The sequence below is a fragment of the Sarcophilus harrisii genome, chromosome 1 (genome assembly GCF_902635505.1).
Source record: "Sarcophilus harrisii chromosome 1, mSarHar1.11, whole genome shotgun sequence".
Lineage (NCBI taxonomy): Eukaryota > Metazoa > Chordata > Mammalia > Dasyuromorphia > Dasyuridae > Sarcophilus > Sarcophilus harrisii.
In genome coordinates, this window is record NC_045426.1 from 188,346,455 (window position 1) to 188,463,582 (window position 117,128).

General features: G+C 34.0%; 1 protein-coding gene across 8 annotated transcripts; it reads right to left on the reverse strand.

Annotated features, from left to right (window-relative positions):
* Positions 1 to 32,255: 32,255 nt before the first annotated feature.
* On the reverse strand, positions 32,256 to 85,228 carry LOC116423435. Of its 8 annotated transcripts, XR_004234051.1 has the most exons (6): positions 85,097 to 85,228; positions 80,133 to 80,239; positions 79,163 to 79,346; positions 48,095 to 48,263; positions 46,318 to 46,459; positions 32,256 to 34,929 (listed from the first exon to the last, which is right to left on the reverse strand). XR_004234051.1 is itself a non-coding variant. In XM_031967553.1 (5 exons), exons 1-5 carry the CDS (start codon positions 55,475 to 55,477, stop codon positions 33,216 to 33,218), a joined length of 792 nt encoding a protein of 263 aa, XP_031823413.1. In that variant the 5' UTR covers positions 55,478 to 57,977; the 3' UTR covers positions 32,256 to 33,215. The 8 variants fall into 8 exon arrangements, 1 of the variants encoding a protein (XP_031823413.1); XR_004234054.1 differs by lacking the exon at positions 48,095 to 48,263; XR_004234053.1 differs by having other exon boundaries at positions 32,256 to 33,399; positions 46,318 to 48,263.
* Positions 85,229 to 117,128: the final 31,900 nt, after the last annotated feature.

Genomic DNA, 117,128 nt, shown 5'->3' on the forward strand with positions numbered 1-117,128 from the left:
ATGTTTCCCAAAACAAAGACTCTGATGGCAATAAAAAGGGTCAAGTAAAGCTGAGGAAAGAAGACAGAGATTCTGAGAGCCTGAGAAAGGTATACCAGACTCTGGGTATACAAAGAAAGGAGATAGTGATTCCAGCGTTTCTCGTGTGGCACCATAAGTACAGATGCTACCTATAGTTTTATCTCCCACATTAGAATTCAAGGTCCATATGAGAGTTTTCTATTCTCCTTGGTCCCATGAAAAATAGAAATTTCCCAAATTCTCCCTCTTATGTCTAAAGCAAGCAATGACAAGGTGAGATAGCAGAAAGAACTCTTGTAGATAGAGCATGTAGAATTGAATCTTAGCCTTTCTACTTACTTTGTAATCTGGGCAGGGGACCATCTCCAATCATCTTGACCTATGTTTTGCCACTGGATTCCCATGACTCTGGAGGAGATAGTGAGACAGACTTTCCACAGCTCTAGCTCACTTAAATCCAATCCCCTCCTGGCGCCATTGGTACTCTTCAAGGAGGAAGGATGAACAACAATTATCTGGGCAATTATTTTACCTCAGCCTCAGCAACTTCTTGTTTAAAAGAGCACATTACATTAGCTTTAAAGATTCCTCCCAGATCTGATTCTATCATCTTAGATGAGAATTAAAAGCCTCCCTATTATCTGGTTCTCTCTGGTTTTTTTTTCAATATAAAAACCACAAACTTCCTCTGCAAATCACTTGAAACATAGACAAGCTGTCTGGGGGACTTCCTTGTAGGAACAGTGTTAGTCAAAGAACAGGATGGGACCTATAGAAGACTATGGGTGGATGGGGAAAAAATTGTTTCAGGGGTTGGAGTCTCTATCTCATGAGACTAATCTGGGCTTGAGGAAGCTTCACTGATGCAAAGGAAGATAGACAAGTCAGTTATATTTAAGCAAAGGACTGCCACCTCTATGAGTTTATAAAACCAACTCACAGTAGCATACATTTACAACTGGATGGAATCTTAGAGGACCTCCAATCCAATCATTTTACAGAGGAAAAAATGGACCTAAAGGAGTTAAGGAATTTGTCCAGGCTCATACAGGTAGCAAGAGACATAGCTAAACTTGACCCCAGGATCTATGACTCCAGAGTCAGGACTTTCCAACTGTACAAGAAGTTTAGATGTATTTCAAGGTTGTTATGATCTGATTGGTATAAATAATCTCTTAATAAGCTCAAATACCAATCCAGTCATTCTTTCTTATTCTTTTTAGTTCTTGATCAAGTATTTCTGTTAATTCTCTACCAATGCCCTCTACTTAACACATTCTATTCTGGATATCCTAGTAAATGTTTAACAACCAGCTTTTGGAAAATGCAGCACCCTTTTAAGGCATTAACAATCTACATCATTAACATTTTCCCCATTACTTTTTTAGGTAACAACACAATAAATCAAGCCCTGCTTTGTAGCATTTGTCAATTTCCAAATGCTTATGTTTAATAATTAATGTATTAATTAATTATGCAATTAAGACATAAAATTTAATAATCAGCTCTCTCTTGAGCAAGCTGACTCCAATATATCTCAGTCTTAAACATAAAACAGAATTCTAAAAGTAAAAAACATTGTTTTGTATATTTCTAATGAAATATTGGAAATTTACTAAAAAAAAATTAGTAGTTTGTTTTTCTTTGTTTTTCCTAAAAAGAAAAAAAGCAATATCTTTGCTTCTTGAAAATAACAGATGAGACTTTTCAGTAAAGCACTCATTTCTCCTACTGGCAAGCACTTAATAAGCCCAAACACCTGGCTGCTGTTCTTTCACCACATGAGCAGCTACCATTTGCCAGTTGTTGAAGTAATTGAGTCTGATCTGTTGAGATGACGGAGCCTGACAAAGAGTATAACCCTGTCATTAAGGGGAGGACAGATTATAGTCTCTACACAGGACATTACAGCACTCTTCATTGTGTCTCCATATGGGTCCATGGAATACAAGGGCAAAGAAACAAGCTGAAGATAAAGTTAAACAGTACATTAATTAATGCCTCTAAACTCCCAATGAGTTATAATGGATGGTCACTAGTTTACATTTCCTGTAACTTCTATATATACTATTTTTTTAAATTCAACACAAAGACTTTCCAATGGCAACATGGACATCAATTTCACCATAAACATTAGCTATGTTCATTAACTCTGGAAACTCTGGAAATTTTCCCCCCTAATTTTTTAATATTCATTTCATCTTTTTTTTTCTTTTATTGTGACTAGTTTCTTGGCTCTTTACAATTCTCTTTTTTTGTTTCTCTTTGTAGAAATTACTTAAATAGTTAAAGGCAACATTTAATCTACACATACTCTACACTGGTAAATTCTAAACCTCATAATGTGGTACCAATTAGAGATAAGGCCACTTTGAACTAATGAGACATTTGGCAGAGATTATGTTTAGAAGTACAGTATCTTTATTTTTAAGTATAATAATTCAAACTAGGGTTAAAAATGCTACTTAAAATAGATCTGATAGAGACCTAGTTTAATGATGAAATAACATTCATTTGCAATTAGTTTACTGATAAATTTTTCTTTAAGAAGATTCTTTTAAAATATGCTCTCTTAAGCTTGATAGTTTTTGTGGCGTTTTTTCCTTGAAGTCTTTTTTTGTTGTTGATATTCAGTCATGCTCAACTCTTCATGACATCATTTGGGATTTTCTCTTGGCAAAGGCATTAGAATGTTTTCTGTTTCCTCACCCAGCCCATTTTACAGATGAAGAAACTAAGGTAAACAGGATTAAATGATTTACCCAAAGTCATATAGCTAGCAAATATCTGAGGCAGGATTTGAACTCAATTCTTTGTGACTTGAAACCTGTTGTTCTATCCACTGTGCCACCTAGCTATCCATAATTTTATTTACTGTATGGGAAAGCTTTAGCTTAAAAAACCTTTATCCAAATTCTAGATTCATAAATTTCAACTACATTAGGATTTAAATTAGTGGGCTTTAATATAATCCTTTCCATTACCATTATAGAATATGAATGCCTTAAGGAAAGAAGAGTGGTTTTAAAACCAAGACAAATAAAGTAAGTCTACAATTTGTCGTCATACCCAGAAACAAAATTTTCAATTGCTGATATGACTACAGTTTCAACTCTACATGTTTAAATGTTCTGTTCATCAATTAAAGAAAGTTAATCGGAATCAGATGCTCATATTCAAGGAATATAGTCATAGCAAATCAGCAATCATAATTAAAAATCCATTTCCATTCTCTTTGGTGAGCAGTGAAATGATCCAATATATTCAACATTATTGGCCCTTTTCTGCAGAGCTGCATGAATGTGTACATGATGGGAGGATTCTGGACTATTTCATATGGTTTTCTTGGTCACTCATATTGCATCTGTCTCTAATAAGGCCATGTTTACATGTGTACTCGAATGTGTATTTCGAAAAGAAAAATCCACTCGATGTGACAATCAGGCACATATCCCAGTGGCATTTATACTGCTGGTACATAGTTTCAAAACATGTGCCTTTTCTATTTGGGTTAATGCCATATTGCAAATATTCAAAGCAGCATTTCACTTCATTACAGAAGTTGCTCCTCCTTCAAGTGGAGAATCCTGCCCTCTTTTGTGCATTGCTGCTTTCATTTCCCTTGAACTAACTTTTAAAAGAATCACTACTTGCTTCTCTCTAGAATATTCAGCTCTTTGAATGGGACTACCTAAGAGATGACATACTAATAAGTTATTTCCTTCCCTCTCTTTTCTAATTTTAGGATACTCTGAGGTGTTCACGATTACTGCTTCAGAAGAAAAAGGTCTGTAGAAAAAAAAAAAACTATTGGTTGGGTAGGAGACTTGGAGGGGAGTTTGGGGTGAAGGGAAATATCTGCCATTGTATGTACCTAATCATGAACCTACATCTTTAGGTTTTATCCAATGTTGTACTGCCAACAAGTGTCCATTCCAAATTGAATCAGATCCCCTGATCAGTCTAGAATATATTCCAACTTTGGCTCTTTGACCTATTGTTTACCTGAATGATTTGCTAGACCATGAGCTAATCACCTGCTTGGTTATACTAACATTGCCTTTGGCTTTAGGCCACCTTTTCCTCTAATCAATTTGGGCACAAAATCATGATAATTACTATTCCTGGCATAACCTAGAAGAATTCCAAACCATTGGAATGCATTACTAAAGGGGAATGTGAAATCACATTCTTGGGAGATTTTTAAAGAGAGCATGATGAGAAAATACTACCCTGCCTGGAAGTGGAGAGTGTAGAGGAGGGGCAAACTCATAAACTCTCAAAGTCCTTTCCAAATTATTAATTTATAATTATTATTAATCCATATTCTCACTACATTAAATTCTAGGGAAACACTTTACATATTCCTATAGAAAATATCAAAAATCTGGGCCTAAAATTTCTTTTACATGAAAAGTTAAAAATAAAGCTGTTAGGACTTCTATTTGACCAGGTAGAAAACTGAATTGTGCTCATATTTTCTTTCTAGATAATATCCCTGAAGATAAAAATAATATGTAGTGATCTCATGTGCAGTTGTTGACAGTTATATAAGAAAATAAACACATCACCTACCTGAACAGTCATATTATTGCAAATAGAAATGATAGATTCTATGAATTTTCAAAAACTGGGAAGTTGTCCACTATTTAGAGTGAACTAATGACTCTTTGGGTCATAAGGTCCTGAGCGAATGCATCAGTAAGGTTTCCTGAGAAATACAGATTGGCTCCTCTGTCAGGATGCTTTCAAGGAAGAAAAGATACAAATGCCAAAGACATCAATGTAAAAACAATGACCACTCACCCCCTGTGCCTTAGTTATCCCTAAAGATGCCTGGATAAGTTTTTCAACTGTAATGTTTTTCTCTAAAGATGTAATCTTCTCTGGGAGCAGGTTTCTTGGGGGCTTCATCAGGCAGCCAGTAATCACCACAAGTGCAACCAGGGATTAAAGTCCAAATCCTTTATTGTCTCTTTCCAAATCTTGTCACCTTCCTTGGGCCCAGTTAGCTTTCTTAGAGGCCTATCTCTCTCCTTAGTTCTGAGAGCTCCTGCCACTAGTCCTTTGCCTCTGCCAGCTTCTGCCTCTAACTTCCTCCAAATGAGCTTCTAGTGGGCTTGTGTTCTACTGGGCTTGTCCTTTAGTGGGCTTGTCCTTCCTGGCCCTGAGACCTCCCCCTTATATATCCCACACCGAGTATACACCAATCATTATATCACTAGGAAACCATCATTTGTTGTAGGATTAAATCAATGCTAAACTAGATTTAAACATTGTCTCCTCAATTCCACTTACTTACTACCTTGTTTCAAGTTCTGGCCCATAACATCTCCTTGTAGGATCAGATCAATCATACTAAACCATGCTAAATTAGATAATTATTGTGACTATCAATTCCAGTGACTTAACACCTTGAAAGAATCCTAACATCTCCCTCTATCTTTTGATTTAGAACATAGGTGGTCATGACCTCCCTGACTTCTCAAGGAGGTGAGAACCCCAAAAAAGAAGGTGATCACGCCTTCCCTGACTGCTCAAAAAAGGGGTGAAAATACCACAAAAGGAGGTGAACACACCCTCCCTGACATCTCAGGAAGGGAGATAAAAACATCAAAGGAAATGGGAAATCAAATCAGATTAGCAGGTTTCTGAAGGGGCTCACTCTTAAAACAGGTATACATAAATCCATCAATATGGGAGGTATCACACATAATTACACAAATTGCATAAGCACATAGTAACACAGGATAGTAGTGATGTAACAAATAACATGAATCAACATGAGGATTTATACATGTCCACAAGTCTTAGAAATAGTCCAAAAGTAATCTATTGCCCATTAGTTCATGTGCCAGGAATCCAGTAATTCCTGCAAGTTTTGAAGTCCTGCAATAGTCTCCTCTTATATTAGGGAATCCAATGATTCCTGATGGTTTTCAAGTCCTGCAACAGTCTTTATCAAAAATTTTTCATCTCAGGGAATCCAAAGATTCCTGCAGATTTTGTTCTTAGGTCTTCTCCTTTGTGTTGAGGTTTTTCTCTTTTTCTGTCTCTCTCCAGGTGCTCGTTGCCACCCATCTGATTCTTTCTCCATCTGTTTCCTTCTCCATCTGTAGGAATACAAGCAAACCCTTTTTCCCAAGCAGTTAACCTATCTAGTCCCTTCTGTTTACCACTTTCTAAATCTCTCCTCATCACCTGGTAATTATATTGGAGCTGCTCATTATATTAGAGCTGTTTGCACTGGACACTGCCCTTCTGTTGGGTTAAAAAGCCTATATTCTCCCCAATTGTAATCCCTTTCTGCTATCTGATTGATTTTCTGCCAGTTGATCATGTAATCCCTTTCTGCCATCTGATTGCGTTTTGGCTGATTGATCACATCAGAGTCCTGAACTTCTAAAGACTCTCTGGGTGTAAATCAGCTGCCATCATGCCCCACCTGTCTTTTGTATAATATCTTGGAGCTGGGCCCTGCCTCTCATTTCCTTGGGTCAATCTACATTCTAAGGCCCAGTGGAAGCCCTTGTGGCATTTTGGACATGAGGTTTTGGGTTTTATTCTCTCACCCTCTCCTCTCACTCTATCTCCCTATCTACATTGGGCTCTCAGAGGTCCTATTTTTCCACAACGAAAACATCAACAACTCTCTCTAGAAGTCTCTTGCCAAGAGGGACTCTGTCTTCCCATCTTCAACATAGTCTGGCTGTAATAAACATTTGTGCCCACTGGGGCACAGTGTCTTATGATCTCCTCTAAAGGAACATCTTTGTGTAGTCCCCATATAATTCTTTTGCAAATCTCATCAGCATTTTCTTTAGCCAGATGTCTGGTCATTATTTGTGTAGCTGTATTTTCTCCAATGATTCTTGTGACAACTGTTTGAAAACGTCCCACAAAATCTGCAAAGGGTTCATTGGGATCTTGCTCTATTTTTGTGGAGGCTTTACCTCCATGTTTCTCTTGGAGGTAACTCCAAGCTTTTATAGCAGCAGTAGCAATTTGTTCATACAATCCTATGGGGTAATTAATCTGTTCTGAATTCTCTGCATAATGACTTCACCTGCTAGTTGGTCAAAAGTGATTTGTATGTTAATTCCTGTGTGCTTATTTCATTGGGCTTGAATCCTACATAATTCATGATATTCTGAAAGCCACAACAAGTTTTGTCCAGGTTCTAAATATGTCCTTGCTATGGATTTCCAATTATTAGGGGTTAAGATTTCATAAGCCAAATTATCTAGTAACATCTTAATATAAGATGATGTAACCCCATTAAGAGTGCAACCCTTTTTCAAATCCTTAATTTTTCTCCAAATCAAAAGGAGTGAATCATCTCCTTTTTTGACCTGAAGAGTCAAGCTCTTCAATCACAGGGTATGCATTTATTTTTAAATCAGATATATCCTGTCCTTCTCTCTTAGCCTTAACCAGTGTCTTTTGTAATCTTGTCACAGGCTGCTTCATAGGTGGTTCTGTTTGTGTCACTGCCTCTCCCCCTCCTCCTTCTCCTTCCACCCATGAAGGGTTAATTGAGGGAAGTAGGTCAGGGGATGGGGAATGACCTAATTTCTCCTGCTGTGAAGTATAACACACTGAAAATTGTACTTAACTCCATTCTTATCTGATTCTTCATCCTTTTCACCTAGTTTTTTGGCTCCTCCCCCTCCTGCTCTTTCATCTTATAACTTATATAATTTCCTAAAGCCAGTTGTATTCAATTGTATGTATAAAGTGTCTTTGGAAATTTAGTCAGGTCCATTTTCATTGTAGAATTGACATAGTTGCTCTCCTAATTTCCATTCCTCTAGATCCAATTCTTTTTCCATAGAGAACCAAGGAGATGTATACTATACATTTTCTAAAAGTTCAGTGATCTGCTCCCAAATTATAATCAAACCTTGGCTTTTCATAAGTCTGACAATGCTCTCTACACATTTTCCTTGAATTGGAAAAGAAGACTTTTCTAAATATCTGTCCCATTTTAGCTTAAATACTATTTTAGTCCTTTAACAAAGTTTCCTTGTTGTACTCACCCTAATTTCTGGGTCACAGATGAAAGTTCTTAGTCCCACGTTCAGGGGCCAAAATGTAATGTTTTTCTCTAAAGATAAAATCTTCTCAAGGAGTAGGTTTCTTGGGGGCTTCAGCAGGCGGCCAGTAATCACCACAAGTGCAACCAGGGATTAAAGTCCAAATCCTTTATTGTCTCTTTCCAAATCTTGTCATTTTCCTTGGGCCCAGTTAGCTTTCTTAGAGGCCTATCTCTCTCCTTGGTTCTGAGAGCTCCTGCCACACTAATCCTTTGCCTCTGCCAGCTTCTGCCTCTAACTTCCTCCAAATGAGCTTCTAGTGGGCTTGTGTTCTACTGGGCTTGTCCTTTAGTGGGCTTGTCCTTCCTGGCCCTGAGACCTCCCCCTTATATATCCCACACTGAGTATACACCAATCATTATATCACTAGGAAACCATCATTTGTTGTAGGATTAAATCAATGCTAAACTAGATTTAACCACTGTCTCCTCAATTCCACTTAGTACCTTGTTTCAAGTTCTGGCCAATAACATCTCTTTGTATGATCAGATCAATCATACTGAACCATGCTAAATTAGATAATTATTGTCTCTATCAATTCTAATGACTCAACACTTTGTAAGGATTCCAACAGCCTCCTTAACTTCTTTCTTATTTATTTTGTGATTTGATTTATCTAGTTCTGAGAGAGCAAAATTGAGGGTAGTTTTGCTGTCTATTTCTTCTTATACCTCACTTAACTATAAGACCCTTCAGCTTATAGAATTATTTTAGAAACATTGAAGACTTTTTGAGCTCTCTTAAGCTGGAACTCACAGAGTAGCTCAGTAAGATCTATGGTTCTTAATGAACTTTTTTATGATTACATTATAAGCTCCTGAAAGATAAGAATTGTGACTTGTTTCCTCATCATATTTTCAGTAAGTTTTTACATATTAAGCACTTAACAATTTTTTTTCATTTTTAAAAATATATTTTCTTGCTGAACATGGTGACCCATACCTCTAATACCAAATAACAGAAAGACTCAAGCCACTGGATCTCTTGCTCTCAGAAGTTCTGAGCTGCAGTGAACTAAGTAACCAGTTAGCCAAGTTAGCATTAGTATGATAAGCATTTGGAAGGGATAGACTCCAGGCTGTCTAGTGAGGAACAAGCTGGCCCAGGTCAAAAACAGAGATTGTCCCAAGACTATCAGAATTGGTTTCAGCCAAGTGAGTAGTTGCTACACTTTCAGCTTGAGTATGATAGCAATGCCCAGTCTCAGTTTTTTTAAAATAATAGATACATTTCTATTATTAATAACACATTGTTCAGAAATTAAGACAAAAGACTCAGAATTGGAATATCTTGGATTCAGATTTCCATCTGAAGATATGAACACATATTGGTTATGTGGGGCTCCTAAGATAAATCACTTGACTTCTCAGAATCCCAAGCAATGCTCAGTCTGAGCATCATTTGAAGAAAAATTGCTAAGCTGCATACAATAAGAGACTTTCTGTAATAAGTTTCCAAAACTGGTGAAATAATAGTGATATATACATACATGTATACATACATAGATATATAGAGAGATATATGCACAAATATATAGATATACGTGTAAATGAATGTATGTATAAGTATCTTCTTCCCATATGTATGTACATATATATATATATGTACATCTGAGAACAAGATACGTAGATATGACTATATATAAATGTCACATAGAGTTTTCTATGAGGAAAAAGTTACATTACAAATAATTTTCATCTTACATTGGTTTGGGACATGTTCTCTTTTATCCCTGAGACCTTTGGAGACCAAAGTATTACATAAATGTTCAAACTATTACATTATTTTTAGATTGGTTCTTTATGATTTTCCAGATTTAACAATTCTGATTATCCCAACCTTGCTTCCCAAATAACCCTCTCCAAAGATTCACATGTAGCACACAATAACTAAAGAAACTGGTAAAAAGAAAGTTTAAAAATCCAAGTCCAAACTTTTGCTTCTCTCACCTTAACAGTGGTATGAGATTTTCCCTGGCTTATATTCATACCATAGTTTAAGGGGCCACATGGCCTTAAGAAATCCAGGACTCGGAAAACAAATCCCTTTTGAGGGAAGAGAAAACTCTTTTTCCTAAGAGTTCAAAAATACATATTAGTTTTTTCTTGACCAATTTTTAAAGAAATGTTTAATCCTCAGTCCCTCCTTTCCAACAGTCATACAACTAGCTGCCCTCCTTAGGTCAGCAAGTTCTAATGCCACAGGTTTTATAAAGTTTGTGCTACAGCTCCTTCTTGGGTTGCTCATTGGTCATTAAGGTGTCACTGCATTGGGGTAAGTATGCAAGTTGGCATGAAGGAGGATCCACAAGTCTGATTATCATGCAAATCAGTCTCACAGAACCCAGGCTTCTCTATGGAGACCATCCAGATCTGTTTCCCCAATGAGATTTCCACTGTCACCGAGAGAAAGCTAACTATCTTCTCTTCTGACACTAGGAGCTATAGAAATTGGCTCTTATGACAGAGATTAGTGGGTAGCAATGAATCTTTCACTTGGGATAGAAATATCATTTTATTTAAGAAAATAGCCATACATAATTGGGCTTCTGCCACTTTAAATTTTAATGGTGAGAGTAATATGGAGGCTTCTGGAACTTTAAATTACGGCTTTCAGAGGTTTCACAGTGAATCTTTCAATTATTCTTCATAAGTACTTTCTCAAAGCCTGTGCCACCATGACATTGATATCACAATTCAAATCTAAATTCAAAACTGACTGCAGGGCTATGAGCTACGGCTGGTGTGTGAGAGCTGACTTACTCTATCACCCACCATCAGAAGAGCAAAAGAAGCATCCTCCTAAAGTCATGTTTGTGTTTGCCAAATATTCAAATATCCAGGCCAAGCAAAACCCCATAGATTTTCCCACATCAAAAATTAGCGATGACCCTCTATTTTTTTTCCATTAGCATCTGGTTCAGCTACATAATTTTCTAGTGGACTTGCCTGACTAATTCAGCTAGTGTATCATTCCCCTGTAAGTGCTCTCTCTCCAGCTCCCTTTCCTCACTCTGACGATTGGTTACAGTATCTGCTGAAGAATGGTAGCCTGTTCACACAGAACAGTGGGAGAGATTTTTTGAGTAAGTGTTTCCTGTGAAGTGGATCTGAAATAGGGGCTGGGCTGACATTCCTCACAGAAAGGCAGGGGGCAAAGGAAGTCAGTGAGTTTTACTTAAAATACATTCATTAAGCTATAGCAAAAAATGGAATTGAAAAGAAAAGAGAAAGAAGAAGTTTTTTTTTTAATTTTGATTTCATCTTAATATATCTACCTACAATTTGTCTTTTTTACATCTTTTTTCATATTCTACATCCACAGTGATGGATATTACATATTTAGTTATGTTCTTGTCTAGAACTGTTTCAATGGTGTGAATTCCCCTCTGCCCCTTACTAGCTTCATGACTCTGGGAAAACTATTTAAATATTGGGTGCTTCAGTATTCCCTTATGTAAAAGAAGGGTTCTCTGACCCAAAACTTTTCCCAGAAGAAAAAATTAAAAACCCAAACATCTTTTAAATACCAATATGCCATCAATCTTGATGATGACTGCAAGACTTAGATTCTTGCAAAATTCTCCAAAGAATTAAAGATGAGCATCAGCCACAGGGCATTGGAGAGGTGTATTAAGTGTAAGGTGGCTATTATGTGGAACTAGATAAGGAACTTTGAAGAACTGAAATAAATTTAGACTGTCATCAAGAAATGTGTAATTGAAAAAGAAGATGTGGCGCTCACAATAAGAGCAAAGGATAACCAGTGAGCAACTGGTAAACCCTTGGTGTCAAAAGAAAGTAAGAAAATTCCCTAGCATGTTGCATGAACTGCCTATGTTGGATTTACAAGAGGATATAGCCAAGAATTAAACAGAATGGGCAGGCATGGATAAATTGTAATCTGTATCATTTTGAGGCATTATCCAACAAATCCATTTGAGTGAAATGCTTTTAAAAACCCTGTCCTACTTTACCTTACAGAATGTCTATAAGGAAAGTATAAATTATAAAGCACTATGTAAAAATGAGTTATGATTTTATTATTGGTGAAGTATTATCAACAGTAAATATGTCAACTTCCATATAAAAAGCATGATTTCTATTTGTTTCTTATAATCAAACCTACTACAACTTTAGATAAAGTTTAGTTATGTTATTGACTTAACAGTGAAATAAAAAAAATCTTATTTTGAATTTTGGGGGCCCTAAATGAATGTTCCTTCAAAGACTAAAAGGAAAAACTGAATATAGCACTTGGGAGTTTACAAGAAGCAAGGGACTAACATGCAACCATGGAGAGGATAAAATCCTAATTGTCTTAGCTGCTGACCACTAGATATCAAGAGCTATGTCTCCAGCAAGCAGATAAGCTTCCTGATACATTTCTTAAAAGTTTATCTTTAATTGTCAATTATTGTGCTTGTATAGGACAAGAGGACAAAGTAGAAGGAATATTTTAGCACAATTAAAAGGAAATGAAACACAGTGGAATGGTGAATGCATGACATAGTATGGGTATATGCTAAATGAAATTCTCAGCACAGAACTCCAGAGGCATCTTCATCATGGCCTAAAAGAACCCTGTTATTCTCATCCTGGACTTTTCTTTACCTGTAAATGAAGCAGAATTTAAATACATTTCAATTTCTCTTTAAAACTACTAAATAAAATTTACCAAAACAGACTTGGGGAATATTCCCTAAAAGCAAGATAGACAAAAATATTCCATCTGTTTTTGTCTGCAAAGTACAATGATCCAGTCAACCAAAATTATCAAAGAGTTGCCTAGGTTGGTGTTTTCCAAAATCTTTTTCTTAGACAGGTGTCTTTTTTTGATGGGATCCTTATGGAGTCTTGAAACTCTTCCTCAATCTCTTACTTGCTTTTGGCTCCGGATGCAAACATTGGTGGCAGCTACTACTCTTCTAGCGACATTGCTAAGATTATGGTGAGAAGTCTCTCTTCTGTGACCTCTTCTGATCATTGGAGGGAGAGGGGAAGGAAAGAACTTCAATATCTATTCTTTCTTCACCCCAACTTAATCCTTCTCAAGCATTTAGAATTTAGATAAAATGGATTGATTAATGGATTCAATCGACCATCACCTTTACAATCCTAAGAACTATAAAAAAATGCTGTATGGCAATGGAATAGAAAACTGAAGTATGCAATAGTTTTAAAGTTGTGTATAAAAATAGATGTTATTTCTTTTTTTAAAAAATTTATGAAAATGCAGGCTTAAACATCATTAAGCAGCTTTAATAGTTCAAATTCTTGTGTAGGGGTAAGAAATCAAAATACCATGGATAAATTTTGACCTAAAATTCCTAAACTTAGTTTCTTTGTCCCTAAAATGGAGAATAAAATCATATCTAATTCATTTTGAAGTCACTGAGGGAAAAAAGAGCTTGATTTATAAAGAAATTCATGTTCTTATGATACAATACTTTTAGCCAGAATTCAATTGTAAGTAGAAGAAACAAACATAAAAATATACAATATTAAAATGGTGTCTTCATCAGACTCATTTGTCTTTCTTCAATTTTGACTAAATCCTAATTTAAGACATACTCCAATACTCAATATTTAAATGAATCTATGATCTCATGGATGTGGATGTTACCTACCATGATGCAAATTACAACTTATCCATGTCAACCTATCTGTAACAGCCTACACATTCTATACAACTTTTGTCCATGTCCTTCCAAAAGTTCATTCTGGGAAGTTCACTCCTGGACCTCCACCTCACTTTCTCCTGACATTTGGAAGATACCAGTAATGGCACATATGACTTAAGGTCCACATAATACCAAGAAATCATATCTCCATATAAAACCATAAAGGCATAATTATAAATCTACAATAACGAATATGAAAAAATATCATAGTTTCTAGATGAATTGCTTCCTCAGACATTAAGTATATATACATAGAGAAATGATAATATTCTTATACAAACTTCCAGCCAAATAAGTATGATTTAAGTCTAGTCCCTGGCTGTCCCGATAGCAACAGTTGAGCAATGCACTCCAGAACCTATAGGAGTTGCTATTAATTCCTGTGTGCCACATATCTTCAAGGAAGGTTGCAAGACTTATAGTTTCCAATATAAAATAACTACTATGAACAAGTTTTTAATTAATTAAATATAAAATTATCTAAAACATAGGTTAGATTTTCTTCTGAAATTGGCTTATAAATAAAAGGTTAGCAGTGGTGTAGCTACCTAGGGTGAGTAGGCAAAGTCAGATTTTGTAGACTATTTTGTAGTGTCCACTAGCTTTTTTAGACATAGTCTGATTTGAGAAGTATCAAGGGAAAATCCTTCTCCAGCCTTATTACAGCTAGATGGCATAGTAGAGGGAGTGCTAGGTCTGAAGTTAAGATTTGAGTTCAAATTCAGCCTTATGTATTTATTAACTGTATGATCATAAACAATTAGAGCTTATCCTTTATTTTCTGTCTGCCTCTGTCCTCAGCTGTAAAATGGGAATTGTGATAGCACCTATATCCCATAGTTTGGAAAGAATCAAATGAGATATACAAAGTGCTTAGTACAGTAAATAAATAAATGTTTCTTCCCTTTTCCCTCACTTCTAGCCTCCTGAGTCTGCCATAGAGTTTCCTACATTTACTTCCATCCTCTAGTCATCTCGGGAGTGGGGAGGGGGGAGAATGCAAAACCAAGGACAATACTTCAAGTTTTTATCAGCTACCTCCTGATATGGCTAAGAGGAAGGAAGGAGGTGGACAGAATAAATGCTGAGAAGATAATTGGAAGGGTTCCAAAAGCAAATTATGCCTACTTCACAATTTTGCTAAAAACAACCCTGAGACTCTCACCTAAGTCCTTTCTGCAATGTTCAGGTGTCCACAAAAAGATAATATTTCCAGGTGCTCTGATAAGGACAGAGTTTCTATGATTTTACTTGGGGGGAGAACTTAGAATTTAAATATATGTTCACCTGCAACTTAGCACCTCCAAATAAATTAGGCAAGATTAGTGAAGTTGATCAAACTAAAATATCTTCCTGCTCTCTCCTTTGCTTAATGGAGGTAATTCTTCAGGCATTGGGTAAAAGGTTTACATTTTAGGATATAGAAATGTTGATCTTATATTTTATTATAATATTTATGATATTACATTTATTATTATTTTAAAACCCTCATTCCCCCCATTCACACTAAGAATACAATTTTTAAGGTGAAGAACACATTTTTAAAATGACACTTCTCTAAGAAATTTTCATTAAGTAAAAAGTAGAGTTACATAAATAAAGTGAGTTGTAGCCAATTCATTATTGATTCAAAATGAACCTATTCAGTTCCTCAATAAAGGTTACTAATTGACTCTCTAGAAAAATATGCCACTAGATCACTAATATATGCCAATGACAAATTTCTTGATATTATATAAGAGTAAGAGATATCAATAATTTTTAAATAAAAATTTGTTTAACTGACAAAGAGAAACTCTATGTTCAGAGTTCTGCATGAAAGAGAAAAATATCTACCATAATTCATATGCATATTTGTTGTACCCTTGAATGATAATACCAAATCCTATAGAAAAATTATGTGGTAGGATAGTTAATATGATATGAACAGAAGCAATATGACATACCATTCTTACATGATACCTCTTACCTTTTTTAAGTACTGGAGCTTTGTTGTAGAAACAAGAGTGACAGAAAAGGGCTAATAAATGTCATCCATGTAAACATGAACAGGTGAGAAGGACAAGGCTTTGCACTTTATTAAATCAAACCACAGTACTTGATAAAAGCAACAAGCACTGACTTATATTTAGAAAATTGTTCCATAAATAATATGTGTTTTCACAGCAGTCACAAAGTCTAGAATTTATGTGCTAATTACAGACCTCAAATCATCACACAGATTTGCAATTAAAGCTGAAGTATTTTCACATACAATGTGATCCGCCTCTTCATAGCAGCAGATATGAGATGTCGGCTAATATTTGCTAGTAAATTTGAATATTTTATGTTTGGAAACAATTGTTTCAATTTATCTGTTCCCACTTTTGATATTTTTAAAGCTGAAAGTGTTCTATGCCATGTTGACTATTTCATTTTAATATTCCTTGGCAGGCCTCTATCTATAGCAACCAAGGTAGAAAATGATAATTGGACACCTGCAATAGAAATGCAAAGGAATCTGAAAATTCTTGTGTGTGATTGTCTACTATCTACAATATATAGGCTGCTTAAATTAAAAAGGGGGAAAACACTTTAAAAGCCATGGGCTAATGGTGAAGTAATGTAAGAATGCAAATTTAGGAAGGATGTTGAATAATTCAGTAGCTTGTTATGTGATTAGATCTGATTGGTTCCTACTAAGATGAGGATCATAAAAATGATTTCCCTGGGTAGCATTGGTCTAAGCTTAGGTGGGGGTTTATGATGTCCATAAAATGGGAGAACAAGGCTTACTTGAACTAATAATATCATGGCTATGCCAAATGATTGATGGTTTTTAAAAAGGTGCAGATTGGTTTCATCTTTCTTCAGATTTTATCACTGACTTGTTCTTAGTCATGTGCAATCAGTAAGGCCAAGAGAGGTAACAAGTGTTTGATGTATGAGACTTGAGCCACTTTTGTCAGAGCTGCATTTGTTTTAAGCCATGTTCATATATGATACTCTAAAATGTATATATTCTTTGAGTTTATTTGAATCTTCTTCCCAGTATTTGTTGCACATGCTGGGGCTGGGGGCAGGGGTGAAGAGAGAAAGAGGACTTTCACTAGATAAAGCAGCAATAATCATGTTGCCCCAGAGGTTGAGTAAAAATAACACAGCTCTTCCTCCTGGCTGGAGAACCTTTCCCACTACAGATGAAATAGCTGAAAAGACTGAGTATGGGACAGAATCTTCCTGGGAGGGCCTTGTAGTCTTTCTTCTTTGCCATATTTGCACATCATTTAAAATACTACTTACCTTTTAGAATATATTATCAATTTCAATTCAATCCATCCTTCACAATCTGCAGCAAGCCACAAAAGCTCTTTTTCAGTCAAAAAAGAAATTTCAGGCAGGGTGGGGGATGAGGAGGAGGAAATGTGAAAAAACACATTTAATTTATCCCGTTGAAAAGAGACCATTTTAAATGGTTTCTGAACACTTTTGCATCTTCTTATATACTGCAAATCAGCCCAGATATCTTAATCAGTGGCTGGAAACATATCCTTATCAGTAACACATTCATGAAAGATTTGTATGTGTGTGAGCAGCAAAATGTTTGGCAGAGGCCCAGGAATAAAAGAGAAAGAAAGAAAGAAGAAAATGGTAAAGGATTGATGGAAAAGCTTTGTGTTTCAGCCCTATTCATTTTGAGAAGTTTCTATCATCCCTGTTTGTTCTGAAGGATAATAGACAAACAGCAGAATGTCAGACTTCCATGACTTGCCTTTATCTATGTATAAATATACATATGATGCAAAATGGAAATAGAGTTATATGCAATTATGGGGAATATATATATGTATATATACATATTATATATAATATATATATATATATATATGCAAGGGAATTTATCTCTTTACACACATCTCTTTCTATCTAAGCATTCTTACCCCTGATGATTTTATCTCATGCTGGGTTTAATGCTTTTCTGTTTTGACAATTTAAACACTGTCTCAACATTGTTTAACAAAATCAAGGGCAGTTCTTGGCAATTAATTTCTGCAGTCAATAGTCTTCTCAAACTGGGCAACTCCCCTTGGAACTGGGAGCCACAACAGCCAGGGCTGTGTGAGTGAAAGGGCGAGACAATTCATTAGACGATTCTTGCTGCAGCTCAAAGTGGCGGAGGATGTCAGCCCGGGCTCCCGCGCTTCAATACTAATGAGAGTCATTGCATATTCATAACCCCAAATACAGTCAGCTTCTTGTAAAAAAAAAAAAAAAAAAACTTTTGTTACCCAGGCTTCATGGCAAGAGCAAAGCCCCGCGCTCTCCGTGTCGTGGCACTTCCGCCAAGTGAGCTCAAGAGCAAGATGGATTGTTTCGCAACGCAGCCTGACAGGGAACTAAGAGATGCTGCCCCAGGGGCCTGAAACTCAGCTGAGTTTGATTACAAGACTCTGGATAATCAAAGAAACAAAAAGGGTGGCCGAAAAGGGGCGGAGAGGAAAGGAGAAGGAGGCAGATAGAGGGAGATTTTTTTTTTTTTTAAATTTTTAAACATCCAAAGATATAGCCTCCTTTTTTTGAATGTTGTCAGTAATTACTTATCTGTGAGGAGTACTGATGGAAGAAAAAGTGCGGTGCCCTAATAAGACCGTTTCCACATTGTGGAAATACCGCTCCCTGTCTTAATAGATACAAATCTCCAAAAGTGTCAGAAGTTTCCCGGTCATTATCAATACCAAAACTTCGACAGTTCAAGCCTGCCCTTCTCTGTCTCTCTGATTTCTGTTTCTCTGTCTCTCTCTATCTAGTTCTCTGTCTCTATGTCTGTCTATCTCTCTCATTTTCTCTGTCTCTCTGTGTAGTCTTTCGCTGTCTCTCTCTCTCTCTCTCTCTCTCTCTCTCTCTCTCTCTCTCTCTCTCTCTCATACACACACACACACACACACACACACACACACACAAATTTACTTACTTCTGCAGCACCCCCTCCCCAAACCTGTCTTCAGGGGCAGCTATTAGCATCCCCTGGAGTCAGAGAAGGGAACGTTACTTTGAAAAAGCCTTGAGCATTTTCTCACTCATAATGATGTCTTCAGCTGGAATGCCAGCACACTTCCACATCTTTCTGACAGGCATACAAGCTCTAAACTATCCATAAAATTAAATAAAACAGGACATCAAAACAAAAGTTTCTAAATCTGATTACATGTGAGGTTTCTAAAAAGTTACTTCCAAATGCCCTTGTGCGTAAATAGTTTCATAGCTGGAGAGAAACCGAAATATTAGGGGATATAGGAGGGGGGGTTCTCATCAAACTGTTTTAATATCCTCCTCATTTGTATACAGGCTTTGAAAATAGAAGAATTTGTAGTTATGATTGATTGAGGTAACTGATTATCCACAGATATTTTAAGTGTTGAGACATTAAATTGTCAGCCATATCAGTTTGATTGCAGTAAAACATGAAAACATTGACTTTTGTCTAGTTAGAGAAATTTATTTTTCCCAGAATGACAATCCTTTAAGTAAAAACCAGGCAGCCTGCCAGCTTTCCATGTCATACATTGAAGTTTGCAAATGCAACCCATATTTTCAAGTGTTTTTCAAGGTTCAATGAATGGTGCATAGGTCCTTTGCAAATAGTCTTGTAATAAACAGATTCCTTCAGAATGCTTCATTCTTTAAACTCTGCATAGAAAAGCATTTATTCATTTTAAATGAGTAAAGAGCACCATGGTTTTGCATTTAAGGAATAGAGTGCGTAGTTCAGAGCTCTTCACTTCCGAAAAGTCTTTCTCTAAAAGAAACAGTAACCCTCCTTGGACCACCACTTATCTGAACAAGTTTGATTAATATGTTTACAAGCCTGAAATAAATGATCATCATAACTGTCAGTAAGCTGACAGCTTTCGAAAAGAGTCTTTGTTCCAAGAATGAGTAATTTGTGGCATCCTCTTTAAGATACCATATTCAAAAATGAGGAGGAAGAAGATATCACATTCAAGTGAATTCCACTCAAAATAAGATTGCTGCTAAATCAGCTTTGTATTCCAGAATACTAGCTTCATCAGTACTGTTTGACAGAATAGCAAATACTATTTTATTTGTCTCTGTTGCTTGTCAGAGAACCTGTGCTTTGGCAGAGGTATAGATCTGCTTTACATCCAGTCCATTAGAAGAATCACAAAACACCAGACGTCACATATTAGTACCTTTCAATAAAATCCAGCAACTGGGAAATTATCACTAGTCCTAATGATGATTTAAATGAAAAGATAAAATTTTTAAAAGAAAGAAAAAAGGAAGAAAAGGGAAAAAAGTGAATGCAATTGATAAGGTACTAGAACAGCAACATGTTTATAAATTGAGTATTTTCTCAACGCTTTATAATAAAAATCATAAAAACCCCACAAGATTTTCCATTCTCAGTCTGACAATTGAGCTTTCTGCGGAAGAGGTATAGATAATAATATCTGATATTGTGAAAGAAACAAACAGCCCACCTAGCCAGATGAGCTCCGCATCTGAGCAGAGGGATAACATTGCTTCCTGACCCCTAGAGGCAATTAGCTTGAGTCCTGAAGCATAAGATTTGATTGCCCTTCTTATCTTAGCTAAGAGAGCTATAAATATTATTAGTGGTCATTAAATTATCCAGCCCCTTTTTTCTTTTAATCCAACCACCACTGGTGACTTAATAGGGTCTGTGTTAAAACTTTGTAGGATATCATGTCTGCACACTGCATTCAGTTTTCTTTTCCAAAAGTGTATTTCTTTTAATATAACATTCCCAAATTTCCCCAGAAGATAAGCATGATAGAAATTACTATTTTCCACTTAACCCTTTAACATTTTAAAATTCCATAGCCAATTTTTTCTGATCCCCAGACAAAACTCATTTTCATAATGTTTTGTCACAGAACAATAATAGTGCTTTCTATTTCTGTATTATTTTAGTGCTGTTATTTTCATTATTATATTATTACTCTTCAAATTGTCAAAAAGCACTTTCAATCACATTTTAATATGTAAGAAATTATAGCCCTTTTTCTCTTATTTTTAGAGATATGTGTGTGTGTGTATAAATTTATATATTACATATTGACTTTTATTGAAGTTTATTGTCATCTCTCTAAATCTCTTCTTTATTCTCTCACTGCCCTCTGTAATGTCTACTTTATAGTTGCTATTAAGACAGTTATTTCCCATGAACAATTTGTACCTAATAGCTTCAAATTCCAAATTCTCATTTTTTCTCATTTATCTTTTATAGTAGTTGTGAGATAATTTATCCCATTTCCTGTCTTGATTTCTTTTTATTCTTTGAAAGAGACTGAAACTGTTCCATTCAGTCAAAATATACTCTGTGCAACACCATATTTATTAGTATATGTGCTGCCAAAGCAAGCACCAGCACCATACTAATAATAATTTTAATTCATTTCAGTGTTACTATCTTGTTTGAGAAATCTTTTAGTTTTTCATTGTCCTCAATTATACCTTAACAACAGGCAATATCCTTAATTAAAAGAAACTTCAGGACAATGATATGGCATAGATATTTTTCCTCTACCCTTTGGGCTCCATAAGGATTGCTTCCAAAAAGAACAAGGCCTATACAGATTGACTATTGCTCTCTAAAATGGCCTCAAGGATGAGGTTTTTAACATTTCTCATTTGACTGCTCTTCTATCTGTTCTGAATCATTTTTCTCATCATTTATGTTCTGGCTTTTAAAGTTCACCATGACCTTGTAGCTCCAATGATAGCAGTCATCCTCCATCCCCTATGATTGCAGACCCAAGTATTTCTACAGAAGTCAGCAGTATTTCTGTATCTTACTGCTACCTATGTGTCATCTCAGTTACACATATTTACCAAAATTGAGAGCAAAATGTCTTTCATCTGTATCATGATCATCTGTATAGTTAGCCAGGCATAGTGCTGTTGTTGTTGTTGTTTAAAGAACATTAGCATTAACTCACTGTGTGACCATGAGAAAAGCACTTACTTCTCTCAAGGCAGTTAAGTAGCATAGTAGCTAGAGCTCTGAAGTCAAAAAAAAAAAAAAACTGAGTTTAAATCCAGCTTCACACAGGACAAATCATTTAACCTCTGTTTGACTCAGTTTGCTCAACTATAAAATGAAGAAGAATGACATCTTCCTCCCAGAGTATGTTGTGAAGCTCAAATGAGATAATATTTGTAAAGCACTTATCACCAAGTAGGTTCAATTTACATGTTATCTTCTTCCTCTGTTCTTTGGATCTTGGTTTACTAATCTGGAGGAGTCTCTAAATGTTAGATTTACTATAGGTTTTGCCTTATTGAACACTGATTTTTTTTTTTTTTGCTATATGACCATTATAGTCTTAAAATATTTGTCAACTAAAAAACTTTTTCTTCTCTCTTTTATGTAACATACATGGATGTCCAGTTTCTAAATGGATTTCATTTTTTTAAAACAAATGGAATTGTTTTCTGCCCCTTAGTTGTTAAAAGAAGAAAGAACATTCAAGTGATAATATTTTTAATTTATTGTTTATTCATGTCAAATTGGTAACGATAATAATTCAAACTTTTGAAGTTTCAAGAATTTTTATTTATGAGATGAAGTCTTTTGAAAACTTGTGGAGAATATTTCAAGACAAGTGTTCACTAGCAGAGTATCAAATAACAGTGCTTTTATCCAATGAATGACTAGATTTAGAAACATGACATCATTGGAACAAAACCCTTCCTGGTTCGTTTGAGCCGAGTGAACTAACCAGATTACTTAAGTATATACATCTAGTATACATAGATCCCTTTGGGTCTTGGAACAAAGTGAATCTTCCCCACCCCCACTGAATAGCTTTTGTCTTCTTTATTCAATTCAATTGTTCCACCCAATAGCCTACCAAGTCCAAAGCCTAACTTATTTGTCACTTTGCTATAAAAATCAATCATTTTTTAAAAATAAGCTTATGAGCAAAGAACTAACATGTTAATCATTTGCAGAACTACTTGTCTTTAACTCATAGAAAGCTTGCTCGGGAATATTGGGATTGAGGGTAATGAATTGTGAGAAAGACAGAAAAGCTTCTACTCTCTAGCATTCACTATTTTCTTTTTCCCAAGCAACAGTCTCAAGAAAATCTCACGAGACAACCTCACACAGTAATCAACAGCAGTAGAGACACCCACAGGCTTTGTAAATAATCAAATACTTTCACTCAGATATTCAGCAGAGACACTTAGTTCTCCTGTCACAATCCCTCAACATACATTTCAATGTGACCTGTATTTCATCTATTATAATCAAAGGTGCTCTAACTAAGATACATAGCAAGTCCTACAGCTGGTTAGGTTTGTCTAGTGTTGTTTTTCTTAACTAGAGTTTTTAGAAGATAGTGAAAGTCCTTCTAAAGTTTTATACTTTTTCAAACACTAAATGGTAACCATGTATTTCTTCTGCCCTTTATAATGAGTTGTCAGTTAACTGGCCTTTTTTCCAAAAACCATTCTTCCACTTTAGACTTTCAAAAGATTATTTCCAACTGTTGGAGTAAAGACATGAAGAGCCCTGTATGGTGGATGATTTCCCCTCTGAATGTTTATTTTTTATGAATGTCTTGACAGAAATATGTTTGGGGTTTTTAAGTGATATGTTCCAGAGATTCTTCTGCCCTCCAGAGCCAATTCCTCTCCAAGGATGGTAAATAAGTAAATGTTTACCAGCCACAGAATAGAGAGGCCTCTCGTTTAAATAAGATAATCAGCTAGATTCTACCAAAGTGTAACATTCCCCAGGAGTAAGTGAAAAATGTTGGGATATATATTAACTCTCCTGGGTTCACCAGGATGCCATTTAGTGAAACCCTTTATAGTTTACTAAATGGTACCCCAGTGGCCTAATTGACCTCCCAAAGTAGATAATTTATGGCCTAGCTTTAAAGGAATCCCCATGACCTCCTTAAATAAAGAAACCATATTAATTCAAGGTGTCACTTTGCTCCAAAACTTCAGTGGATCTGAGATCTCAGAGATGAATATACTCCCACCATTGGTGCAAACTAGAACCCACCCATCCCTTCTCATGTTTTTGTGCTTATTCATCTGTAGATCCTCCACAGAGGTTTCACCTAGCATGCCAGAGGTTTTCTTCTAGCTCTTCTTATATTTCACAGATACTAGTGGGGTATTTGGGCTATTGATCTATTAACTTTCACTCCTACTACATAACTGGCCATGTCATTGTTATTTTAATAATTTTAGATTTACTCACATTAGTTTATCTGCTAATATAAAAAGTCACTGAGATTGTGGCTTTTTATTTGACAATTAGCAATTGCAATACTACTTGGCCAAACAAGACCATCTCCAGGATTTCTTTTTATTTTAAAGTTGTGAATGAACAATTATGCTCTATGATCAACAAAACCAACATCTTATGTTGTGTGCTCATATTCAATAAATATTGAACTGAATTAAAATGAAAGCTAAATATATAATTTTTAGATCTCAAAAAAATCTTAATAATTTAGTCTTTCTTTGGTTTTTGGTATGGGGAGGGAGGTGTTAGAGTTTTGTTCCTGGTTAGATAAACAAACTAACATTTAGAAAGGTAGAGATTTGTCTGAGATTACAAAGCTGGATGTGATGGAGTGTCCACTCCCAGCTCTCCCAGTATGTTGCTAATTTACATCCTATGCTAAATAAAATTTAGTGTTGTCATCAATAAATCTGACATATAGCAATGATGAATAACAGTTTTATGCATATTTATTCATTGAACAAACTTTTATTATACACCTATTTTATAAACAGACTTATACCAGGTATCATAGGAGATACAAATTTGACATAAGATATAGTCCTTGATTTCAAGGACCTTATAGTTTAATAATTCACAGTCCAAATAACTATACTGGAAGGTAGAATAGGTTAGGTGCTCTAAGGAATAAAGTCTATGGTGTAAAGAATGGTTAAGAGAATAGAACAATTATTTTAGAACTGGAAGAATATGATAATTAGTCATAAATTGAAAGCAGTTCTTTGGCATTTATAAACAGTTAACCTTTTCATATATTCTTACAAACTCATTCATTAGATTCTAGATTCCCATGCTCTATATCCAGGATTCCCTGTTTATTCCTCTATTCACACTGAATATGATCTAGCATTCCTCTTCTTTCTGGCTCACATATGCTTTAATATTCAAATCTCAGCTCTAAGCTCACATAAATTAAAACCATCTCCAGAGCTTAGGTCTTACCAAATAATGGTTATGGCTTAGCCCTCACCCAAGATAACCTCCTGGAGAATATGATCTATGTCTCTTTAAAGCCATTATCTCCTGTTCTTTCTCCTCTTCTTTTTCTGCTCTTCCTGAAACTTATGAAGCTTATAAAACACTAAACTAAAAATATTTGTTAAAATTGCATTAACAAGAAGAGATAATAAAATGGTCCACTCTATTTGATGAGCACTCCTCATGCCAAAGGTCAGAATTTCATAAACTTATGATTTAGTCCTTGATTACAATAAATTTGAGATTCAGCATCTCCAGTTGCATGCTACTTATTCTCCTTCTGAGGTGTCCATCAATAATAATAATAACAGCATCTATAAGGTGCTTTAAGATTTGCAAAGCACTTTACAAATATTGCCTCATTTCATCCTCACAACTTTATGAAGCCCTATTATTATCATCCTCATTTTATCGTCAAGGAAACTGAGGTAGACAAAGGTTCACACAGTTAGGAAGTTTCTGAGACCAGATTTGATTTTGCTTTCCTGACTCTTTGATCAAGCATTCTAACTATTGCATCACCTAGCTACATCCTTTTTCTTCTGGGTCTATGGTTCCCATCTCTTCCTCTCTGAGGTCTCAGTCTAATTGGTTTTCAGTTAGTTCTTTGTAAGTTTTAGCAGACTTTTCTTGCCAAAAAAAAATGCTAACCTGTTAAGTCATTTTACCCTTCCAGCCATAGAGTACTTAATCATTTCCTAAGATGGGTCATGACATGAAGATGAATCTACTTTGGGATTTCAAGTATGAAATAGCACACACAGGCTGTATCTATTAAAAACCTATAATAATTTTTGAAATAAAAAGAACACAAAAATTAATTCTGTAGTCTTAAAAATATCCAAAACATTGCTACTAAAAGTGAAGGAGCCTAAACCACTAAGTCTCACACTAATTTGAATGGGCCTTTTTTCTTAATCTAGACACAAATATGTAATTATAGGATTCTGGGACTTATTAACAAGGATGGCAATGCAAATTTTATGCAAGCTCCTGTTCTTTGTGAAAATTGATGTTACAAGTATAGCATTTAGAGCAGCATTAGACTGCACGGCTTACTAACAGGTCAGGAAGTCAGGATTCTCTCTTTTCCTGCTTCCCAGTCTTTGAAAACAGCTAGATGTAACCAAAAAGGAGAGTTTTCTAAATCTACTATCATTCAAGTCACATCATCTAAGCTATCTATTATTCTCAAAAGTCCACTAGACATTTCTATGTGGATGTCCCAATGGTTAGTGGAGCTAATTATAAAGATTGGAAAGGTGATCAAATGCCCAACCATTCCCCAAAATTTAGTAGCAATTGCTCTCAAAATGGATACTCAGGTGTTAATTATTACTTCTGTGCCAATAAAAGATGAAAGCAAAACTCAACACACATCTCAGGTATGTTCCAACAAGGTTTATTGAATGATACATTGAAGGAAATCAGAATTTAAATGGATTGTTATAAAGGAAGGAATAAAACTGCCAAGATTCCTTTGTGTACTTCTACATGAGGAGCACGACTTTCTGAGCCTATACATTTCCTGGATCTTCTTCATCACCCTAATATAAATACCAACATCAATGTAAACGTCATAGAATTCCAGTCTTCAATAATAATGTAATTTGAGTTAGGATTTTCTTGCTTATACAGAGAAAAGGCTAAACTTTTAAATTCACTACTTATCAGCAAAATCCAACTTTTTGGTCCATCTAAAACATTTAGGAATACCAACTGGCCAAAGTGAGATTAAACTTATGGACAATTTTGTTTGTTTGTTTCTGAGCTCATCATTTACCTTTCAGGTAATAGCCTTGGCATAAATTCAAAAATCTGAGGAGGCCAGATGCAGAGGATTCTTTATCTGGGGGAAAACCCATGATGGGCAGATTCTTATAATTAGTCTAAAGTATAATATATATTCATTGACCTTGGGAAATAGTTATTATCTCATAGTAGGTCAGTTGCCCATTTCAAGTACTAATTATTATCCTGAGAAAAACCTTGGAAGAAGCTACTGTTCTCTTAGAGTGGGGGAGGAATCTTCTTTTTAATTACAGATAAAATTTTTAATTGAACTTTTTGCTTTAAAAACCTTGAGGCTCCAAATAGCTATTCTACAAAGAAAATTATTTATTTTAATATATAAATCAAAAAGAATTACAATGAATTATGCTTAATAAAAGAAGCTTCTCAAAGTGAGAATCTGTCCTTGCAGTTTCAATAAATAAATAATAATATGAAAATAATGCTAATACTAATGATTTCATCCATCATTTCACTTCATTTCTATCTATTTTTCATATATCATATGAGATATATCAGATGCACCTTGAATTATGATGCTAGTTAAAGCAGTTAAAATAAGGTACTATTCAGGTATAAATGACTAACAATTGCGTCTTGAAAAGAAGAAAAAAAGTTTAATCTACATTATTAATATTTTATCCATAACTTTCTTAAGTGTAGACAATCAGTAAAACAATAAATCAAGTTCTAATTCATAGCATTTACAAAGTTCTGAGATTTAAATTCTCACATGAAAATTTAATAGTTAGCTCAGAACTGATTCCAAAAGCTCCTGGTAATAACTATTTAAGGACAAGCAACAACACCTAAACTCAAAACACCCCAAATTGAACTCATCATCTTTTTGTTTAATATCTGTCCCTCCTCCTCGCTTCCCTATACTGTTAAACTTCAGGTCATCCAGGCTCAAAATCCATCATCTTTAGTTTTTCTTTCTCCCTCAATATCCACATCCAATCAAGTGTCAAGTCCTGCTGATTCTACCTTTATCATTTCTCCTATACCTGGTCCAACATCTCTAGTTACATTATCAATATCCTAGTTGATGTCCTCATTGCCCACTCACCTGGACCATTATTATAATTTCCTAGTTAATTTCACTGGTTTCAGTTTTTCCACTATAGCTTTCCAAAATCATATTTCTTTAGTATAGGTTGATGATATCAGTTATTTGGTCAAAAAGCACCAATGTCTCCTCAGCATCTTAGAATAAAATACAAATATCTTATTCTGGATACCCTTTTTAACCTAATTTGAATCTATCTTTCCAGATGTATTTGATTCTTCATGCACTCTTCAGGACAGCCATATTGAATTGCCAACTCTTCCATGGATTTGCTGCGCTGTCTCTCACCTCTATACATTCACACAGGCTATCCTCCCACACTTCCCTATAACACACTTCCTCCACATGTTGTCTATTGAAATATTATTTTTTCACTGAAGTCCCAATTTAGGTAGCCTTCCAGGATGATCCTACCATCCCAAGTGCATTCTCTACCTCTTCACATTTCTTAGAATTCTTTGGCAAAACTACTTCTTTGTTCTAACTACATTCTACCTTGGATCATACTTTTTCACTGGTCATGTGTTATTTCTCTTCCTGACTCATTAAGTCTCTTTTCTATATTGTTTTTATCTCTGTATAACAAATGACTAGCATAATGTCTTGCACACAGTAGGTGCTCCATAAAGATTCATAGAACTGAATCATAGAAAGGTCCTCTCACAAAACCATTTCTTCTCCAAGGAAACTCTTATGGTTGTTAAGTGGGGGTACATTTTTTGAGGAGCATTAAAAAACATGTTTGCTGCATTGAAGTTCCACTCTAATGTTTCTTTATGTTATGGAGAGAACCTTGAATTTTCAAAATCTTTGGCAGAAAAAACCTGAGGTCTAACAGATTAAACCCAAACTCAAAGGTCTTGAGCATAGATTTAACAATGTGTATCTGTTGTCTGAGGAACAAGCAAGTTAAAGCCAGAGTTGATTCTTACCATGTTGGCTACAGGGTGACCAAAGTTTTGGCCAGAGTAACTCTTGAATATTATGTAATAAAGCATAGAAGGGATTCCATCACTGTCACTGAAGGGAATACCTGCAATGATGAAATCATTGATCTTTAAAGGATTGAAATAAAGGGCTGACAAGTTTGAGTGAGTAATTCCACCTCAGAATGACATAGAGCCTAGAAAAGAACATGAAAATAAGCACCTACTGAAGCTATCAAGTTTTAAAAATAAGTGACTGAGGGGAGAAAGTAAGAATGGGATAAATCCAAAACAACAAGACTATTACACACATACGACCATACATATCTAAACATGTATGTATATGTAGCCCCTAGACTTTTGAATAAACAAGAAATCAACCAATAAAAATTTATTAAGTATTTACTATGTACCAAATACTCTTTCTTGTAATATTCTAAAATATTTAGTGCCCTTCAGCAGCATTATGCCCCATGATATAATATTGATTTAAAATTGATATATGGAGGAAAAGCAACTACTTTAGGAAAATACTAAAACCAGACCATGTAGTAATTCTTCTTCTTATAACTTTCATACCTTAATATTTACTATGTCTAATTCTCCCTCAACTTTGGATCTTTTTGAGGTCACTGACCAAATATCCATGATTATAGAAATTTACTCTATATTTAAAATATCTATTGAAACTCTCACCATCCTGCTGCTGATACCTTTTATAAAAAGCAATCACTGGTGTTTCTCAAGAAACTGCAATGTTTTCTGCTCTACTGCTTCAAAGCCAGCAGAGTAAACACATGTTAAGTAAGAAATTCTATTTCCAGAGCTATACTGACATCATTGATTATTGTTTTGCATAAACAAGGAAATATCTATTAGGGCTGTGTACTGAGACCAAATATTAGATTCAAGAGCTGGGGGGGGAGGGTGGAAGAGAAATAATATAAAACATCAGCCTTCTAAAACAGTTTCTCTCACTGCTGCCTCATCACCAAAAATTAATGCAAAACCAATATCATGTTTATTATTCTAGAACAATATGCTAGAAGAATCATATTTTAGCTTGCTTTTTCTATAGATAAACCTCTTCTTATTGTCATTTGATGGATCATTATTAAGTAAAGTCAAATAACTGGAATTTTAAATCAGGAATGAATGAGTCTGTTTGCATTTGGGGATCACTTCATATCCTGAACTTTTTACTGTTTGAATTCAACAAAACCCAAAACACATTTTGCCAAAGCACTTTTCCTCCTCTTTCAGACTTTGAATACATGTGTATTTCAAAGGCTATTTAATTCATGTGTTTCTGATTCATTTACACTTTACTCATCAAAAGGTTGAGTCATATGAGTGAGTTAATATCCAAAATATTTATGAAGTTTAGTTTTATAAAACTCTGTGAGAGTCTCTACATTAAAACAGGAAGTCATATTCAGCATTCCTAAAACCTTGCTTCCCAAAAACTAAAATTCAGATTGAGTGATCTATTCTTAGAAAAACATATTTCTATTCCTTCACTTAATTACCTTTCATCCATATGTTTCTTACAGTTCCTGAGGCCCACATGCAGCTATAATGTAAACAAACACTATTTAGGCCATCTCATTTATTTTTTTCTTTTTTCTATCCCTTTCCTTACCTCACCTTTTTCCTCTATTTCTTCTCAGACTCTTTTCTTCTTTTCTCCCTAGTTCCACATATCATTTACTGAGGAGGTCTCCAAAGTTTAATGAATAAATATTTACATCTATACATGCATGTGAACATATATTTTTTGTGTGTATATATGTTTGTGTGCACATGTATATGAAATATCTATATTTTATATATACATGCATATATAAAATATAGATATTTCAGTGTACTGGCAATGGAAAAAATATATATATAGCTTTGTCCACCTTTGCCAGTACAAGAGTATACCTCTATTTAACACAAGACATTTAAAATTTTCCCAGTTAGGACTCTACAAATTCAGTTCAACTCAATTTCAACAAACATTTATTAACCTACTATATACAAAACAGCATGTCAGACAATAAGGATACAAAAGTAAAAATAAAATAATCCCATTAATAGTTAAAGCTCTTAAGTTCTTTTGGAGGGATACAATTACAAAATTAAATAAACAAATATAAAGAATATATTAAAAAATACAGAATAATTTCAAGGAGGAAAGAATGTTACTAACTGGGGGTCCAGGAAATACTTGAGATGTGCCTTGAAGAAAGCCTGAGAGAGTGTGTGGTATAGTGAAAAGAACATTGAACATTGACCTAACTGTGATATAGAATAGATAAATGGATCTTTTTAAGATAGAAAAGAGAGTACAAACCAAAAATAAGAATCAAAGTAAACACAAATTCAAAACCTGAGTTGGCATGAATTGATAATCTAATGACCATTTTAGTATAGAATAGCCAAATTCTATCAACAAAAGAATTTTGGAGACACAATGAACTCTCAAATTATATAAATTGTAAAGAATACAGTGTCTTTAATGGGCTAAAAATGATGGATCATAGTCAAGTGTTATTTTATTATTATTAATATTATTATCCTTATGGGAAATATCCATGAGCTGGCTTTTTTCTTTCAATGAACATATTTTGGGGTCACTTGCCCCTCCATCAACTAGTGGACACTCAGAAAAAACATACTAATTTCAATATTACCCTAAGAAAAGCATAATTATAAAGTTAATTTATTAAGGATTTGGAGGGATAATATCATTCTGAAGCCCACTGTAAATGAATGTTGAAATTACCTGGTGTTTTATATAATGGCATACTGTGGATAATTGAGATTCATCTATCCAGAAATTACTGTACTTGAGAATTACTATTTCCTATGGGAGAAAAAAACTTATAATACAATAGAGGACTTTAAAGCATCCCTGATAAAAAAAAAAATCAAAGCTGAGAGAAAACTTTTAAATGCAAATATAGGAGGCAAGAGAATTTTAAAAGGTAACTGTATTTGACAAATTGGAAGTAGTCAAATGATGAAATGCTTACATTCTAACAGAGAAAAGTGCTCCCCTCTGAATCTATATGTCAAAGGTCATAGATATAGGTAAATGACACAAATAAAGGATTAGGTTCTGGTTATGTTTAGTTTTGTTGGTTTTAGTAAAGGAAAAAGTGCTTGTGGAAATAAAGAAGAGAAGAATAAAACAGAAAATGAAATTGGAAAAGGAATAATAACAAGCAAAACAAATTTCAGCCTTAGATAGTTGATCATAAAGGAGCATTATAAAGAAAGTGCACAGAAAGTAGAAACTGAACTTGGATTGGGAGTGGGAGGGAGAGAAAAAATGCAAAGAAGTAGGAGCAGGCAATTTCAATTATATATTACTCATGTTGTTCTATTGCCTTCTCTTTCTTCATCCTTCTCTTTTGGGGAAAGAAATGGTAGATAATAAAGAGGAAAGAGTATAAGAAATCATAATGGAGGAAAATACACAATTAAAAACTATAAAAGTGAATACAAATGGGATAAACTGATCCATAAAACAGAGAAATGTAGGACAATAAATTAGAAAGAAGACTCCAGTAATTTGTTGTTTATGAAAAATACATTTGCAACATATTCACAAAGAGTTAAATGAAAGGCTGGGGCATAATTTATTATTCTCTGGGCAAATTCAAAAAAGGGGGGGAATTATCATGATCTTAGACAAGACAATAGTAAAAAATAAACAGTCTTTGTTAAAAAGGAAAAGCAGGAAAAACATGTTATTTGTACTTTGTTCTCAAAGTGGAACAATGACATCACAAAAGATATCTTGACTTTCACACAAATTGGATTTAAGTGAAGTAGAGCTATACAAAGTCATTAGCCTCACTCTCTCAGAACCCAACATAAAAACTATATTATCCTTAAAGGAACCATCGATAATAAAATAGTATCAATATTTAATGTATATGGACCAAATGGCACAGCATCTAAGTTCTTTGATGAAAAGTTAATCACACTGCAAAAAGAGTCAGCAAAAAACAAAATAATTGCTCACTTCAATGTGCTTCCTTTTCAGACCTAAGCATAATCATTTCCATAGTGAATAGCAATGCAAAATATTAAATAAAATGTTTCAAAAGGTCATATTTTAAAATGATAGAATTATATTGGATTTGTATCAAGAAATTATTAAATAAACAGATTCAGAGACCTTAGAAGACTTATTTGAATTGATAAAGAATGAAATGAGCAGAACCAGGAGGCTATGCAATGATTACACCAGTGTAAATTTAAACAAGTTTAAATGACTTAAGAACTCAGAACAAATACAATAACTGGCCAAATACAACTACAGAAGACTAATGGGGAAGAATGTAACTTAAGTCATGGGAGATTATGGATTGTGAGAATAAAATGAGACATGCATTTTCAGGTATGAACAACATACCACCAATTTTGTTTTACTTAACCATACTGATTTGTCACAAAATTGCATTCGTGGTAGAGCAGCAGAAATGTTGGAGGGAGAGCAGGAGGTAATGATTGTAATACAAAAAAGAAGTAGAGTCCCAGTGAAACTAAAAATAGAAAGAAAAGAATAAAAGTTCAGAAAATAATACAGACATGTGGGACAAAACAGTATTACCATGTTAAATTATAGGCATACATATAACATATAGTTTTTAAAATACATACAATAGATTAATTCAGGTATTTTTTTCTGTACTTCAATTTCAGATCTCAAATAGACATCATACATTTAGTCTACTCCATATCTGAAAAAATATCTGCTTCTGAATGTATCAGACAAGTAGTCATTTCATATTTGATGGAAGATCTCATATAAAACAAATGCTACTCTATCCCAAGGCTATCTATTACAGGTCTGAACAGTTCTAATTGTTAGAAAGGTGGGGTTTTATCTCCTCATGGTAAGCCTAAATTTTCTTCTTTTTCAGCGTCCACCTTTTGTTCCTGTTTCTTCCCCACTTAGGAAATGCAGCCACAAAGTCAAATTCTGACCTAATGGAAGAACAACTTGGAAGACAAATTTAGGCTATGGGTGATTAACTCAGTTATCATTGGGTTAATTTCTCTATAGACAAATTTTCTTTGCTCCACTCCTGCGGTTGACTGATTCGTCTTGACATAGGTGTGTTAAACATTGGTCACTAAAAGAACCTCAGGTAAAATATTTTAAATTATTGGGAAATGGGATAGAATACGATGTTCCTTTAAAAGAAAAAAAGCATTTTGCCTTTACCTTGCACCTATCTTGTATAAATATGATTGTTTGCATTTTGACTCCCCTTTAGAAAGTAAATTCTTTGAGGGCAGGGACCATGTTTTTGCCTCCAGCACAATTCCCTGAAAAATAGTAGATGCTTAATACATGTTTCTTAAATAATGATTATTTATTGACTTGACTCATTTTTCAATGAGTAAAACAATATTACATTGAATTCAGTATTATAAGAATTAATATAAAAATATAAGGTAAATATTGCACTAAATTTTATTGGATTTTTTGCATCCTAATATGCTAACAAGGGAAAGGAAACTGAAACGTGACATGTTTCCTCTCTCATCATTGCTTAAATAAAGTACAGTACTTTAGAAATGTATATAATATAGCTTTTTGCAGAGTAATATTGAACCAAATACACTATAGAAAAAGAGTTTTGCTATAAATTCATTCTCCTATAGCTAGAATCCTGGGAATCCATCTCATTGCTCTTTGATGACATATTCATCTGATTCCTTTAGATTGTCTTTAAAAAACTTTCCAGACAACTGGAGTTGTCAAACATGTTCATTTAGTTTTTCAAAATCATTCACAAGTGATAAAATACAATATGTGGTTATCAGCATGGGCATGTCTATACAGGAAAAATAAAACAGGTATTTCATTTATATCTAAATAAATACAGTTATTAGTAACTTGAGAGTATAGGGGCTTAGAATTGAAGAAACTCTAACTCAGGTCTGTTATATCAAAATGACCAATGGTTGTAAAGTCAGAAGACCTGATTTCCAATCCAAGCTCATTCATTTCCTAGAAACATGACTTTAGGCAAATCATCCTCTCTGGGTATGAGCTTCCTCATCTGTAAAATAGGAAGAAATATATTATGTACTTTGTTGGGTAATTGTGAAGACCAAAAAGCTGATGAGTTTCAAATGTCCTGAAAAGCATCAGATGTTACACAATTCAGCAATCCTTTATCTAATATGGTAGATGGATGGGAATATAAAACAGAATCAAAAATAGGTCTTGTTTTCAATAGGCTGACATTCAACATTATAGTCTAATGTAATAACCCTCTACTCCAAAGAACAAAGAGTATCCTGTAGGGCCTAATGAACCTCACCATTGGATTTACCAATACCCATTTCAGTCCTGTGGGAACCTGGCCCAAAAGGGAGGGATAAGAATTTTTCTTGTTGCCTTTATTTCATAACATTGCTGCCCAGAACTCCAGGGGAAAATGTTTAAAGCTTAAATACAATCATGACTACAGTATCCCCAAAGAAATAATGGTAATCATTAATAATATTAGCTAGCATTTATATAGCATTTTAAGATTTGAAAAAAAAAACATTTTACGTATGTCATCTTTTTTGATCCTCATAACAATTCTGTGAAATAGACACTATTATTATTACCCATTTTGCAGAAGAGGAAACTGAGGCAGTGGGTAACTAACTTGTCCAGAGTTATATAACTAGTATCTCAGACAGTTCAATTGCTCTTCGATGAGATCTTCATCTGATTCCTTTAGATTGTCTTTAAAAAAAAAAAAACTTTCCAGACAACTGGAGTTGTCAAACATGTTCAATTAGTTTCAAACTCTGGTGTTCTAAATCCAAATCCAGTACTCTATCCACTATGCCACCTAACTGCCTAGAAAGGTACTCAGTGTTTCAGACAGCTAGTTAAATCCAGAAAATATTCATATTTTGTGTGTTAACAAACTCTCAAAGCATGAAAGAATAACTTATAATTATTATTGTGCTTAAAATACTATGATGTAATAACTACTAAAAAAGAATTTACCTTCACCTTGTACTGTCTAAGCAACTCATGCAAGATGCCTATCTTCCACCAAGCCATAGATATATCATTGAATCACTCTGAGAAGTTCCCTTCAAGGTGGAGAGGGAAGAAATAGGCATGCTGCTACAAAAAATTTGCAACAAATGGTTTTTGGCAGAAGAATAAGTAGTGAAGAAAATAGTGACTGTAATAGTAATAATGGTCACAATATTCAAAATACTAAATAAAGAAAAGGACAGGTAAACTGCTAGTGGGCAGATAGTGGAATAGGTTCATTAAAAAGCAGAAAAGAACTACATAATGAGGTGTAGGTAACAAAAAGGAGATATTGGGTGAGGGAAAAGTTGGCTTTTTTTATCCTGTTCTTCATTTTCTCTTTCCAGTATTCTTTCCCTACTCTTTACCTCTCAAACTCTACCTCTCCCTATTTCTTTTCCCCTTTCTTCATCTCTTTCTTTTCTTCTCCCTCCCATTGTTTTGAATCTCTTCTTTCTTTCTTCCTCCTACTTTTTCCCTTAATGACTAATAATGATGTGGAACAAATGAATTGGTTATATTATTTCTTGTATTTATTAAATAAAGTTTTATATTCCCTTTTGATGAGAAAACTTTAAAAATTATTTTTATTTATTTCATTAAATTTTCTCAATTATATGTAAAATAAATTTGTCAATCATTTTTGCATTTTTGAGTTCCAAGTTCACTCCCTCTCTCCTTGGGAAAAAAAGCAGTTTGATAGATGATAAAGCTTTATTCAACTTATACAAGAAATAAAAGCAATTCTTTAGTTTTTTTTTTAGTTCATATGCAAGTTGAACACTTAGTTTCTCTCTTTCTCAATAAGAAGCACTTTAATATAGAGAGAAGATCATTGGGATTCTACTCTGGAGTCTATATTCAATCCCACTTTGGACACCTGATACCTATATGACTTTAGCAAAGTCATATCATATTTCTAGGTCTATGCTTCCTCATCTGAAAAATGAGAGATTTGGATTGTATCAGAAGCACCAAATACATGCAACCCATAACACTATCAAATATAACCTGAACCAGATTAAAATGCACCCAGTAGGTGACCTCTTAGATCCTCAGGACTCTAAATTCTATGATGACCATTATCAAAAAAAATCCTGAAGTAGATTACACTTTACTTTTAAGTGTTACTCATTGGAATTTTCCTCTTGGGATTCAAGAACCTCAATAGAAAACAGGTTCTCCATTCTGACATAGAACATTACTCATAGACTTACACGAACTGATGCTGAGTGAAATGAGCAGGACCAGGAGATCATTATATACTTCAACAACAATACTATATGATGACCAGTTCTGATAGACCTGGCCATCCTCAGCAATGAGATCAACCAAATCATTTCCAATGAAGCAGTAATGAACTGAACCAGCTATGCCCAGAGAAAGAACTCTGGGAGATGACTAAAAACCATTACATTGAATTCCCAATCCCAATATTTATGCCCACCTGCATTTTTGATTTCCTTCACATGCTAATTGTACAATATTTCAGAGCTTGATTCTTTTTGTACAGCAAAATAATGGTTTGGTCATGTATACTTATTGTGTATCTAATTTATATTTTAATATATTAGCATCTACTGGTCATCCTGCCATCTGGGGGAGGGGGTGGGGGGTAAGAGGTGAAAAATTGGAACAAGAGGTTTGGCAATTGTTAATGCTGTAAAGTTACCCATACATATAACCTGTAAATAAAAGGCTATTAAATAAAAATAAATAAATAAATACATAATAAAAAAAAGAACATTACTCATAGATTTTCTCCATTTTATTCCATTTAATTCAGAAATAGTTATTAATTGCTGTATTCAGAATACAGCATTAGGCACTTCCAAAAATATAGTATCAATATCATTGTCATGTATTTACTATAAATAACAAAAATATGAATAGGAATCATTTGAGTATTCCTTTCTTGAACCTATTAAAGTTTATAGCTAATTTTTTCCTTTATATTCCCCAAATATTTTAAGCAGACCCCAAATACCTTTGATTCTTGATTTTAGACTTCATCTAAAAGATCAAAGAACAGTTAATAACCTATCTTGGCTAAAATTTCAAGCCTAGGGATGTCCTATATATCCATAGCACTTGTAATAAAGACAGGGAAATTAAAATAGTCTGGCAACCCTTGATAGAACTGAAAATGTTCATGCATATACATGTTTTGATTTTGTTGGGTGTGAGGTATTGTTTTGTTTTATTTTAATAAATCAGTATTGGCCTTTGTAGTAAATGTCTACCATGATTCTTTGATGGACATTGTCTAGCAAACCCACCAAAACTAATTAATGGTCACTCTGGGTTTGAGAGAAGAACTCAAAATATCCATTTTATAATTCCTCAAAAACTATATAATGAAATTTATAGGCATGATTCACTTACAAGGATGTTTGATTTTTAGTCAACTGACCTAAGTTTAGATGCTAACTCTAGCATTACCTCTTTGTGACCTTGGACCAAATACTTTACCTCTCCCACTTTACATCTGATCTTCAGTGTCTTCATCTAGAAAAGAGGTGTTTGGACTAGATAATCTCTAAAGTTTATTCCAGCTCTAAATTTATAAACATATGATCCCATAAAGTTTTCTGGGAAAGTTGGTCAGGGATTAAAGCTGGAGTAAAAGTCATGAAATTTAAGGTTTCCCTCACCTACTAATTTTGAAGTATACAGAGATAGATATCTTCTTTTGAAAGAATACCCACAAGTGACAAAACATTTAAATGGCTTGAGTATCTTCAAACTATAATGGGATCCATTTATGCCTAGCACAAGTTGCTTTGGGATAAAAAAAAAATCTTATTTCTAACTCTGTAGGGATGGGCCTTACACAAAATACATTCTTTCACCAGGCCAAAGTTTTTACAATTTGATAGTCAATCAATCAGTCAACAAGCATTTATTGAGCACTTATTATGTGCCTTAAAGAGCTTATGTTCCACTGGCATAAGCCTTAAGAACAAAGGGTTCTTTCCAAACCATGAGAAGACATAAGAGTAGACTTTAGTGGAGTAAAAAAAAACCCACTAAACAATGGGTAATTATAATCAGTGATCATACTTACATATAATTCAGATTAAACCCACTGAGGCAAATATCACCTTCATTTGAAGAATCTAATTTTCTACTTCAACGCCAAAACACTTCTTATCACTTCAATTTTTTTTCATGTTTTTTTTCCTTTTGTCCTGTTTTTTCTTTCACAACATGATTAATATGGAAATATGTTTAATTGATTGCACATATATAACCTATATCAAAGTATTTATAATCTTAGTGAGGGGGAAGGTGAGAGAAGGAAATTTGAAACTCAAAAAAAATTTTAAATGAGTGTTAAAATTTGTCTTTACATATAATTAGAAAGATACTAGTTTTTAAGGTTTGATCCTCACAATCTTGTAAAAATAGATACTATTATTATTATCCACATTTTTATAGATTTAGAGACTGAGACAGATAGAAATTAAATGACTTGGCCAGAATCAGAAAGATAGTGACATCTGAGGCAATATTTGAGTTAAGGTCTTCCTGACTATGTTCAACACTATCCACTATAACATATCCACTAAGATACCAAATCTTACTTCTAACTCCAACAAAATCTCTTTTTCATATGCCCTTTTATGTCCAGGCATTATTATTGTTTAATATCATTTAATCTCAGCTCGGGATCAGGAAAGATTATAGAAAAGGTGGCACCTGACCTGAATCTTGAAGAAAGAGTAAGTTATGTATAAAATTTCAAAGTTAGAAAGCATTCCAGAAATCCCATCTAGTTGACACAAAGACCTTTGTTGAAGAGTTAATCACTGCCTCTGGATGCATCTCATTCCATTTTTGAATAACTCCAATTGTTAGGAAATTTGGGCTTATATTAAACCCAAATTTACTTCCTACTTATCTCCATCTATTGCTTCCAGGTCTGTCCTTTGGAGTCAAACAATACAAGTCACCTTTCAGATGATAGTTCCTTCAAATACCTTAAGATGACTATCATGTCCCCTTTAAATCTTCTCTTTTCCAAATTATCTTTATATAGCCTGAACTCTTCACCATTCTGGTTTTCTTCTTATGGATATTTTTACTTTTCAATGCCTTTTCTAAAATATATACTCACAAGGGAAGACCAAGTAATCAGAGATACAATTGGAGTCCATAGGGAAGTCACAGACTTGTGCAGATGTATGGAGACAAGAAAGCAAAGTGAGATGAGAAAAGGAAAATAAGTAAGGGAGAATCTGTTATATACCTCAAAATTCTTCTGTTTTGGGACATAAGTCCCAAGTAGTTAGCTAGTCTGATAAATTATACTATCCTAAAGTATTAATAGGTGCTACTGGGTTCATACATTATTCATCCCAGGGAATATATTTGTACTTTAACATAGTACTTCTGTGGACAATACCTTAACTTAAAGAAATGATTCAGGGTAAAAATTTCAGATAGGTTAGATTATGTATAGGGTACCCCTCAAAACATGTCATGATACATTATTATACCTCAGGTCAGCCCAGGACACAGCCATACAGCTTTACTGCTTCACCTTGTTCTCAGAATAGTCAACCTATTGAAAAATGTTCAACACAAGGCATCTATGAACAGATTTATTTTATTAATATCTGTTGTAGTTCTAGAACTAAGCACTGAACATTACTCTCTCCAAAGGCTTAGTCCAAATGTCATTTGATCCAGGAAGTAAAGTCTTCTCTGGTCCACCCCACTCAAACTTAAAATAATAACCCTCTTAAATATCAGGATGGTTTAGAGGAAAGAGCATTAAATTGAAATCAGAGAAACTAGATTCAGATCCTGTCTCTGCTACTTACTGCCTATGTGATCCTAGACAAGTCATTTTACATCTGGGATTCTACTCATTTATATATAATAGGGTTGAATTAAATGATCTCTATGGTCTCTCCAAGCTTTAAATTATATTATATATAATACTTTGTATTTCTCATGCATTCATTATATTCTCCTTTATCTTATGAACATCTGTTTGTTTATTTCTCTCAGTCTTTATATACTTGGACCTTAGTTACTTACACTAGCATATTATCTGACACACAGAGTTTCAGTATTTGAAAGGTCTGTGATTTCACTAGTGGGAATACTCCTTCCATTGGGGGAAATCATAACCCTTCCATGCCTTTATAGAATCTTCATGAATTACTGCGGCCAAAAAATCATTACCTGGTAGCCAAACTTCTGGTGATGAGACTTTCCTAATTTAGCTATGCTGTTCCTGAGGTGACAGACATACAATATGTCACTAGGGCATATTCAGAACCTTTCCAGCTTGGTAGAAACTGTCAAACCTTGTATTCATCTGGCACTGACTTCAAGTACCTAACTAGCATAGTTACCATCGTCGGGACAAAGCATTAGACATTAGTGAACATCTCACATGTGCTGGGCTTTATATTTAAAGCAGTCCTTGACTTTGACTTTCATGGAATTGGAAATCAAAGGGCTGTTAGGAGGTTCAAGGCATAGAGAACTGGACTTGAAATCAAAAGTTTTGAGTTCCCGCTTCAAACACGTGCCAGCTGTCTGACCTTGACCAAATCATTGAATCTCTCATTTTCAGCTTTCTCATGTGTAAAATGAGGATAGCCTCTTCCTTCAAGAGTTATGCTTTGCCAATCATAAATTTTAATTATTATTATTATTATTATTATTATTATTATTGTAGGTAGAAGGGACTTCAGAAATCATCTATAACTATACCCTCAACTCACACATGAAGAAACTGAGGCCCTAAAGAGAAAAGTGACTTATTCAAGATAACAAAGCCAGGGCTCGATACTTGAAATTCAGTAAGACTTCCAGTAGAGAAGAGGCTTTTTCCAGCCCATATATATTAAGAGCTGACTTCAGGGAAGGAAAGATCAACATTTATGTGATTAAGTTATACTATTTCTTTAAGGTACACTATTTTGATGGTCCCTAAAACATGGCAACTCAGGTTGCCAAACAATTTGCTAAGGCACTTGGTTGGTCTCCCTATAGTTAATAGAAAACATGGCAAGTCTAGAAAAGGATAATTTGAGTTTTATTATTTACTTGGCCAATTGATCATAAAAGAGTTTCCAGTGCTAGTAGATTGACCTACTTACCCAGAGAGCATACAAAACCACAGGTCAAAACCTAAATTAGCAGCTAATTTGGCTTAAAAAGCCACATTTTTTCCTAATGCATTTCCCTATTGAAATAACTCGTCGCCATAAAAAATAAGTGTCTACAGGACAGAAATCTCAAACAACAGTAATAGCAGCAAAATATTCTGCTTTTCTTTTTTACTAACTTGGTGTTAACTTAATGAAATGTGACATTGCTCTCAGTGCAATGCAATAAAAATGAAATGGTGCCCAATGTGCAAAGACACTGTGGAAATTTCAAATGACAACAGCAACAACAAAAATTGTATTTTTCTCCTTCCATTCCTTATACCCTTTGCATTAAGTTAAGAAACAGTATGTGACTTTTATACTCATGCATCGCAATGAAAATGAAATTGGTCACCAATGTGCCTAGACAGAGACCTAGAAATAGCTAAAATGAAATTAGGTTCCTTTGCATCATGCAAGGTACATAACTTGGACCCTAGTTTCCATTTTGCTACTACATAAAAAACTATACAGAATATGATCACCATGTGACTCATGGAAGTAGCATGTAAAGATTCAGAGTGTTAAAAGTGGAAGGAGCCTTAGAGATTATCTAACAAAACTCTCCCTCAATTGACAGGTGATGAAACAGAGGCTCATAGAGGGGAAATGGTATATTTACAAACCTTAATCCATGCTTTTAAAATTGCAGGTTTTTTCACATTCTAAACCTTAAAAATCCATTTTAAAAATAGGAGGTTTTGATATTAAATTCATATTATAAATAAAAGAATATAGTCCTTTGAGGGGATTAATAAACAGACATCTGCATGCAACATTTCCCTCATTAAATATTATTATATTGGTATATTTTTTCAATTTTAAATATTTGCTATGAAATACAATGCACTCATTTTTATCCCCTTTCAAGTTACTCTGCAATGTATTTTACTAATGATACAAATAATCTAATGGAGAATACAGAATGATCCCATTGTTTTGTCATTGCTAAAAGAAAATAGGCCTATGAAATAAAATAAGTATCTTCAAAATGAAGGTAGAAGTTGTTGTTGAACTGGCAAACCAGTTACTATTTATATCATGAACATGACTTCTCACCAGGAGAATAAAATAAAAATTGTCCAAAATTCCAGGTAAGATTGCCAATGAATGCCTTTTTTGCAAGCCTTTTCCTAAACTGAGTGCTAAATCTGATAAGTAGCTATTGGGAAAATAATCCATAAACTAATCAGCCATCATAAAGAGTCAAGTTGCATTTAGAAAGCATAGCACTGTCCTGTCAGAAAGTCCTACTTTATTAGCTAATAATTACAAAAAACAGCATAAAGTAAGGACTGTTGGTAACAAGAGTTTTCAATCATATTATCACAATAAGAAAATTATGATTAAGGGTCATCTTCAAACAAGAAAGACAATAATGTAATGAAATCTGTTAATATTCATCAAGCTTTTGCAAAGTGTATTTTGCCTGTGTTGACATTTTTATTCTCAACCATGAGAGGTGTTTACTTAACAAATGGATTCTTACCTGACATGACATTGTTGGTTCATGAAAACATGTTTAAATGAACAATGATAAATTATAATCATATTTAATCTTTTGATCCCATGGTTAATTTAAACAGCCTTTTGATGTGCTATGGGTCTGTAATGTAGATCCTGGAATCAGTTAAGTAAGAAAAAACTAGATTGTCAACAGATGTGTCAATGCATACAGCCTGCTAATTAGTAAATTACTTTTAAGGTATTCTCAAGATCTGTTGCAATCTACAGAAATTATATCTTTCAGGAAAATTCAAATTTCTGATTGAATATTAATTGATTTATTACTTTATGCGGAAGAAGCTAAAATTCATCCTAAATACTGTTGATGGACATTAGTGGTTCACAAAAATTAAGCTACTTGGGCATTCAGAAGATGGACAGGGACTGCCACTAAACAGATGTGGGTCTTTGGCAAGTCACATTTAAATTCTCCCTAACTTTGAATCTGCCATCTATAAAATTAAGGGGTTTAGATTAGTTGATGCCAAGGACTTTTATGACTCTAACATTCTTTGAAGCTATATGGTACAGTTAATTGTTGGGCATTTAACTGATGTTGACTGATGTTGAACATTAACCTGAAGGTCTGGCTAATATTCAATGAGAAACAAAACAAAAGAATCTCACTCAATACACTCTTTTTTGAGATGGGAAGAGTTTAATTTACCAAGTCAATCATGCAATATATATAAAATGTTGGGCATTTAGCCTGTTGTTGAACATTAGCCAGAAAATACATGTTTGTTCAATCACATACATATACATAGACTAGACTAAAAGTACACGTGCTCACACACACAATTTTTTTTTTGCCCCATAATATAAAAGATTTAGGAGAGGATGAAAGAGTACTTCTACTTTTTAAAAATTCTTCAAAAACCCAATAATAGAATGAGTTTTAATCTAAAATTTACTTTTCTTTCAAGGTGTCATCCATGCCTCACTGAATTCTTTCTGTTGGGATAGAAATTATTTGAAATCATAGCTGTGGTGATTTAAATAATCTGCTAAAAAAAAAAAAAAGCTATTAAGTTTTCCCTAATGCTAGTCATTTTTAAATGACTTTTGGTTTGATTCACGAACAATGCATGATCAGCACATGTGACCAGTAAAAGTGCAATTTTTATTAAGAACCTCATCTCTAAAAGAATATTAAGTCAAATCCATATGTCTTGTAGCCTTTTAAATAATTTTAATAGTCATGCCTTGGGGGTCAACTTTTCATAGACTAAAGTGGGTGAAAGCCCACTACAGAAGATCAAGGAACTAAAATATTATGGAGCTGATTCTGTGATCCCACTATTGTTAATGCACATGCCTTTGACATTCAGTAATGAGTTAGTATTATCAAAGCCCCTAATCTTATTATCAGAATATTGATCTGAAAAAATTGTCTGATCTAAAATAAATCCAAAATAAATTTTAAGGAAGCTCACATATATGATTTATGGGGCCTATAGTGCTGAATAGTAAATAAATCTTGGAGTCTATCTTCTTAATATATGTTGCTATTGTATTCCATGTAGGCTTATCTAGTGCATAGATGTGTATGTTACTTGTAACAGTTAGGGAAGGATATGGTATGATATAATAATTAGTGAGGTTTGAAGCAGGAAACAAAATCAGAATAATAAATAGAGAGCTAGAAGGGACTTTAAAGGGTATTAAGGCCAGCCTTCTTGTTTTACAGATAAGGAAACTGAGGCTCAGAGAGACTAAATGACTTGTCCAGAAAGTGTTGGAGGCAGGATTTGAACATGTCTTCCTGATACCCTAGTCCAGTGCTCTCTCAAAACTAGCATCAAAGCACTATTTATACTTACATTGTCCATGAAAAATCTTTATCTGTTTGCATAAAAAAAGTCTCAGAACCATTGAGTATTTAACATGGGTGTGCATAGTGCATAGGTCTATGCACTAAACCAGCTGGTTCATGCTCCTTTCACACTTATGGGAATTAAGAAATCAGGAAGTGCATAGTTATAGCTCCTTTTAAGCAGGATATTATCCTGTTGCAGCAGGGATCCGTGTTCAATCAATATCATCATATAATGACAGATTAAATGAGACCTTCTACCTTATTTCAGTTAACAAATTCTTATCCTTCATGAGATAACTATAAGCAAACCCAATTCCTGAATGTATTAATTTTTCATCCCTCCTTTAGATACCAACCTCTGTTTGGACTTCAGCTTTAACATATCCTTCTCAGGCATCAGAGAATAATTCTAAAATGTTTGATCTATTTTCAAGTGTTTGCTGAAAAATCAAATACTTGCAGTCTGGTCAAATCTTAATCATACAGACAGCCCTGGGGACAAATTGTGAAGTAGATGGAGTTTGTCTTTGGAGCTCTCCTATCTTCCCCTATCAATGCCCCTTTCCCCTTGATACCCTAAGCAAATATCCTTGTTGCAAGTGCAAATCCTGGTAGGTATTCCTGTTCATCTCTAAACTATTAACAGGTGACTGAAACGTTACTTAGGATTGTGAGAGGGGATATATTTAATAGAAGACTCTTGCAGACCAAATGCTTTTAAAACTTAAAGAAATTAAAGGTATAATGGTAAACTGAAGGACAGTAGAATTTGGCTAATGTTGGGGGAAAGAAGGACCTGCTCCAAATATCACAAATATTCAAATTGAAATGCTGGTACAAGTATCTACAAAAGAATAATATGAAGAAGATTTACATTTTGCTTTAGAATGCATTTTATACTTACATTTCTATATGGGATTTCTCTGGCAGCTGTGAATTCACAATGCTTTTTAAAATGAAATAATGAAGCCATATGTGAAGGCCCACTTGGAAGACTGGAGAAAGCTGTTGGGATTTCTTCTTCTATCCTTCCATTCACATTTGCCCTGCTTAGTCAACAAAGGGTTTGAGAGAAAGGTAAGTGTTCAGTCATAGTCCTTTGGCAGAGGGAGCTTAAAGATTTATCAAATAAGTCACAAGAAAGCAATACAGTATATGAGGTAAAGATGTGGTATAATATTATATACATATACATGTCATTTTTTTAAACCCTGAAGTCAGAGGAATCTAGGTTCTATTCTCAGCTCCCCCTCTGATGACTTGCATAACTTTGAGTGGATCACTTAACTAAATCCAATTCCCTCAACTATAAAATAGAGATGGACCATCAATCTTATAGAATCATGAGTGAAGTTTCAATGATAGAGTGGATGTAAAAATCCATGTTTTGAAACTGCAAGGTATTATATAAATAATACATTTCCTAGTAAATCCCTAATACTTTTTATAATCATAATTACTTAATTTAATAATATAACAATTAATCATGGATAAGCTTTAAAAAAAAAAGTTACCTGAAACCATAAGCATGATTTTGTGGCATAAAAATAGAGAATTAGGAAGTTTTGTGTCAGTCTTCCTTATATCTTCCATAAAAAATATTCACAAATGGTAATATTTAAACTTATAAGCAAAACTTCAAAAGAAACCAGAATAATATTATTTATGAATATACATGATAGTTATGCCAAAATAGAATTGTGAATAGGTCATATGAAACATATTAAGTTGTTAACTTATTGTCACATTAGGCAGGATGAACTATTCTAATATCTCAATAAATGGCTTCTTCAAAGGCCAGTGTTGTTCAAGAGTGCTAATCTTGTCACTGCTACAAACTTCTACAAGATTTGTGAATAAGTATAGATCAAAATGTAACCATATTAGCTACTGGGAGAGAACAAACAACATAATAATATATGGGAAAAGCTTATTGGTATCAGATTGCTCATGTGCTTTCAAGTTCTATAATGGCTATGGGAAATGAAAGCCTTCAATAAAGTTTAAATTATTTCACGGAACATGTTGACATATTTAATTAATGTGAAGAAGGCTTGTTGCCACCCACAGAAGAGACTGAAAATTTTTTTTGGAGAAAATTTATTTCGTGTCCAAAATTCTTCCATTCAATAACTGACCTGAATTCTCAACCTTTTCTGAAGAGTTAACTAAGAACCGTGTTTATACTAGGTGAAGTAGAAAACTTAAAATATAGATAGTTTTAAGAAAGAGGTGTATAATTGTATCGCTATAGAGATCATTGTAACAGAGGGGAATGATAAAAGGAACCTGCTATTAAGGGAAAAGATGAGGTTGTTAGTGAAATCTTCCTTCCTTGTTAAGATTTTTGGACTTCCCTGAATTACTTTGGGAGTTACATAATCAGTCACAGAATATTTCTGTGAATCAAATTTGTCTAATGCATATAATTCTCCATTCCACTCTGTTAGTATATACACAGATACCACCACACCAGTGGCATATCCTACTGTAGAAAAGGATGCTATCATCAGAGTTGAGTTAATCAGCCCTGTAGAAGGAGGAACAAAGTATTGGGATACATAAAATATCTTAAGAGATAATCCTCTTTGGAATCCACAGTTGAGCTATTAAGTATTCCTTTCACTAATCTCTGTAATCCTCACTTGATATAGGTCAGTAAAACAGTGACAAAAGCTCACATGATAAAACGAAGCTAGATTTCCCATTAATTCTTTTTTTTCCACTGATATCTCTCTTAATGCTGTTTCTCTTACTGAAGCACACTCACACTTCAGGTGAAATCCCAGGCCTTATCCAATGTGTAGGCTCCAGGGCAATTCCTTCTTCATGCCAGTCATGGCTAAAACCCTGTAATTTCACATCACTACATTAGGCAAGAGCCAAGATTCAGATTTTACACTGTCTGATTACCAATATCACATTAAGTCACTAGTGGTTTCAGCCACTGTATCAACTATTGGTATTAAATCTTTAGAAGCAATGAAAGTTAACAATGCTGTTTTTATGTTGTGCAAAAAAAAAAAAAAAATCATTCAGACTGTTTTCCCTTTTTTGATTACAGTTCATTTAAGGGAAAAAATGTTGCTGTATGGTTTGACAATGTTTTATGTGTCTTTGGCTGATAGAACACACAAAACGTTTGAATAGGCCCATTTATTTGAGCAGACATATTAAATAATACTTTAAATGTGAACATGCATGTCATAAATTTTGTAGTCTCTTTAAAGTAGGATAAATCTGTGTATTTAAAATAGTCTTTGTTCAAAGCCATTTTTTTTTTCAAACAGTCATAAAGGGACTCTGATTTGTGCTGCATGAACAATGCCAGCATCATCATTTTAATGTTATCCATATGGGCTTCTAATAATAGATAAGAGACTACATTTGTATTGTATGTCTTAGAGACATTTAAAATCTTGATAAGGAAAGGCTGATTTCATTGGCCCCACAGTTAAAGGAAAGCAGACCCTAATTAAAAGAATTCTGTTCTGAATTAACTAGTTTGACATGTGCTAATTGACAGTTCCTGTGAAATGGTTCTAATTAAAGTCAATATGTCTTTTTCAATTAAAAGGAAATTAAGAATATACTAATATACATTAACAACTTAATCTGCCTTCAATATCCCATACATCAGCTGCTTTTTTTTCTAATGTTATTGGAGAACCATCTGACATGAATCTTCTACTGTTTGCTTATGGTATCTCATTATTACTTCACACGAACACAGCAGTGGTGTATGTCCCCTTGAGCAAGAAGATAACCTGCATATGCATGCTTTAATTTGCAGAGCTTCCAAACTCTTAGTTCATTAAAGATAAACCCACCTTTTTTGCAGGAAAAAAATAGGGACATTTCCTAATAAGAGGATATCCTTGCTAATTGCAAGCAAAAGCAAGTGTTCTCAATTAGCCTGGGCTTTTTACTAGGGGCCTTCAAGGTAATTGCACACTCCTGGAAAGGAGGCTGGACTATGTTTGCATCATTTAGCCCAAGTAAAGGCAAAACTGGATTTGAGCAATGTGCAACTGGAAACATATTTCTAATCATGTCCTGTTTCCCAAGTGAAACTTTGGAGGAGATCTCAGGTGGGAATGTTTTTCCTTGTATATACAACAGGAAAGCAGACAGCATGATTGCTTGAGATGCCAGCACTGGAAGAAGGCCCATCATTGTCGATGAGAACATGGCATTAGAGTGGCTGTTTATAGCAACATAATTAAGTATTCAAATTTACATTTCCAAAGCTATGGTTTTAGCAATTTTAATGATAGAGAAAGCAATATTAAACTCAGGCATCAATACTAATGTACAGAGCATTAACATCATATGGAGAACTATGGAAAAGATTAAAACTATTCGTTTTTAGTAGATCATTATAATTTAGGCATTTTAATTATAATGAATAAACAGAGATTTTTAAAGAAAGTTTTTAAGCCATCAAGATGCTATTTAATAACAGCTTTTTCATATAGCTATAGTTAATATTTTGACAGGAGTTTCATTATAAACCCCCATTTCCAGGGGTTTATAATTCAACCATAAAATTTGACTGTTTATGCAAGAAGAGAATTGTTTTACTTAATTTCACCAAAATTGTATTGTTGGGTTTTAATGTCTATCAGGAAAGAAGGAAAAGTCATTTAAGGTTTTTTCCACTTATGCTTATGATTTGAATTTTAAAAGGATAAAATTTAGTATCCCCACCTGCGGAATTTTGAATGTACGTATATTATGCACAGAGTGGCCACACTGGAATGAACTCCAGGAGCTACATTTTTCAAGAAGGCATTTCAAATGAAACTTTTTATACTTTACAAATGGTCATCAAGAACCTTAATGAAAATCATTTTCATCCAGTCTCTAAAAAGAAAATATACTTTAATGCATTTCCAGAAGGAATAAATGCATATTAACTATTCTTTGGGGAGAAAAAAATCACCTCTTCTTCAAATTTCCAACATGATCAGTGCCTCTAGCCAAAATGTTGTGCTGTTCATTGCCATGTGGAGCTTCCAGTTTGGTTTCCAAGCCTAGGCTCTTGCTCCTCAGGCTGGCATAGACTGGAAGTGCTGCAGTCACAGCATGTACTCAGCTTTTTGAAATGGGAGAGAGTCCAATGCAATAACTTTTGGGGCCAATTCAAAGAGCATTGTCTACAAGAGAACTACATGACATACCGCCTGCAGGCTGCACACAGCCCAGGGAGCAATTGGCCATGATCTACCCTTAGCAGATTTAGGGAAGACAAGAGGGCACAATGAAAGCCAACATGCCACCTAGGAAGTGATCCTGCAAATTCTTCCCTTTCAATTTGTACATTAATGGTAATATTCAAGGGATCCACAAGAGCTGTCAACCAAAACATGTATCTTTACCCTGACTTGAAGTATTCATGTTGTTCCTCAACCCTATCTAGTAAATGGGTCCCTAAGGACAGAGATTATAGGTGAACTTTGCTAGCTTCATTGAACTTAGTTCACTGTCAAATGTGTCCCAACCAAGAGCAGACAATGGTCAATAAATCTCAAAGGTGATAGGTTTTCACAAAAGTTTATTTTCACCTTCCTCACTTACCCTTTTCATTCAGCTATAAGATAAGCAACCTAAACCCACATTCATGAGTCCAGTCCCCTGACTCCAGACCCAAGAAAACAAAGCTTTCAGAAATGGCAAGGAACATGGATAATCACAGGATAATATATCATTTTGTCTTATACACTCCAAGCCCAAAGCAGCAAATAATTTTTAAGGGATCCCATTATCATGTAGATTTTTTAATTTAGTCTAATAAACTTGAAAAATCAAGAAAAGAGTGGAATAGGATGAACTAGGAGTTACAAGATTCAAGCTCAATTCCCAGATGTAAGATTTATTACCTTTCTGAAATTTACTTCAACTCTCTAGCCCTCAGATTTCTTTTCTGTTAAAAAAAAAAAAGGAGGGAGTTGGGTGGCCTCTAAATTCAGAGGTGTGATGAGGCAAGTTCCAAGTACTAGGGAGCCCATTGTTAAATTATCCATGTCATCATTTGCATCTCAGAAATTAACAAAAGCTACAAATTAAGGATGGATTTATTGTTCTAATTATGACTTTATAATGCCTAAGAGAGCAATGCAGAAAATGTTAATAATGTTTAAAACTTCAAAAGCATATACTACTTTTGGGATAATTGTTAATAATTTACCAGAAAATCTCTGGACTATCAAGTACCCTCAGACCACAATGCCTCTAATATGCCATCCAGTTCTAATACATGGGCTTCCTTACATTCACACATCTGCCTGCCTGGTGAGTGGCTATGAACTTATCGATCATTTCAGAACTGATTCAGGCTCTGAATCATTTGGAGAGTTTGGGAAGAACCTTGAATATTTAGGTGTAGTATTTGGGCTAAGTTCATTTTGATTTAAAAAAGAAGGGCTCCTCCTATGGGGTAGGGGGGAAGGATTCACGTAATGTCTATATTTACTTTGCTACTGCTATCAATCAGCTCCAGCTGCTAACCAAATAACAACCAAGGACAAGAATTGAGGCATAGGGGAAAATAACCTGTCCTTATTTAATACAGTTACATTTACCTTAATAGTGGGGGAAATTGTAACCTTGTTGTATACGGTCTAAATTACAGTTGAATATTTGATTATCATAGTCTGGTAGAAAGAGTATAGGCTCTGGGATCAGAAAACTTGGGTTCAAATATTATCTCTGATGCTTACTACCTGCGTGAATTTGACAAGTCATTTATTCAGTTTCTTCATTTGGAAAAAAAAAATCAGTTGAACTAAATAACTTCGGAGGTTCCTTCCAAATCTAAATCTATGATCACATGATCACCAAATTTTATCTATTGTTCTAATTCAACTTACTCTCTGGGTGACATTGGCCTATGTTTGATTCAGTTTCCTCAATTATAAAATGGGAAGAAAAACAATACCTACCTCAAAAGTCTATGTAAGAAACAAATGAGATATTATTTATAAAACCCTTAAGCATATTGCCTGGCACATAATGGTCGCTTAATCAATGCTTGTTTCTTTCCTTCTACCTTCAAGTCATTTAAGAGGACATTGAAAGAAAAGGAGAAAAAAGGAAAAGAAAGAAATTTACATGATAACTCTAATCCATTTTTAAAAAGAAAAAATAGCAAGTTGCACATAATAGATATGAAGTTTCATATGCAATCATTTTTTATTCTAATGTATTATGGAAATGCTTGTTTTATTTCATAAATTGAAAGTAAAATAATTTTTTAAAATAATAAAAGAAGGCATTGTTAAACCCAGCCTATCCATTCAGAGAAAATCTTCATAGTTCTAGAAGTTAGCACCTTTCAAAACACTGGAGAATGAGTAGGTGAACTCTCCTCAGCAATAACCTCTGTTATAATATAAAACTTCCCCTTGCCTTGGTCAACTCATCTGCCCTACTTTGGTTTAGTGATTCTTGGTGTTAGTGATTCTTGACTTTAGATCACTTGAGACTTTATTGGTGCAGCTACCTCCCCTACCAACAAACTGAAACTTCCCTTTTCTGCTTTGGAGGAATATTTTGGGAGTGGCTATGAATGAAAATTTCATCAGTTCATAGTTAATTTGATCATGCACCTCTTTGAATTTAACTAGAATAGTCTTCAAATGAAAGACATACAGCTTATCATAGAGTCAATACATGAAATTCTTCTGATTTAATATGCCATGTCAGAATTTCTTCTTCACCAGATTGCTGTTCAAAAATCTAGGGATACCTCTATATCACAGTAAAATCTAGAGAAGTGAAACAATTGGCCCAAGGTCACACAGGGAATAAATGGCAGAGTTTGGATTCAAAGTTGGGTTTGTACAACTTTAGCACTCTTTCCTCTTTACCTTTTTACACAGATCCTCTGACTTCACTATACCAAATTGTTATTGTTGAGTGATTCAGTCATATCTGGCTCTTCATGACCCCATTTGGGATTTTCTTGGCAGAGATATTGGAATGGTTTGTCATTTCCTTCTCCAGCTCATTTTACAGACAAGGAAACTGGGTCAGACAGATTAAGTGACTTGCCCAGGGTCACACAGCTAGTCAATGTCATATGAAGATGAATCTTCCTGATTCCAAGCCTAATTCTCTATCCAGTATACCACCTATCTCTCAATCAATCATTGTCCCTATTTTAGAAACAAAGAAACAGGATCAAGTGATTTACCCATTATCACATAACTGGCTGATAAGACTTAAAAATTCAGTCAGATTTCTCCTGACTCTGGATGCAGTTTCCCATTTAGATAGACCATACTGTCTGTCTAAAAAACATGCTGCCCTAAAATATTGGAACTTTCCATTTTAAATGTCTATATCTCAGGTTCTTCCCACTTTTTGTCTGATATTAATTTGCATGTGTCTACAGATGACTCGAATCATTCTTGTCTCTTTCACGTGTATATGTTCTACCTATCTGGCCAGATGTGATATTATGAGCCATACATTCTGCTTATTCTCTAGCCTCCCTTAAGAAGTATTTCAGCCTTCTGAACACAGTAGACACTCAATGAACCATTTATGGGATCAATTGACTGAGAAATAGCATTCCTTTCTGCCCAGATATTAGGAAATCTGAAGTTGGAGGAATTTTCAGCTAAGTTTGTCTAATACCAGAATGGGTCACTATATCCTAACTGTTCTCATCCCTTTTCATAATAAATATCTGTCATACACATGGACTCCCTTCTCTTCATTCCTGATATCAGGCAAACCAGGTCTGTTCAGACCAAATCAATCCTTAAGTACTTACTGAGCACTTTGAATGCATAGATAACTCATAGATTCCAGACTGTCTTAAGAATGGTTGATCTCAATCATCTGTGTATACCTCACAGAAGTACTTAGAAAAACCAAAGGGAAAATTTTCCAAAGATAGGCTTCTCTCCTTCCCAATATTTTTTCCCTTTTCCCATTCTATTTATTTGTCCAACATTAAGGAAAAAGGAAAATTTGGATTATAATTGTCCCTAGTCTATACTACTGCAATGCCAACTTTTCAAATTTATAAGTTTTAAAAACTCAGACAATTGGGTCGATCGTAAGCAACAAAAAAGAGGCCTTTGTAACAGAGCACATTTCCCAAGTTGATGCTTCCAATACTGTCCCAACCTACAATAAGTCAGCCAAGTCTACACTGGAACCCAGATGCCTTTCACCTAGAAAAATGAGATTCCCAAGTAAGAGTCCAATGAGGCCCCAGGTAACACAATCAATGTGGCTGTTACCAGTGATAAAAATAGCCTGAATTGAGCTACTCCTGGCCATTTTGAAAAAATAATTTATAACTTCAACTGATCTCCATAGAAATCTGTGATTATCCATGAAAATCTTAACCTAATGTTTTGTTCTCTGTACATAAAGCTGCTTACTAAATCATGAGTACCTTTTTGTGATAATTTTTAAATATGAAAATAAACTCATTTCAAAGGCCCCTGTATTGTGCTGATCTGCAGAACTCTTCCTGACACAACTGTTTATCATGTAATTAATTTCCTGTTACAACATTCTGAAAGTGCTCCCCTCCAACTTTAGTAAGCTTTTCTCTCTCAACACTGTTTTACAACTTCGAAATGATTAGAGAAAAAAAAAAAAAAGGACATGTTGCTCTTATTCTGTGCTAAATACATAATATGGTTCTCAAATCTGTAGATAAAATCATTGTCCATTAAGACCACAATCCGAACATCAAGGAAAAACTCCATAACTATAAATACTGAAGGATTAGAAGAGGAAATAAATGAATGAATTACCTTTCCCAGGCTGCTTTCCAATTTTTTTTTCAAAGAACTTGCTGGGTAGTCCTGAAAGTTAACAAAGTCAAGGGAGACAAACAGAACGAAAATGTTCACTTCCATCATTGACTCGTAGGCCAAGCAATAATATGAAATAAACACAAGAGCCAGATTGCATCTCTCTGTGTCTTTATGTAAATAATTAGCAAAGCATCTTTTCCATTTATGTCTTGCCTTGCTCAAGAAGACTTGTTTGTGAAGGGAAGAAACTGCTGGGTTCTTAATGCAAGCTAAGCACATCCTATAAATTCTAGAGTCCGGAGAGAATTTATCTTGGCAAGAGGTCTATTCAAAAAATCAGTATGTGGGACATGGCATGCTCTGGCCTTTGAAAGATCACACTGTGCCAGGATAGCTTTTGGTCAAGTACTTACTTCTCTACTCTTACTCCTTTCACCCTTTACCAAATTTCCCTGCCTCCAGTGATAGGAAATAGCTATGCATTCTCTCTTAATATATGCATTATGGAAATTGTTTGTTTTCTCTGTTAGAACAGATAAACACATTTTTAGCGTTTATTTGTTCATGAGTTGAAAACAAAGAAATACAGGGTATTTTTAATGTCGAACTGGCTTTGCCATCCAGAGTAATTGCTCCCAGGCATCCTTAATTTACACACTATGACTTCTGTAATTTTTTTTTTTTTTTTTTTGCCGTTGTTCTTGTTAATTGAATATTCATATTTGGCATCTCTGAGCACAACAAACTTCTCTCCTAGTTCTGATGCCTTTTTAGCATTGAAGCTCCCTGGGTGCATGATAAAGAGGCAGCGACTTCCTTGCCAGGGACAAAAAGAAAGACATACTGTATGCAGCTACGCGGGTCATTTGGTGAGTGCTTACTTCGGTTCCCTTGCCTCTTTGCTGTGAACACAGGCATCTGTATTAATTGATGCCAGCTTTCAATAAATCTGCCCCTAAGTAGGAAAAAAAATTGCATGGGAAGAAGTCCTAGGCTTCTTTCTGAAAAATAGGCTGCCTAACTTTGATATCCAGCAAGTCAAAGGGCTTCTACAATTCGGACTTTCTCTGTAGTTCTGTAACGCGTTCATTCAGTAGAGTACTTATTTGCTGAGACCAAAGCCTTCCAAACGCCTCCGTGATTAGTGGTAACATTCCCCTGCCATTCCCAAAGGCTATTTATAAGGAGAAGTGATGTAAGATGACACAAAGCCTAGCATGTTGGTTGAGTTTTTAAAGTATGCAGCGCATAGGGAGTACATCAGGAATGCTAAAGCAGGAAAGGGCTTGGAGAGCAGCGGAGACATTCTGCTGTGTTTGTTTGAGTTAGTGTGTGAAAGGCGAGCCCTCCCAGGCCGCTCATCACCAGGACTGTGATTAAAACACTGGCAGCCTAGATCGAAGAACGAGGTGTGCGTTCTTTTGGCCAGCTGTCAATCTTTCAGCTAGCTGGTTTGCAGGTTGTGAGAAAAGACATGCTCCTGTTTTCAGCATGTGAGTGAGACATCCTGCTTTGGCAAATTCCTCCTGGATGGAAAACTGAGCTTTTCCCATGTGTTTATACTATCCTCCTTCCTCTTTGAATTCTACATCCCCATGTGCAGGAATGACAAGCCAAAGCAAAGACTCTAAGAGAATTATATTCCTGTTAAACGTTCGTTTCTGCTGATTTTCTTATATGTGGGTGATGGTTTCAATGTAAAAATACATGTACGGATGTACATTCTATGACAATTGGGAGGTGGGGAAAAGAGGACATGTGATTCCACTGGGATAGAGAACTCCCAGCATGGAAACTCCTTCCTATGATGCAATAATTTATCTGTAATTCACAGACTCGGAGAATTGCCCCAGAGCATTGGGAGATTAAGTGATTAGTAATACAGCCAAGGAGTGTTAAATGGCGGATTTGAATCCAGGTCCTTCCTAACTCTAATGTCAGTCCTCTAAGCACTATATCATGCTGCCTCTCATTGAGTATACACATATAGATATTCATGATCTAAGTGTGCATGTTCATGAAAGTGACCTGATATAATTTTGGTATAAGTGATAAAATGCATGAGTAGGAAGAAAAGAGGGCTGACAAAAGTCACAGCTTGAAAATCAGCAAAAGTCAGCATTAGGGTTCTTATTCAGTTCCTCCCATTCAGTAAACAACTCCAATCAAGAGGGTACTGGAACCAAATGGAGCCAGATGTTAAATTTTCAGTGTGAGCATTTACACCTCAGAGATCAGCAAAAGATACAAGTCAGAGTTTGGCTTATTATTTTGTTGATTGTTTTGTCAATTTCTACCTTGAAGAAAGCAATAGCAAAAAAAAAAATTAATAATACAGATTCAATTTTAAAATGTACAGTGGGTACTTTTCCCCCCTAGAGAACCCATTGTTAAGCATTTCCCAGAACATGACTGCCTACAATTCATTCTTTACAATGAAAAGAAATCCTAGCTATCATAGTCCCTTTCATGTTTGCTAACCAGTGTTTTACATTTGATTTTCTAACTTATTAAATATAGAAATGTCTAACTTATTAAATATGGAAATTTCCTAAAACATATGTGTATTTCCCTTATATATAAATGGTGAAGAAGATGGAGGAGAAGTAAAAATGTATCTTCAGGGAAATACGAGACTTCAAAATATTGGAGAATTGGAAGGAAGGAATAAGCACTTATATAGCACCTACCATATGCTATATAAATGTGCTTTTTACAAATTCTATCTCACTTGATCCTCCTAACAAACCCAGGAGGTAGGAACTATTTTTATCCCCATTCTACAATGAAAAAAAAAAAAAAAAACACTGAAGAAAATATTAAGTGACTTCCTTAGGATCACATAGCTATTAAGGTCTGAGGCCAGATTTGACCAGACCTTCCTGACTCCAGGCCCAGCACCCTAACCATCATTTACTGGGTCAATGAACTGCTTCCTAATTATAGCTTACTGAGTACTCTGAAGCTAATTTATTATATTTTTTAAGATCTTCACTGTGCTTCTTTATATAGAATTACATGGGATGTAAATACTACAAATATTTTGTAAAACAAAACCAAATAGGAACAGATTACATTTATAATAACTTCAAAGACTTGAAAATAGGAAAATAATAATAATAAAATAAATTTCTCAAGGTCTTCTCAATTCACCTTTATTCAGAGATCACAAGAGAATGTATCATTCTGCAAACAAGAATTTCCCTAAAAGCTAGAGACTGATTTAAATGAAAATTAGAAACATTAACTGTAACTTGTACTTCCACAAAATTTCTAATATGCCAAATCACAGAAATAATTCTGGCCAATGAATACTGACATTTACTTTTTTAAACCCATGCAAAAATACATACTGCAAAATATCGGGTTTCCATTGATTTATGAAATACAAATGTTCCCTTTCTTGGCATGCCAAAACCAAATGCAATTTTAATGAAACACCTGCACTACAAACAGAGGAAGAACCTGAAAAAACAAAAAAGGAAAAGAGACAGGTAAAGGGGAGATACAAATATAACCTAAATATGAAAAAAAAATCTGTAAAGATCTTTTTCTTTCATAACTTAAAAGGCCTTTACAAGCCTTAAAAAATACCCCAAACTAAGTGTCTATATTAGTACCACAAATTATGAAAAGCTAGATTTCTTTAAATCCATCTTAAGAAACAAAATTTACATTTTACAATATGTTTTGAAATTGCCTTCAATTATATTCTGTTCAAGTCCTCATAAATATTAGACTGGGTGCTCATGTATTAGATTTTTTATAAGGAAAAGAGGGAAGAGAGAGGAAGAAAAGAAGAAAATATTCTGAATAGTCTGCAAAATTGCTCAAAGAAACTTTCTGGTTTCTGAGATTGTAGAATGCTTTTTAGGATGGAAAGAGGGAAACTTGAGAAAAGGGAGAAAGGTTATAATTTTAATTGTAGATTACTACAGCCTGTAAAATTGCTACTAAGAATGCCTTTGATTTTCCACTTTACATAACCATAGAAGTAACCTGAACTTCAATGAAAGGGGGAAAGGTAGACATAAGAAGTAGAAACTATTCAAGATAGCTGAACTATCTATCCTTAAACACCAAAGGTGTTCAAAGTTCTAATAATCCTAGAGACCTAAATACATTGACATTTGAATACATAGGAAACCCAGAGGACTAGGTAAAATGTATGGCTCAAGTGTCAAGCATTTTTTAAGTCATTTTACAAAGCTCCTATAAAAATAGAGCCCCTTTATGTGCAATTATTTTAACTATGGTAAGAATGAGGGCCAGAAGGAAGAATAGAAAACGGGGGAAGAAGAAGAAAAGGAGGAAAAGAGGAGAAGAGGAAGGGAAGCAGAAGTGGAGAAAAAGAAGAGGGAAAGGTAAGGGATTTGGGGTAGGGGAAGGCTTGAATTCCAAGAGTAGCAGGAAATAATATAGTAGAAAAAGTGTTACATCTGAACTGAGAAGATCTGGGTTCCAGTCCTGTCTCTAGAAAATTACTCTGGACCTCACTTAGTCCCTTACATGGAGGGGATTAGACTAGATGGTATCTAAGGCCACTTCAGTTCTAAATCTATGATCTTATAAGATGTCTGGAATAAAGCAAAATAAAGAGCCTCACTGAGGCCTGCTAGAAATAGGAGAGTAGGTGAAACAAATGTATTCCTTCTCAGAATAATATTTTGAAATACACAAAATAAAAAACATAGAATTAAAAAGGAAGCCAATTATATTGAAACATGATTTTAGGTAACATCTACTGATACATCTATTTACAGCAGAAACATCTACTGCTAATTAAGAATTCTCTGATGTAGCTCTTTGTGGTAGCAAAGAATTGGAAACTGAGGGAACACTCAATCAATCAATCAACTGGAGAATGGTCAAACAAGATGTAATATATAATTGTGTTGGAATACTAATATGCTGTAAGAAGTGATGAGCAGAATAGTTTCAGAAAAACCTGGGAAGACATTTGAACTGCTGCAAAATGGAATGAGCAGAATTCAGAGAATGCTGGACATAGTAATGGAATTATTATAACCATTATCAACTGATGATTATAATTATGATCAATATGAATCAAAAGATTCAGCTAATCTAGTCAATACAATGATTTAAGACAAATCTTTTAAAAAATTTATTTTTAAAAATTATCCAGCTCCAGAAAGTAAACTAATGAAGCCTGGCTACAGATTAAAGCACAATTTTTTTCACTTTATTTTTCTTGCTTTTTTATAGAAAATGAAAATATATTTTGCATTATTTCACATGTTTAATTCACATCACATTTTTGTCTTCTCAATGAGTAGAGGAGGGAAGGAGAGAATTCAAAACATTTTTAAAAAATCAAAGTAAAGAGATCCCTGCTTTCAGGTGAAGAAATCAATTCCCAAAGAATTAGAAGTGACCTTCGAACGGTCACACAAATATGAAATGAAAGCACTAAATTCACTCTAAAAACAATGTGATGAATTGAACTCAACACTCATAAGACGGTAACCATACACAGAAGACACATCCAGTCCTCAGTCTGTTATCATATGTGTGTTTATATCAGAAAATAATGTTAAGTTTAGGTTATGAAGAGCAGGTGAACTTACTTATCGGTGAGATTCCATATGTGTCTGCCCAAATACCTTTAATCCACAAAAATATAAAACCAGGTATGTTTCCCCAATGTAGCTTAAAGCTATTTTCTGTGATAATAAAAATTATGATGAAATAAATGGGAAATATTAATTATATACATCCAACAGCTATTAAAGTATTAAGTGTTTCAAAAATCTGAGCTGCTTTCAGACAAAGGGACAATTTATTCACCCATAGCATTAACTTCTCTTATGTCATCATTCTTCATAATTTTTCAATGATTTTTCTTCATAAGAGAATAGTATCAAAATTTTGTAGCCCAGACAAAAGAGAGAATTTTTTTTATTCTTGTCCTGGTTTAATGAATTCATTAATGAATTAATGAATAATTTTATATCAACTGATTGTCAAAATTGCTGTTATGCGTAAGTTCTTACCTATTGGGGTCAAACCATTCTTAACAGAGGATCAATGGTGGCAATGAGCATAGTTGTCCAACATGTTCCTCTGCATTTCTCATGGGACAAAATTGATATGAGACTTTCATGGCCTCTATAACCTTTAAAAGAAGATAGGAAAGCCAAGCTAACAAATTCCTTCTGCAACAAATTAACTTTGTAATCTTTATTTAATATTAAAAATATAAACAAAAAACAAACCCCAGGGGCTTTTTCTATATGACATAAGTATTCTATTAAAGAGTGGGAAAAGTCAAGATGGGAAAACACAGATATGGGGACAGGGGTGTTGGATGGAAGATAAGAAAATTTTCTCTTTTCAAGAGTGGGGGATGAAAACACTAATGTTCATGTTTTATAAATTATCTCCATAGATTCCCTAATTGAAACTGTTGACCCTTAAGAAGAGTATCAAGACCCAAAAGTTGATAGAAAAGATTACAGTGTGTTTGAAAATATCCTGACTGTGCACTCTTTAGGATTCTGAACTCCTTTCTCCACATTTTATCCTATATACAAGACCTTCATCCTTTAGCTAAAAATAAAAGGGAAGATTACTTTGAGGGAAACTCAAAAAAGCCCAAGGAAAGGGAAAAAATACACACATATACACTCATACACATATGTGTGTGTGTATGTGTGTGTATGTATTCTGCTTAGTACTTGCAATAACCCAGTACTGAATATTCAATACTGAATACTAAATTCTCAATAAATTGTTCTTCTTGTTTGATAAATCTAAATTGGAAATGGCCCAGCAAGGGAGAAAAATGAGTACAAGCTGCCCTACCAGTATGATTAAAATATATTGCCCAAAGGCACACATTTTTCTTTCTCCTCCTTCTAACTCATCAAACAAAGACTTTTTACTCACCCCCCCAGCACCCATTAAAAACATTTTGTACAAGGTGGTATGAGATGTTTCCCTGAACTAAGGAGAGGAATGCTATTTCCTGGTCTCTGCTCATGCCCAAGAAAAGTTGATGTTGAATATACTTTGCTAATAGTAATTTTTGTTTATGTTTTTAATAATTTATGCCCAAAAATAATTCAGATTTTTTAAAATATATCTGTTCATTCCATCAAAAGGCTGAAAAGTAAAAACTCTTTTCGTCATAGTAATGTTTAATTAAGTAACAAACTATATACTCAGAAGAAAAAAATAAATTATAGCATTGTTTTCATATCACAAAAGTCATCAAAAATGCTGAACAGTTTTATAAAGTGCTACCATCAAACAAGTTATGGCATATGAATGTGATGGAATATTATTGTTCTGTAAGAAATAATGATGGAAATGATTTTATAAAAACCTGAGAAGACTTATCTGGACTGATGCAAAGTGATGTAAGCTATACCAGGAGAACAATTTATACAATAGCAACAATGTCACAAGGATAATCATTTCTGAAAGATTTAGGAACTTTGACCTATACAATGGCTAACCACAATTCCAAAAGAATTATGATGAAACAGAGTCTCCATCTCTAGAGAGAGAGGTGATATCCTGAGAGTACAGATCAAAGCAATTATTTTTTTGCTTTCTTTCTTTTTATTTCTTGGACATGGCTACTGTTTTACTTGACTATACATATTTGTAATGGGCTTTGCTGAGCTGGGGGGGGAGGGGGAAAGGTAGAGAGGGGAAGGTTGCCTTCTCAGGGGGAAAAAGAATCAAGATGCATAGGGAGGAAGAGATTTTAATACTGAGAATAAAATAAAATTGAAAAAATAAAGCTAAAAGAGGAAATAAAACTCTGGAATTGTCAATGCCAAAAAAAATTTTTTTTTAAACTACTTCAAAGATCTTCTAGAAAGCTATGATAAGCTAGCACTTTTTCTTCTAATAGAGGGCAGAAATTTTCTTTGTTTTTTAAGAAACTCAAAATGAATTAATAGAAAATTCTTCAAAAAATTCTAAATTTGCAATCCAAATGTTAAATTCATTTATTACCTAATAAAATCCTAATTAAAAAGTGATAGTTTCCCTTGGCAAGTTGAATTCTACTAAAAAGTAAATAAGCAAAATAATCAATGATCAAAATAATTTTAAAGAAAAAAAATCACTCTATATAATTTGTTTTTATTAGCTAGTATCTATATAAATCTTTTGGATTTATGAAATACTTTATATGTGTCATCTCATTTGATTTTCATAAAATCCCTGAAAGTTAGGCACTAGTATTTCTTCTATTTTAAAGATCAGGAAACTGAGACTGGAAGAAGTTTCATGATTTACCCAGTTACACAGCTTCTCAGTGTCTGAAGCAAGCCACCTTGTTGTCCCAATCCATTTATTTAGTTTTTAATATCTTTGAAAAAAATCTAATTTTGATCCATTTTGGACTGGGATTCAAAAGACCAGACTATCAATCCCAACTCTCCCATTTTCTACTTAGGCAAGCCATTTCATTCTCTATGTCTCATAAGCTGAGGAAGATGGACTAGATTTCTCAGGACCCACCCAGCTCTAAAATTACATCAATTTCCACCATCAATCAGCATGCTTTGCCACAGAACAGGGACTACAGAGGAAGCACCATATGAGGAAAAGAAACACATGTGAAAAGGACACAAACTAGACATAAACCCATGACTTCTACAGATTTCTAGTATATACTGTGAAATCTTTTTTTCCCCCCAATAGCCAGGCCAGAACATTCAATTTTTATATTTCACACCATTTTCATAAGCTTTTTTTTACTAGGTCAAAACTGTTAAAGGTCTAGATGATCAGAGAAAACTACACTCCAGAATTTTATTATAATCCTAAAAAATATCTAAATTCTGCTTGCAATTGCATTCTTTGGCATGAAATGTAAGATAGTTTTAACATTGCGAGAGGATATTAATAGTTGTGTCTCATTACTATTTTTATCATATGCACTAGTGGCCTTATCTGCTTCTGTCAAACATTAAGTAGACTATAGCAAACCAGAAGTCTAATAATGAAAACGTTCTGGCAGATAGAGGACAGGGATGAACTAAATGAGAACTTGCCATGTGTTACATTCAAACAGACATTAGTTCTCACTCCTGCTTTTAATAGCTCTCTACCTTTTAGTTTTACACTGATGGGACCCTCAATAAATATTAAATTGAATAGGCACCATGACCCAGAGCTTTCATAAAGTGGGATGATAAGTCTAAAGATGAAAAGTTGTTCACGTGTGACATTTCTGTCAGCTAACTCTGCAGTTGCATGGGTTGTCATTCAAATCCCACCTTTGACACTCACTACCTGTGCAATCTTGGGCAAATCATTTAAGCTTTCTGAACCTCGATTTCCTTGTCTATGAAAGGAGGAGATTGGACTAGATGGCTTCTGAAGTCTCTTGCTCTCTAAATGATCTTCCTAAAATATAGGTTTGACCATGTGCATACTATCCCTACTCAATATACTCCAGTGGCTCTCTAACCTTTCCAGTTTAAAATATAAATTCTTCTGTTTACTATTCAAAGTAATTTGAAAGTATTCATAAGTACTTAAAGTAACAAAGTACTGATAACTCGCCACACACACACACACACACACACACACACACACACACTTTGCCAAACTTCTTACACCTAACAGCCTATCACGTATTCTTAGATCCAGTCATACTGGTTTCCTTGCCATTCCTAGAATGATACAGTCCATGATCCAACTCCAGGCATTTTCATTGGCTATCCCCCTTCATGGAATTCTTTCCCTCTATCTCCTGGCTTTCCTGTACTTTCTTCAAGTCCCTGCTAAAATCTTACCTTCTGGAAGCAATAAACTGGGAAAATATTTTTACAGTCAAAGGTTCTGATAAAGGCCTCATTTCCAAAATATATAGAGAATTAACTCTAATTTATAAAAAATCAAGCCATTCTCCAATTGAAAAATGGTCAAAGGATATGAACAGACAATTCTCAGATGAAGAAATTGAAACTATTTCTAGTCATATGAAAAGATGCTCCAAGTCATTATTAATCAGAGAAATGCAAATTAAGACAACTCTAAGATACCACTACACCCTGTCAGATTGGCTAAGATGACAGGAAAAATAATGATGATTGTTGGAGGGGATGGGAAAACTGGGACATTGATTCATTGTTGGTGGAGTTGTGAGAGAATCCAACCATTTTGGAGAGTAGTTTGGAACTATGCTCAAAAGTTATCAAACTGTGCATACCCTTTGATCCAGCAGTGTTACTACTGGGATTATATCCCAAAGAGATTATAAAGAGGAAAGGGACCTGTATGTGACGAATGTTTGTGGCAGCCCTTTGTAGTGGCTAGAAACTGGAAACTGAATGGATGTCCATCAGTTGGAGAATGGCTGAATAAATTGTGGTATATGAAAATTATGGAATATTACTGTTCTGTAAGAAATGACCAACAGGATGATTTCAGAAAGGCCTGAGAGACTTACGAACTGATGCTGAGTGAAATGAGCAGGACCAGGAGATCATTATACTTCAACAACAATACTAGATGATGACTAGTCCTAATGGATCAGGCCATCCTCAGCAACAAGATCAACCAAATCATTTCTAATGGAGCAGTAATGAACTGAACTAACTATACCAGAAAAGAACTCTGGAGATGACTAAAAACCATCACATTGAATTCCCAGTCCCTATATTTATGCACACCTCGTCTTTGATTTCCTTCACAAGCTAATTGTACAATAATTCAAGTCTGATTCTTTTTGTACAGCAAAATAATGTTTTGGTCATGTATCTTATTGTTATCTAAGTTATATTTAATATATTTAACATCTACTATCATCCTGCCATTTGGGGAGGGGGGGGGGTAAGAGGTGAAAGATTGGAACAAGAGGTTTGGCAATTGTTAATGCTGTAAAGTTACCCATGTATATATCCTGTAAATTAAAGGCTATTAAATAAAAAAATAAAATAAAAAAATAAAATAAAATAAAATCTTACCTTCTAAAGGAAGCTTTTCATGATCCCCTTTAATTTTGGTGTCTTTCCTCTGTTAGTTTATTTACAAGTCATCACTATTATCATATATGTATATAGTTGTTTGCATGTTGTCTCCCCTGTTAAATTGTGTAGACTTTATTGAGAATAGGGATTGCCTTTTGGTGTGGTAGTGATTATTTATTTCCTGTCATCCTGCTCTATCAACTACTTCTGATCAGTATTAATTATTTCATAGGAAGACTTCTCTCTGCCTTTTTTTACCTAGTCTTCATCTTTGTTATGGGTAATTGCCTCAGTCAAACTGAGACCTCTTAAAGATCTTAGCTTAAAAAACTAAGGCTTTCCACTGCATCCAAAACCACCTCCAGTTGTCCTAATCTATATTTTACTACTGGACCCAGATGGCTCTGGAGGAAAAAGTGAGGCTAGCAAATTTAATACTAGAAAGGTTTGCCATTTCCTTTTCCACTTTATTTTGCAGATAAGGAAACTGAGTAAATAGGGTTAAGTTACACACAGCCAGGAAATATATAAGGTAAGAGTTGAACTCAGTAAAATAAGGTTTCCTGACTCTTGGTCCTACACTCTATCCATTGGTCCATCCAGCTGTTTTGTGGATTATCTCTTATCTTCATTTATATCCTCAGCACTTAGTATAATGTCTGGCATTCATTAGGTACAGTAAAAGTTTACTGACTGAGCAAATCATTAATCTTATTATTCTAAGCTTTCTTTAAAAGCCTTGAGATAATTAGCCCACCCCTAAAATCATCAACAACCACTGAAAAGTTTTAAGGCTCTGCATTTTAAAAATATTGGATATAAATACAAATGTTGACCAAAAGTAGAATAAGAAAGATTTTGTTTTAATATTTTGACCAGAGGAAATACAGGCTTGGGCCCAAGTCTCCATGATATACATGATAAATTGAAACTGGGAAAATAAAATAGTTAATAATTTCCTACTTTTTTAACCTAAGTATACTTTACATGGTTTAGAGACATATTTATCATTTACTGACACAATTATGTGCTGTGCAGAATTTATCAGCTCTTATTCTTCTTGGTATGTGTAAGCTCAAAACTGCACAAAAACATTTTGAGATACCCTACAGTTTGCTGTGTGGTAGCTGCTTAACAAATAGTAAGACAGATATAGATGAAAGAAATTTAGATAGAAATTTAAATGTCAGAACCTTAAGATCCTGCAAGAGTGAAGAGTGGGTACTCTTACCACTGAGAGACAACATAACCATTCTGTAATTTAACAAATCATCTTCATGGAGTTGCTACAATCTAAAAAATGCAGTACTCTGAGGCCAAACTGATGATGAGCTTCTTTGTACTTAGCTAATTAGATTGGTCCTTGAATAATAGACTTACAATCCATCCCCCTACTGACTTGCAATGCCATTCAAGTTTTTTGGGACTTGCTGGAGACTTCCAGTACCCAGAATCATCTCCACAAAATATGTCTTTAGTGAAAAGTGATACACACGCATAATTATATCATTGAAATTAAACATAGCTATACATAGCATGGAGCTCTGGACCTGTGATTCCATTGTCCTTCCTCTACCACTAAAGGCTAGTGACTGCTCTCTTGCGGTGCTTGGAACACTGAGAAGTTAATTAATCTGCCCAGGGTCACAAAACCAGTATGTACTAGATATAGATTTCAAGCACTCTATGGCAAATCTTAATTCATTGCACAATGCTTCCTCTCAGTTATAAATGTATATGTATGTGTTTACACACTTGATGGACAGCTAGGTGGAAGAATGTATAGTGTACTGGGCCTGGAGTCAGAAGATTCATCCTCAGTTCAGATCTGGCCTCAGACACTTTCTAGCTGTGTGACTTGAATCAAGTTGCCTCATCTATAAAGTGAGCTGAAGAAGGAAATGGCAAACCATCTCAATATCTTCACCTCAAAACAAAACAAAACAAAACAAAAAAACTTAGATGGAAATAACAAAGAGTCAGATAAGACTAAAAATGACTGAATAACACTTATTTTATCCCTTTATCTAAATGTTTACTGTTGTTATTTAGTCATTCACTTATGTCCAAATCTTTATGATCCCACAGACCACAGCATGCCAGGCCCTTCTATCCTTCACTATCTCTCAAAATCTGTCCAAGATTTCATGTCTGTTGTTTCCATAGCTATCTATCCATCTCAATTTTCTCTTCCTTAAAATGAAGGAGTCATTAGATTATCTCTAAGCCTCTTTCCATTTTGAAATTCTATGATCATCATCTTATAGAAATGATAACTGACTTCCAGAAAACCTAAGCAACTTGTCCAAAGTCACTGAGAAGCTAGAGAAATAGCTAGAATTCACCCACTAGTCTCCTGACCTGATTGGGTGCTCCTCTTTCAGCACTGTGTGACTATCTGGAAGGAGCTGGGTTTGTAAAATACTTGGATTTATTTGAAAAGCACAGCCTCAGCACAGAATATGAAACCATCAGCCCTCTCCAGCAGTGCTCCAGGAGCTACAATAGTCTAATCTGACTTCTGCATAGCCCTATAAAGGAATCTGACTGCTTCATTTAGAATTACTGCATGACCATCACTAGAAAATGGGCTCACCAAAACCAGAGAATGGCACTTGCTTATCTCAAAAGGAAACAAAAGTTAGTGCCAGATTCACTCATTTACACATTTAATACTATCCATTTTGTACAGTTTTATTTCCCTCCATCTCTCACTGATGGAATTTTATCTTTCTAATTAAATTCATACTTTCCTATGTTATACACTTTTCCAGAAGGATATTTACTGCATCTTATTCTTTACCTCTCTCTTTTCCCCTCCCTAAACCTCTGGAAGTAAAAATCGTGGACTCGGACCTAAAATGGAATAAGTAATTGCTTGATAGCTTCTTGCTCCCTCTTTAAAGTGCCGTGCAGCTGTTGGCATGAGTGTTTGTGCTGGGACTGCAGAGTGAAGGCCTGGGAATACGGAATCTCATTTCAGAGAAATAGGAGCTAGCTTCAAAGGAGAGATCACCCCTCCCCAGCTGATGGGACCTTTACTGAAAGAAAACAACAATGGAAGTAAGAAACACATGAGTAATATCTCCTGTTACTCCTCTGCAATCCTTCTCTAAACTTTCCCCTCCTTTATCTGATTATATCCTTCCTTCTCCAAACTCTCCCCTGTTTTGGTTTTACCTTTTTGTTGGTTTAGGTGCCTGATTGTGGGCTTCAGGGTGGAGACCATACTGCTTCAAAGCACATTATATGAGTTAGTTAAGGAAAAACAACTCCTATAATTGCAGTGTATTCTCAGAGGTCTCATCAGGAAGAGAAACGAATTTAAGAAATTTGAGGTATGTATTTTTTTTACAGATTAGAAATGTTATTAAACAATAATAATTAAGTAACCTAGAATTTGCCTTCACGCATGTCATGAAGTTCAAATGTGATAACTAATTTAATTTATATACCCTTTTCAGAGGAGATGAATGAAACAAATTGGTCCCCAAGACATACATTTCACAGCATAGAAAAGATCTGGTTCATGTGGGAATAATAAGGTTCTATGGATGGCCCTATCACACACCTCTTCTGTGAGGGCACTGAGCTCCACTTAACTGACCATCAAGTGCATAAACATATATGCATATATCTATCACTGAAAGGAAGCATTATGTAATGAATGGAAATTTGACTACTGAGTTAGGAAGAAATGATTAAAATCTGCCTCTAACACATACTAGTTGCATGACTCTGTAGAGATAAACTTCTCACTGCTCCAAGTTATTATTTAAAATAATAACTAGCTTTTGGGCAGCTAGATGGGGTAGTGGATAGAGCGCTGTCCCTTAAGTCAAGAGGTCCTGAGTTCAAATCTACCCTCAAGTATTTAACACTTATTAGCCACATGATCCTGGACAAGTCACTTAACCCCAATTCTTTGCTAAAAATTTTTTTTTAAAAATTTTCAACTGGTACTTTTAAGTTTTGAAAATCACTGTCTACCTGTTATTTCATTTGATCCTCACAAAAATCCTGGGATATAGATGTTATTATTATTCCCATTTTATAGATAAGGAAACTAAGATTGTGACTTTCCTGAATTAGTTAATTGGTGAGTACCATAAATTGGATTCGAACTCAATCAAATCTTCATGACTCCAGATTTAGCATTCTATCTAGCTGTCTAAAAGCAAAGAAAGATTTAATTGGTTGTGATTTCTTAAAGTGTTATTATTCCCAGTACAACAGAGTTTGTTGTAGACATAAATAAGCTTTAAAATGTGGCCTGTGAGAAATTTCAGAAGATTGTTTTTCTGGCATATGATGCCATTGTCATAGTCATCCAGTTTTGGATCAGAAATTGGAGTAGGCCAAAAAGAACTTTAATTAAAAGCTGAAAATGTCCTGAGTACCTCCACCAACAGACAGTTAACTCTCTCTGACTTAGTAGATGGTCTTTGAAAGTTGGTCATAGCCTGAGTTTTCCTCACCCTGAGGCCAGCTTAGACTCTCCCACTTAGCCAAAATGAACTTTGGAAGAGAGCCAGACAGTGTGTCCATCAGACCTGTACATGAAATTTTCCCAGCTGAGGAGAAGTTAACTGTGCTTGAATTCCACTAACATTCTTAGGGGAACTTGGGGTCACCACCAGGTCACAATGAGGAATTGGAGCAGAAGGTAGGAAGACAGAATGTTAAAGATCAAGCTTGTTGTTAAGATATTTCACTTTTAAATCCAAAAGCTCTATCAACTACTGAAATATCATGTGTGTGTGGTCAAATTTGCATGCCCATGCAGTTTGGAAATGGAATTTATATGTTATGTATCCTGCTTACATCCTAGGATGATTCGAAAAATCGGACTCATATTTTTACCAATAACTTTGCAATTTATTATCTTTTGTTATGTCTTTCCTAGACTCTTCCCATCAAAAACCACTTCCTTCACTCCAATTATAGGTGTTTACATCATTTTCCAAAAGAAGACCTCCTAAAATCATGTCTTTTATTCTCTCAAAACTGGTATGGCTCCAACCTTCAATAGGAGATGTTCATGTTACTTTTTTTCAGTTTTTCTAAATATTCAATAAGCAAAATGTCCAAAGTGATTTAAAGGAAAGATGGGAACTTTTACAGGCAAGGGGGCTGTAACAACTGCTACTACAAGTTTATTTTGTCCAACCTGACCCTGTCAAAATATAATTTACTGCTTTTAAAAAATGAGACCAAAATAACATTTGAAAAGTCTAAAAAGGAACAGAAAAAAGAGAATTTCTAGAGTTATTACTCATCTATGATGACTAAATACAGTTGACATTTTTCCGAGCAGAGGTTTCGAGAGATCTTTGCTATTTATAGAAAGACGATTTGAGCATTACTCTGTCTGAAGATTTAATTCAGTGCAATGCTTTTTTGGTCTTAGTCACAACCAGTATCGTCTTATTAATACCTCATGGCTCCCACTAAATTCTGTGGGAATTAGTAAGTATCAAAAAGAAAAATGTTGTCCTACCTATTTAAAAACTATCCTGCAATATGCCAATGCTTTTTAAAGACACGGTTTTTTGGTGCAGGTATTTCCTCCAGCAGTACAATTCTCAACAACTTCTTAATAGATGATTTTTATGAGTTGCTACAACCAAAAACTTTGTCATGTAGCAGTTGGCTTTCTATCTGGCTGATTCTCTCTCTCTCTCTCTCTCTCTCTCTCTCTCTCTCTCTCCTTCTCTCTTTCTCTCTCTCACTCTCTGTCTCTCTCTCTCTCTCTCTCTCTCTCTCTCTCACACACACACACACACACACACACACACACAAACACACATACAGGATTACTGAGCTCAAACATGACTTTTTCCAATGAAAGGAAGCCCTTTCAGGGCCCATATTACAATTCCAGCCTCTGAGAACTTGGAATTACTTCCATACCACATTAAGACATCATAGTTAGATTCTAATGGAGAACATTGCCATGTAATTGTTATTATTATCCCTATAAGTGGTCAGAAATAGATTGCCTAAAATTTTCAAGCTTTTGCACTTGACCTGATCATTTATTTTTACATATTTTAGTTCTGACATATAACATTTTGTTTAGTCTTACTTTTAAGGTCAATTTCATTTTCTGTTTCTCATGAACTAGACCTCAAGAACTATCTCAAAAAAGATGGTTAAAAACAGGGCAATTGGTAAAGCCAAGATGGCAGGGTAAAGGCAGGAACTTGCCTGAGCTCTCCCCCAAACTGCTCCAAATTCCTTTAAATAATGACTCTAAACAAATTTTAGAGCATCACAACACCCAAAGAGACAGCAGAACATTTTCCAGCCAAAGGCAACTTAAAAGCTCAGCAGAAAAGGTTTGTGACAACAGGGTGGAAATCCAGCATGCAGTCCCAGGACAGATCATGCCAGGTGGAGCTCTGAATCCAGAACCAGCCCCGGCCTGGGCCCCAGAGTAATTGAGGCGAGGCCTCTGAATCAGCAGCAATGATGGGACCTCTCAGTCCAGGGACACCAAGAAGGACTCTGAAGGTCAGTAGAAAGGATCTGTAGCAATGGGGTGGGAGCCTGGTACAGAACCCTAACCCCAATCGGCCATACTACTGGCGCAGGAACACACTTAACAACTCCAGGGCAGAAAAGAGTGCTTGTGGTCAGATTCCTAGAAGGATTTCTGAACATGGCACAAAATCCCTAAAGCTTGGTACAGCGCCCCCTCCCCCCTGGAAACAGAGCCTTACATTAACAAAGAGTTAAAAGCAGAGTAATAGGCTAGGAAAATGAGCAGAAAACAAAAAAAACTTTCTGACTATTAAAAGTTATTATGGTGACAAGGAAGATCAAAACACACATTCAGAAGATGAGTCAAAGCTCCTTCATCTAAAGCTTCCAAGAAAAATAATAATTGGGCTCATGCCATGGAAGAACCCAAAAGGGACTTTGAAAATCAAGAGTAAAGGGGGAAAAAATAGGGAAACAATTGAGAGAAGTACAAAAGGAAATACAAAAAGCTAATGAGGAAAATAATGCTTTAAAAAGTAAAATTAGCCAATTGAGAAAGGAAGTATAAAAGTTCACTGAGGAAAATAATTCCTTAAAAAATAGAAATTGAGAAAATGGAAACCAATGACTTTATGAGAAATTAAGATGTGATACAACAACCCCCCCCCCCCCCCAAAAAAAAAGACTTGACAAAATAGAAAAAAAATGTGAAATATCTCACTGGAAAAACAACTGACCTGGAAAATGGATCCAGGAGAGATAATATACAAATTATTGGTCTACCTGAAAGTCATATCAAAGAAAGGGCCTAGACATCAAAACAGGACAATTTACTTCTTTTTAACATGGTACAGAAACATTTCTATCCATATTAGAGGAATTATTAGAAAATAAGAATAATCATTAAAATAAAAATAATCACTCATTCAGGTGAGATTTTACAAAGTATGTTCTTTACCCTTAGCAGTAGATAGTGACTCCATTGTAACACTTATTTTATAGCAGAGACTGAGTTTCTGAGGGGTTGTATTTAGTCTGTACTTAAAGTATAATTCTAATTCAGGGTGTGTGTGTGTGTGTGTGTGTGTGTGTTTAACTTCAAGACTAATGCTCTTTCTATAATACCAGTCTTGCTAAAGGACATTGTGATAAGTAAAAAAAAAAAAAAAAAAAAAAAGATACCATACTTTGAATCAGATTTCTGGCTTCAAATTCTGGGTCAGTCACTTATGAACTGTGTGAAGCTGGGTAGAGCTTTCAGCCCTGAACTCTAATTTTCTCATCCATAAAGGGGACAATGATATTTATGTTGCCTTCTTTATAGGGTTGACATGATGAAAGCATTTGCTAAAGTATAAAGCATGATATAAATGAAGTTATTTGTCACTGTGTTCCTTCATTCAACAAGAATAAAACCAGAGGTTTTCTGATCAGAAAATGCATTCACCTAAATTTGGAGGCATTTATTCTGACACAAGTGTCCATCTGAAGTCCAATTTTTATCTGATGGGCTCAATGGATATATACCTATATAAGTCATATACATTCCTATTACAAAACTCAGATATCTATACATCTCCCAACAAAAGCAAAAGGAAATTGCCTAAAAGAAGATATAGGTAAAATATCCATTGAAAATATTCCAACAACTTTCTATAAAAATATGGAATGGAAACCTCAAGAAACATGTCTAAATAATTGTGATTTGGTATCCCTTATAATTAAATAAAAGGACCCCATGAAAAGCTGGATGTAGGGGTTTTAAATTTGAGAGTTACCCTAGGATATGTAGGGGCACTAAACAGGCATAGATTATTCTCTCCATTTTCTCATTATTAAAGGATTCACCAAGGCCAGTTTTGATTTAAGAAGCAAAAGAGGACATATTGGCTGTATTATATATTTCATTCAGCTATTTCAGGATTCAACATATAAGGAATAAAAAAAATTACTTTCTCTGAGGAATGCTGAAAAATAACACCAGTAGTGAAATAAACAGTATGTCTGGGCAATCCATGCTTTTGGCTTAGAACAATTCAAAATAGGATGTGAGTAATGAAGAGGAAATTTTGTATACATATATTGTGTGTGTATGTATAACTGTAGTCTTGTTAGACATATGCTGGCTAGGCGGGTTTGGTGATGCTGAAGATTATTTATTTCTCACATAATGCAAATGACAGTTGGTAAAGCTGCTCTGTTATTACTGCTGGAGAAATAGGGAGGAGAGTCATTCTGAAACAGCCTTTTAAAAACAAGGCATTTGGCTAACAGAACCTTCAGATGATGACAAGGGTTAATTGATGACTGAATTTGCCAGGATAAAAAGAAAAAGAGTCAAGAAATATCAGTTCTACTGGGGCCCAACATTGACTCAGGCTGACTGGTCCTAAAGATAAACAGTGAAGAACTAAGCAAGCAATTATTCTACAATTGAGTTTATATTCACTGATTCAGGTGATTCAGATTATATCAGCAAAAAAATAAATAAACAAAAACGATTTTTTTTTTGCTTGAATTGTAAAAAAAACTACGTTAAGTTTTCCTCTCCCCTTTCCTCAGGCAATCAAGTCAATGTGATCAAGTCAAATCAACAAACATTTTTAAACATCTATAATGTGTCCTGCACTATACTAAGAACAGGATACAAAGAAAGGTGAAAGTCACTGCTTCCAAAGAGCTCAACATGGAGAGATCAACATGCAAATAACCATGCACAATTAAGCTCTATACAAAATAAATTGGGGACAATCTCAGAAAAAAAAAAAAAAAGGTGATAACATTAAAGGGAGGTGAATAGACTGCTCAACTGTAGAGTCTCATTCTACTAATCTGGAGTTGTAAGGATAAATTAGATAATTATTTCAATTATTAGGTAATAGTGGATATATACACACATATTTCTCCCTTTCTTGGTATACACCCATATGATAGCATTACATATAATTGATGTCCTGACTTCTATACTAACTTTTATGTCATCATTTCCCACCTGGCTACTCTCCTGGACTTCGCTGTCTCCAGAAACTCCTCTTTCAGTGAGATTATATCAACTTTCTAGGAATCCTGTTCCAGGGTCATTCACTTCCTCTAATCCTAACCCTCCATTTATGAAGGGTACTCCCAACCAGCTGCCCCAAGCACTGCCCCATCCAGTCCTTTCCCCTTCAAGGAATCCTCCCTCTTCCCAATTCTTCAGGGCTTTTCAACTTTTTAATATATTAACTTCTCAAATTAGATTGTGAGTGCCTTGAAAGCAGAGACAATCTATCTCCTTTCTTTGTATCTCTAGTGCTTACCACAACAACTGCAACATAGTTGCTTAATAAATTTTTATCAACTGTCATATTTATGTAGAAGGTGTATCAAAAAATGCATTCTATAATAAATTGTTTAAATCTTGGAAAGAAGGAAGAAAAGAGAGGGTTTTTTTTAGCTGTTTTCGCTCTTTTAAAAAAGTTATGGTGTATAAATGTATTCATAACTTTGGGGGGGAGCTACATTTAACAAGGTACCATATCTATAGCACAGGATAATGTTGTGTGCCTCAAAGGGAAGCAAAATAGATACTGATTGCTTCCTCCCTTCCCCCTATTTCTTCAAGGGAGATAATTTCTGTCAGGAAGGGAAGCAGGAAGTTGGGGCTAAAGGCCATTCTGCTCTCTTTAGAGAGAGGGGTTATCAGGCTTGAAGTATCTGTGTTTGCTCCCTAAATCTTATTGGTTTAGGACAAAGCTTCTTTTTTTTTTTACTTGCAACCTCTTTTTTGCCCAAGAAACTTTTATGAGACAAATCAAACATTTACTGATAATAAGTCACAATTTCATGACCCCCACATTCAGTTATATGACCTCATGTGGGATCACAACCCTCATTTGTAAGAAGCTTTGGTCCCCATCATATGATCAGGTTTAATCTAACTTTTATTCATCAACAACAACACAATGTTGTATCATTATTAGAGAGAAAAGGGATTAGTGATGGATTCAATTTTTTGTGTGTGTTTACTGATGGGGATAATTTTGTCCACAGAAAACCACTAGGACAATCTTTTAAAATATGAAAGAGTTGGGATCATCACCAATAGAAAGATTTCCCATAACAATAAAATAAGGATCTTTTAAAAGTAATCAGGAACCAAAACCAATTTTTTGTTCATTACTAAACTAGAGAACAGAGTACTCAAGGTCCTTTACTGCCCATTAGTGTCCATGGACAAACTAGCTAGCTTTCTACCTCCTTCCCTTTTGCATCCTGACTTCTCTAGACCCATAACCCAGATTCAAGCTATCACATGTAGCAGTAGCAGGGAAACTAACTGCTGCAGCAACAAATGGGTTAATGATTGTATCAAAACTAGCAGAAGTTGCATAGCATTTGAAATGTTCTCTCAAAGCTCCTATACCTCCAATTTTTATTATTGATAAGCATTTTAATTGATCTTAGGATGATTTTTTTTACTTAATTTATAATCATAAAATCATCAACTAAGAACCAAGAGATCTGAATTGTCTTCTCAGTTCTGCTATTAATTAGACATATCACTTCTGGACTTTGTTTCCTCATCTGTAAAATGAGGAAATTGGACTTGGTGACTTCTTTCCAATTCAAAATCTCTGATACAACAACCTTCATAAACGATAATTTTGTCTATAAAAATGAGAATGGTACTCTAGATTATACATTCCTCACCAATATCCATACTCTATGATGAAAGAGTATATTGCATACTATGGAAGTTTAGAATTAGAAGACCTGGTTCAAGTACCACTTTTATATTCATTATGATGACAATAATAGTTGACATTTTGCAAAGCATTTTACAAACATCATCTATTTTATTCTTACAATGATGCTGGGTAGTAGAGACTATCATTGTCCCCATTTTATAAATGAAGAAATTAAGGCTATTAACAATAAAATAACTTGCCCAAAATCACACAGTTAATAAGTGTCTGCAGAAAGATTTTAATTCAGATCATTCTGATTTCAACACAGCATTCTATTCACTGAGCTAGCTGTATAAGCCTCTGAAAGTTATTTGCCTTGTTGGTTTTTTTCACTTGTAAAGTAGAGATTAAAATATTTATTTTATTTATTTTGTAACACCTTCTAAATCTTAAAGCACTGTGTAAATATGAATTCTGAGACGATGATGAAAATATGATAATCATTGATTTATAAATCTCAGTCTCATTATGATGGAAGAAAATTAAAAATTTTAAAGATTATTATGCTCTTTAGGACACAGAGAAATAAGTAACATGACTCTGAACCCCAAGCTTATATGCATTTTAAATTTTGACCAAAAAGGAAACTTGATCAAAATGTCCAAGTTTGAGCACAAGAAAAATAATATAGAAAAGGAGTTTGAAAATTTCTACACAAGAGTAAAATTATTGCTGTTGCTATAATGTATGATATATTTAATAATAACATAGCACTTCAAGATTTATAGAATACTCTACATGCATTATTTCATTATTAAGATAGAAAAGAAATCTATTTACCAATTTGTCTCATATAGATATGCTCATGCTCCCAAGAAATCTTATAAAGAGAAGATAATGACAAATGACTTCAAGTAATAAATATGATTCTAGAGCTTTTCTAAAGAAAATGAATGGAAGCAAACTAGCAAAAGTCCATGAAATGGGAAATCTTCACATAATTCCACTTACATAATTCTACTGAAAGACAAAATAGAAGTGTTTCATTGTTCTCCATTTAAAAAAAAAATCAAGCAAGTGTATAAAGGTTATACAGGACAATTGTCTGCCTCTCCTCCTCCCTGACTTCATATCATTACAGAATGAAGGTTATTAACCAAGCTTGATGTGATGGTTTCCATTATTTTCGTCAATTTTTCTTAATAAAATGTTGTTTAGTTATATTTTTTTAACCAAATTCATTTCAGTCTGTATTTTTGCAATGGCTTGAGTGCTACTTTTAAAGAATATAATTTGTCATAGGAATCCCATCATTGCAATCTTCCATTCACAGTTATAGTGCTGGAAGGGATCTTAGAAGACATCATGCTCAGCTTTCACTTAAAAACCTAGTTTAAAAGCCTAAAGCACAGGGATTCAACGGTACTAAATATTGAATCCAAATCTCCCTAGCTCAGATCTGGCACCCTATCCACTATTCCATGTTACCTTTCAAACTTTAGCTACCTTATGCTGATCTGACCTGTACTTTTCCTCAAAGATTTCCTCTGCTCTCTAACTCTTTCAAAAGGGTCACCTCTATGATGAAAATCACTCATAATCATGGAGAACTACCTGGACATAGAAATCTTTATGGAAGATAAGCAGTTTCTTATAGTTTCCATGGCATACAGTACAGCCCTCAACAACAACAATAACAAAATCTACAGGAAAATTTGGAAGCCCAATTCTACCTTTCTTTCCTTCATTTCATATACCAGGTTCTAACAGTCAAGACAAGTATGACATATAAAGTAAGTGGATTCATTAGTTACAATATCTCATCAGACCTTCTAAATCAAAGACCTTACCTGTGATAATTATAGGGCAGCAGAGATATACAGCCTCCCACAATATCTGCAACAGTCCCAAGTGAACTGTCAATGTTTTTTAATCCTTTTATCTATCTTGATGCATTTTTTTCTGGAATGTGATTTGCCAACAATCTTCAGGTATTACTTTATATAGTAAATTCACTTTTAGGGGTTTCTGTCCCTAGAAAAGAAACATTATTCTGATTATATCTTGTGTAGGAAATGAATTTGTTTACAGGTTTGCTACAGATATATTTCTCTTTTTAATTCTCTTCTTTTGGGTACTTTCATAAACCGTCAAAGAATAGAGACAATTTTTGTAATAAAATCCTGCTAAGCCAAGCTCTCACAGTAACAAATCCCTTGGCAGGAGGCCTGTCAATGGCACATTTCCAGGACTTCAGTCTGAAAGGCAGCCAGAGGCTCCACATAAGAATGGGCCCAAGATGGCTTGTCACCTTTCACCTTTGACCCTTCCCCCAGCTGCCTCATGCTTTGTGAACTTGAAATCTTGTGAGAGAATGCTGAGCCGTCCTGTTTACAAACAGCCTATTTATTCCTCGGGAACAGCTTGGCAGGACATATCCAGGTCACCTGACCCTGCGTTGTCACAGAAACCATGAGTTTTAGACTCTTCCTGTAGTTAAGCCAAAACGGCAGCATTTTTGACTGGTTGAAAATGGTGCTGAATTGTGAAGTCATTCTCGCTAAGCGAATTCACTTTTAGGCTTCCGGCTCATTCCACCAAAGTCAAGGCGTGAAACATAACAACTGTCATACTTGAACCTTAGGCTTTGGGAGTCATACATCGACTGAAGAAAACAACATGCACAAATTTAACCCCAATTTCATAATTTCACTTAGACTTTGCTAAGTTTACAAATACAAATTCATGCATTTTTCTTTAGCTATTTCCAAAATGTGTATAACCTTTGTTTTATTCTACTTTTCAATTCCATATCCTTACTTGATGAAATTCTTTGCTTGATTCCTTCTTCTCTAGCCTTTGTGACCCATTATCTCCAGGGCTGTTGAATAGTTCATCATTGGTGACATTTTGCAGGAAAGAGTCCTCTGAAATGGACATATGACTTTAAGAAAACAATATATAGAAGCCTGAATGCACAAAACAGCTAAATTAGGAGTTAGTCATTCATATGACAAAAGGATTTGCTATTTTATAAATAATAACATGTCAAGTCTTCAATAAATCTGAAATATGATTTGATTATCAAAATTCTAAACCCATACAACTTTCTGAATACTTGTTATGTAAAGCAAGGGATATTTTTAGTGAGCTTTCTTGGATTACAAAAAAAAAAATCTATCATGGTATTTCACTTCCTGTTGTTCAATGAATAAAAAATGAAGTTATTGCTTTTCATGTGTTTGTGTTACCTTAGAATCAAAATTCACAAATGGTAGCTGTAGAACTTTAAATTTGAGAAAGATTTCTTTACTTTGAACCAAAAAGATAATTTCTCAAATGTAAAAGTAAAAGTAAAATACATGTTATTTGCTAAAAACATGTTTGTGATATGAATTGAGTGTTTATTCTTATCTCACTCAGATCTTATCTATTATAGCATGGAAAATTCAGTAGACAAAATAAGCCATTGAGGACCACAGGCAAAGAGTCTTTATGAGATCTGTAATTTTAAAAATTGGTCTGGATTAGAAGGGGGGAAATGATTGGAGTGAGATGATCACTCAGGAAACTATTGTAAAAAGTGGGAGAAAAGCAGGACCTGAAGTAGGATAGGAATGAAGAAGGATGGGTATGGAAAGAAGAAGATGATTAAGAGGAATTTTATGAATAATTGTACAAGGAAGGAGCATTCACAAATGAATTTCAAATCTGTTAAAAACCCATTAAGAGACATAAATAAATCAAGAGATTTGAGGTTGAAGCTGGTCATTTGAATTTTGAATACATGTTGTGTTTAAGATTCTGACAGGACCTCCAGCTGAAGAATAGGAATTGGTGGGTCCCATAAAGCTGAGAGAAGAGAAACAAGAAGACTAAGAACAACACATACCTTGCCCCAACATTTAGAGAGGAAAAAAATGGAAAAGAAATCAGTGGAAAAGATAGGAAAGAAGGAGCAAGAGATTGGGGAGAGCCCACAGACTGTAGAGTCATAGAAATCAAAGGAAAAAGACTTTTTCAAGAAGAGAGGGGTAGAATTAATAATACTAAATTCAGGAAGAGATCTAGGGGATTGGTATTATGAAAGACTGCTAAATTTACTAACTCCCAAAATAATGGATGATCCAAAGAAGCAGTTATTGGAGATCTAAATCCAAACTTTTTGTGTTTATATATAGTTAATTTCCAAATGTTGCTACCTGTTCATAAAAGCACAAACGAAAACAAAATTAGAAATTGTCAGTGAGTATTTGGCTTGTTCAATGGGTAAACAAAATAATATAAATAAAGTGCTTTGTAACTTTAAAAAATGTATATCACGCATATACAAACATACAAATGTGTATATGTGTCTTCATTTTTTAGTCATATCTGACTCTTCATGACCCTTTTGGGGTTTTCTTGGCAAAATATTGGAGTGGTTTACCGTTTTCTTCTCTGGCTACAGATGGAGAAACTGAGGCAAACAGAGTTAAGTGATTTGTTTAGGGTCACACCATTAGTGTCTGAGACCAAATCTGAACTCAGGTGTTCCTGACTGCAGGTCTGGTGCACCTCCTAAATGCCCTTGTCTCTATGTATATGGATGTATTAATGTTATTATTTGGAGGGCCACCTCTGAAAAAAAATTATGAAACCTGCTGGATTTTTAAATCTAACCCCACTTATAATCTTTCCAATGAAGATTACCTACACAAGCATGTCCCAAAAATCTTAGTGCCATTTTAAGCTTTAATAGTTTGAAACTGTACTAAGACTTTTGGAACACCCTAAATAGCATGCCATACGGATTTTTATGCCTTGAACTATATGCAATTACAAGATTTCTCCTTAGAGTCTTTTTAGTCAGGGTTATCCTACTTCTTTTTGCCAAAGTCTCTTTGCTGTGATGAATTTCTAAAATTGAAAATCCCTCTGAAGTTATTGAGTTGATAATATAAATATTATAAAGAGATCATCTCAGCATCTCACTGACTCAAGAAAGAGTTGTGATTTGCATAGATCTGTATCCTATACCTAAGACAAAAGCCCAGACCAAAAATAAAGAAGATTTTTTAGTTCTTTAAAAGAAGATTGGAAAAAAAGAAGAAAAAAAGCACAATGGTTATAACTGACAAGGAATACAACAAAAAGAAAAATGTAATGCAGCCACTCATTTGAAATGATAGCAAATGGTCAGGGAAACCCTAACATAGGCAAACCCCTGTTTTAGGGCAGCTGCTATCATGTAGTAAGTCACCAAGAAGGGACAAGATGATGTTGAACTGTCTCTTTGGAAGAAAAGGTAAGGGGATTGACACATTAATAGTCTGGAGACATTGTTTTAAACTTTTTCTATAGAAAAATATGATGTTATTAGTAATTCTATGTGTATATGAGAGAGAGACAGAGACAGAGAGAGAGAAAAATAAAAGAGAAAAAGAGAGAGAGAGAAAGGGAGGGAGGGAGGGAGCGCATTTACAGGCTTCTATGTGTCAAGCACTGTGCAGAGTACTAGGAATGCAAATGAAAGCAAAAAGAATGAAAAAATGGCTCTTTCAAAGGGATATCTCTGTGTTTGGAATTTGAAATATTATGTAAAAGAGAAAACATAAGATAAAACTTATGGAAATGGTAGATCTTTGAGTCTCCAGAAATTCAAGAATATGAACAACTTACTAGAGTTTGCACAATAGTTCGCATAGGTTACAATACAAGGTTGTTGTGGGAGTCAAAGAAGATAATGTATATAAAGTGCTTTGCAAAAGTTAAAGTGTCATATAAATGCCAGCTATTATCATTATTTTATTATCAGTTTAATATAAGTAATTTAAATGCTGCAAAAGGAACTATGGGAATGTGCATTAGCCTATTTTTGTCTTGGAGAGAAACAAGACATTCCTTCTTATCTTCCATAAATTTGCCATTAATTTCCACAATTATCATATTCAGGAAAAAAGTTATTAATCACTCAAATAGAATTATATGTGTGAAGTACTTATAATCTTCCACTAACTAGCTGTGTAACTGTAGGTAAATCTTGGTCTCCCTAAACCTCAGTTTTCTCAATCTGTTAAATTAGACTAAATGATGTCTATGGTTTCTTACTCTATAAAATTCCATGATTCTACTTCACATAATTTCCAAGAAAAAATTTCAGGAGAATATCTTGAAAAGTGACAGAAAGTCATCATTTAAAATCTTTAAAGTAGCCTAAAAAACAGTGGATTATTGATATGTAGTATACTCTAATGATGTCAAACAGATCCATACCAAAGGATCCTTGTTGGCCACATTCAAATATACTATTATCTGCATTTTCATTGAATTTTCATTTCTTTTGTCAAATATTTCTTAATACCATTTTAATCTGGAGGGGGTGACACTAGTGTTGCAAGACACAGGTAGCTAGGTCTGCATGTCTGACATTTCTGATCTAATCTAGTGACCTCAATGCCATTATTATTCTACTTGTAGTTTGTAACATGAAAACTTTATGATTTTTTAATATATTTTTGATGCTGAACTCAAAATGCAAACAGAATGTTTATCATCATAACTAAGTGGCACGTAAATTATTTTTTACTCACTATGAGACAGTAATAAAGTTTGGTTTGACTGAGGCTAGGGGGAGATATAGTAAGAAGTCACTAGGTGGCTTACATGTTGTATAAAGTCCCAGGTTGTGTATTATGTAGCAGGTCATGTTCACAAATGTTCAATCACATATTGAAATTCTCAATGAGAATCAGCTGTTCTGTCAATTGTGTGTAGGGTGTCATTTTGGTAAACATCATTATTGTTTCTAATCCTATCTTCTCAATTGCCTTGTATTCTGTATATGTTGTACTTGATATTTAAATTCTCAATATGACTCATAAGTGCCAATCATTCAAAGTAGGTATTATTAAGTATGTAGTAAGAAAACTTTAAATCTCAGAGACAAACCTTTACGAGTTGAGAAATTGTGTGAATTTGATCGTAGGATAGATAATGAACATAAGGTTTTTGTCTCTTTGGTTTCATTCCAAATAGAGAGATCTTATCATATGATTTGGAGAAAACAAAATTCCATTTCACAGATTACTATATTTGCCCAACAAATAAATCAAAAAAGTATAAATTCTAAATATAACAAACAATATGATACCCAAACCACCAGAAACAGAATTGAAACTTTGTGTTTCTAGATCTTCATTTAACAACTCAAATGGACCTAAATGGCCTTGTTTGTAATTTTATCCAAAAATTAAGCTGAACTTTTTACTTCTAAGATGGAATTTCCCACAAGAGGGCAACAAAATGTGTTCAAAACATGAAATTTCTTTGAAGCACCTTTACTTTTAAAAGAACTCTTGGCATATCTGTAAAGCTCTGAAAATGTTCCCTCTATAATCAGGATTATAGCATAGGGATAAGGAATATGATTTCCTTGGTAGTAATGGCTCCCAGAGAGGATCATTCTCAACAAATGTGGATCAGTACCTTCTTTGAAATTTGGAATCTCAGAGAATTTTTCAAAGCATTGTAGAGTTAAGCAACTTGCCCAAAGTCACTTAGCCAAGATGTGCCTAAGACAGAATCTGAACTCAGGTCTTTCTTATACTGAGTGTGGTTCTATATTAATTCTATCATTTTGTCTCTCAGGACTGCTTAAATGTAGCAAATATTTACTTTTGAATGGAATAGCAGAAGCAGAAAAAAGTCACTATATTAAATAATACTGGCTTCAGAGAAAAAAATATATATCCTGGGAAGAAATATGTATCATTCATTAGTCCCCCCGCAAATTTTTTTCTTACCACCACTGAGCTTTCAACTTGGTCTATTGAAATATTTTGTCAAGATGAAGAATCAAAATGATGATGATTTCTTTTTTTGCTGAGGCAATTGGAGTTAAGTGACTTGCCCGGGTCACACAGCTAGGAAGTGTTAAGTGTCTGAGACCAGATTTCAATTCAGGTCCTCCTGACTTCAGGGCTGGTGCTCTATCCATTATGCCATCTAGCTGCATCTTGATGATGATTTCTTTACCTGAAAAATAAATTTCCAAGAATCAATAAAGCTAAATACAAAGAGGAATTATAAAGAAAGTGATAAAAGATAAACATTTTGAGGAAAAGTTAAACTGAGTAGACAGAACTATATATACATCATCTTTAAAAGTGACTTTAGGGGAGATCATAACACAGAAATTTATCAAGAAATCATTCATGATCTTCATAAAGCCTCTAAGATTATGGTCTATAATGGGTTATTCAAGATCCATTTCTTAGATTCATATTTGCACTTCTTCCTAGAAAACCTAGGTCCTATCAGTGATAAGAACAGGAAATAATTCCATTAAGATACCAACACAATGGAAAAATGATGCAAAGGCATGCAGAATACATAAATAATGGCTAATTTCCATTGGACATAAATAATGTTCTACCTATCAAATAAAACAGGAAACTATTAGTGCCATATTTTAGATGGGTTAAACATGTACAATTTATTTATTGAGAAAGATCTCTGATTCCCATGAAAATAGGAGGTGATGAGCAAAATTCAGAATCATATTAGAAATCAGCACAAAAAATATTTATAGCAGTTTTTTCTAATGGGCAAAGATCTATAATTTCTACTCGTAAATAGGTGGCTCAGTGGATGGAATGCAAGACTTGGAATCAGGAAGACCTAAGTTCAGATTTAGCCTCAGACACTTACTAGCTGTGTGACTCAGAATCTCTTAAACTCTTTTTTGTCTCCGTTCCCTTATCTGTAAAATGAGGATAATAATAGTATCTACCTCCCAAGATTGTTGTGAAAATGAAATGATAAAATAATTACAAAATGCTTAGTGCTTAGGAGCACTATATAAATAATATTATTACTAATACTTTTTGTTCCTCCCTGTGTGACCAAGCAAACAAGCCTGACTCCTACATGACAACCTTTCAAATGCGCCTCCTAAGTCTTCTCTAAGCTAAATATGCCCAGTTTCTTCAGCTTGTCATCAGATGGCATCCATCCTGGTTACCCTTTTCTGGACATGCTCTAGCTTGTCAATGCCCATTCCAAAATGTGGTGCTGAGAACTGAACACCATCCTCTAGATATATTCTGACTAGGGCAGAGTATTGTCAGGACTGTTAACCTGAATCCTATGACTCTCTTAATAAAATCTCAGATTGCATTCACTTTGTGGCCAACAAACTAGAGCCATAAATAGGAATTTTAGAGTCATACACTACAAACTACATCAATGATTAGCAGCACCAAAGGTACATTCAGTGTGGAATGGCAGGGAGGGAAAGTACTTGAGTTCAATTTCAGGTATTCTTGAAATATCATTTATAAGGAACAGAAAGAAAGTCAATTATACTGTATAATAAGGCTAAGATGACAGAGTTAGTTCCAGGTTGTGGAAAATTTTAAATGTCAAATAAAAGAGGTTACATTTGATCCTAGAAGTCAAAGGAATTTATAGTAGAATTTACTGAGTAGGGAAGGGAGTGAGACAATGAGATCTATACTTAAGAAAAATCTCTTTTGCAAATGCATGGATGATGTATTGAAGAATAAAGACAAGGCAGAAGGTCAACTGGAGAGCAAAAGTCCAGGAGAAAGTTGATACCAGTTTGAAAATAAGTGGTAGTACATGAGTGGGGGGGGGGGAGAAAAATGATGAGAGATGTAGGTAGAAACAACAAGCTTTGGCAACTGATTGGCTATGTAGAGTGAATAATAGTGGCTTTGTCAACAACACTGAGGTTAAGATTAAAAGGGTAGTTGTACCTTCAACAAAAACAAGAAAGTTTGGTAATGGATGTGTTTAGGGGAAAGGATAAAGATTTCTATTTTAGACATCTTTTGTTTGGGAGTAAGACACTCAATTCAATAAGTCCAGCAGGCAGGACAAAAGTTCAAGGCTGGATATAAATTAATAATGATCTTTTTCCCTACATTATTTTCTCTTCCAAACTTTCCTATCTCTGTTGAAGGTACAACCATTCTAGTTCTCGTGTCCTACTCTAATATCCCAGATTTTTAATCCAAGCATTATCCTTAACTCCTCATTCACTCTCTCCACATACCCAATCAGTTGCCAAATCTTACTGTTTCTACTTTCACAATATATGTGAATATATCTCACACCTGAGCCCTTTCTCTCCACTCACATCCCTTTCAAATTGGTTCAATCCCTTATTTTCTCTAACGTAAATCATTTCAACAATCTCCTAGTGGCTCTCCTTTCCTCAGTCTCTCTCTATTCTAGTCCATCCTATATACTACTACCAAAATTTATTTTTTTAAGCAAAGATCTGACCATTCAACTCTTCTATGCAATCAACTCCAATGCTTTCCCATTGCTTCTAGAATAAAATACAATCTATTCTGTTTAGCTTTGAAAGTCCTACATAATCTGGCCTCAACTTTTCTTTCAAGCCTCATTGAATGTTACTGCCACTGCTGTACTCTTTCTTTCTCACACACAAACATTTAATCTTCCATCTCTGGAGACTTTTGCACTAGCCATTATACTTCACACCTAGAATGTACTTCTTCTTTACCTACCATTCAGAGACTTAACTTGTCCTTTAAAATACAACTTAGACACGATCTTCTACATTAAACATGTCCCAATCATTCACAACTGTTAGTTCCTTCCTCCTGACACTCATATTTATGTGCTCCATTTAACCCCAATTCCTCAGGGTGAATCTGAATTGTTTATATACCCCCTTCTCTTATTCTCTCCTCCTGTGGTTCCTTAGGAACCTAAGATCCCAGATATGTGCACAGAACTCACAAGGGATCAAGAACTGGTGCTAGGGGTCCCTTTCCAGAGCTTAGCTGTTCAAGCTATCCTATCACCAAGCTCTAGACCCCATTATCCATTTAAATGAATACAATCACAAGCACTGCCACTGCCAGTGCCTTCCAAACTTCCCAGGTGGGGTAAAGTTCTAGTTACCCAGACCTGCTTTCATCTCTGATTCATATTGAGTATTTCCCCCATCTTTTTTCAGAAGAACCATTGTCAAGCCATACTACCCACTTTATATTTTTTGTACAATTGACATTTTTAATCCAATTTCAATTGGATTCAATTTAAATTTTTAATTTAAATTTATTCAATTTCATCTTGTTAGATTGAACCTAATTTTCTATCCTATAAGGTAAATGGAAACCAGGAAAAAAAAGAGGGAACAGAAAAGGAATGGGGAGAAAAACAGAGTTATCATTTCTTCTTTCATTACATCTACTTAGAAAAGAGAACAGAATCTTCAGGACATGTCTATATGTGGCAAATATCTCATAGAAACAAAGAATATCAGAAGGTGAAGATGCCCAACAAATGACTCTGGTAAGGAGAAGTTCCTTCTTATGTGTGTTACTTTTCCATCTTAGAAAAAAGGAAAAGTTGGACAAACAACTCACCTTTCTGCCATGCTTAACAATCCATTCTTTTGTAATTTTTGTACCACCCCTTTCTTCCTCTTGACTTTTTTTTTTTTTTTTTTGCAAAGCAATTGGGGTTAAGTGACTTTTTCAGTCACACAGGTCAGAAATATTAAGTGTCTAAGGCCAGATTTGAACTCAGATCCTCCTGACTATCTGCCTCTTGCACCACCTAACAGCCCCTTACTCTTAACTTTTGTCACCCCTTAATGACTTTATTACCCCAGCATCAATTTAATTTTTAATAAGCATCTACTATTTTCAAGTCACTATGTTAGGATCTAGGAATAAAAAGATAAAAATTAAGCAACATCTCCCTTGGAAGAGCTTAGCTGCTATGAAGGAAATATAATGTATGTACAGTACAGTGAAGTAAAGGTAATTTGTAGAGGTAGAGATCATTAAAAACTAAGTAAAGAGGGCCAACTAGTTGGTGCAGTGGATAGAACACCAGCCCTGAAGTCAGTAGGACCTGAGTTCAAATATGGCCTCACACACTTAACACTTCTAGCTGTGTAACTTTGAACAAGTCACTTAACCCCAGAAATCCCAGAAAGAAAAAACAACAAAAACAACTAAGGAAAGGTATATGTTCAAAAATAGTCATAGCAAAATACTTTTTTGTACCAAAGAATAGGAGGGAAGGGAGATAATGATAATGATGCCAAAAAAAGAATTGAAAGAAAAGGACATGAATGAACTTTTTCAAAATATATAGAAGAGAGCCAAAGGAAAATCTAAGAGAGATACAGACCAATAGAATGGCTTTGGAAGTATTAAATACTTCCTAATACTAATATTAAATATTAAAGTATTATTTATTATACTTTTTTCTTAAAACAGCTATATATAAGAGAATTGTAGTTACATCTTTTTTTCTATTCTTTATATGTATACATATATAAACCCTTATTTTGTTGGTATTTTTCATGTTCAAAATTAGAATTTTTAAAAAATGAAAATTCTCATCAATTGAGAAATGGATGAACAAGTTGTGGTATATGATGGTGATGGAATATGATTGAACCATATAAGAAATGACGAGCAAGAGGGTTTCAGAAAAGCCTGGGAAGAGTTCTATGAACCGATACAAAGTGAAGTAAACAGAACAAGGTAAACAATAGTACATAGTAATAGCAATATTGTACAATGATCAACTGTGACAGATTTGGCTATTCTAATCAATTCAATCAATTCTAATCAATTCTAGTCAATCAATTCTAATCAAGCTGAAGAATTTGTGATGAAAAATACTATCCATATCCACAGAAAGAGAAATTTTTGATTCTAACCATTCATTCTATCACTGGCAAAAGCTCTCCCTTTTAGGTGAATACTGTTCCCATTCTAGTGTTTTATATTATCAAGCAATTCAAGCTAATAAATAGCTTTTCTTTTCTCCTTCCAGATACAATATTATTTGCATAGTTGTCAATAGGCAGGAAGCTCAAGGAGACTAGTGAACTGACCAACAAATACCAAGCCATCCATTAGATAAAAGGACTGATCCATGGAATTCTTGATCAAGGACAGAAGACTGAGTTGTTCTTGTTCATTTGGTTTTTCAGTCATGTCTTAGTCTTTATGATCCTTTTGGGGGATTTTATTGGCAAAGATAATGGAATGGTTTGTCATTTCCTTCTCCAGCTTATTTTACAAATGAGGAAACTGAGGCAAACAGGGTTAAGTGTCTTGCCCGGAGTCTCACAACTAGTAAGTGTCAGAGGTCAGATTGGAATTCAGAAAAATAAGTCTTCTTGACCTGAGGCCCAGTAATCTAGCTACTGTACCATCTACCTGCTAACCCAAAATAGTCTAACGACCAAAGCAAAGTCTTGTTGATCATCAAATCTGAGATCTGGAAATGGAAGAAACTTCTGGAGCAATCTAGTTCAACTCCTTCTTTTGAAAATAAGGCAACTGAGGCCTAGGGAGGCTAAGTGGCTGCCTCAGATCATATAGGTAAGTATCAGGTAAGTAAGTCAATTCTCTGACTGCAGAAACAATGTATGCACTGTTGGTAGAGTTGTGAAATGATCCAGACATTCTGGAGAGCAATTTGGAACTTTACCCAAAGGGCTATCAAACTGTACATATCCTTTGACCCAGTAGTGTCATTACTGGGTCTGTATTCCAAGGAAATCGTAAAGGAGGGGAAAGGACCTACATGTGCAAAAATGTTTGTAGTGGCTCTTTTTGTGGTGGCAAAGAATTGGAAAGTGAGTAGATGTCCATCAAATGGTTGAATAAGTTATGTTATATGAAGGTAATGAAATGTTATTGTTCTATAAAAAATGATAAACAAGCTGATCTTAGAAAGGTTTACATGAACTGATGCTGAACAAAACAAGTAGAATCAGGAATACATTTAATACAGTAACAACAAGATTGTGCAATGACCAACTATGAAAGACTTGGTTCTTCTCAGCAGTTCCATCATTCAAGGCAATCCCAATAAACTTTGGATAGAAAACATCATCTGTATCCAGAGAGAGAACTATAGAAAAGGAATGTAAATCAATACAAGCTAAGTTCACTTTTTTCTCCTTTTTCTTCTGTTTCTTTTTTTCTCATGGTTTTTCCCTTTTGTTCTGATTTTTCTCTCCCAACATGATTCATAAAGAAATGAGTATATTTTTTTTAAATTAATGTACATCAGAAAAATAAAGAAAATAAAAATTGAAGTTACAAAAAATTAATAACTGAGATCAAAGAAGATGAATGGTCTTAAACAATATCTAAACATAACTCAATAAAGCAAGATAGAGAGATGATAGGACATTAAGGAATAGAAATGTAACTTTGGAATCAGTGAGACTGGGATTCAGTTCATATAACTAACACATATTCATAGAACTAAAAAATCTGAAGCTTCAAAGATTCTGAAGGCCACAGAGACTAATTTGAAAAATGTGGGAAATGAAGCACGAAGATGTTTTAAGTATTTACCCAGAGTCATCTAGCTAGGAAATACTTAAGGGGAGATTTGAATCTAGGTCTTCCTGACTTCAGATACTGTAACGTATCCACTACACTATTTTGTAAATGAATGGTCATATGCAAGTCTCTTAACTTCTTAGTGTCATAGCCACTCTTTAAAAATAGACATTGTAAATGAATTATCAATCTGCATCAGTGGAGGGAGTTTCTACATCAGAATCTCTCCATTCTAGTAATGGAGGTATAGATTCTCCAATTAATAATAATTATAATAATAAACAATATAATACTACTACATTTTGGTTCATCACTTTCATTTAAATTCAAGTGAATTTTATCATGTTCTACTTGTGCTTCAAAAAATAAATGACTGATTCTTGCCAAAATTTCTCTCATTTTCACCAATCATTGCTTTTTAATTAAACTTTAAATAATGTAATCCTTTGCCAGAATAAAACAAAACAAAATCTCATTATATCACCTCACCACTCCAAAAAACAGGTAAAGGAAAGGAGTAGGCAATGTATACTGTGTGCTATTAACATTAGGGAAATTTAGTGCAGTAATATTCTATTAGTTAATTTTGTATGACAAGCAAGGGAGCTGAAGCTATGTGAATTTTCCAATCGTTCAACTTTTAGACTATCTACAGAAACAGAATGAACAAGGCACTTGAGGGGATAATACAGAAAATTTTTGCAAAATAGCGGAGGACATGGGATTTGGCCTGAATTGACCAAATTGTTTATCTATAATAATTAAAATCACCAGATTGCTTGGTTTTCTATTTATTCTTCCAGTGTAAACATTACCCTGTAGTTTTTATTAGAAAAATGAACAAAGACTATATATATATATATATATATATATATATATATATATATGAGTTTTTTTGAATAATGTTTCAAAAATACAAAATTGTCTATCAGGAATTCAAAAGAGGATTAAGTCAGCAGTTAGAGTATAGATTACATCCCTTTTTGGCAGATTTAATTTAAAATATATATACTCAACACTCTTATTTAGAAAGACAAATACCAGGAAATTCTTTCTTTTAAATTTCATGCCATATTCATGTATTCTACCCTTTCTCTCAACTGCCTTTCCAATATGCATTTTTTGCATAGAAGTTAACAACCTATTCTCCCTCCCAAAGTGTTCCTGAATATATAAGGTAGCACACAGTAGAGTGAAGATTTTGCCACTTATCCAAACAACTGTGCACAGATCCCCCCAGAGCTGTTGACTTCAGAGCAGTAAAGAAACCTATATGTGTACATTTGAATGCATATATTTGTGTATATATATATATATATATATATATATATATATATATATATATGGAGAGAGGAAGAGAAAGAGAGACAGGAGGGAGGGGAGGAGGGGAAGAGAAGGGAGAGAGAGAGAGAGGGAGAGAGGAAAAGAGGAAGAAAACTCTTTAAGTTTGCTTTATAAATGTTACCTAATTTTATCTTCAAAACAACCCTGTAAGAAAGGTGCTTTTATTTATGGGTGATGAATCTTGGGCAAAGTTTAGGTTAAATGATTTGCCTAGAATCACATAATTAGTGAAGTATTTGAAGCTGGATTTGAACTCAGGTCTGGTATTAGGCTAGACTATCCTCAGTATATAAAAATGAAAATTAAGAAATTAAGTAGTTCCTACCTCCAAAGAGCTTATATTCTATAGGGAAAATGGTATATATACCTGTATACATATGCATACATTTACATATACATACTCCTATGTTATCTTTCCCATACACACACACACACACACACACACAAACACATCATATATACATATATATATATGATGTGTATGTGTGTTGTTACCTTATTTTGTAAGCCAGACAAGGTAGCTGAGGCTCTAAATGATGCCTCTAACTCACTTATGACTTTGGTTGCCCAACTTTCAATATGTGTCGGTATAGATAGAATAGAATAGACCCTTGAGGGAACTATCCAGCTAATTCTTGGAAAAAAAGAAAAAGAAATGAAAAGTTGCACTAATTGTACACATATATTTTTATATACACATATTTTATGCACATATATGTATATATTGTGAGAAAATTTATTTGTAGGATTTGGAGAGAGAAAAATAGAGATTTCAAAGTATGCAAAAAATTATTTGGCTATTTACATTAATTGGAATATACTAAAAGTGGCAAAATATTCACTCATTTCATAAGTGACTTTTATTACCATTTCTTATAGTGGCCTCCTTTTCATCTGGACAAAATAAATTATAAATATTTACTTGAAAGTATTTTGACTGCTCAGGCAGGCAAAAGGATGCATAGAGAAGTAACCAGAAGTCCATATGTGAAAGTATATATGCTATATACAACATATATATACATATATATATTCACAGAGATATGTCTATTCTGTGTGTACAATAATCACTTGATGTCAAGAAACTGCAAACAGCCAGCCTACAAGTAGTATTAGGGAGTCCAGTTTGAGGTCTATGATCATCTCAGAGAATCAAAGTACCAAAAACTTTGAAATGTCATCTTTACCTATAAATTTATTTATCCTTTGGCCACTCCTCAAATCAAGTTTCTAATTTCCTAATTCCAATTATACTGGGGCAGTTTATATTGTTATAAACATCTTTGGGGGATTAAACCTTTAATCACAATTTTTAAATGAATGTAATAGTTGATAATATATATTCATTGCCTAATCAAGAATAAAAATTATAATCCCATAAAAGCTGTTTAATAACAATTTGAACTACTGAGCACATAGTTAAGGGTGTTAGGGGATTAGAAATGAGATTTCAAGGTGGCCAAGGGGTAAATTCAAGGACTTTAGATACTTTTTTAAAAGGTGGTGGGGGTAAGTAGAAGAGAAACTATTGGAACAAAATATCAAAGCTCCTAAAAGGTGCCTATATTTGTGTTTATATAATAATGCCTAGTGTATAAGCAGTTATAATTAAATTAAGAGTGTTGGCGTGCGCTTAGTAGAATCTTTTGTTTAAACATACTTCCTTTTTCAGATGATGAAACTCATTAATAAACAATTTAAGGTCTATTTATGAATATGTTTTGATTCATAGGAGAAAACCAAAGAACTAAGTAAAAATGCTCTGGGATGCTAAAATGCTAATTATTCTCCTTTCTAATGTGCTATGAGAGGGAAAAAGTAAAGTGACCCAATTCTGTGGTCCTTGCATAGGCAGCCCTCTCATTACATTGATTTATTTTACCTTCAAGGGATCACAGAATTAGTTTTTCTTTGCCATATGCTTCCAAGTTGCTTTTTTAGTAAAAAGGCCCCACGATAGCTCTGACAGAGAGGGGTGACCCTACATTTTCTGTACATTAAGCAATTCAGTGGAGGAACCATTTTCACTAACATAGTGGGTGAATTGGGAGCCAAATTCCCAAATTTTTAATATTACAGTATTAAGCACCCATTATTTCTCTTTTGCTTGAATGGTTAAGATAGAAGCAATTTCAGTAGTATGCAAAAAAAAAATCTGCTGCTTATTACCAGTATAGGTTATATGTGAAGAATTCCTATTAAAGCAAATGGAAACTAAATGTGTTTGAAAGCAGAATTTACCCCCTGGGTTGAATTTCATGTACAGAAGAATTAGAGATTCAGGCCGACAGAGACCTTACCTATTAAAGACTGTTAAAATGCTCAGCATTTTTCAAATGAGGACATCATGACCTTATTGGGCAGTCTGTATTCAATGAAAAGTCTAGTTCATTTCAAAGGACTACACCAAAATGGCAAGATCTACCCTACCCCCAATCTCTATTCTCATATCTTACTGCAAAAGGAAGAAAATGTGACTTCTTATTCAACCTAGGCTGGAGTGACTGCCTAAGCCTCCTATAGAACTCATGTCAATAGGAGTTCTGTGTCAAACAGAAAATCCTTCTACAGAATAAAAAAATCTCAAAAGCTACGTCATGACTGTGGATTCCACCCTGAGAAGAGCAGGCGGGAATTACATTGTGCCGTTAAAATGTTAGCAACCACATTTCATTTTTGAAAAGGCAATTTATTTGTCCTGAAATAAAGAGTTGATTATATCTCTTATTACTGTTACAAGAATTTGATATATCACAAAGTGGGAGAGTTACAGCATGTACCAACTATCAACCAGGAAAAATGAACCTGATTCATAATTCACTTGGAGAATGTCTAGTTAGTCAATCAAGTGATTTGTAATCATAAAGGCTGCCAGGAATTGAATGAATAATGGGCCACACTAAAATCCTTGGATTTTCGAGTATTCTTATTTCATTATGTGACTTTTATTGCCATTTCTGATAGTTGTCTCTTTTTCAGCTGAACTAAGTAAATTATACATATTTATTTGAAAATATCTTAGACTGTTCATTGGCCAAAAGAATGTATGCAGATGTAGAGACCAGCATACTTAACACCTGAAGAGAGATGAAAAATTAAAATTTATACTTTAAAATTCAGATGGGGGTAAAATCACTCCCTCTCCCCTTTTTGATTATATCAAGTTTTTGCAATTTCAGTAGAAGAGTCTCACAATAATTCAAGCCAAGAAGCTTTTTTCCATGAAGGAGTTCATTCAGTAAAGGAACATCAAGTCAGCACTGTAATCTCTGCTACTGGGAAGGCCGAGGCTGTCAGATGTCTTGAACTCAGAAGATCTGTGATGTAGTGATATAAACCAATCAAGTACATATTGAGCATGACACCAATAGGTGAGCCTCTCAAAGCTGGGGGTCATCAGGTTGGTTAGAAAGGGACAAACTAGTCCACGTTAGACATGGAGTAAGTCCAAGTTTTCATGTCAACAGCAGTGGGATCAGTTACATGAGGAGCCACTGCACATTCAAGCTGGATGTGACAGGGAGATCTGAACTCCAAAAATAATAAATAAGTAAATGAAGAAATAAAGTGCTCAGCCCTAATAATATTCAGAGAATAGAGCACTTTTTCTCAAATATATGTGTGTGTATATAAGTATATAGATGTATGGATATATGGATGTGTGTATATGTATATATATATATATATGTATATTTATGAAATAGATAAAATCTAGTTAATAGCAATAATCTCAAATTTCCTTTTCTAGTGGTCCAATTTTACAGCATTATATTTACAAGCACCCTATAAGCTAATATTCAAAAGACATCTCACTTTAAACTATATCAATCTTATTAAACTAAACAGGAAGGAAAAGTAAAAGCAGCCTAAATCTTATATTGCATCTATTGAAGGGGCAAAATGATATATGCATATTGTTTAAAATTTGGAAGTGCTAAAATTATACCTAATATGGTATCTCTTTGCAATATCCTGGAATCTGTCATTTTAACCATAGTTACTATCATGAGCATTTTGGTCAGGACACTAGTGGAAAAAAATGAATATGCTGAAATGACTGGAGCATGTTACACATAGTAATAAATATAGAGGCAGGTTCTTGGATTGACTTCCTTAAAATGATTTTCATCCAGAAGGATGCTTTTCAAACTTTATGGACTGATTACAACTATGGCTTTATTGCACAAGAGCACACATGGATCTCCTTATGGAAAGTGATATTGACTTTGCTCAGCTGCTTTCTTTATTTTCCCCACTTTCTTTTTGATTTTTTTTTTCTTTCAAGAGACAGTTTGTGGATTAGGAAAAGAGGAGGATTTATTCAGGAAAAGAAATTATGTAAAAGCAAGAGATATCAATAAAAATTTAAAATCTTTAAATGGAAAAGTAATATTGAGTCGTTCATCAGGGTATGTTATAATTCATTATGATCAGCAAATTTGCTATGATCAGCAAATATTTATGAAAAACTCATCTATCAAAATGTTATGGGAAAATTTCAGGTATTTTATATTTTATTTCCAAAGATAACATTATTGATCATAAAAAAAAATAACAGCTCCCAGAAATTAGTATGATTCTAATCAAGGCCCTCACTATTCTGGAAAATATTTTTCCCCATTACGGTCCCCTTTGACAGTGGCCTACACCCCACATTGGTTGAAGTGTCCACCAAAGTTATATCAAGAGCCAAGAGTACCTTTTCTTACAAAGAGACTAACCTGCAGTTATCCACGCAATCAAAGCAAACTGTGTAACTGGCAGGCACTCAAAATTTCAAGCATTATTTCTACACACAGGTATAAAATGCCATTATTGTGATCTACTAGCTCATACTTTCTGTTTAAATAAATTACAGCAGAGGTGTCAAACATAACCAGTAACAAGTTATCCCTAATGTAATCTTAACCAGATTAAATTATAATTGAGAAATATTAACAAAATGAGTGAAAATACAATAAAACATAGATAATGTTAATATGTGGTTTTCTAAGTTTCTAAGTAAGAGATCCTTATATATGTTTAGCAGTCACCATTTCTGTTTGAGCTTCATACCACTGTTTACAACCACCAAAATTTGCCAATGGAGATATAGCTTCAAGGCTACTCAATGAATTGATGAGCATTTATTAGACACATACTATTTTCCAGGCACTAGAGAAATAAAAACAAAAATGAAACAGTCCCTATCTTTAAGGAGTTCATGTTTTATCAAAGGAAACAACAAGCACATATAAGATTATACTACGTGTGTATACACACACACACACACATATATGTTCATACATACATATACATAAATATATTTAAAATACAATATATTACAAACTATTGAGCAATGTCCCCAAGTTTCTACTTAGATATATGCATACATAGAGTAGAAGAGGTTGTACCAACATGAAAATGGTTTGAATCAAACTCATTCAGCTACAACAAAAACATTTTCAGTGCCAAGTGATTACTGGTGCAGAGGAAAAGGGGAAGAAGTAATGAAGGAATCATTTATTAAGTTCCTACTATATGTCAGGCATTGTGCTAAGTCCTTTATAAACATTATCTCATTTGAGTATCACAACAACCCTGAGAGATAGGTACTATCTGATGAGGAAACTGAGGCAAACTGGTTGAAATGACTTGCCCAAGATGATATAGTTAGTCTGAGAGAAAATTTGAATTCAGCTCTTCCTGATTCCAGGCCCAGCACTCTATGCACTGTGCTACCTATCCAGTAGAGCTAAAGAAATTTGGCTTGGCTAGATCCATAATCTGAAGATCTTGGCTCTTCTACTTCCTTCTTGTGGCCCACTGAAGTCATTTAACTTGTTTGATCATCAGGAAAATGAGTTGAGAGCTGGATTAGAAAACATCTGAGGTCCTTTTCAGCTCAAAATCAATGAAGTCACAAATGTATGTATATAAAAACCCTTTACACACTGAAAATTACTGATTCAATGTTCCTACCATTGAGGACAGTTAGTAATTTACAAATCAATTCAAACTAAAACTATTCAAATTTGAGCTTATTTAAATAGCAATGTATGTAGTTCTAAAAAGTTGTGTAAAAATCAACATTTTTGTCACTCAGAACCTTTTCTCATTGAAAAACTCTTAGTGACATCAGGAATTCATAAACACATTATAAATAATATTTAAAGAGTAGCAGCAAGGCATAGGGAAAAGCAAGTCCTATCTCATCCCAGTAATATTGGGTTTTGGTGTGCCCTCTATCCAAAATAGACTTGATTTGTCAAATAGGATGTAGACGAGAAAGAAAAAGAAGAGGAGGAAAGGGAGGAAAGAGGAGGAAAAGAAAAGGAGGGAGAGAGGAAAAGGGGAAAAGAAAGAAAAGAAAAAGGAGAAGGAGGAGGAAAAGGAGAAGAAAGAAGGTCCAAAATGAAATTTACTTTAGCATCATTAAATTTAATTCAAAAACCGTTTCTGATTCAATAAATGGCTTCCCAACATTGCTTCCACCAAAAAACACATCACCCTGAATCTATTCTGATAATGATTTTTTCCTGACTTCCTTAGCTTGGATTAGACATAAAAGTACTTCATTGGGCTTATATTCAAAGCCAAAGCTTGTGGTCTACTAACAAAGTTGCTGAGAAGCCAGATCATCTGCATAGCCTGATAAGACATGAAGGCAGAGTAGTGGAAGAAGTCATGTCCTAGATATAATCAAGGCACTTCTCATAAGTGGCCTAAATAAGATTGATCAGTATAGCCAACCACTATAAATATAACACTTGTGCTAACATTATTTGTTTATATAACACATTTCATACATTCTTTACTGAGAAACTACAATGAGCAACACCATTGGTATTCAGCTGATCAGTCATATAAGAACTCATATTTCTAGAGTACTTTATAGTAACAAAGCACTTTGCAAATATGATCTAATTAGATTTTTACATCTCTATATGGTTATTTACATTTTTCAGATAAAAACACTAAGATTTTTAAGATCTTAAATGATTTGTTCCTAGTCACAAAGTGAGAAAGAGGATCCATAGGGCTTCTGACTCCAGCATCCACATCTTCCTTATGATCATAATTAACTAAGAGAAACTTAGACGGGATTACTACTCCTTTACCTTAAAATAACCTAGATTTAGTACTAATACTGTTTATCTACATAACCATCAATCTACAAGGAGTTTCCCCATGGGTATTACATAATATTTGTATCACTTTACATTTCAGTCAGCTCTAGACATTCTCCAAACAAAAAGTGAGCTCTGAAACTTAGACCAAAACCAGAGGTGAATGATAACTTCAATTTGGCTTGCCCAGCTATGATGATGATGGATTTACTAATCTATTCACACCTTCTCCCACACTCCACTTTGTGAACAAAGGCATGCTGCAAGCCAGCTTGTCAAGGTCCTTCCGCAAACACTGATTAAGCACCTCCTGCATACAGAAGATATACATGATAGGGATATAAAAGGTTTAAATAAAATGTAGCCCTGACTTTATGGAGCTTATGGTCTTGGAGGAAGACAAATTACAAACTATGGGGCAAAGCAAAATAATAACTTTGATCCCAATGTAACCAACTAGAGCCAAAGAATACACAAATATTACATATTATATATACACACATACACACGTGTGCTTGCTTGCATGCTTGTGTGTACGTATATATAAAGTATATGTTTATATACTATATATCTAAAAACAAAGCAAAGTACTTTGGTCCTGATGTAACCAACTGGAGCCAAAGAAAACACAAATGGTACATACATATACATATATACACACATGTATACATACATATGTATGTATGTGTATATATGTATATGTATGTAACATTTGCATGTGTGTATATGTATGTAACATGTATACATGCATATGTGTGAATATATATGTATAGAAACAATATGTTTCTATACATATATATAGCAAAGCAAATTACTTTGGTCTCAATGTAACCAGATAGTGCCAAATATTAAATATATGTGTGTCTATGTATACATATATGTATATTTGTGTGCATGTATGGCGGTATATATAAACTATGTGTGTGTGTGTGTGTGTGTGTGTATATATATATATATATATATATATATCTCAAAGCAAATTACTTTGGTCCCAATGTAACCATCTAGAGCCAAAGAACACACAAATATTAAATATATGTGTGTATATGTATACATATATGTATATATTTGTATGCATGACTATATATATATATATATATATATATATGTATAAACTATGTGTGTATATAAATATATGTAGCTAAAAGTGAAGCAAATTACTTTAGTCCTACTCTAACCAACTAGAGCCAAAGAAGACACAAACATTATGGAAAAAGAGAGAGACACACAGAGAGAGAGAAGTATAAATGTGCATATGTGTGTATGTATATATAAACTATATGTTTCTATACATACACACACACACACACATATATATATATGTATATATATATATATATATATATATATATATATATATCAAAGCAAATTACATTGGTCCCAATATAACCACCTAGAGCCAAAGAAATGCACAAATATCATATATGTGTGCATATGTATAAATTTATATATATATATATATATATATATATATATGCATATATTTCCGTATATATAAACTTTGTGTTTATATACATATGTATATAAAAGCAAAGCAAAAGACTTAGGTCCCACTATAACCAACTAGAGTCAAAGAAGACACAAATATTATAGGCAAATAGATAAATATGTGTATAGCTATATATCTGTATGTATGTACATATAAACTATATGTTCCTATACATGTATATCTAAAAGCAAAACAAATAATTTTGCTTCCACTATAAATAATGAATCAAAGAAGACAATATTATATACATACACATAAACATACAAATATATATGTATAGATACATATTGCATATGCCTGTATATGTGGATATATAAACTATATGTTTACATACACATATATCAAAAAGCAAAATAAATAACTTTAGTCTCACTGAAATCAACTAGAACCAAGGAAGATACAAGTATTATATAAATATAGTTTTGTATGTATACATATGTGTATGCATATATGCATGTATATATACTATAAGTTTATATACATATATATCTAGCAAAATGAAACCAAAGAAACACATCTATAATATCTGTATGTGTATATATGTAAAGAACTACCGTCAAAGAAACACATACTATATATACATATGATAGATATTTCTACTGTATATTATATGCATATATAATTGACAAAAACCTCTTAAGTCTTGTGGAAAGTGCTATGAGATCCTTAATGGAACACACACTATCAGAGTCTGATATATACTTAGCTGGGGGGAAAAAAAATCAGCTCAGTTTTTCAAGTAAAACAAAGATTATTTTTGACATGTAAAGGCAGAAGTATATAGTAATAATAATAATAATAATATTCAAGACATAAAATTATGCTACAGTTTTACATCCCTCATCACCAGGAGCAATACTGAAGAAATTATAGAATTGTTTTTTGTTAATGGTAGCAATATACTCAATAGTGTGAAATGCCATAAGACTGCAGCCAAAACTAATTTGACATTTCCAGTAGTTCTGAAAATTATTACTTTTAATGAAAAAAAAATCATTTTGGTTAGTTACTACAGTATTAGTTTTTGTGGATAGAGGTATACGTTTCAAAATAATACTTTTTTAAAAGATCCCCAGGCAGAATTCTATCAAACTCTTTAATTTAGGAAGTTAGGGATACAGTGAATCACATGCGAGGCTAAGAGTTCAAATACAGCCTCCCATCTTGATCCTCTTTACCTCTCTAAATCTCTTTCTGCAGGGGGGCATAATAATAGCACCTACTTTGAAGGGTCATTGTGGGGAATCAAACAAGAAAACTTATGCAAAGCACTTTACAAGTGTGAGCTATCAATCACTTTAGATTTAAAGAAATGGTTAAGTATTAGTGGAATGTGTGGCTAAGGAGTATTTGTTACTCAGTGAGAGTTCTTTGTGTCTCTATTATGCAAAGGAATGAAGAAATAAGTCACAAGCAGAAAAACATAGTTGATTTTTGAACAGCTAAAGACTCTACTTCTTTCCCTATATAATTTTTTTCAAAAAACCAATTGCTCAATTCTGGGCATGGCCCCATCTTAAAACCCCACTGCTATTGTTGGAGTGATGAACAAGAAAACTGATGAAGCTTCTAGGGACAGGGCCACCATCCTTGATTTATCCTGGAAGATCATGATTAAAAAAAAAAAAAAAAAGTTGAAGAACAGCTGAAGATAGCTGATAAAACTCATGATTGGCTTTCAGTTGGAATGGCTTATTCCACACCTTCCAATCTGTCCACCTCCCATTCTATAAAATCAGAAATGAGCCTCATATCAGTAAGAGCTTCCATCTTTATTTGCAAAATAGTGTTTAAAGGAGGCTAGTGTGAGTACTTTTTTAAACTATTAAACTGAATCAAAAGAATGGTCCATATATAACTATCAATTACCCAGTGTCCAAATGGGTCTTACGTTCAACCTTTTTTTAGGGAATGGAAAGGATCTGGATGGCTATCAATAATGTCAAATTTGTACCCCCACTACTTCCCTACTAAAAGTATATTGTGGATTTCAGAAAGGCCTGGAGAGACTTACACGAACTGATGCTGAGTGAAATGAGCAGGACCAGGAGATCATTATATGCTTCAACAACAATATTATATGATGACCAGTTCTGATGGACCTGGCCATCCTCAGCAATGAGATCAACCAAATCATTTCCAATGGAGCAGTAATGAACTGAACCAGCTACTCCCAGCAAAAGAACTCTGGGAGATGACTAAAAACTATTACATTGAATTCCTAATCCCTATATTTATGCCCACCTGCATTTTTGATTTCCTTCACAAGCTAATTATACAATATTTCAGAGTCTGATTCTTTTTGTACAGCAAAATAACGTTTTGGTCATGTATACTTATTGTGTATCTAATTTATATTTTAATGTACTTAACATCTACTAGTCATCCTGCCATCTGGGGGAGGGGGTGGGGGGTAAGAGGTGAAAAATTGGAACAAGAGGTTTGGCAGTTGTTAATGCTGTAAAGTTACCCATGCATATATCCTGTAAATAAAAGGCTATTAAATTTTAAAAAAAAAGTATATTGTGCTCATGCTATTCATATATCTGAAATGTCCTTCCTCTCTCTTCTCATATTCATACTTCAAGATCCTAATCCAATCCACCTCCTTCCATGAATCCTTCCTAGATAACTCCAATCAGCATTGACTGAATGAAGAACCATTCAGAGCATTAATTCTCTGCACCATACATTTTTTTCATTCAATAGTATTTCATTTAATGTTTTTAATTTGCTGGCTTGAATAGTTCTCTAAGCATTTTATGCATTTAATCTTGTCTCCCCACAAAATTTTAAACTCATTCAGGACAAGGACAGGTAATGAGCATAGTACAATAGAAAGAATAGAGAAGCAGTTAAGTGACTTGGATTCCATTCCTAGTTTGGCCAATTACTCATTATGTGGCTTTAGACAAATCATTTAGCATCTCTAGGCATATTTACTTCTCAGTAAAATGTTTTAATTGGACTAAATGATCCATAGGATTCCTTTGACATCTCACACTTTTTGATTCCATGATTCTATGATGTATTTATTGACCTTACAGTGTCCATTTGCCCCAAAATATACTGTATTTGAGAAGAACTGCTATAAACTTAGTTGTCTATTACCCCATACACTAACATCCTCAAGAATTCCATGGACCTTTCACTTTGATCCTGTCGACTTTTCCAAGCTTTAATCCTCAATAGCTTGTTTAATTCAACAATAGGGGTTCTGTCCTCATTGTCTTAACATATGCATGTAGATACACCTCAAATATATACATATTTTTACTAAGAAGTAATCTCCACTGAAGTGAAAATTCAGAAGCAGGAACACCACTGAAAAACTCCTATCTAAAAAAGTTACCAAGTGAAGAAACTTGATTTTCTCTGGATGTGGTATCCTAATGGCCTCAAAGATCTATGAAAATGAAAGTAAATTTTTTATAATTATAACATTCTTTGTACATCAACATCCTCCACTGAAGTCTTCTTCTGATGTTTGTTCATGGTGTGAATTGACCAGAGGCTATCAGTGAAGCAGAAGCTTGAATAGCTTTGAGTTGACTCTGGGGACAGATTCTAAGTATGTTTTTCAAGGACTAGTCTTATAGTGTTATGAGACTATGTAATTCCTGAAGATGAAGGGTGGTGAATCACTTGAGTTTGAAAGTTCCAATCTGCAGCAGAGCTAAAGCCAACTGAGTGTCCATACATGCTGAGCCAATATTTGAGCTCTCAGGAGGAGAGTCATCAGCTACCTAAGAGAGGTGTACCAGCTCAAGTTGGAAAAAATAGAAGAGCTTAAAATTTCTATGACACTCAGTATTGGAATCAGGCTTGTGAACAGTTACTGCACTTCCAGCTTGGGCAAGATAGAAAGAATCACCCTCAGAAACCAAACAAAAACAATTAAAGGCCTGTCTTATTATTGGAATTGGCTAATACCAAGTGGCCAATCTGGAAGACCTTGAGGAAATTAATATTTCAGCCCTAACAATTTAGAATGACTTTCTGCCAAGAGATAATGGCATTGGGCATGAAACTATAAGAAACTCAAGTTCAAATCCCAGAATTCACACTAGCTATATGATGATGAGTTTATCTTGTCTGAATTTTGGTTTTCTCATCTGTAAAATGGGAATAATAATATAACAGAGGCTTTGTGGGGAGGGATTTAGGTTTACAACTTAGCTCTGTTAATATATAACATAGTTCCACCAAGTTCTTAGTCTAAACTTACTCTAAGGCCCTCTTTGGGCTAAAAATACCAAACAACCGGGTTTCTCTGGGCTTCATGGCTGATATGACTACAACATTTGACCTAAAATCCAGCAAGTCAGGTCACCTTAATTCCAGATTTGGTGGTCATTTCACTGCCTACACTTAAAAGTGAAAAAAACACAGATCAAAACAAAACCTCCAGCCAGTTTCTTAGGGTCACAGATATTATATGTAATAAAGCACTTTGAATATGTGATCTAATTTGATTCTTACAACAGCCCTGTGAGGTGGCTAGTGCAATCAAGCTAGTGCTCCTCCTGCTGGGAGGAAAATAAAGAGGGGAGAAGGTAGACTTTTCCACCTCATGAATTCAGTTCTTGTTACCTTTACCCTTTTGTAGACAATGAAGGGGAAAAGTGAGAGGGTCCCAATCTCATAGTGTTAAAAGTGAAGCTTCTTCTGCTAAGCAGCCAACTGGAAGGAGCTACAATCTTTCATATAGTAAGAATGAAGAATGTCTTCTCCTAAAAGCAGATCCCTGACATTTCCCATATAGTCATCTCCATTTTAAATGATTTTAAATGAGCATACACAAAAGCAAAGTCTCTGTTACAATAATACTTTCACTATACACAGACTTGTTTATGAGTAAATCACTTTATAGACCTTAAAATGTTATACAAATATGAGTTATAATTATTAAGAGGGATTAAAACTCTATACAAATACGAATTATAATTATTATAAGATGTTGACATACATCATAAAAATAAGGACCCACAAAATAGTCTAAACTTAACATTCCTCAAGTAGAATTTTTAATTTCCCCCAAATCAGAAGATTTGTCACCTGTCAATGTCACCATCCCTACTTGTGACTTCAGTATCATCTTTACTCTTCTCTTTACCTCATTTCCATGTCAAATCTACCTCCAAAAGAGTTTTTAAATCTATTCTGTTCTGTCCATTCCCACCATCACTACCCAAGGACAGACTCTCCTCATAGCCATCTTCTCAAATTACTGCAACAACCTCCTGCTCTCTCTGGCTATAGTTTTTCCCTGGAATCTATCTTCTTTAGGCACAAATGTGATCATATGAATCCTTTGTTCCAAGCTCTTCAATGACATCCTATGTTCTACTAAATAAAATCCAAACTTCTTTGCCTAGTATTCAATACTTTCAAAGACATTTTCATTCTTATCCTACACTATGATCCTCCAGGTATACTAAGGAAACAAAATGAATACATTATTGTATACTTATGCATGTATCATCTGCTCATAATGATAATGCAATCTTTGTTAGACCAGGAATTATATTTAATTATCTTTGCATTTCCCCAATACGTAGAATAGTGCTTTTCATATATTGGACATCCATAAAATAAATATTTTGTAATCCCTATTTTCTTTTTATTGGAAAATATATTGAGTAGGTAAGTACTAGAGTAACACCCATTAAAAAATATTAGATAGGCTCTTTATCCTCCAAGAACAGACTTGAAGTCTACTTCCACACATTGCACTTGTTAAGACACACCAGCCGTAACGTATTCACATATAATAAAATTCAGTATTAACAGAGGTATTCAAGATCAAACATAACAGAGCTTTGTGGAACTTCTACTATTTTTTTAAGATAAAATGCATTCCTTTGTGTATTTACAAGAATATGATTGAGCCACAGTATAAGAAAGGATAGTAAGTTGAGGTGTATTGTCTCAGGGTTTTGTTAAGCATAAGAATTGGCTAGAGAACAAGTTCATGAAGATATAGATAGAAAATTTACAAATCATGGTTCTGCCAGCCCTTCTCTTGGGAAAGGGATTATTTTTCCAAAAAAAAAAAAAAATAGGGTGGCCTCCATTGGGCTTAACATTCTGCACCCATGTCTAATATTTCTCCATTATCCCACATGGCCAATAAATAAATGGCTAATTTCAAACTAATTAACATTGATTCTGCCTCCATAATGTTTTTCACATTTGGGAAATCATAGGGTCATGACTAAATTTCTGATATAGACATGCCCTTGGAAAAAAGGAAACTATATAGAATAATGAGATCTTAGATCTAAAGCTGGAAAGGACTTCAAAAGCCATGTAGTCAAAGACCTTTATTTAACAGAAAAAGAAATTGAGGCTCAATAAACTAGGTTCAGAAGGCTCCAATTCGCCAAGCATTTCTTTCTTAAACATCTGCATTATAATTCACTATCCTAGAATTTTGGTACATGAAGTTAATTATCATAAAAAACAGCACAGAAATTATTGAAAAGCTTAGAAAGGCTTATCCAAAGTGAATAACCAAAACTAGGAAAATGAAATACAAAATGACTATAACAAAGTAAATAAAAGACAAAACAAAATGTCTTGTAATATTTACAAAACTTAAACCCAAAGAACTGATAAAATTCATGTCTCCCTTCTTTGCATATTATGGGTATAGAACATCACATATTCTGATAGGCTTAATTGATATTGTTGTATCAAAATATTTTTTTTCTGTTTTAGTCTTTATTGTAAGAACTAGTTTCTGGGTGGGAAAAGGATATATTTTAAAATGAAAGTGATATAAAAAGAAAAATATCACCATTTAACACAGTGTTAAACTGCTGAAGCTTTTTCTGATTCCTTTAGTTCTTAGTGGGTTTTTTTTTTTCATCAAATACTTTAATTGTATTTACTATGTTCACATTGTTATTCCACACACACTTATAGAATGTAAGCCTCTTGATGGCATGAAAACTTCATGAGAATCAGGGAAATACTCCTTCTGCCACCAAAAAAAACAAAAAACAAAAAAAAACAAAAACAAAACTAGCCCAGATAGAGTAAAGGAAAGATAGAGGAACACCTACTCTTATAGTCATGCTACTTTGTTACAACAAAATCCTACCTGTCTCCTCTCTTCTGTCTCCAAGTACAGTAAGCATCTGCACATACAGGATAAAGGCTAGTTTCTAAAAACCTTTATTGAAAACCTTATTACTCCCAATTTATATATCCTGACTGCAAACAGCCCTAGTAAGAAAGAAAATCTAGTATACTCTTCAGCATCGCAGAGAGTTATTCCTACTCCAATTTACCTACACTCCACTTTCAGATTAATTTTACTAATGCACAACTCTGATCACATACCTCTCCTATTTGAGAACTCTCAGTTATTTGTCATTTCCCAAAATCTTAGATGAACTTCAGAGGTCATCTAATCTATTTATTTTGGCTTTGTATCTAGCATAGTAGCTTGCACAAAGTCGTAGCAGAATCAATATTTGTAAATTGAGAGATGCTAGAATGCCCTCTACAATATCCCCAGCAATTGGTCAAACTAGCCTTCAGTTAAAAATATCCACTAAAGGAGAATTTGCTCCTTCTCAAAGCAATCCATTCCACTTTAGAGTGGTTCTAACTATTCTAATCTGATCAGACTCAAAAATATCTACTCATTTCTCTTAGTTTTGCCCCTGAAGTCTCATCCCTTTTCTACGACAATTTTTAAAATACTTGAAAAGAACTGCCATGACTCTCTCAAACCTAACCTTCAGGCTAAATGTTATCACCTCTTCCATTCAGTCCTCATATGGCACAATCCTCAACAATTTCCATCTTATCAATGTTCCTCTCAAAATGGGTCACTCAGAACTGAACATAGTTCAGCGTTATTTCAGATTGTTTCAGAAGAGATTGGTCAAGGCAGAGTAGCAATAGCCCCTCATATTCTGGGCAACATGACTCTCCTGATGCTTCACAATGAGCTTTCAGTTCTCTAGAATTCCAGGCCTTTTTCAGATAAATTTCTATTTAGCAACATTTCCTCAATCTTATGCTGATTTTTAACTCAAATTTTAGAACTTTACATTTATCTCTGCTATACTTTGACTAAATTAATAGATGAATTAATGCTTTCATCCACATACAGTTCCTATGTCAGATGGTCACATTTCAAATACAGTTTTCTTGTATTTAAATTCCACTGAATTCTAAATTCTAAGTCCTACCTCAATCGGACTAGAATAATGCTTTTGCCACTAGTTTTCTACTAGTAGTGCTTTTTTACTTTTAAGAGGAACTAGAGTGAATAGAGTGCTAAATATGAAGGTAAGAAAATCTGAGTTCAAATCTGGTCAAAGATACATACTAGCTACGTGAAACTGAGAAAATCACTTAACCTTTGTCTGCTTCAGTTTCCTCAATTGTAAAATGGGGGTAATGATAAGGACCTACCTCACAAGTTTCTTGTGAGAATCAAATATAATCACATTTGTAAAGCACTAAGCATAGTGCTTGGCATGTAATAGCCATTTGATGAATGCCTATTTGCTTCCCCATTTCAAATTATTACAATTCATATATTCTTAGTTAATTGTATTTACAGATCATACCATTTAGTTCTTATTAAACTGAACTTCCCAAATGAACATGTAATTTTTTAATCCTACAAAGATACCTTAGGTTAAATATAATAGTAATAATGTATGCATAAGAGAACAAGGAAATAGTAAAGTTCACATACCTCCTGCTCCCAAAACAAGATCTTCATTAGTCATTGTTAAAAACAATTCTGACCTAATTAAATCTGAGAAGAAAACAGACCAAAAATATTCAGAATTATCAAGAAAATTATTTGAAGTTTGAATTGATTTGCACTATAATTAACAATGAATCTTGTGCTTAGTATATCTTGTGCATTTTGATATAAGATAATGATAGCATGAAGCCATCATAAGCAAAAACACATTCAAAAACTAACTTTTTTGGTGCCAAAAACAATGTAAGCACCCAAGTTATCTATAAGCATAGCAAAAAAAAAAAAAAAAAAAAAAAAAAAAAAAAAAAAAAAAAAAAAGTTTTGAATCACTACTAATTAGAGAAATGCAAATTAAAATGATTCAGAGATTCTACTTCAAAGTCTTCAGAATAGCAAAAATGACCAAAAAAATGAAAATAATAAATGTTGAGAGGTTTGTGGGAAAACAAATACATTGATGTGTCTGTGAATGGGTAAAACAATTTTGGAAATGAATCTGGAATTGTATACAAAAAGTTACTAAATAGTGTATGCCCTTTGACTCATCTAATCATATAACCAAAAAAATATCAAAGGAAGAAGAAATGGTCTAGTATGTACAAAAATATTTATAGGAACTACTTTTTTGGTAGCCCTCCCCGCAAAAAATAAAGTAATTAAGTAAGAAAGAAAGAAACTAAAAAGATGTGCATTAGTTGAGAAAGGTTTGAATAAATTGTGAGTATGAATGTAATGGAGTGTTATTGTTCTATAAAAGATTGAGAAAATAGATGATTTCAAAAACACATGGAAAAACTTATATAAACTGATGCAGAGTGAAGTGACTAGAACTGGAAGAAAATATGCATTAACATCAATATTGCAAAAATGAACAATTTTGAGGGTTTTTACAAACTGATAAAAAATGAAATGAGCACAATCAGGATAATTTACACAATAGAAATAATATATAAGCAAAAAATGAATAATATAAGAACTCTGAATGATACAATATCATTCATAATTCAACAAAAACCTTTCCATGTATAGCAGATGAAATTGAAAAATCGGTGCCATAGGCCAATAAGTATGTCCAAGTATGGGATCCATATATTTTTTGTTAAATTTTTCTATCTTAAAAGTTACCATTGATATCCCTAGTTGTATTAAATTTCTCCCTTTAATTTAATTAACTTTTCCTTCAAGTACTTAGATGTTGTCATTTAGTACATATGCATATATTCATATGTGCATTTGAATGCATATATACACACATATTTACAAATGAGAGCATATACACGTATCTATAATTATCTGTGTACCTTTAAGAATAATTTTCTCTATTTTAACTCTTGTCTTGTCTCAGATTGGGATTACTAGCTCTACTTATTTTAATAAATTCTGTTCAAACCCCTCATTTTAATTGTAAATCTTTATTTTTCAAGTGTGTTTCTTATAAACAATGTTATTAGTTTCTGATTTCTGATCCTTTCTCCTATCTTCTGGTATTTTATAGATGATTTCTTCATATTCATGTTCACAATTATGATTGTTAATTGGGTGTTTCCCTTCCTTATAATCCCTTACTTTTCATTCTTTGCCTCCCACTCTACTCATTACAAAATGGGAAGAGTTGGAGGAAGAGAAAGAATCTGATCATCATTAGTAATATATATAGTCATTTATTTCTACCTTTCATCTCTTCTGTAAGCTCAGATTGAATTGTACTTCATGTATGTGTCTCTGTCTCTATCTCTATATCTGTCTCTCTCACTTACATGTGCAATACACATTCACACTCATTCACACACACACATGCTTATTACCTTTTGGGATCAGATCTCAATCTGACCACAAAATGAGAAAAGAAAACTAAACTGCCAGTATCAAAAAGGAAACTTCACAACAAATCAAGAGAAAAAGAGGGAAACTATTATTTTTTTCCCAACATATACCAACAAAACTCATAACTAAAAGTGCTATCCAAATAGAAAAAGTTCATTTTAACAGAACAAGAGAAATTTAAGTCATCTAACCAAAGAAAAAGAAATTAAGCCAAAAAAGGGGAAATAAAACCAGCCCCAAGTGGATTTATAAGTAAATTATATTACCCATTCAAAAACTGTTCATTCAAGTATTATATAAATCATCTACCAAGAAAAAGAAAAGAAAAAGCCTCTACCAAACTCCTTTTTCTATGAGAAAGATGTGTTTCTGATATTTAAAACAAAGAGGGATAAAATAAAGAAAAAAAAATTCTAGGCCTATATTCCTAATCAATATTTGTGAGAAAACATTGGATAAAATATTAACAAAATTGACAACAATATATTTAAAAGAGTATTCATTATGACCAGGTTGGATTTATACTAATAATTCAGAAATGGTTAGATTAGGGAAACTATAAACTTAATAAATATGTTATTAGCAATAAAAGTCATATGATGAATAAATGCGGGAGAAAACTTTTGATAAAATACAATACTACTTTTTGTTTAAAAAACCACAAGTATGAAAAATAAATGGACCATTTCTTAATTTGGCATATAGCATATATCTAAAACAGGGTAAAGCAAGTTCATCTGTTGTCATAGTTATTATTTAGTACTGTCTTTAAAACGTTGCTATGACAATAACCCAAGAAAAATAATTTGAAGCAATAAACAGAAGAAAAAGCAAAATAAATGCAAATGGCATGAGTTCTTTGGAGAAACTGTACTAAGTAAAAAAATGAAACATCTTCACTGGAATAGCAAAATATAAATTAAATCCATAAAAATCTTTGACTTTTGTATATTACCAACAAATGCCAAAAGTAAGAGATAGTGAAAGCAATTATATGTAAAATAATTATAAAATATCAGAGAATTCAGTTTTTAAAAAGACACACAGAAAAGACACACACAAATACAACTATAAAACAGTTTTTAAAAATAAATGCAGACCTGAACAATTGGAGAGATATTGCATATTCACAATTGAATCATGCCAATATAATAAAAGTAAAAATCCTATCAAAATCAGTTTAGAAATTGAGTATTATACCGATCAAACAAAAAGTTACTTCATGAAATTAGGAAAAAACAATAACAAAATCCATATAGAAAAGTCAAGAATTTCATAGTAATGATGAAATAAAAGTTCAAAGGAAGGGGATCTAGCAACCCCAGACTTAAATATTATCCTACAAAACAGTAATAATCAAAAAAATTTGGGGTATTAATTTAAAAATTAAAAGTTGATCAGAAAAATAGATTATGTTCACAAAACAATATGGAAATATAATGTTCAATAAACCTAAAGATTTTACTATTGAAGTACAGACTCACTAATAAACATAATAAGTTGAGAAAACTGGAGAGCAGTGTGGCAGAAATTAGGTACAGACCAACATCTTATACCATATGCCAAAATAAACTTCAAATGTATGAGAATAAAAGGTTATATCACAAAGAAATTAAAGAATCAGAAAAAATATTTTTTACAATTAAGAAAAAAGAAAAAGTCATTAACTACACAAAGTGTAGAGGATCATAAGAGACAAAATGGATGATTCTGACCATATAAATTTGTAAAATTCACAAACATAATCATTGCAGTTAGAATTTGGAACAGATAAGTGAGATTATAGATAAAGTGAAAGGACCATATGTTTAAAATACTTACAGCACCATTTTCATTGGAGCAAAACAATGGAAATTTAGTGGTCCCTATCAGTTGAGGAATGGCTGAACAAAATATAGCATACAACTGGAATTGAATATTATTGCTCCATAGGAAATAGGAAATAGAAAAAGAAATTAAGTCTAAGAAATTTTAAAAGATTGTTATAATTGATCATTGTGAAGTTGGCAAAAGCAGAACGAATGCAATAGCATAGATGAAAACAACTTAAAAGACTCAAGAACTATGACCAGTGTAATGATCAAGCATGACTTCAGAAGACTGAATCTGGAATGAATGTCTCACCATCAAATCATGGAATAGCTTCACTCCCCATATTTATTTGTTACGATACAGAGTTTCTATAAAGTAGGGGAAAGAATTGGGGAAAGAAATTGATGTTTGATACTGTTGAAAAGAGTATCAGCAAAACTATTTTTTTTTACAAGTATACAGAAGAAAGTGCCAAAAAAAAAAAAAAAAAAGGTTCAGAAGAGAACAAAGATGAATAGAGCAGTACTGCCATTGTCACGTTCGATTTACTACATACATTTTTTTTTTTTTTTTTTTTTTTTGCTGAGGCAATTGGGATTAAGTGACTTGGCTAGGGTCACACAGCTAGGAAGTGTTAAGTGTCTGAGACTGGATTTGAACTCAGATCCTCCTGACTTCAGGGCTGGTGCTCTATCCAATGAGCCACCTAGCTGCCCCTACTATATACTTTTTAAAAACAACCTAGATGTAACAGAATTGCATAGTTTCACCATATAATGCTTGTTTTTGTTCTCCATACATTGAAATGTCCACATTTGTTGATATTTAAGTTCATAATAATGAAGAAAAATTAAATTAATACATGAAGAAAAAAGAGTGCTAATATTTACTAGTGTAGTAAAATGAGTTTGGATGTGTTTTCTTTTTCTTTTAAAGTCCTAATTCAGCCATGTGGTAAAAAGCATATGAATTCATATATATTTAGAGAAAGATATCGAAGTGGTTCAATATTCACTGGTTTAATCCAGCTTTAAATTATTATGCCAATTAATCAATCCACCAACATTTATTAGACATTTCCTATGTGCTAGGAATTAGGGATGCAAATACAAAGAATGAAACAATATTTTCAAGAATCTTACATTCTAAATGTTCTTGAGAATAGGCACAAGCTGAAAGGACATGATGGAAACATAGGAAGTATGATTATTAATCAGATGATAATCCCTAAAATAAAACTGCAGCCCATTGTTGAGCAATAAAAAACCCTTGTGGTAGAAATATAGAGCTTGAAACTTTCCAAATGATTAGGCAAAGGCAAAGTGAACAACAGGTTCAGATTTAACTGTTTTCTGGAAGAGATATTACTGAGATGGTGACTGCACTTTAAAAGCTTATAGATCCACAAGTTTTGGATCATATTAGAGAAAGAACCCTGGATTTGTAATTAGATCTGAGTTCAAATCATGGACTACCTGTTTGCATGTGAGAAAATGACTTGAATTCTCCAGTCCACAATTTCTCTATAATTTTGTTCTTTGATTTTCCTTATGTTCCCTCTTGTTCTTCAAACTTTACTTCAAAGATTCACCTGCATGAGGCCTTTTCTGATCTCTTCATTATTAGTGCTCTTCCCACATAAAATTACACTGAATTTACCTTTATTTGGTGTGGTGCCTTTGCCATTCCTCAATAGAACATAAACTTCTTGAGGAAAGAGATTATTTTATTTTGTTTCTCTATCTCTACTGCCTATCAAGGTACTTCATATATAGCAAGAAAGACTGCTCTTTCTTCTTCCACTGCTCCCCATAGTATCTATCCCATTGAATAGGCATTCAATAAATATTAATTGATTAATCAATTATTAGTTTCATTTCAAGAACAGTAAGCCTAATTTCCTGGAAAGAAATGCTTTTCTTAGTAACAGATTCTTCATAATAAGTAAAACGATAAGAGTTTGGGATTCAAAATACTACATAAAAAAGTTTGAACAAGCTTTTACTTTGTGATAATCTAATATTAGCAGAAGAAAACTCTCTTTATACCCAATGGCAGACTTGTTCTAAAGTAATAGATGAAAATTGTTTCCTGGCTGAAGCAATAGAAAATGGAATATCAATGCCCCCATTTGATTATCTAAACCCTATTTTTGTATAAAGTGAAGTCAGTAAAAATAGATTTAAAATGGGGATACTTAAATTATAACCCTGATAATATCTAGCAGCACAAATGTTTTGTTTTGTTTTGTTGTTTTACCATATTCTGATGTGGTTCCTATTTAGATTGTACCAACTTTGTGAAAAGGTAGCCATGAAAAAAAAAGTGAGGGAATAGATAGGCCAGTTTTTCTTAACCTTTTGGTTAAGACCCCTTTTGGCAATTTGGTAGAACCTATGAACACTTTCTCAGAATAATGGTTTTTTTAAATTCATAATTGCAGTAAATGCTAAAATTCTGTTAGAGATTACTGAAAATAATGTTGGGGATTTTTCTCATCTAGTATCAATTAACAGTTATTGAGTACATACTATGTGCCAGGCACTGTGCTAAATTTGAGGGATATAAAGAAAAGATCATAGTCTAATGCCAAAGAGAGCATACAAATCATTATGTACTACAGAGTATATACAGGATATATTATAAATAACCAGAGGGAAGGCACTAGAATCAAGAAGAATTAGGAGAGACTTCCTATAAAAAAAAAAAAAGGTGGGATTTTAAATGAGATGTGAAGGCTATATGGATATATAGCATGGGGATCATATAGCAAGGATAGCACGAGGAGGGAAAGAATTCCAGGCATGAGGAGCATCCAGTGAAAATGCCTAGTGTCAGGAGATGGAGCAATCTGTTCAAGAAATAACAATCACAGAGCATTGGGGGGAGGGGGGGATACCCAGATGTCTTGAGCATCTAGAAACCCCCAGTTAAGAACCTCTATCATAGACTGTAAACTTTTTATAACCTCACTAGGACCTCATCGAAGATTGCTTCTATTTTTCCATGCTGGTTTAATGATTCAGATCTTGACTTCTCACTACTATATTCTATGTTCACCTTTTGAACAGGAAGTAAATATATTTATCACTAGCCAGTTCATTTGAACTATATCCACATACAAGTAGCATC

What these genes read in the sequence shown, in the direction of transcription:
- LOC116423435 (XM_031967553.1), bottom strand. Translation starts at nt 55,477, where the DNA reads ATGTGCTTAGCTTGCATTAAGAACCCAGCAGTTTCTTCCCTTCACAAA. An exon ending in TGGAAAGCAGCCTGGGAAAG is followed by an intron (nt 48,264 to 55,195) that starts GTAATTCATTCA and finishes GTGAAATTACAG; the next exon opens with GGTTTTAGCCATGACTGGCA. An exon ending in GAGAAATCCCATATAGAAAT is followed by an intron (nt 34,190 to 46,317) that starts GTAAGTATAAAA and finishes ACTATTTTTCAG; the next exon opens with GGAATTGTGCTGGAGGCAAA.